Source organism: Ahaetulla prasina, chromosome 8, assembly GCF_028640845.1.
Source record: "Ahaetulla prasina isolate Xishuangbanna chromosome 8, ASM2864084v1, whole genome shotgun sequence".
In the NCBI taxonomy this organism is placed as follows: domain Eukaryota; kingdom Metazoa; phylum Chordata; class Lepidosauria; order Squamata; family Colubridae; genus Ahaetulla; species Ahaetulla prasina.
The window spans coordinates 88,512,375-88,654,265 of NC_080546.1; the positions used below are offsets into that span (position 1 = coordinate 88,512,375).

At 43.3% G+C, this 141,891-nt stretch overlaps 5 protein-coding genes across 12 annotated transcripts in view; 2 read left to right on the top strand and 3 right to left on the bottom strand.

Moving 5' to 3' along the window:
• Nucleotides 1–714: 714 nt before the first annotated feature.
• On the top strand, nt 715–21,828 carry KLB (klotho beta). Its single transcript, XM_058193816.1, has 5 exons — nt 715–1,449; nt 15,055–15,565; nt 17,352–17,620; nt 18,781–19,924; nt 21,164–21,828. The coding sequence occupies exons 1-5, from the start codon at nt 715–717 to the stop codon at nt 21,559–21,561; spliced, it is 3,057 nt and encodes a 1,018-aa protein (XP_058049799.1). The 3' UTR covers nt 21,562–21,828.
• Nucleotides 21,829–22,533: 705 nt separating this feature from the next.
• Nucleotides 22,534–33,230, bottom strand: RPL9 (ribosomal protein L9). The gene is made up of 8 exons (XM_058193934.1): nt 33,174–33,230; nt 30,514–30,566; nt 30,264–30,379; nt 26,867–26,962; nt 26,591–26,723; nt 25,534–25,614; nt 24,828–24,943; nt 22,534–22,640 (listed from the first exon to the last, which is right to left on the bottom strand). Exons 2-7 carry the CDS (start codon nt 30,557–30,559, stop codon nt 24,837–24,839), a joined length of 579 nt encoding a protein of 192 aa, XP_058049917.1. The 5' UTR covers nt 30,560–30,566; nt 33,174–33,230; the 3' UTR covers nt 22,534–22,640; nt 24,828–24,836.
• Nucleotides 33,231–33,315: 85 nt separating this feature from the next.
• LIAS (lipoic acid synthetase) lies at nt 33,316–55,353 on the top strand. Its single transcript, XM_058193933.1, has 11 exons — nt 33,316–33,512; nt 36,744–36,910; nt 41,348–41,441; nt 45,364–45,444; nt 46,469–46,625; nt 46,872–46,929; nt 47,047–47,175; nt 48,066–48,211; nt 52,236–52,306; nt 53,630–53,741; nt 54,818–55,353. Exons 1-11 carry the CDS (start codon nt 33,432–33,434, stop codon nt 54,868–54,870), a joined length of 1,149 nt encoding a protein of 382 aa, XP_058049916.1. The 5' UTR covers nt 33,316–33,431; the 3' UTR covers nt 54,871–55,353.
• Nucleotides 48,066–78,984, bottom strand: UGDH (UDP-glucose 6-dehydrogenase). 4 transcript variants are annotated; one of them, XM_058193930.1, is made up of 14 exons: nt 78,735–78,984; nt 76,835–76,870; nt 72,516–72,684; nt 71,293–71,394; nt 70,724–70,924; nt 70,445–70,642; nt 68,213–68,360; nt 66,214–66,308; nt 63,973–64,103; nt 62,502–62,635; nt 60,911–61,002; nt 60,714–60,824; nt 56,756–56,875; nt 48,066–48,204 (listed from the first exon to the last, which is right to left on the bottom strand). In XM_058193930.1, exons 3-13 carry the CDS (start codon nt 72,675–72,677, stop codon nt 56,765–56,767), a joined length of 1,485 nt encoding a protein of 494 aa, XP_058049913.1. In that variant the 5' UTR covers nt 72,678–72,684; nt 76,835–76,870; nt 78,735–78,984; the 3' UTR covers nt 48,066–48,204; nt 56,756–56,764. The 4 variants fall into 4 exon arrangements, with proteins under 4 accessions (XP_058049913.1, XP_058049912.1, XP_058049911.1 ...); XM_058193929.1 differs by lacking the exon at nt 48,066–48,204 and adding an exon at nt 54,972–55,692; XM_058193928.1 differs by lacking the exon at nt 48,066–48,204 and having other exon boundaries at nt 54,972–56,875.
• Nucleotides 78,985–98,241: 19,257 nt separating this feature from the next.
• The window catches only part of SMIM14 (small integral membrane protein 14), a 44,155-nt gene continuing 505 nt past the window's right edge, over nt 98,242–141,891 (bottom strand). For 2 of the 5 annotated variants that reach the window (XM_058193936.1, XM_058193937.1), the window contains exons 2-6: nt 134,448–134,552; nt 116,444–116,549; nt 108,741–108,789; nt 101,950–102,098; nt 98,242–98,596 (exon numbers count right to left, since the gene is read on the bottom strand). In XM_058193936.1, coding sequence (XP_058049919.1) covers nt 98,564–98,596; nt 101,950–102,098; nt 108,741–108,789; nt 116,444–116,518 — 306 coding nt within the window. In that variant the 5' untranslated portion in view covers nt 116,519–116,549; nt 134,448–134,552 and the 3' untranslated portion in view covers nt 98,242–98,563. Of the gene's footprint in view, nt 98,597–101,949; nt 102,099–108,740; nt 108,790–116,443; nt 116,550–126,559; nt 126,583–127,802; nt 127,961–134,447; nt 134,553–141,891 lie in introns of those variants that run through there. The other 3 variants (XM_058193935.1, XM_058193938.1, XM_058193939.1) reach the window with 3 other exon arrangements.

Here is a 141,891-nt window from a genome sequence, read left to right on the forward strand (position 1 = left end):
TGCTTCGTCTCACGACCAGGGGGGGAAAAAATGAGCAGCGACTTGTTTTGGGGTGCATTCATACATTCAAGCCAATTTACAGCATCCTGACGATGCCAAAACCCATCTGCTTTTATGTAGATGTTGCCAAGGTCACAAACATTTCCAACATCCAGAGATACGAACAGCTTTCTGACAAAAACTTGTACATTATGAATCTCAAGAGCTGAAGAGGAGTTTTTTTTTATTGTTATCTGTTGCAGCTGTGCCCTTTTCTTCTGGCTGAGCGTAGGTTAAAAAGCGGCGTCTGATTCCTTACTTGAGGCCATTGTGTCTCAAATACAATTACTTTCTATTCCATTTAAGTATAATCAAATCAACAGTTAGCATCCACTGACAAGCCAAAGCTCTGATTCACAGCTTCAAAAGCAGCTATAAATTGGGAAGGCGTTCAGGATCAGATACCCCACCAGCGTTCCCCAGCGGCCATAAGAAGCAGAGCAAACAGAAGTTGCCTTGCCTCTCATGACTGATCCTAAGTCCTGTAGTTTCAAGCTAATTATTAACAGGACTTCTGGAATCACAAGCTTTTTTTTTTTTTAACCTAAGCTTTGATAAGACACTCCAGGGACCCAGGAGCGAAGGAGACAAGGTATGCAGCAGGAATCCAGGAATCAATTTTTGGCAGCTTCTAAAAAGAAATGTGACTTTTAGCATCTGCTTCGCAGGTACAGAATGGCTGGCAGGCATCTGAAGGGTCCCGTGGGTTTATGGGCTTTAGTTTTCATACAGTCCGTTTCCGGATCTCATAGGGAGGGAATTTCTGTGTGGGAAAAGGATCCCCACTTAAGTCCTGTGAACGAAACTCGGCTGTTTCTGCATGACACGTTCCCTCTCAATTTCCTCTGGGGAGTGGGAACCAGTGCATTCCAGGTGGAGGGGAGCCAGCAGAAGGATGGGAGAGGTCCTTCAATATGGGACCACTTCCTCCATTCCAACTTCAGGCACGCTGACAGGACGGAGGACTGGGGTGACAGCTACACGTTTCTGGAAAAAGATTTAGCTGCTCTGAGTTTTTTGAGGGTTTCTTCGTACCACTTTTCCATTTCGTGGCCAAGGCTCTTTCCTAACGGGATGGTGACAGCCGTCAATGAGAAAGGACTCCGCTACTACAACCGTCTCCTAGATGCTCTCGTCCACAGAGGCATCGAGCCCATCATCACTCTCTACCACTGGGACTTGCCGTGGGAATTGCACGAAAGATACGGAGGCTGGGAAAACGACTCCCTGGTGGATCTTTTCAACGATTACGCCACTTTTTGCTTCCAAGCCTTCGGAGATCGTGTGAAGTACTGGATTACAATGCACAACCCTTATCTCATTGCTTGGTATGGATACGGAATAGGTCTTCATGCACCTGGAGAGAGGCGTGAAGGTGCCGCCTACGTGGTAGGACATAACCTAATCAAGGTATGGCAGGGAGAGGTTTTGTCGTAAGAAAGAAAGAAAGTTGCAGGAAATCATAGCAGAAAAGGAAGGTATAAGAATGAAAGAGGACAATGGGAAGAGGACAAATAATGCTTCTATGCAGGCTTTGCACATGAAATGTCTTTCTTGCTTTCTTGCAATAATTTCTCTACATTTCTTGGAGGAAACAAATCTGCTCTCTTGCCTGGTCTAATTGCGCCATCAGTTGTACCATAAAGCCATGAATTAATCATGAATTAATTTTAGCAGTACTAGATTTTAGTTGGAATCCATCCCTTGACAAATCTTGTTTGTCTACTCTACTAAAAAGCTTCCTTTTTATTTTGTCCTTCCTTAACCCGAGTTCTAGAAATGTTGAGCCCCCCCCAAAATTTAGTTGATGGCTCTAGAATTCAAGCTAAAGGAAGGAATTATAGCTACGGTACATAATTCTGGGGTGGTAAAATCTCATTCCAGATTACGCCCGCTCTGCTGATCTCGCACATCCTTTTTGTTTCAAGATAAACACGTCAGTATTTAAAGAACGTCAATATGACATCAAGCTTGTTTTTCCTTCAGGCATTTTTTTTCGTCTGAGAAAGAAGGAAAGATTCATTCACTCACTTAAACCCTGTTCCAGAAAGTCTGTGCCTGAATTAATGTTTATAAAATCAGCAAGCTAATTCAAAGATTGCATCAAACTCTGCATTTTTTTCAGATCCCTCTGCTGCCTATTAGACAAGACGTTTGGCGTCATCACACTGACTGGACATTTACATGTGAACAGAGGTTCAGTAATCAGGGTAATTTTAGTTATTTTCACGGTAGTTTTTACTGCAGGTACTATTGCTTCCAGTCCGATCTAAACTCTTTTTGACACTTATAAAATTCCCTAGGTAGCTTAGTGCCTTAGAAGGGAAAGAACAGCCACGGAGATACTCCATAGTTGGGCAATGCAGTTAGACCTCTTACATGAAGCCCATTCAAAACTAGTAGGTTTTAGATCTGAAGGAAGGTCTTCGGCAGGGGTGAAATGCTCCCGGTTAAGACCGGATCGCCTGATCCAGTAGCAATCGTGGCGGGTGGTTCGGAGAACCGGTAGCAGTCACGGTGCGAGGTTCCGTCCACCTGCCCGGCTGTCGTTACTTCCTGGTTTTAACCAGGAAGTAATGTGTTTTGTACCTTCTGTGCATGCTCAGAAAGGTTTTGCGCGTGCGCAGAGGGTCTGCGCGCGCATGTGATGCAAGCGAGCGAGTGCGAGAGGCGCATGCACTTCCCGAACCGGTAAGGAAGGTAAGTAGATTTCACCCCTAATATTTGGATGTGAAGGTCAAAACGACTCGTCTTTTATCTTGTACTTCTTCTTCTTGTGCCCTATCCGTCATTGGACGTTGGCGATCATGTTGGCGATCCTATTTTTATCAACAGCCGCACGAAAAAGTGCTGTTGAGTTTTGTCCAGTCCCTTAGATTTTGAAGCCACGATGTTCTTCTTCTGCCTGGGACTCATTTGCCTTCAATCTTTCCTTGGAGGATTAAGTGAAGAATGCCGTATTTTTCCGGGTGTCACATCCCATGTCCAAAATACTCCAAACTTTCACTTTTTAATGGTTTTGATGATTTTCCCTTGGCTTTCATCCCCTCCTCATTTTTGATTTTGTCAAAGCAACTTATACGTAACAGCCGCCTGTCAATCCCCATTTCAAATGCTTCTAGTCCCTTCTTGTGGCTTTCTGTCAAGAGACCAACTCTTCGCTCTGTAGAGCAGGATAGAAAAGATGTAGCATCGGACAAGCATGTGATTTTCCATCTTAGGCTTACGTCGTGACTGCGGAACCTTGCACACTTCACCAAAATTAGACCTCGGGTGGACGAATACAAATGTCTACATTTCTGGAAGGGCCCTCAATATCACAACTGAAACTGTCATAAAGGCAGTTCTCGGCTTACCACAGTTTGCTTAGTGACCATTCAAAGGTACAACGGCACTGAGCAAAGTAACTTCTGACCGTTTCTCACGCTTAGGACTGCTGCAGCGCCCCCATGGTCACGTGATCAAAATTCAGACGCTTCGGCAACTTGACTCATGTTTATGACGTTTGCAGCGTCCCCCGGGGACACGCCATCCCCCCTTTTACGACCTTTTGAAAGGCGAAGTCCGTGGGGAAGCGCAATTGGCCTAAAACAACCGGGTTGCTAACTTTTTATCAACCGCAATGATTTGCTTAACAACGGTGGCAAGAAAGATCATGGAACGGGGCAGAATTCGCTTCACGACAGAAATGTTGGGCTCGGTTGTAGTCGTAAGTCGAGGACTACCTGTCTTTTTTTTTTTTTTTTCCCCCACCCAAGTTTGGTAGTTTGGACTGTGGAACAAAAGTGCTGATGATGCTGGAGACAAATCACACTGATAAAACGTTGACTGGAGGGGAACCTTGAAAGAAGTATAAAACACGGACATTTCATTCTCTTTGAAAACAACAACATGCTCTTGAAGATTAAAAAAAGCCAGCCTGTCTATTTTAGAGCCCCATTTTTCTCTCATACGGCTGTGAAGGATTAAAAAAAGAAATTACCTGTTGTCCAGGTGATGGAAAATTCCAGGAACCGTCCCTAGAAATATATTCAACGCGGAGAAAGAATGGAACAGCTGCCACAGGAAACGCAGATGTGTTGATTCTAAAAATGACTCAGTGGCCAAGCGGAAATTAAAACACTTCAGTTTAAATTGTTTAATTTAAAATAATTGAATTAAGACATGCGTTGTGGCACTCTTTATCTCCCACTCCTCCCTCCCTCTCCCCCTCCCCATGGGGCAGCGCCTGCCCATTTTAGATGGTTCTTGAAAAAGCTAAGCATGCTCTAACATGGTTAGTACTTGGATGGGAGACCCGCATAGATTCTCAGGGCTGTAGAGTACATTTGGAAGTTAAGTCCTCGAAGAAGGCGGCAGCAAACCACTTCTGTATTTTTGAGAAATGTTTTAACTTATTTATACGCTCTGAAAAGAAAACGGAGAATTCGTGTTTGGTTCATGACTTCTCCTAGATTGCAGTCAACAAAGACTTTACCCTTTGCCTTTTTGAATTCCATGCGAAGTTGGTTGCTGAGATTCTCCCGATCTGCCAACAGGTGATCAAAATCAGATAAAAATTGTTTTGCCAACATCACTTGGACTTTTCCTGAGCGTCTGACTTGCTAGCACCTCGCCGACGTTTCAAAACAAGCAGGTTCCATGCTTCTTATCCTACTTAGCACTTGAATGGGAGGCCTCTAGAAAATACTTTCTTCTTAAACAAGATTTGGGGGGCACGGGGGTGGGGTTTCAAGTGCAGGGGAAACCCCCCAGAAAGCAGAAATGGGGTAATCACTTCCAGATTGTCGGGTTGTTAATTATGTGGACAAGTCTAATAAGAATTCCTTCCCATGTAGAGACGGTACCCTTTGTTAGTCTAACCCCCATACTGGTATTTGTTAAAAAGATACTAGATAATGTGTACCCTATTGGGTCATTTTCTCAGATTTTACCTAAACAATGATTTATAGTTGGAGAAGAAGGCAATGGGAATAACTTCCATTTTCTTGACAGCTTCCCCATTGAGGTTCCTTGTAGCAGGAAGCATCAGAAATCTTCCTTTCTCTTCCCTTCCCCTCCCCTCCCCTCCCTTCCCTTTGTCTTTTCTCTTAGACTTAGACAACAAGTTGACTTCTTGTCCAGGTAGATCATTGGCATGCAACGCTTCCAAGCCTTGTTCTTAACTGAGGTGCTCTAGACCTAACCCAAGCTGAAATAAATGATTAAACAATATTTGTGCAGAAGTGTTTCTCAGTGATGCTTTGTCCTATCTTAGTGCGTTCTAAGAGTCCTGGGACAACATTGGTCTGATAAGTCAGCATTTCTAGGAGTTCTCCCAGCTAGCAAAACAGTGATGCGACCATCTAAATGCAAGATGTGGGAAAACTCACTAACTTAGCTCCAAGTGGTAATTAAATAAATGCATGGTTTGGAATCACTGAATGCCAGTTTATTTATTTATTTTATTTTGTCACAACAATATATGTAGGTATCATACAAAAAGATTATATAGTATATAAACACATATATGAGTAAATATAAGGAGGTATAAGCGTATATATATATATATATATATATATAGGAAGAAGAAAAGAAAAACAATAGGACAGGAACGGTAGGCATGTTTGTGCGCTTATGCACGCCCCTTATGGTCCTCTTAGGAATGGGGTGAGGTCAATAGTAGAAAGTTTTTGGTTAAAGCTTTTAGGATTATGGGAAGAGACCACAGAGTCAGGTAAAGTATTCCAAGCACTGATGATTCTGTTACAGAAGTCATATTTTCTGCAATCTAGATTAAAGCGGTTGACATTAAGTTTAAATCTATTGGTTGCTCTAGTATTATTGCAATTAAAGCTGAAGTAGTCTTTAACAGGAAGGACATTACAATAGATGATTCTGTGAGTTAAGCTTAGGTCTTGTCGAAGGCGGAGTTCCAAGTTTTCTAAGCCTAGGATTTCAAGTCTGGTGGGATAAGGTATTTTGTTGTTTTCAGAGGAATGGAGAACTCTTCTTGTAAAATATTTCTGGACACGTTCAATTGTATTGATGTCAGAGATGTGGTGAGGGTTCCAAACAGGTGAGCTGTATTCTAGAATTGGTCTAGCAAATGTTTTATATGCTCTGGTTAGTAGTGTGGTGTTTTTGGAAAAGAAGCTACGCAGGATTAGGTTTACAACTCTTAGAGCTTTTTTTGCTATGTAGTTGCAGTGGGCTTTGGCACTTAGATCATTTGACATGAAAACTCCAAGGTCTTAACGGGATGGGGGTCGTCTGTAAGGTAATGTCCATCTAGTATGTACTTAGTGTTTGGGTTCTTTTTTCCTATATGTAAGACTGAGCATTTGCTGGTTGAAATTTGGAGTTGCCAAGTTTTAGACCAAGCGGTTAGATGATCAAGATCTTTTTGAATGATAGTTGCTGGAGTTGCTGGAGAACAGAAACCTGGAAACTGGAGACAGTTGCTGGAGAACAGAAGCCAAAGGAGACTGTTGTTTGCACGGATGACATGCGGTTCTAGCAGGGGTATCCAGCTGGATATTTTGAGTCACAGTTTACTGAATTAGATGGACCTTCGGTACTGGTCCATTTGAGCCATTGTTATCAGATGATTAAATATCAATCTTTCCTCAGGACAAATTCCCACAACAGAAATGACCTAAATGTACCTAAAAGCATTTAGGGAGAGAAAACGTCTGAATGGAGCGTTGTGGGTATAACCATGGTTGGTAGCTTAGCATGTTGTGTGAACTTGATCCATAAAAGGTTTGTTCAGTACATTATAATTAAGGCAAACCGTAGCTTGATATGATGTCAGCTGTTGAGAGAAGTGTCTTAAGCAAATAGAATGGAGTCCATTGGTTAGCATCCCGTTTTCTCAACTACTAGATTTTGCCGGTAACTGAATTAGGAAAACAATCGCCATGTCTGCAGTAACATTGAGGCATCACTTTATCTGGCTAGAGGTCTTCGAACCAATGAATGATTTACCTCTATCTTATCCCAAGATATGGAAGAAGCTCTACGCAGAAATCTCAAGGATTATGAAGACATTGTAGGGCAAATACCCACTTCTTAGATTCTTGCTCACTAAACATTTCCCACGAAGCAATAAAGTTTGGAGTTGATGGATGGATAAGCAAAACCCATCTCTTAAGTCTGCTAGACTTTATCTTTCATGGGTGGAGCCAGAGCCAGCTAAACAATCTAGACGGGTCTTATGAATAGAATCTGCTTTGCGTCTTTGCACATCCTTTGATTCTACATCAGGCCCAAGCAGGTAGAAGGGTCATTGTTCTTCTGCTATTGAATTTCCGTTGCCAGAAGTGATCAGATTAACCCAGGGCAAAGCAACTGGGTGCCGAGTAAAACTCAGAAGGCCTTTGAAGTGGTCGAGGCAAACACAACATGTGAAAAGCTCTTGTGTTTGGGTGTTCCTCAGCCAACTTCAGGACGCTCCACTCCGTCTTCCCACCTATTATTTCTCTCCCTCCATGGAAGGAAGGATAAAGGAAGGAGCTTAAAATACCCTGAGGGTGGGGGACCTATTATCACATGTGGTGGAAATGCCCAAAAGCCACAAAATTTTGGCACCAGATAAGACAATGGATAGACGAGTTACTAATGCAAAATATAGAAGCAAAACAGGAATTCTTTCTACTGGGTATTATAGAAGACAAATACAACCAGAGTACAATTTACCGAATGTTACACATTCTAACAGCAGCAAGATTAGCTTTTGCACAAAAATGGAAAAACAAAGAGACCCCCTCAGAAGAAGAAATGTTAGCTAAAATATTAATTTGCGTGGAAATGGACAGACTGACCTTGGAACTTAAAGATAAGAATGAATCAGAGTATTATGAAATCTGGAATAAATTTTATTATTGGCTGGAAAGGAGGTGAAATGCTGGGATATAGGACCATTGACAAGTAAAATGCTTAGACGTTTTTAATTTAATTTGTTATGATTGATACGATTGAATTAGATATCGAAATAGCCTATAAGGATGAAAGAATATATGTATTCGAAATGTGATAATTAGTGTAAATATGTATAGAGATCAGGAAGTGTTATCGATTATATGGCAAAATTTGATGAAAATGTTTAAACTGGAGATGTCACGCTATGTCTACTGTTTTTAATTTGTATTATAAATTAAAAACTTTAACTAAAAAAAAAATACCCTGAGGGTGGGATAAGAAGCAATGGGTGGAAACTAATCAAGAAGAGAAGCAACTTAGAACTAAGGAGAAATTTCCTGACAGAACGATTGATCAGTGGAACAACTTGCCTGCAGAAGTTGTGAATGCTCCATCACTAGAAGTTTTTAAGAAGAGGTTGGATAACCATTTGTCTGAAGTGGTGTAGGGTTTCTTGCCTTAGCAGGGGGTTGAACTAGAAGACCTCCAAGGTCCCTTCCAACTCTGTTATTCTATTCTGTTCCATTCCATTATCCATTCTGTTCTGTTCTGCTCTATTCTATTTTCCATTATTCTATTCTTTTCTATTCTATTCTATTCTATTCTATTCTATTCTATTCTATTCTATTCTATTCAATAAGTTTTCTCAGGGAAGAGTGCTTCTTTTGAATGGCTTACAATATCGTGCAGATAAACATTACCTTATAACCATTGAAGTTTGCATGTGCTCCATGGTTTCTACTTGGAGTAAAGTATTCCCTTGAGTAGATTCTTGGTGTAGTTGGTTTCAAATATAGGACCTGGTTAGCTAGCCCAGGTTCTGTTGCACAACAGCCAAGGTGGGGCAAGATAAAACTTTTGCCTTTCCTCGGGCTGTTAATCAACCCTCAACAGCTATTAACTGTTACATGGCATCTTCCACTTCCACAGTATTTGAAAAGGGTTTTATGGCTATAGTTGTATGCATGCATATCTCAAAATAAATATTAGTATCTGCGGGAGAAGGACTTTCTGTATAAATACCTGAAACGCAGAGGATAAATGTGGGCCAGATGTTCCTTTACTCACTTCATCTTTACAGCCTGGGGCTATTTGCCAATATCCTTCTTTAGCTATTTGCCCCTCTTTCCACTTTTTATACTTGTCCTTTTTGCCTTTTAATTTGTCAGATCGTTTTTTATGCAACCATGCTGGTTTCTTTTGAGATTTATTATTTTTCTTCTTCATTGGTATTGTGCCAGACTGGGGTTTTATAATCTCACTTTTCAAAATTTCCCAAGCTTCTTGAGTTGTTTTCCCCTTGAGGATTCTCATCCATGGAATCCTTCTCAAGCTCTCTCTAAATTTATTGAAATTAGCTCTCTTAAAAGCCAAGACTTAGTTTGACTTTGTTCTACTACTTGTGTTTGCATAATGTTGAATTCCAATATTGCGTGTTCACTTGCCCCCAAGGTTCCTGTAGCTTCAACACCTTCTATCATTTCATCTCTGTTAGTGAGAATTAAGTCCAATATGGCTCTTCCCCTTGTTCCCTTCTTTACTTCTGGACAAGGGAATATTGCCATCCATTCTACCATGTTTTTTGAGAAAATAGTAAACTGAACTTGAGCATAACAGATTATGCAAAAATTAATGCCGTCGGTAGTAGGCTACATTGCTAATTATTGATTATATATATTTCTATTGTTTACTTAACAGTCTCCCTTGTCATCAAGATATCAAACTAATTACGTATTAAAAAGCAATTTCAGATGGGAGGGGCTGTGAGATGAATTTATTTTGGGGTCACATCTCCCAGAATTCTTCACGTTGCCCCCCACCCCCCGAGATTGGGAATTGTAGCAATATTTTTGAAAGGCACCAACACGGAGTGGCTCTTATAAAATCTGAATGGAAGCACAACCCAAGACTAGGTTGACTTCAACTCCCAGAATTCCCCCAGCCAGATTGCATTCTGGGAGCTGAAGTCCAACTTCTTAAAGTGCCCAGGTTGTTAGAGTGCCTACCACCTTCTCTCTCTTGATTTCTGACAACCCTTGTGTCGTGTGTGTGTGTGTTTTGTGTTATAGCACTTAGACTTATATAACGCTTTACAGTGCTTTACAGCCCTCTCTAAGCAGTTTACATTTCGATAGTGCCCTGGAAAGACCACACTTTGTATATTGCATCCACTTTTGGTCACCACAACATAAAAATGATGTTGGGACTCTAGAAAGAATGCAAAGAACAGCAAAGACAATTAGGAGGCTGGAGGCTAAAACAGAGACCGGTTGCTGGAATTGGGTCTGTCTAAATTAATAATAAGAAAGACTAGAGGTGACATGATAGCATTGAGGGGCTATTACAGAGAAGAGGATGTGAAGCTATTCTCCAAAGTACCTGAGGGCAGGATAAGAAGCAATGGGTGGGAACTAATCAAGGAGAGAAGCAAACTTAGAACTAAGGAGAAATTTCCCGACGGTTAGAACAATTAATCAGTGGAACCACTTGCCTCCAGAAGTTGTGGGTGCCTCATTACTGGAAGTTTTAAGAAAATATTGGATAACTATTTGTCTGAAATGGTATAGGGTCTCCTGCCTAAGCATAGGGTTGGACTAGAAGATCTCCAAGATCCCTTCCACTTATTCTGTTATTCTTGCCACTCCCCCCCACCCTCATCCCCTCGAAGCACTTGTACTCCATGCTATTTTCAGAAAGCCTAGATGCAGAGCTCTTATTGCATTTAATGAGCCGTGTGATTCACTTGTCGGTGGCAGAAGCAGGGTTATTTTCCATCTCAGAGGTTAATGTGGACATCCAGGCCCTTAGCTAAATGATAAAAGATGGATCAGACTAGAAACTACAAGGGTTGATTAGTAGTATTTTCCACCTTTATCATTTTTAAATGTTTTCTCAAGGCTGTCCTGCTGCCAGTTCCTGTTCTGCGGCTCTGAGCAGCATCCTGCTTTGGGAAGAAGGAGATATATTACGCCGATAAAACTTTGAAAATAAATGTTTACATAGGCTTGCCTTGCTGAGTCACGAATGTTGGAGTTGAGGGCACCTATCATATTGCTTTTCTGTGTGTGGAGTCATCTTCTTTATCCAAAGCAAAAAATGACAAAACACACAAATAATCACATAGATGTGTTTGTCTAGGGCAGGGGTCTCCAAACTTGGCAACTTTTAATGGCTGGCTGAGGGATTCTGGGAGTTGAAGTCCACAAGACTTAAATTTGCCAGGTTTGGAGATTCTGACCGAGGGGGAAAATACATCATATTTGCTTCCCATAAATCAAATGAATTTACCGGAACCTTTATAACCAGCTTTCAGCCTGTTCCAAAGTACTTCTTATTTTTTTTATGTGTCACTGTTCCCAAGTAATCTCCCACTTTCGTAATCACGGACTCCTGAGGTGCTGAAAATGAAGTGACCCATGTTCCTCCTTACATTTGATTTTTAATTTATTTTTATTTTTTAATTTCCTTTTAATTAAACATGAACAGATGAGGAAACCTGGCGTGCTGCAAAACCGAGAACAACTTTCAAGCAAAGGGGGGGAAAAATTGTAACCCAGGACTTCGTTTGAAAAATATTCCTTTCTCCTTTAAAAAGTGAAGTTGAAGAGAAAGGAAGAGTCCTGGGAAGTATAAAAGCCAACTGTGAGGGAGTTTGCATTTATCCTTTAGTAGTTGCCAGGGCTTTTTCAAACTTGGCAAATTTGTGTGGACTTCAACTCCCAGAATTCCCCAGCTAGCATGCTTTCTGGGAGTTGAAGTCCAACATCTTAACAGTTGAAAAACTACCGATCTAGTGCACTCCAACTGTATCAAATGCCACTTTGTGAGAACACTGAAATTCTTAAAAGTCAATTACATCCACTCGCCCCAAGAGGTCAGGGAAGCCTGATAAGGAAATGAAGGATTGACATTTTCCTTGTGACCAATTCAGGATTGAATCATATATCATGTACTAAAATGATGGAGGGCACAGCAACCCTTCCCATTTGATTAGATAAGTTGGCCACTTCGAATTTTGCTAACCTTCTTCACAGCAAGCAAATGTGTATTACATGTAATTATGGGTTGATTGCTCAGAAGCATTCCTAGTCTTTCTGGGATGGACATTTTATTTATTTATTTTATTTTATTTATTTATTTTGTCACAACATTATAAGCATCACATAAGCATAAGCATCACATAAAAAGATTATATAGTATATAAACATATATGAGGTAATATAAGGAAGTATAAGCATATATATATAAGAAGAAAAGAAGAAACAAGCAAACAATAGGACAGGAATGGTAGGCACATTTGTGCTCTTATGCACGCCCCTTATAATCCTTTTAGGAACAGGGTGAGGTCAATAGTAGAAAGTTTTTGGTTAAAGCTTTTGGGATTATGGGAAGAGACCACAGAGTCAAGTAATGTGTTCCAAGCACTGATAACTCTGTTACGGAAGTCATATTTTCTGCAATCTATATTAAAGCGGTTAACATTAAGTTTGAATCTATTGGTTGCTCTTGTATTATTGCAATTGAAGCTGAAGTAGTCTTTAACAGGAAGGACATTGTAATAGATGATTCTATGAGTTAAACTCAGGTCATGTCGAAGTCGGCATAGTTCTAAATTTTCTAAACCCAGGATTTCAAGTCTGGTGGCATAAGGTATTTTGTTGTTTTCAGAGGAGTGGAGAACTCGTCTTATAAAATATTTCTGGACACATTCAATTGTATTGATGTCAGAAATGTGGTATGGGTTCCAGACAGGCAAGCTGTATTCAAGAATTGGCCTAGCAAATGTTTTATATGCTCTGGTTAGTAGTGTAGTGTTTTTGAAAATTCTTAGTCTTTTTGGGATTGTGAAACAAAATGGGTGGCAAATAAACTCAATGAATGAGTGGCCTGCAGTAATCACTATATACCAGCTATTTCCATAGGCCTGTCCTCATTGAAGAATTTATAGGGCGTGAAGGTCATTATGAGGCAGGGCAGCTTCTCCTGCCATGGATATGGCATGGGACTTTTCACCTCGAAGTCTTGGCACTGCCTGTTTCTCCACCAGGGTTTCGCCTCCGCGTTATTACACCTCGGCTTCGAACTGTCCTGTGTACCCAAAAGTCTGACGCAAACCATACTGCGACGAATGGGCTGCAGCGAAGGAACTGGGACAGAGGGGCCGAGGCCTGAAGTGCCGAGGCGTAATAACACGGAGGCGAAACCCTGGTGGAGAAACAGACAACGCCAAGAGTTTGAGGCGAAAAGACTCGCATGGATATGCTCCAGGGGAGAAATTCTGTCTTAGTTCCAATTTTGCAGAGCTGGCGCTGTCATTGGGCAGAATTAAGGAGATCATTCCCCAAATACTAAGTACTAAAATGTGGTGACATGGTAGTTAACTAGAATGCAGAGGAGGTGTGAGTAATTTCGAAATTGTTATTGTTTCATATTGTTAGAGTGGTTTTATGACCCAATTTTGGTGTAGCGTATAGCCAGTTGATCTCAACAAGTTAAGGTCACACTGAATTAATAGTGAGGCAGGCTAAATTGTAAAGTTGAATGAACATGCTCAAAGAATATAATGGCAAACAAGTCCTGTATTGTTACCAACAAAAGTAATCATTTATATGCCATATTTCTAAACTGCCCATCTCCTTAAAACATGGATAAATGCATGAAATCATTGAATTGAGACTTTATTTTACATTTAGACATTAGAAGTCTTTATCACTAATCCTCTGCAGATTGATCAATAGATTCCCGTGGGTGACCCCCATATATTCTTGATTTCCCAGAGTCGTTCCCAATTTCTGATTCTGTTCCTAAGACCGCAGCTTATTTCATGGATACATGTACCTCTCACACGGAAATTGCCGATCAATAAAATCTTTCTGTAGCGATAAATTCCACATGAATGAGCTAACTGATTTATTATGCTTGGAGCTTTCAGATCATTAACTTGGTAAACTGAATACCAGCTCATAAAGTCCTGTATCACAATAAACCTATTTCTCTTTAAGTTAGCTCAGGGGTCTGCAACCTTAAACACTCAAAGAGCCATTTGGACCCGTTTCCCACAGGAAAAAACAACAACAACAAACCACTGGGAGCCACAAAACCCTTCCTGTGCTGACTAGTTCTTGAGCGGCCACAAAACTAGCCTATGTAGTTGAATTAAACGTTCTGTTTTCTTCTGAAACTTTTCTTTTCTTGGATTTATCCATGGTTGGCCTACCAGGGGTTGAAAAGCTCAATAAATCGCATGCCGGCGGGTGTCGCACATTGGCGGTTGTGACGCATATTTTAAGTGACAGGGAGCTGCAGCAGAGGGGTAAAAGAGCCACATGCGGCTCCAGAGCCGCAGATTGCCAACTGTTGTGGTCCGTGAAGCAGCCTGCGGAGCTGGCAACGGAGTCAGACAGCGATGAGGCTGAGGAAGAACGTGGGCCAGTCCTGGAGGCTGGGGAAGGCCCGGATGAGGGCTCTGTGTCGGAGGCTGAGGTGGGGCCAGAACCATCGGGGAGTGAGGTGCAGACTCCGGAGCCTCCAGAGACTGACAGTAGTGAGGCAGAGGAACAGTTCCTAATGCACGCATGAGAAGAGCTGCCAGAAGGCAAGAGCAGCTCAAGCAAAGAGGACGACTCGGGAGTAGGGCCAAGAGATGATTGGCCCCTCCCATAAGGCTTAAAAGATCAGCAACTGCGTTTGGGCTCTTTGCCGGAAAACAACGTTGATAGCTTTGTCTTGTTGCATTTGTTTTGTGTCGGTGTCTTCTGAACTTTTGCCAAGAAAGGCCTTTGGCAGTTTGCCTAATTGGACCAAGGTTAGTGATAGGACTGAGGAATTGTGTTGGGAGGAATTTGCTTTAATTCAGTTGAACTATGCTGAGAATGAGTTAATTCTCAGCTGTTTTAATAAAGTTTGTTTGTTTTTACGCTGACTGAGTTTCCTACTACCTACTTGGACCTGGGTCACAACACTGACCCCTGAGTTAGCTCAACTGTATCATTAACAATAATTACTACCTGGATTTTAACATGTGCATCTAAGAAATGTATTTGTACAAATAAACTGCAACTGACACCTATAATATAATTAAAATCCAAATATATTTTTTTTCTTCCTTTTTAGGCTCATGCAAAAGTCTGGCATAATTATGATCAATATTTTCGACCCCAACAGAGAGGATTTTTGTCAATCACGTTAGGATCTCACTGGATTGAACCAAGTAGAATCAACAATGAATCGGATATTGAAAAATGTCAGCTTTCCATGCAGAAAGTCCTAGGATGGTTTGCAAAGCCAATACACGGAGATGGCGATTACCCGGAAGAACTGAAGACGGAACTTGGCTCTCTCCTCCCAAACGCCACCCCGATGGAAAAAACACATTTTCAAGGGACAGCCGATTTCTTCGCATTTTCTTTCGGGCCAGATAACTTTAAACCTCCAAGCAAGCTGCCCAAAATGGGACAAAATTTCTCCCTCGATTTGAGGGCCATTCTGAACTGGATAAAAGTGGAATATGATAATCCCAGAATCTTAATCGCTGAAAACGGGTGGTTCACCGACAAAGATGTGAAAACAGAAGATACTACGGCTATTTACGTAATGAAGACCTTTATTAATATGGTTTTGCAAGGTGCGTAAGGGGGTTGAGGGGGTGGGGATTTGAAAGTGGCTAGTCCTGTTGAAAAAAAAGTTGCTTTAAATGAGATGGTGGGAAATTAAAGTAGAGTCAACTCCAGGTAGTCCTCGACTTACAGAAGTTCATTTAGTGACCGTTCAAAGTTACAAGTGACTTAATAACCGTTTTTCACACTTAACCACCATGGCAGCAGTGGTGAAATTCAATTTTTTTAACTACCGGTTCTGTGGGCGTGGCCTGGTGGGCATGGTGTGGCTTGGTGGGTGTGGCAGGAGAAAGATACTGCAAAATCCCCATTCCCTCCCCACTCCTGGGGGAAGGATACTGCAAAATCCCCATTCCCACCCCACTCCAGGCGAAGGATAATGCAAAATCCCCATTCCCTCCCCACTCCAGGGGAAGGATACTGCAAAATCCCCATTCCCACCCCACTTCTGTGGCCAGCCAGAGGTTGGTATTTGCCGATTCTCTGAACTACTCCAAATTTCCGCTACCGGTTCGCCAGAACCTGCTGGATTTCACCCCTGCATGGCAGCATCTTTGTGGTCACATGATCAAAATTCAGATGCTTGGCAACTGACTCCTATTTATGACGGTTGCAGTATCCAAATCTGGTAACTTTCTGACAAGCCAAGTCAATGGGGGAGTCCAGATTCACCGGAAAACTGTGTTATTAACGATTCACTTAGCGACGGTGACAAGGAAAGCTGTAGAACGGGGGCAAAACTCACTTAACAAACGTGTTCATTTAGCACTGGAAATTTCGGGCTCAACTGTGGTTGTAAGTCGAGGACTACCAGCACATATGACGATAAACTTGTGACCGCAGCTAACTTCGCAGACTGTATTACAGGTAAGCGTCAGCTGAGAGGCCAACGGGTAAACCAAAGGAAGCTTGCAAATTTTCTTTTCACCCATTGCAGTCCTAAAGAGAAACCCTCCAGGCCATTGGAAGGAAATATCTAGGGCCAAGTTGTTGATGATATATTAGGCAAGAGCATCCATGGTCCTTGGCCTAAATTAAAAGCTCTTGGAAGCAATTAGGTCTAGATCTAGATCAATTAGGTCTAGATCAAAGTACGGCCCTTGGATCACTGGGGGTCCCTCAAGACCATCTCAGATGTCTGCAGAATCAAACTTATTTGCCAGACACTGAAGATACTTGCAAAAATTTAAAACAATGTCTCTTTTCCTCATTATTCATTGAAATATATAGCTATTTTTTTTCATGGCAAATACTTTTTTATTTATGTCAGTATTGAATAGTTTTTAATACTTTTTCTATCCGATTCAATAAACGTTCTACAAATGGGTCCACTTTGATTTTTAAGGTGCTAAACATTGATAAATATAACCTATGTAAACGAAAGCTGTTTTGGGATCCTCTATAATTTTTAAAAATGAGAAAGAGTCCTGACATCAAAAGAAATTTTTTAAGATACACTGGTCCAGATCTTTGGTGATAAAAGTAATCCACGCCTTTGTTACTTTTCAGAAGTAGGGGGGAAAAATGATAAGATATAAGATGGATCAGACCGGATGTGATTCCCACCTGCCCCGTTGCTGGCTCCATCCGATTAGTCTCAAAAGAAATAGTTATCCACCCAAAATAAAAATAATTCCTTAGATTGAAACTCGATAAAACAAACGAGGTAGCTGCTAAGAGAAATCCTTTCCAACCCTCCTCCTTACCGGTTTACAATTGTGATGAATGTATGGCATAGGCTGGGTTCATTAATTGGGCAATTGTTAATTGTTTTTATTTATTTGCCTTACGCAGCTATTAAATATGATCGGGTCGATGTCTTTGGTTATACGTTTTGGTCTCTCTTGGACGGATTCGAATGGCAGCAGGCCTTCGACACCCGGCGAGGTTTGTTTTACGTAGATTTCGATAGTGACGTGAAGGAGCGGGTCCCGAAATCATCCGCATTTTATTATAAGCAAATCATTCAGGAGAATGGCTTTCCTGCCGAAGAATCAACGCAGACTTTACAAGGCCAGTTCCCTTGGGATTTCTCCTGGGGAGTCACAGAATCAGTTGTCAAGGTAAGCAAACTAAAGCCAGCATCCCAACCCTTTGAATCAGAATTGAGCCGGAAGGGACCTTGGAGGTCTCCTAGACCAGCGGTCATCATCAACCTTTCGGCAAAGAGCATAAACGCCGTTGCTGGTCTTTTAAGCCTTATGGGAGGGGCCAATCATCTCTTGGCCTTACTCCCGAGTCGTCCTCTTTGCTTGAGCTGCTCTTGCCTTCTGGCAGCTCTTTTCATGCGTGCATTAGGAACAGGCTCCTCCTGTTCCTCTGCCTCACTACTGTCAGCCTCTGGAGGCTCCGGAGTCCGCACCTCATTCCCCGATGGTCCTGGCCCCACCTCAGCCTCCTACGCAGAGCCCTCATCCGGGCCTTCCCCAGCCTCCAGGACTGGCCCACGTTATTCCTCAGCCTCATCGCTGTCCGACTCTGCTGCCAGCTCCGCAGGCTGCTGGTGGACTACAACAGGATGTCATTTGCGGATTGGCATCCCAGCTCGTATTTTTTATATGGCCCTGTCTAGATGTACTGATCTCTTAACCTTCATCCATAACTTCCCACAAGGGTTGAAAGAGCAGATGGACCAGCAGCTTCAGAGGCTGCCTTAGAACTGCTCCACTTTGACCATGCTGTTAGAAGCCACCCTGTATTGGAGGAACAGACTGAGATGCTCTTCAGATCATGCTATAGCTCAGGGGTCCACAAGCTTTTTAAACAGGGGGCCAATTCACGGTCCCTCAGATTGTTGCGGGCCCGGACTGGCTGGGCGGGCGTGGCTAGGTGGTCATGTGACTGGGCGGGCGTGGCCAATTTAGCAGTCCATTAAACTACACACAAGGGATGTGGCTGCCTTGCGGGGGTGTGTGTGTGAGGGACTTTTATTTGTGTGTGTGTCGCTCACACTCTCCCTCGCTGGAGGCAGGGGAGGCCAAAACTGGGCCCGTTTTTGGCCACCAGAAGGTGGGTAAGTGGGGCGATGTGGACGGGGCAGTCTTGTGGTCCCGTTTGGCCCGGATTAATGGCTTCGTTGGGACATATCCAACCCGTGGCCTGTAGTCTGAGGACCCCTGCTATAACTGGTCCTACATCTAAAATAACGACTCCTAGATGTAGCAAGAAGGTGGAAAGCCGCCCATGTAAATATTCCTTCTTGAATCTTCATTCTCGTTCGCAGGCAGAATCCGTCGCTTCTTCTCCTCAGTTCTCTGACCGTAACCTGTATCTCTGGAATGTCACTGGAGACGGAAAATTCTACCAGGTGAAGGGAGTGAAATTGAAAAACCGGCCAGTTCAGTGTACAGACTTCATCAGCATTAAAACGCACCTTCAACTGCTATCAAAAATGAAAGTCACTCATTATAGATTCGCCTTCAATTGGTCACTGCTCCTCCCCAGTGGCGACACGTCGTCCCTTAACCGGCACGTCCTGCGGTATTACCAATGTCTGATTAGCGAAATACTCAAACTCAACGTGAAGCCCGTGGTCACCTTGCACTATCCGACCCATCAGTCCTTAAGCCTGCCAGGTCCTTTGCTTCAACACGGCGGGTGGTTGAATCAATCCACCGTCGGGGCGTTTATAACGTACGCTGAAGTGTGCTTCCGGGAATTCGGAGACCTTGTTAAATTCTGGATCACCATCAACGAGCCGAACCGGTTCGGTGACATTTACAACAGCAGCAGCAACGACACTTACCAAGCAGCTCACAATCTGTTGATCGCTCATGCCACCGCTTGGCAGGTCTACGAGAAACAATATCGGTCCTTCCAGCAGGGTCAGGTGTCTCTGTCCCTGCACTGTGATTGGGCAGAACCTGCTAACCCGTATCTCGCTAGCCATTTGGAAGCGGCCAATCGGTTCCTCCAGTTTGAAATGGCCTGGTTTTTAGATCCTCTGCTGAATACGGGGGACTATCCAGCGGCCATGAGAAAATATCTCGGTTACAAAAACCGCCAAGGCCTTTCCGGTTCATTTTTGCCTTTTTTCACAGAGGAGGAAAAGCAGCTGGTCAGAGGCGCTGCTGATTTCATCGCAGTGAATCATTTCACCACTCGATTTGTGGCCCACGAGTCGAAGAACGGGAGCCGGTATGAATTGGATCAGGACATTAAACTCGTGCAAGATTTAACCTACCCAACTTCCCCCGTTCGCTCCGCGGTGGTGCCTTGGGGGTTACGCAAAGCCCTGAACTGGATCCATCGGCATTATGGCAATATGGATATTTATCTCACCGCTAGCGGGATTGAAGATCAGTCTAGCGACAACGACGAGCTCCGTAAATACTACATCGAAAAGTACGTGCAGGAAGCTTTTAAAGGTGAGTAGAAGGCGGCGGACGCTCATCCCAACAATTCCAAAGTTTTCTGTGCATTCGTTTAGCAAACTTTTAAAAAGGGGGTTGCTGGATTGTTTTTCCTTTGCACAGAAGGGATGAAACTGCTTCGAGGAAAGAAACGCAGGAGAGGTTACGCTATTTTTATTGATTGGAATAATTGTTAGGTTTTCCTGTAGCATGTAAGACTTCTGGATGCGTAGAAAGATCACATCAAAAGAGGAATCAAAGAGGTCTGCTAGCAGAATATCAGACCAACCCGTTTTTATTTTTTAAAAAAAGCATAGCCTTTTGTAAGGAAAGCATCTGGATAATGGAGAGGATGGGTACACGCAAGATGGATTATGGGTACCACATTAGTTAATGACTTCAATTATAAAGGGTTAAAAAAATACTCAGCCTTCCGATTTTTGGCTGCTAGATTAACATGGCTTCCCTCCCTACGACAGTAGTGTGTTCGACTGCCTTTTACACTTCAGATCCCGAAGCCCCATTTTACCCTTTCTTGCCAGAGTTGTTCAGTGAATCACTGCCGTTGTTAAGTTAGTCACACTTAAGTTGTTAAGTGAATCTGGCTCCCCCATTGACTTTGCTTATCAGGTCACAGAAGGGGATCACATGACTCCCTGGGACACTGCAACTGTCATAAACAAGTCAGTTGCCAAGGCTTTGAAATTTGATGACATGAGCATGGGGATGCTTGTAATGGTCCTAAGTCACTTTTTTTCGGCGTCTTTGTAACTGACTGAACTTCGTTAAGTGCAACTTCATTGAACATTGAACGGTCATTAAACAAACCGTTGCAAATCAAGGACTACCTGTACACAACTATTATTTGAGGAGAAGAAAGAAATGATGAAATGACAAGTGAGAGACGGTAAGAATTACTTTTAGAGACAATAAATAAAGCAGTAATCACCTGAGACAAGAAATGCTTCTGCCCCAAAGTAATCTATGTAGTGTGACAAGAACTCATAACGAATAAGATGTATTTTCGTTCTTGAAAGCTTCTAGGAAAAAATGTTAATTTTATTGTTAGTAATACCAACAAAATACTTTTTAAAAAAACTGCAGAAATCCAGGGAAGGCTGTTCCTTTGGGGTGGGAGGAAAACAAGCTTAAATGAGTTTACATCCAATTTTTTAAATCCCCAAATACTTCTAGAATGGCTTTTCGGTTCATACGGAAATAAAGAATTAACCTGAGGTTGCTTGTCCTTTTCAGCGTACCACATCGACAAAGTCAACCTCAAAGGCTACTTTGGATTCAAGCTAACGGATGAAGTAGCCAAGCCCAAAATCGGCTTCTTTACCTCCGAATTCCAAGCCAAAGCCTCCGTCCAGTTCTACAATCAGCTGATCTGCAACAACGGTTTCCCCATCGATCCCACCAGTAAATGTGGACAGCGAAAGGAAACGGCCTCCTGCACGTTCTGCCGACTTGTCGTTCAGGAAAAGCCTCTAATATTCCTTGGATGCTGCCTTTTGGTTACCTTAATAATGCTCCTAAGCATTGCTGGTTTCCAGAAGCAGAAGAAAAGGAGACCAGATTGGTCAAAATACTTCCAGCACTTCAGCGTTTCTGTGGAAACTAAACCTAAGAAAGTTCTGAACCAGATATAGAAATCATTTTCTTTGTCCGTTTATCAACGGAGGATCAGAAAAATTAGCAAAAATACTCTTGTTCAGCAAGATACTTACGATCAGAATGCCAAATTCGGGATTCTGACACACTTTGGGTTGTTACAAGGGCTCACTCTACATTCTTGTTCCCAACCGTAAACATTTCTGGCTGCTTACTACAGAGAAAATGATGCCCGGTCAACTAGCCTAATTCAGTTTCTTCAGTTTCCTCTACAGATAACACAACTTGGTCCAAAGGAAACTATTTAACCTACTGTACATATTGCACATCTCCATGTGAAAGCGAACTATTAAAAAATATGCACGTTTTATTATTTTAACTGAATTCAACCAAATGTTTCTGCTGGTTATATTGGGATAATTAGGTAGTTCAATTTAAAATGACAAAAAGATTTTTTGCAGTGTGCACTTTTAAAGAAATGTCTTCGCATTTCTCAAGTATAATTCTCCTGTGTGTGTGTGGGTGTGTGTTGTGGTTTAGAGATGGAACTTTTACGATATACTTTCATTTTTTGCAATCCAATGAATATTCCAGATTGGTCAAATACCAGCACATATAATATCTATCACTAATACTCACTTCCCATTTTGTCATCCCCTCTCAAAAAAAATCATTTAGGTAATGGAGTTAAATGGTGAGATTGTAGCTTTTAATTCGGTTTCCAAAATAAGAAAAAAGTGAAGTTTTGGAAAAAGACTTGAAATATCTCATGATTTGAGTTAAGCCGACCAATTCCAGATTTCAAATGGGCTAAAGATGAATGACGTTATTCCACTGTCTTATTGTGCGAGATTCTCGCATGTAACTCCTAAAGTGTACGAAAAACTTGAAAAAGCTCACAATTCAACCTAAAGATATTTACCTTACCGTGTGTGTGTTGTAATGGGCAACTGAGCAGTCCATTCTCAAAATTAACAGTTATTCCGTGCTCAATCACAAAATACAGGATATTGAAAGATTATGGTTTTATTTTTCTCAAAACAATCTGAGACTGTTCAGTTCAAATAGAAAACTTCCAACTGCTAGGTGTCATGTCCCCAGATTGCCATTTCAGGACCTAAAACCATAAAAAAATGTATTATTATTGAAACAAACAGAATACTAAGAAAATAACTTTTATGTCCGTTCTCTGACAAACATATTCAAGCTAATGTGATAAAGAGTACTGTGGTGTAATATTCTATAGGTGTATTTACAGCTCTTACACATGTGTGTTTTACCTTTTGTTCTTTTTCCTCATTGTTAAATAAGTTAATTTTTTTCCATTTTGTTAAATAAAGGCAAACCAATGAAAAACCACCTGATAATAACAGTCTGTGAAGTGAATACATATCAGCAGACAAATCGACTAATAGGATTATTGGATATTCTAGATTTCTTAAAATACTTTAATATTTTAAAAGAAAATATTTTAAAATATTTTAAAAGAAAACATTTTAAAATATTTTAAAAGAAAACATTTTAAAAGCAAAAAAGGGGCAGGAGAGCTTATCCACTACATCACTACAAATGTTGAACAAACATCTCAGGTGCAAATCAAAATTTACTGTTTTTGTGTCATGAGGGGAGACAGTCTTTCTTTACTTCACCTGAAACAGTATGATGTACATTAATCATACTGTGGCATTAATGCACATCATTATTAATGGCATTATAACTTTGGCAAATCTCAAAAAGCTAATTAGAACTGAACATAGCCAGGGGTTGGATAGGAAAAAAAAACCATCAAGAAGCCATAGGCAAGAGTGACAACGTGAAAAAGTCTGGAAGGGCAACAATCGCAAAGAACCATTGGCAAGAAAACAATGAAGGTATGTTTCTATGGTCATCATAAATTGAATTCAATTCAATAAAGCTTCGTCTTCACCTTTGACACTGTTTCAAGAATTGGGTTTGGCTAGTCTAGTGAAAAGAAGGACTAGGGGTGATGCGATAGCAATGTTCCAATACTTGGGGGGCTGCCACAAAGAAGAGGGGGTCAACCTCTTCTCCAAAGGCAGGACAAGCAGCAATGGATGGAAACTAATCAGGGAGAGAAGCTACCTAGAACTAAGGAGAAATTTCCTGACCGTCAGAACAATTAACCAGTGGAACCACTTGCCACCAGAAGTTGTGAATGCTCCAACACTGGAAGTTTTTAAGAAGAGATTTTTCTGCAATGCTACAGATTTGTCTGCAATGAGCAGGGGGGGTTGGATTAGAAGAGGACCTGACCTGGGGTGCTCACACTGCAGCACTGGTCAAAAGGGCACAGCAGAGATTAGACTACAGGGAACAACAACTGAATGAAAAACTGCTTAATGAAGGTATCTTTTCTTTTATGTACACTGAGAGCATACGCACCAAGACAAATTCCTTGTGTGTCCAATCACACTTGGCCAATAAAAAATTCTATTCTATTCTATTCTGGTGGCCTTCTACCGCTGCACCATAGAGTATTTTAACTAACTGCACCTGCGTATGGTTTGCCAATTCCACAGTGGCAGATAGAACGGCACACCAGAGGGTTAACATTGCCTTATACACTGTAAGCCGCCCTGAGTCTTCGGAGAAGGGCGGGGTATAAATGTAAACAAAAAAAAAACATCATTGCCCAGAGGATCATTGGTTGCCCTCTCCCCTCTTTGGAAGAGCTTGATAGCTCCTGCTGCCTTAAGAAAGTTCAAAACATCCTTAAAGATCCATCTTATCCTAGATGTCACCCTTTTTTTGAACTATTACCATCTGGCAGACGGTACAGGATAATAAAAACAAGGACAAATAGGCTGAAAAACAGCTTCTATCCCAGGGCAGTAATTATTTTGAATTCTATAGTATAGTGCAGGGATGGCTAACCTTTTTGCCGTGGGGGAGGGGAGGTTGTGCACGCATGCGTGGGGCAGGGCACATAGAATTATAGGTGTGGGCATGCACGTGTGTGACAGCCCCCACCCCTCGATGGCAAAAAGGTTAGCCATCACTGGTTTATCTGCTATAATGGAAGCTACAACTCGGTGAACAGCTATCTCAACTTGCTAAAAATATCCTAAGAATTGGTCCAGTAACCTATAGCATTTCCGGGGTTCGTGACTGAGATAAGAGTTGAAATAAAAATTCACCGAATGATTGAATTATGCCACTATGCTGGTACAACTGTCCCTGCTCTGAACAGCTGAAACTTAAATCCAGGGTATTTTATTTATTTGTATTTCACGTAGCGCACATGGACTTATGCAAAAAAAAAAAAAGAATATCACTAACTTACTATCGGGTTTTATTCATCAGCTTGTTGTACTGTTCCCTTCTCGGAGACATAGATACCATCCAAGAATTTTCTGATATCTTTATTCTTGACAGTTGTGGCTTGCTGGATCAAGGCAGCTGTAAAAAAAAAAAAAGAACTATTTAGTTTGGAATGACAAAATAATTACACCCTCCAGATTTAACAACTGACTTAAAAAAAGCTAGGGCTACAATAAAATCAAATTAGATGGCAAAGCCAAATGAAGCCATGTTTAGCAAGGTAACAGTAGCAAAAAAAAAGCATGGAAATATTAGCAAAACATGTTAAGAGTAACAATACAAGAAAGAATTTCCCTGATCTTCAGTTTATTTAAACAAACTGTTTCCAAACGCTTTGCAAGACATAATACAAATTTAGCAATGGGGCAAAGCCAGAGGTGGGATTCATATACTGTAGCAACCACTTTGCTGCAGCATTGGAAGTGTGAATGTGCATGTACGCTCGCTTCGTTTGTGCGCCGTCAGCGCATGCGTGCAATGTCACAAAACACAGCAATTCGCTCGCGTGCGACATCCACGCATGTGTGCGACGTCAAGAAAACAGCGATATAGGATGGGATTGTGGCTGGGAGGCTGGGCCCACTTGTAGGTTGCAGCTACCGGTTCGCCTGAACCAGTTTGAACCAGCTGAATACCACCTCCGGCCAAAACATAATCTAAAGACGTACCCGAGTTAGATACCAATTCAATATCATTTCCTTCAAGGATCAGTTCATCCTTCTGGGCTTGCGACACTGCACAATTAACACCTGAAGTAGGAAAAAACAATACTTCAGAAAAGATTATCACTAAAAAAAAAAAGAAAGAGATGAAGAAGTATTCAAAGGAACCGATTTTTAACTTAAGAAAAATATATTATTAGTGCACTCGCTATATTTTGCCTTTCAAAAGTAAGAATTTGTTTCCCTTGAGGAAGCTTTCTAGCAAACCCAGAATAAGCATTACAAAAATATCATCTACAACAAGTATGCACAGCTTCAACCACAACAATACACGAGCAAATAATAGATACAAACTCAAGGTAAACCGCTTCAAACTTGATTGCAGAAAATATGACTTCAGCAACAGAGTGGTCAATGCCTGGAGTGCACTACCTGATTCTGTGGTTTCTTCCCCAAACCCCCAAAACTTTAAACTTAAACTGTCTACTGTTGACCTCACCCCATTCCTAAGAGGTCTGTAAGGGGCGTATATAAGGGCACCCGCGTGCCTACCGTCCCTGTCCTAATATTCCTTTTTACTTACTCTTTTCATGTATCCAAATTATGTTTCTACTTTTACCTGTTATCTTATATATGATTGACAAATAAATAAATTAAATAAATCTTTCTGTATTCAAAAATTCAAAATAAACTTAAGTTCTCTATTTTATATAGAAAATAGACAAGTACCACCTTGAAAATTCTGTGGTTCGTTCTATCTATCTATCTATCTATCTATCTATCTATCTATCTATCTATCTATCTATCTATCTATCTATGGCTGACATACAATAAAACCTGTTTGTAAAACTAATTAAATCAATATCTATTAACTTTTCAAACTATTCCAAGATTCATCTCAAGCAGTCATTTTCAAACTTGGCTACTCTTAAGATGTGTGGACTTCAACTCCCAGAATTCCCTATCCCATCCAGTTCGAAAAACACTGATCTCGGGCACAGACTACTGGAATTCCTTTCTCTTTTCCCATTTTAACTCAGGTTGAGGTTGACAAGCTCCTTACCTTGCCTCATGCGCACTCGTCGGATGTATTTCTCCCCAAGGAAGTTACGGATCTCGACCAGGGAGCCATTTTCTTGAATAACGACGTTGATGGGGAAGTGGGCGTACACAGACCTCATCTTATAACGAAAGCCCTGAAATTAGACAAGTCGATCAAACCAAAGAAGCTGTCATTCCGAAGGATTGCACTAGCTTATCCAAAACGAGCATCTGCCAAGTTCGAACTTCGCTGCACTGTCAGGTTTTGCGTTTGGAAGCTCGGTTTTATGAAACTTACCAAGGTAACCCCTTTGATCATGTTTTGCACATGACTGCAAATTGTGCGAACGGTTGCCAGCTCCTTCCTGTTACCCCACCATTTGTCAACACGCAGCTAAAAGGTTGAAAGAACGGAAAAATTAATCACAATTCCAGTACGTAAGTAGAATCAACATTTCCCCCCCCTGAAAACGTTTACAATTCTCGTTGGAAATATATAAATAATTGCAGGCACAGAAAATTGTCAATTGAATGAAATGTTTACAATTCTGGAACATTTCATTAAATTGACAATTTTCTGTGCCTGCAATTATTTATATATTTCCAATGAGCCAAGATATGATAACACGAAGCTGTAATTATAACTAGCTTGTAGCTGAGAGCACACACAAAGAATCAAATTTGAATCAATGGTACCTAACAAAACTATTCTTAGGATTGTATTATGTATCTTTATTCCAATTTCAACCAAATCGTTTCCAAAGGTTCTTTCTGCTACTTAAAAGAAAAATCCCGGGTGGACTCTACTCTCAACTTATGAAGAAAGATAAAACAGCACAAAACAAGGGAGCTGACGGAGATCTCCTAAAATGCAAACTTTGGTTGTTGACTGAACTCTGACAGCGAAGCTGCAACTGACCAAATTCTGATTGGTGGTCTAGGCCACCCGCCCGCAACCTTTTAAGCGTAAGAGACCAGTTCCATGGAAAGAGGTTTTTCCATGGGCTGGAGGTGGCTGTTGTGACCCAGGCCCAAGTAGGTAGTAGTAGACGCTATCAGTTCAAAAACAAAGGGACTTTATTAGGACAGTTGAGAATAAACTCATTTTCAGCATCGTCCAAACTAAATCAAAGCAAATTCTTCATAACACAATTCTTCAGTCTTATCACCAACGTTGGTCTAATTAGGCAAAATGCCAAAGGCTTTTCTTGGGAAAAGTTAAAAAGCAGAAGACGCCGACAAGAAATAAATGCAGCAAGGTAAGGAGCAAGGCTATCAATGTTGTTTTCCGGCAAAGAGCCCAAATGCCGTTGCTGGTCTTTTAAGCCTTATGGGAGGGGCCAATCATCTCTTGGCCTTATTCCCGAGTTGTCCTCTTTGCTTGAGCTGCTCTTGCCTTCTGGCAGCTCTTCTCATGCGTGCACTAGGAACAGGCTCCTCCTGTTTCTCTGCCTCACTACTGTCAGCCTCTGGAGGGTCTGGAGTCTGCACCTCACTTCCCGTTGGCCCTGGCCCCACCTCAGCCTCCGACGCAGAGCCCTCATCCGGGCCTTCCCCAGCCTCCAGGACTGGCCCATGTTCTTCCTCAGCCTCATCACTGTCCGACTCCGTTGCCAGCTCTGCAAGATGCTGGCGAACCACAACAGTGGCGTGCTTTCACATGCTGCCTATATCCTGCAGGTGGAGCTTCGCTTGTTTGCACGGCTTCATTGCTGGCATGTCGTGGATGGATGACAGTCCACGGACTGGGGGTGGGTGGGGAACGTTGGGGACCTCTGGTCTAGGCCAGAGTGGTTTCTTACAATCCATATTTCCAGCAAGCCACAGAGCAGTACATTCCTGCGTTGAGAAGTCGGTTTGATCCGTATCCCTGAATGCATGTTTGTTAAATGAAAAGATTTCCAGTTGTAGACCGTTTCTCATGGCCCAACGATGCAAAACGCGACCATTTCAGTAAGCTGAAGGCTTTGCTTCACAAAATACAACTTTCTCCAAACTGCACACGAGAACAAGAGTACTGCTGTACTGCTCACAAATAGATGTGCAACGTGTAGATCAGTTCAACCAGCTGTCGGATGGCAGCAATTTCCGACACTACATTGACTTATCAAGTCACTGCAACTATAGCAATTGCTTCCAATGATTTGCCAATGTTACCTTTACACACTCAGTTCAAACACCTCCAAGGTCTCTTCCAACTGTTTATCTTTATCTTATTCTAGTCTATTCTATTCTATTCTACCCTACTCTATTCTATTCTGCATTCCATTATTCTATTCTATTCTTCATTCCATTATTCTATTCTATTCTATTCTTTATTCTATTATTCTGTTCTATTCTTCTTTCTATTCTACTCTTCATTCCATTATTCTATTCTACTCTATTCTTCATTCCATTATTCTATTCTATTCCTCATTCTACTCTACTCTACTCTATTCTTCATTCTATTCTATTCTTCATTCCATTATTCTATTCTATTCTTCATTCCATTATTCTATTCTATTCTTCATTCCATTATTCTATTCTATTCTTATTTTTTATTCTATTCTATTCTATTCTTTATTCCATTATTCTGTTCTATTCTTCATTCTATTCTACTCTTCATTCCATTATTCTATTCTTATTCTTCATTCTATTCTATTCTATTCTATTCTATTCTATTCTATTCTATTCTATTCTATTCTATTCTATTCCATTCCATTCCATTCCATTCCATTCCATTCCATTCCATCAATACGCCTAGAAGAAATGTTCAGGAATCATCTATCAAATACCAAAATGGATTAATTGATATACCATTTCCATATGCACTAAAAGGCCACTGAACATGTCAGGTTTCACTAAATTGCATCTGGAGCTTTTTCTACTTCATGTTTAGGTGTTCAATCTGTAAGTCTAAACTTGATTTATATTTGAGCTATGATGGGTTAAATACACAGCACGAAAGATGGTGGCCAATGGTTTCAGAAACCTTAGTAGAGTAGGTATATAATACAGGTAGTCCTAGACTTACAACAGTTTGTTTAGTGACTATTCAAAGTTACAACAGCACTGAAAAAGAGAGACTTATGACCATTTTTCACACTTACAACTAGCATCCCTGTTTTTGTGTGATAAAAACTGGTACACATGGCAACTGGCATGTGTTTACAATTGCAGTGTTGTCACCTTTTGCGACCTTCTGACAAGCAAAGTCAGATTCACTGAACAACCGTGTTACTAACTTAACAACCGCCGTGATTCACTGAACAACTGTGGCAAGGAAAGCCGTAAAATGGGACAAAACTCACTCAACAAGCATCTCCACTTAGCCACAGAAATTTTGGGCTCCATTGTGGTTGTAAGTCGAGGACTACCTGAACAAATATTTGTGCACTCAAGACAGGATCATGGTCTATGAAAAACACAGCAGCATTCCACAAAACAAAATATCCATAAAATAAGCAGCAAGCCTGAAAATAGCTGGCATTTGAGATGCAACGAAAGCTATCTCAGGTCTTCGGAATTTTACGACAACACAATCTTCCAGATGTTTTAGCAGGTTGTGTTGAATCTGACATTTTTGCTCACTACCTTTCAGGTCAACATCTCCTAATCTCATCTTCTAGACAGACACGCAACCGCAATAAATTTGGAATTAATGTAAGAGGTGATCGGAAATCTGGAAAAATGACACGACACCGAGATACTTTCACCTTCTTGCGTTTTTTCCCCAAAAGGGAAAGTTCCACGTTGATGTGGTTGAAGTCCCTTTTCAAAGTTCCTCTAGGACCTTTGACAGTAACCGTCCGGCCCTTCAGGATAATGTCGACTGGCAAAAAAGAAAAAATTAGCTTCATTAAAATATTCAGACAACGTTAACTATCCAAAGAATAAGTCAGCTGCTTATTTATTATTATTGTTATTATTTTAAGAAAAAGAATTTTAGAAGAGTTACATCCTTACCTTTCTCAGGAATGTCAACTGTCTGGTTACTAAGAATGGTCTTCATTTTTAATCTAGTTTAAAAAAAAAAGAGGAAAGTTAAGCAAAAGAATCCCCTTTTTAAAAAACAGAAACAACATTTCAACAGCATTTATTTATTTATTGTAATTTGTCAAACAGAAATGAAAACAGAAATAAATATAAAAATACAATGACAGAGACAACGTTACGCACGCCCCCCTCTACGGACGTCTTAAGTATGAAGTAAGATCCACGGAAGTCAATTTGTGACTAAAACTGTGAAAATTTGTAGCTGAGACAACTGAGAGCAGTCTTCGACAACTCTACTACAAAAATTGTATTTTTTACAGTCAAGTTTAGAATGATTTACACTGAGTTTAAAGTGGTGGTTTGCGCGCGTTATTATTGCGATTAAAACAGAAAAAGTCATTTAGAGGTACAGCATTACTATGTACAATTTTGTATGCAATACCTAAGTCTGACCGCAAGCGATGCAGTTCCAAGTTATCCAAACCGAGAATTTTGAGCCTAGTAGCGTAGGGAATTCTATTATGTACAGAATTTTGAAAAACAAATTTTAAAGCCAAGTTGAACTGCTGCATAGTGGATGCTCAATCTCTTTTATTTCAGTATCATTTTTATAAAATTGTCCTACCCCCCCTCCCAACACTTTTCTTGACCACTGATTCCAAAGATAATCTACAATGTTAAGCTCTACCACCGTGGAGTTGTCTTAGATCTCTCTCTTAATGAAAGGAAAATAGTAATACTGAACTGCTAGGAAAAACACCTGCTTCATGATTTTAATAAAATTGGGTCTTACGTATCCCTGTAGAGCAGGGGTCACCAGCCTTTCGGATCTCAGGGACCACTAAATTCCTAATTTTAAATCCCGTGGACCACTAATATGAATTTTTTAAAAAGATAAATAGTATTTAGTGCAATATAAAAAATGCAAATAATTTTTCTCCGGACCATCAAAATTTTCTCACGGACCACTGGTTGGTGACCGCTGCTGTAGAGCACATTTCAGTCATGAATTATGTTCTAATAATGAACATACAGATTGAAGTTCTAATGCACAAACCAAATGCATACGGTGAAGTTCTTTTAATTTTTGGACAGCAACTATAATTCTTTGACCGGATGAAACAATTAACTGGGATTAAAGGCAGAGGAGAGCGGTGAAAGCTTTTGGATCTTATGGCTCAATAAAATAACATATAAACCGGTCCAACAGAGAGGAAGGGGGTCAAACTATTTTCCAAAGCACCCGAAGGCCAGGCAAGGAATAATGGATGGAAACTGAACAAGGAGAAATTCAACCTAGAAATAGGGAGAAATTTCCTGACAGTGAGAACAATCAACCCATAGAACAGAAGTTGCCTTCGGAAGTTGTGGGAGTTTCATCCCCGGAGGCTTTCAAGAAGAGACTGGACTGCCATCTGTCAGAAATGGTGTAGGGTCTCCTGCTTGGGTAGGGGGTTGGACTAGATAACCTACAAGGTCCCTTCCAACTCTGTTATTCTGTTATTATTCTGCTATTATTCAGAAGTTGTGGGAGCTCCATCCCTGGAAGCTTTCCAGAAGAGTCTGGACTGCCATCTGTCAGAAATGGTGTAGGGTGTTCTGCTTGGGTGGGGGGTTGGACTAGATGACCTCCAAGGTCCCTTCCAAACATGTTAGTCTGTTACTATTCAGAAGTTGTGGGAGCTTCATCCCTGGAAGCCTTCAAGAAGCGACTGGATGCCCTCTATCTGAAATGGTGCAGTAGGGTCTCCTTGGGCAGGGGCTTAGACTAGATGACCTCCAAGGTCCCTTCCAACCATGTTAGTCTGTTACTATTCTGTTACTATTCAGAAGTTGTGGGAGCTTCATCATTGGAAGCTTTGAAGAAGAGACTGGACTGTCAGAAATGGTGAAGGGTCTCCTGCTTGGGGGGGGAGGTTGGACTAGATGACCTACAACAGGGGTGTCCAAACTTGGTCCCTTTAAGACTTTTGGACTTCAACTCCCAGAGTTCCTCAGCCAGCTTTGCTGGCTGAGGGACTCTGGGAGTTGAAGTCCAAAAGTCTTAAAGGGACCAAGTTTGGACACCCCTGACCTACAAGGTCCCTTCCGACTCTTGTTAATCTGAATCAATGTTGCCATTCATTGCTCTGATCAGCAAGCTGGGGGATTCTGGGAATTGAAGTCCACAACTCTGAAAAGTGGCCATGATTGGACACCCCTGAGCCGCATCCAATACCTTCCCTAGCATTTAGACTACATTAAAGCAACGTCAGATACAAACAGGCCATATAAAGAGATGTAAACAACGCAACAACTTCGGACTCTCCTTTCCCTAAACCAGAGAACGTGGCCATTAAAGTCACTTAAGAATTGTCGCGCATGCGCAGGTGAACAACAGGCGCGCGCGTCTCTTTCCAGGGCACCGGTGTGAGTATGAAGCGGGGGGGGGGGGTTGGATTATTTCTGGGGGTCCCTCTCCGAAACCGCGGGGATCTCAACCCGAACAGTACCCTCACACCTAGGGGGGATCCCGTTCGGGCCTGGGCCGGAGCGTTAGATGTAACCCGGAGGGACCGACTTGGCGGATGGAGCCGGATTCTCCTGCCTAGCTCCGAGGGGAGTGAGAAAATAAAACCGGCGCGGCTCACCTTTCGCGTTGACAGGAAAGAGGAAAGGAAATGCGTCTTGCGTCATCACGCTTTTAAACGGCGCGTCGCGTCCTGATGACGACGGACAGGCGGGGTGGAGGAGAGGGGGGTGGGTCAAAGGCCTGCTGCGCGCAGGCGCGATCAGCCGATCGCCGAGCGGGAAAGGGAAACTAGCCGAGCGCCGAGGTTGCCCATCGGGGGACTTCGGCCCGGAGACGGTGTCGGTGAGGCGGCGGCTGGACGGAGAGGACAACCGAGATGTGGCTGCTCGGGAGCGGACTCCCCTGCGCTGCCCTCGCCCCGAGGAGCCTTACGAGGCTGGTAGCGGAGGGCAAATCGGTGAGAGGTCGCTTTGTTTGCCCCATTTCCCCCGTTTCGGGGCTGCTGACCTTGTATCCTTGGCCGCACAACGTCCCTGCGAGGTAGGAAAGGCCGTCCGGTCGCCCTTGGTGCAAATGCAGCACCGAGGAAGCGACCTGGGTTGATCTGGAAAGCGTAATAGCGTCTAATCTGGATTACTGGTGGATGGGGCACCACCAGGAGATCCCGTGGCAGGAAAAAAAAAAACCCCAAACGGGCATTGGCAAGCTAAATACAGGCAGTCCTCGGCTTAGGACCACAACTGAGCCCGACGTCTCTGTTGTCAAGTGAGGTTTGCCCCATTTGACTTTCCTTGCCGCGGTTGTTAAGTGAATCGCTGCACTTGATATGTTCGTGCCCGCGGTTGTTAAGTGAACCGAACTTCCCCATTGGACTTTTCTTGTGAGTCCGTGGCAAAAGGTGACCACGTGACCTTGGGACACCACAGCGGTCGTTGAGTATGAACCAGCCTCTGAATTTTGATCACGTGATCGTGAGGAGGCTGCAGTGGTCGTAAGTGTGGAAAAACGGTCGTAAGTCACATTTTTTTCAGTGCCGTTGTAACGTTGAATGGTCACTAAACAAACTGTCGCAAGTCGAGGACTACCTCGAAGAAAGAAGGAAAAGAAGAAATATTTTGGCATAACTAGCAATGCCATTAATTCTAATTATCTGAGGGAAGCTTTTAAAGCTAATTTTCTTCTTAAAGTTACTGTCCGGTGTTGAAAAAATGCTATACAGTAGTCCTCGACTTACAACTCTTCGCTTAGTGACCTTTCAAAGTTACTTCGTTGCTGAAAAAAGTGACTTTTTAAACCAGCTGCCTGCAATTACTGCAGGTTCAAGCCCCACCAGGTCCAAGGTTGACTCAGCCTTCCATCCTTTATAAAGTAGGTAAAATGAGGACCCAGATTGTTGGGGGGGCAATAAGTTGACTTTGTAAATATACAAATAGAATGAGACTATTGCCTTACACACTGTAAGCCGCCCTGAGTCTTCGGAGAAGGGCGGGATATAAATGTAAACAAACAAACAAACAAAAAACCTTCTGATCGTTTTTCCACTTATGACCACTGCAGCATCCCCATGGTCGTGTGATTTTACATTCAGATGCTGGACAATTGGTTCATATTTATGACGGTCGCGGTGTCCCGGGGTCGCGTGATCCCCTTTTGTGACCTTCTGACAAGCCAAATCAATGGGGAAGTTCATAAGGGTGTTCCTACTTTTAACAGGTATAGAGATTTCGCTTAATTAAAGTGGCAAGAAAAGTCGGTAGATGGGGCAGGGCTCACTTAACAATTGTGATGACCCAGGGTGCAGCACAGAGGCAACACAGTCAGCTGATAGTTCAAACAGCCCCTTTATTGCTCCAACTTTCCCCCAAAGGCTGGCAAAGTCCCAAAGCAAAGTGATTACACACACACACAATAATTCCTCTGTAGAACTGGATCAGCAGCTCCTTGGACAGTTTGAGCTTTCTGAGTTGGCGCAGAAAGAACATTCTCTGTTTTGTTTTGTTTTGTTTGTTTTGTTTACATTTATATCCCGCCCTTCTCCGAAGACTCAGGGCGGCTTACAGTGTGTAAGGCAATAATCTCATTCTATTTGTATATTTACAAAGTCAACTTATTGCCCCCCCAACAATCTGTTGTGCTTTTTTGATGACGTTTTTGATGTTAGCTACTTTAGATCTTGCGATATGGTAGAACCTAGAAATTTAAAGGTTTCTACTATTGATACTGTGTTGTCTAGTATTGTGAGAGGTGGAAGTATGGGAGGGTTTCTCCTAAAGTCTACCACCATTTCTACGGTTTTGAGTGCGTTCAGTTCCAGATTGTTTTGGTCGCACCACGAGGCTAGTCGTTCAACCTCCCGTCTGTATGCGGATTCATCATTGTCTAAAACATAATCTGTTGATCTATTTGCTCGGTATGCAAATTGCATGGGGTCTAACAGCGGATCCGTGATGGTTTTCAAGTGGGACAGCAATAGCCTTTCAAAGGTTTTCATGACTACAGATGTTAGAGCAACTGGTCTAGAATAGAATAGAATAGAATTTTTTATTGGCCAAGTGTGATTGGACACACAAGGAATTTGTCTTGGTGCATACGCTCTCAGTGTACATAAAAGAAAAGATACCTTCATCAAGGTACAACATTTACAACACAAATGATGGTCAATATATCAATATAAATCATAAGGATTACCAGCAACAAAGTTAAAGTCATACAGTCATAAGTAAGAGGAGATGGATGATGGGAACAATGAGAAGATTAACAGTAGTGCAGACTTAGTGAATAGTTTGACAGTGTTGAGGGAATTATTTGTTTAGCGGAGTGATGGCCTTCGGGAAAAAACTGTTCTTGTGTCTAGTTGTTCTGGTGTGCAGGGCTCTATAGCGTCGTTTTCAGGGTAGGAGTTGAAACAGTTTATGTCCAGGATGTGAGGGATCTGTAAATATTTTCACGGCCGCCTTCTTGATTCGTGCAGTATACAGGTCCTCAATGGAAGGCAGGTTGGTAGCAATTATTTTTTCTGCAGTTCTAATTATCCTCTGAAGTCTGTGTCTTTCTTGTTGGTTTGCAGAACCAAACCAGACAGTTATAGAGGTGCAAATGACAGACTCAACAATTCCTCTGTAGAACTGAATCAGCAGCTCCTTGGGCAGTTTGAGCTTCCTGAGTTGGCGCAGAAAGAACATTCTTTGTTGTCCTTTTTTGATGATGTTTTTGATGTTAGCTGTCCATTTTAGATCTTGCGATATGATAGAACCTAGACATTTAAAGGTTTCTACTGTTGATACTGTGTTGTCTAATATTGTGAGAGGTGGAAGTATGGAAGGGTTTCTCCTAAAGTCTACCACCATTTCTACGGTTTTGAGTGCGTTCAGTTCCAGATTGTTTTGGTCGCACCACAAGGCTAGTCGTTCGACCTCTCGTCTATATGCAGATTCGTCATTGTCTTGAATGAGACCAATCACTGTTGTGTCATCTGCGAACTTCAATAGCTTAACAAATGGATCATTGGAGATGCAGTCATTGGTATACAGAGAGAAGAGAAGTGGGGAGAGCACACAGCCCTGGGGGGGGGCCTGTGCTAATTGTACAGGTTAAGGTTAGGGTTAGGGTTAGGTCTAACATCTGTATATCTGTGATTACCTGTATATTATGTTTGTAAAGCAATGGCATTTTTCCCCCTCCCCGCCAGGTGTTTGGAAACCAGTTGAAAATGTCAAGTTCAAATTCACTGCCGGAAGCCCAGATGGGACATTTTCAAGAGGGACCAGATTTGAAAGATTTTATATCTGGGGAACTTTCGGACAAAACCAAGTGGGCAGAATATAAAGGCAATTTAAAGCGTCAAAAAGGAGAAAGGTACGGAGAACTATTCAGTCTCGTTTGTTGTAACCGATTCAAACCCATGCTAGCCTGTCGGTGTCTTCATTGTTCTGGCCCAGGGGTGGAGAACGATGGTCTTTTTAGGTCTTGTGGGCTTCTGGGAGTTGAAGCCCACAAGTCATAGAGGGGCCTTCGTTCCCTGCCTCTGTTTTAGCAGAATGAAATAAAACTTTCCTTACCTGAATGACATACAAGGGTGCTCCTTGGCACCTTATCTAATTAACATAAAATAAAATCTCTGTAAAAGAGCAAAATACTGGTTGTTCTCCACTGACAACAGTTCAGTGACTGTTCAATGTTAGAACAGCACTGAAAAATGTGACTTATAACCGTCTTTCGCACTTAACGACCCTTGCAGCATCCCAGGGGTCATGTGATCACCCTTTACGAGCTTCTGACAAGCAGTGTCAATGGGGGAAAGTCTTACCCGTCTTACTAACTTAAGTAAATGCCCGTCTTACTAACTTAAGAACTGCCGCGATTGTGTTAAACAGCTGTGGCTAGGAAGGTCGTAAAATGGTATAAAAGTCACTTTACAAACGTCTTACTTAGCAGCTGAAATTTGGGGCTCAATTGATATTTGGAAAAGTAAGAGAACATCTATACTGTTCTTTAAAAACTGTAAAATAAAGCGTTAAATTTATGTTTTACCGACAAATAAATGAAGGGAGATTACTGGTAGTATAGATCTATTTCCCGCTATTTAGCTCTCATCAGCTAGGCATACCCTCCTGGGATTCGAACCCGGGCTCTTTGCATATTAGGTAGATGTATTAACCTCTAAGCCAAGGGCTCTCCACACTTATTTATTTTATTTTATTTTTTATTTTATTTATTCAATTTTTATACCGCCCTTCTCCCGAAGGACTCAGGGCGGTGTACAGCCAAGATAAAAACAAACAATACAAAATATACAATTTAAAATACTAATTAAAAAACTTATTATAAAAATGGCCATATATAACTAAAAACCCCATTAAAATTAATAATAAATTTAAAACCAATAAAAATAAAATTTAGATAAAATTTAGGCCAGCCCCGCGCGAATAAATAGATGAGTTTTCAATTCGCGGCGGAAGGTCCGAAGGTCAGGTATTTGGCGTAAACCCGGGGGAAGTTCGTTCCAGAGGGTGGGAGCCCCCACAGAGAAAGATCTTCCCCTGGGGGCCGCCAGCCGACATTGCTTGGCGGACGGCACCCTGAGAAGTCCCTCTCTGTGAGAGCGTACGGGTCGGTGGGAGGCATGCGGTAACAGCAGGTGGTCCCGTAAGTACCCAGGCCCTAAGCCATGTCGGTTATATCAGGGGAAAGATTGTTTTTTATCAGGGCAACCTGGTCTACCCAATTATGAGATGGAGCATACTAGAATAAATGTAGAAATAAATAATACTAGGATTAATGTACAGTAGTGGCCAAAATTGTGGAAACCTTTTAGGGAAAGTGTATTTTGGAGGTTTGATGGCTAATAACACCACTTTTTTGGGGGGAGTTTCAAGATAATCCTATTCCACTGCTGGAATGGCCTGGGAAGAGCCCAGACCTTCACCCAATGGAAAATCTATGGATTTTCCGACTCAAGAAACTTGTGAGTCAGAACTTGTGACCCAGCAATAAAACCCAGTTAATAGAAGCAACCATTCAATCTTGGTTTCACATTATAACAGCTGCAGAACTAAAAGACTTGGTTCACTCCATGGGAAGACATAGTAGGGCCGACATTCATGCTAAATAGAATAGAATAGAATTTTATTGGCCAAGTGTGATTGGACACACAAGGAATTTGTCTTGGTGCATATGCTCTCAGTGTACATAAAAGAAAAGATACGTTCATCAAGGTACAACATTTACAACACAATTGATGATCAATATATCAATATAAATCATAAGGATTGCCAGCAACAAGTTATAGTCATACAGTCATAAGTGGAAAGAGATTGGTGATGGGAACTATGAGAAGATTAATAGTAGTGCAGATTCAGTAAATAGTCTGACAGTGTTGAGGGAATTATTTGTTTAGCAGAGTGATGGCCTTCGGGAAAAAACTGTTCTTGTGTCTAGTTGTTCTGGTGTGCAGTGCTCTATAGCGTCGTTTTGAGGGTAGGAGTTGAAACAGTTTATGTCCAGGATGCGAGGGATCTGCAAATATTTTCACGGCCCTCTTCTTGATTCGTGCAGTATACAGGTCCTCAATGGAAGGCAAGTTGGTAGCAATTATTTTTTCTGCAGTTCTAATTATCCTCTGAAGTCTGTGTTTTTCTTGTTGGGTTGCAGAACCGAACCAGACAGTTATAGAGGTGCAAATGACAGACTCAATAATTCCTCTGTAGAATTGGATCAGCAGCTCCTTGGGCAGTTTGAGCTTACTGAGTTGGCGCAGAAAGAACATTCTTTGTTGTCCTTTTTAATGATGTTTTGATGTTAGCTGTCCATTTGAGATCTTGCGATATGATAGAACCCAGAAATTTGAAGGTTTCTACTGTTGATACTGTGTTGTCAAGTATTGTGAGAGGTGGAAGTATGGAAGGGTTTTCCTAAAGTCTACCACCATTTCTACGGTTTTGAGTGTGTTCAGTTCCAGATTGTTTTGGTTGCACCACAAGGCTAGTCGTTTGACCTCTCGTCTATATGCGGATTCGTCATTGTCTCGAATGAGACCAATCACTGTTGTGTCATCTGCGAACTTCAGTAGCTTAACAAATGGATCATTGGAGATGCAGTCATTGGTATACAGAGAGAAGTGGGGAGAGCACACAGCCTTGGGGGGCCCCTGTGCTAATTGTACAGGTATTTGATGTGATCTTGCTTAGCTTCACCTGCTGCTTCCTGTTTGTTAGGAAGCTTGTGATCCACTTACAAGTCTGTTCCGGTACCTGTAGCTGGTTTAGCTTAGTTAGAAGAATGTCTGGAATGATGGTATTGAATGCTGAACTAAAGTCTACAAAAAGGACCCTTGCATAGGTCCTTGGAGACTCAAGATGTTGTAGGATGTAGTGCAGAGCCATATTAACAGCATCATCTGTTGATCTATTTGCTCGGTATGCAAATTGCAAGGGGTCTAACAGCGGATCCGTGATGGTTTTCAGGTAGGAAAGCACTAGCCTTTCAAAGGTTTTCATGACTACAGATGTTAAAGCAACTGGTCTGTAGTCATTCAGTTCCTTGATGGTCGGCTTCTTCGGCACTGGGATGATGTATCATTTTATGGTACTACTTCAAAAAAAAAAAAGTGGTGTTATTAGCTAGTATATATTGAGTTTTTATCTTTGGCTGTACACCGCCCTGAGTCCTCCGGGAAAAAATCTAATAAATAAATAAATAAATAAATAGTTTTAGAAAATACACTTTTTCCCAAAAGGTTTCCACAATTTTGGCCACTAACGTAGAATAAAATGCTGCCATTGGATTGGTGGCATGAACCTGTAGAAGTCTTAAGAAATCGATCACATATTTTGTATTCTTCTCTGCTGTTTTGTAGTTCTCGGCCTACAACAGATTATTTAGTGAACGTTTGAAGTTACAGTGGAATTGCAAAAAAGTGACACGACCGTTTTTCACCCTTATGACGACCGCAGCAGCCCGATGGTCATGTGATCAAAATTCAGATACTTGGCAAACTGATTCATGACAGTTATAGCATCCCAGGGTCATGTGATGAGGTTTTGCGACCTCCTAACAAGCAAGGGACACAGTGGCTCAGGGGCTAGGACGTTGAGCTTGTCGATCGAAAGGTCGGCAGCTCAGCGGTTCGAATCCCTAGTGCTGCCGCGTAATGGGGTGAGCTCCCGTGACTTGTCCCAGCTTCTGCCAACCTAGCAGTCTCGAAAGCACGTAAAAATGCAAATAGAAAAAATAGGGACCACTTTGGTGGGAAGGTAACAACGTTCCGTGCGCCTTTGGCATTGAGTCATGCCGGCCACATGACCACGCAGACGTCTTCGGACAGCGCTGGCTCTTCGGCTTTGAAACGGAGATGAGCACCGCCCCCTAGAATCGGGAACGACTAGCACCTATGTGCGAGGGGAACCTTTACCTTTATCTTAACAAGCAAAGTCAATGGGGCAGGCAGATTTACTTAACAGCCACGTTACTTATTTAACAACTGCAGTGATTCACTTAACAACCGTGGCAAGAAAGGTCGTAAAATGGGACAAAACCCACTTACCAACTGTCTCACTTAACAACAGAAATTTTGCCTCCATTGAGGACTACCAATGTAAAAAAATCAGCCAAAAAAAAAAAAAGCTTAAAATTCCACATCGGTTGCTAGATGGATTAGTTTGAAATATCTTGCTGAGTAAAGAAGGTGAGAATGTGAACAGTGGACTTACAAAACAGGATCGATACAAAAAGACAAAACCCAAAAATTTCCTGTCTGAGATAATTTGGTGAACTAAAATAAGCTTTTATTTTTAGGTTACGGCTTCCTCCTTGGTTGAAAACTCAGATCCCCGTTGGCAAAAATTATAATAAACTGAAGAACACGTTGCGCAATTTAAATCTACATACGGTATAGTACCCACACTTTTCCGGTTTAGAAATTTTTATTTTTCTCCTCTTTTTCTTCAATATATAATAAAGGTGATGCGATTGGGCAGAGGGTGAAGAAGATACAGAACCGCAGTTGCTTGTTCAGACATTTAAACGAAAAATCCATTTTTAAGTTATTCGTGAAAAGCTAGCAACTGGTTCCCTTCAATTTCCTAAACTGGTTAACTTCTTTAGCTTATTTCTTAAGTGAAATGTGGCCATTTCAAGTAGTTTCTGTTCTTGCAAAAGTATCTGCGGGACTGCTTGTCGTGTCCCACTCCTCCGCTGACGGCCGGGTCAGGGAAATCCGAATCAGGCGTGCCTCCGCAGCTCTGCCAAAGTCCTAGCAAAGTCCTCAGGGCAGGCAGGAGACCAGAAAGTGACTTCAGCAAGATATGTTTAGACTTTGCCTGACTCAGAGAATGCCAGAAAGCAGGTCCTTTATATAGGCCATGGGGTGTGGCTCCATGACTCAGCACTTATCCAGGCCTGCCCCTCCCTTCCTTCTGTTGCCTCCGCCTATCAAGTCTTCTGACGCGAGGGTCACTCCAGTCTGCAGCTGTTGGCAACTGACCTCCCTCAGGCTCACATGCTGTGGAGGAGGGGGAGGGGTCTAGTTGTTCCGTTTGCCTGGGCATGGAGCCAGAGCTGGGGGCTGGAGATATTTCCTCCTCTTCAGCCTGTCTGGGCATGGAGCCAGGGCTGGGGCCGGGAGGCATACTAGGACATTCCTCCGTGTTCGGAAGCAGATAAGAAGGCCCTGGCTGTGGTGAGATCGGACAAGACACAACACCGCTAAAGATACCACTCTTGACAGTTGGAGGTTTCAATAGAAGAGGATATTTGTAGCTCGGGACTGAACTGTGAAGTCCTCGGTGCTCTCTGAGCTTGGTGGTTTTCTTGCAGACGTTTCCTTACCGAGCTAGGTAACATCATCAGTGCTAGAAGGGAGTGGGGTTTGCCAAGTGGAGAAGGAGCAGGGGAAGAGGAGGAGGAGGAGGAGGACTGTTTGGTCCTTGGTGCTCTCTGAGCTTGGTGGTTTTCTTGCAGATGTTTCACGACCCAACTAGGGAACCCAGCAATTGGGGGGAGAAAGCTCATATATCTGCATGGGAGAAACACAGAGAGATAGAATATTAACTTTTCCGAAGAAATAAAACTGAGCTCCTCTTCTACTGCTAATCAAAGTGTCCTTGACCATAGGTGTGCGAGGAGGCCAGGTGTCCGAACATCGGCGAATGCTGGGGAGGAGGAGAATATGCTACTGCTACAGCCACAATCATGGTAAGTTTGTCACTGACCTCCGAGGGTCCATTCAGAATGGTTTCCGACCATATTGAGCCCAACATTTCTATATCCGTATAACAAGAGTTGTGTTGTGACTCCAGCCCCTGAACCTGGCCCCATACCCGAAAGTGACTCCAAGAGTGAGGGGGAAGGGCCGGTAAGGCTTACCTAGGGAGCACCAATGCCTTTGGCTCGGCTCCAGGAGCCAGAACCAGACCAGTCGGAGGACGTAATGAGGCTGTCATCCCCTGATTCCTCCCTTCCCCAGGCTACGCCTTCTGTTGTGCCTTGTCCTCCCTCCTCTCCTCAGCCGGGCCCCTCCCATCTCCTGCTATCTGAGTCAGAGTCTGATAATGAAGAGGAAGGGCCTGGCATGCCTCCAGCCCCCAGCCCTGGCACCATGCCCAGACAGAATGTCAGGAATGAGCAAACAAACCTCACTCCTATGAGCTAGAATTGCTGGCAGCAGATCAGGAGGACGAAAGTCACAGTGGGCGGATCCCGCTTCGGAGAATTGAGGCGACGTCAGCAAAAGGAAGGGAGGGGCAGGCCTGGATAAGTGCTGAGTCATGGAGCCACACCCCATGGCCTATATAAAGGATCTGCTTTTTGGCATTCCTTGAGTCAAGCAAAGTCTCATCTGGTTTGCTGAAGTCATACTTTGAATGCTATATGAGTTGACACTCCATTCCCTTCTAGCACTGATGATGTTACCTAGTTGGGTAATGAAACGTCTAGAAGAAAAGAACCAAGTTCAGGGAGCACCAAGCTCCATCTGCCAGCTTGCCAGTTTTGACGGTTCCCATTGCCAAATTTGTCTGTGCCCCTTTCCCGCTCATAAAGTCAGAGGTCTAATATCTCTGGTCTCGATGCCATCTGGCATGGAGGTATTTCGTTCTTCGCAGTTGGACACGCAGGCTGTTCAAATAATTTGAAAAATGTTTTTAGATGGGGAAAAAAACAACCTCATCTCTTTTCTATTTTAGCTAATGGGGACATGTACGAGAGGCTGTCGCTTCTGCTCGGTGAAGGCGTCAAAGTCCTCCTCCGTTGGATCCCGAGGAACCGTATAACACTGCAAAAGCAATTGCAGAATGGGGACTGGATTATGTTGTATTGACCTCCGTAGACAGGGATGGTAAGTTGTGTTACTTGGCCGGAGAGAAAACACAACAGTTTTATGCCGGTACTTCTGTATATGATAATTGAGCCCAAGGTTTCTCTGACTATGGGAGAGATTTGTCAATTGAATTTTCCCGTTTACAAAGATGTCAACGTAACCATCTTCCCTGCCACCGTTGTTAAGTGCGAAAAATGGTCATAAGTCTCTCTTTTTTCCCCCCCACTGTCGTAACTCCGAACAGTCACACTAAATGCACTTAACAGTTGTTAAGTCAAGGATTACCTATAGCTTAGGACAGCGATGGCTAAGCTTTTTCGTGCCGAGTGCCCAAAGCATGCGCAGGCAGGTGTGAATGCACATGCGTGCCCGACAACCCCCCCAAAAAAATTCAATACGAGTGTCTCCCGCCATGCATGCCCCCCAGCCCCCCATTTTGGCTTCCAAGTTGGTGCAGGACGGGGGTGAAATGCTCCCAGAAGAGACTGTTTGTTGAACTGTGGGGTCCTTAGTGGTCTCCGAGGTTGGCTGTTTCCTTGCAGACATTTCTTGACCCAAACAAGATAACATTGTCTGCACTGAAGATGTTACCTAGTTGGGTAATGAAACATCTGCAAGAGAAGCATCAAGCTCAGAGAGAACCAAGGTGTTGTGTCTGCGCCCCCCGAACCGGGCCCCCTGCCAGAAAGTGACTCAGAAAGTGAGGGGGAAGGGCTGTCAGGACTTACCTCGGGAGCACCGGCTTCCCTGGCTCAGCTCCAGGAGCCAGAACCAGACCAGTCGGAGGACATAATGAGGCCGTCATCCCTGATTCCTCCTTCCCAGGCTACGCCTTCAGACCCAGCTGATGGCAATCAGGCCTGGCTGGACCCTAGGCTCACATGCTGTGGAGGAGGGGGAGGGGTCTAGTTGTTCCGTTTGCCTGGGCATGGAGCCAGAGCTGGGGGCTGGAGATATTTCCTCCTCTTCAGCCTGTCTGGGCATGGAGCCAGGGCTGGGGCCGGGAGGCATACTAGGACATTCCTCCGTGTTCGGAAGCAGATAAGAAGGCCCCGGCTGTGGTGAGATCGGACGAGACACAACACCGCTAAAGATACCACTCTTGACAGTTGGAGGTTTCAATAGAAGAGGATATTTGTAGCTCGGGACTGAACTGTGAAGTCCTCGGTGCTCTCTGAGCTTGGTGGTTTTCTTGCAGACGTTTCCTTACCCAGCTAGGTAACATCATCAGTGCTAGAAGGGAGTGGGGTTTGCCAAGTGGAGAAGGAGCAGGGGAAGAGGAGGAGGAGGAGGAGGACTGTTTGGTCCTTGGTGCTCTCTGAGCTTGGTGGTTTTCTTGCAGATGTTTCACGACCCAACTAGGGAACCCAGCAATAGGGGGGAGAAAACTCATATATCTGCATGGGAGAAACACAGAGAGATAGAATGTTAAGTTTTCCGAAGAAATAAAACTGAGCTCCTCTTCTACTGCTAATCAAGGTGTCCTTGACCATAGGTGTGCGAGGAGGCCAGGTGTCCGAACATCGGCGAATGCTGGGGAGGAGGAGAATATGCTACTGCTACAGCCACAATCATGGTAAGTTTGTCACTGACCTCCGAGGGTCTATTCAGAATGGTTTCCGACCATATTGAGCCCAACATTTCTATATCCGTATAACAAGAGTTGTGTTGTGACTCCAGCCCCCGAACCTGGCCCCATGCCCGAAAGTCACTCCGAAAGTGAGGGGGAAGGGCCGGTAAGGCTTACCTCGGGAGCACCAATTCCTTTGGCTCGGCTCCAGGAGCCAGAACCAGACCAGTCGGAGGACATAATGAGGCCGTCATCCCCTGATTCCTCCCTTCCCCAGGCTACGCCTTCTGTTGTGCCTTGTCCTCCCTCCTCTCCTCAGCCGGGCCCCTCCCATCTCCTGCTATCTGAGTCAGAGTCTGATAATGAAGAGGAAGGGCCTGGCATGCCTCCAGCCCCCAGCCCTGGCACCATGCCCAGACAGAATGTCAGGAATGAGCAAACAAACCTCACTCCTACAGCGTGTGAGCACGAAGCCAGCCACGTGCTAGAATTGCTGGCAGCAGATCAGGAGGACGAAAAGTCACAGTGGACGGATCCCCGCTTCCGGAGAATTGAGAGGCGACGTCAGCAAAAGGAAGGGAGGGGCAGGCCTGGATAAGTGCTGAGTCATGGAGCCACACCCCATGGCCTATATAAAGGATCTGCTTTTTGGCATTCCTTGAGTCAAGCAAAGTCTCATCTGGTTTGCTGAAGTCATACTTTGAATGCTTTATGAGTTGACACTCCATTCCCTTCTAGCACTGATGATGTTACCTAGTTGGGTAATGAAACGTCTAGAAGAAAAGAACCAAGTTCAGGGAGCACCAAGCCCCATCTGCCAGCTTGCCAGTTTTGACGGTTCCCATTGCCAAATTTGTCTGTGCCCCTTTCCCGCTCATAAAGTCAGAGGTCTAATATCTCTGGTCTCGATACCATCTGGCATGGAGGTATTTCGTTCTTCGCAGTTGGACACGCAGGCTGTTCAAATAATTTGAAAAATGTTTTTTTAGATGGGGGAAAAAAAACAACCCTCATCTCTTTTCTATTTTAGCTAATGGGGGACACATGTACGAGAGGCTGTCGCTTCTGCTCGGTGAAGACGTCAAGAAGTCCTCCTCCGTTGGATCCCGAGGAGCCGTATAACACTGCAAAAGCAATTGCAGAATGGGGACTGGATTATGTTGTATTGACCTCCGTAGACAGGGATGGTAAGTTGTGTTACTTGGCCGGAGAGAAAACACAACAGTTTTATGCCGGTACTTCTGTATTTACGATGATAATTGAGCCCAAGGTTTCTCTGACTATGGGAGAGATTTGTCAATTGAATTTTCCCCGTTTTACGAAAGATGTCAACGTAACCATCTTCCCTGCCACCGTTGTTAAGTGACTCACTGCAGCGGTTAACTCAGCAACACGGTGTTCCAAATGAAATAACTCGAGCATCATTGTTGCAGATCTTTCCGATGGAGGCGCCGAACACTTTGCGAAGACCGTCTCGCACTTAAAGGAAAGGTACGGGAAAATACGAATACGCCGAAGGCAAAAACCTCTCCCTGCTTTTGAAAAGAGATTCCTCGAAGCGGTCTTCTCGACTCTTGGGCATGTTTACACACCTTCCTTGCTTTGCAGGAATCCCAACATTCTGGTGGAATGCTTAACGCCGGACTTCCGAGGGGACCTGGAGGCGGTGGAGAAAGTGGCTTTGTCTGGATTAGATGTCTATGCTCACAACGTGGAGACCGTTCCCGAATTGCAGAGGTGATGGGAGGTGATCTTTCAGCCAGAGAATGTCCTCGTTCAAAGGAACATTGTTTGTTTTTAAAATATATTTTTAATTTATATATACCGTATTTTTCTCTCTCCCTTACACCCCCCCCCCAAAAAGGGTGAAAATTTGGGTGCGTCTTACATACCGAATGTAGCCAAAAACGCAAAGCACAGAGACCGCGATGATCAGTGGCAATCCCTGCAGCCTGGAACAGCTGATTGGGGGTATTCCACCAATTCAACAGCTGATTGGGGGTATTCCAGCTGCTCCTGCTGAATCAGGCTGCAATACTGTGCTGAAGCTGACCTGGTTGTTTGCTATTTGCTGCAACGACGTGTCAGAATTTGCAGCAGCAATCACATCCAGAGAGCACACACAAGTAACTGATTCAGCAGGATTCAGTAAGTTCTCTTTATATATAACATAACACACGAAGTAAAATATACAATTCCAAAAGCAGGTTTTCCAAAGCAAAACACAAGCAGAGGAGAGGAGTTTCAGTTTTGAGCGGCAGACTGGTTTTAGACTAGTTCAGCACAGACTCAGAGCTGCAGGCCTAAGCCACGCCCAGGCTCCTTGCTGTCTCCTTCCTTGTTGCTCACACAGCAAATACTGTTTCAGTTTCCAAACAGCCCTCAACTCTCTCAGACACTGACAGGACGCTAGCCAGATGAATACTGATGGACGCTGGTAGTATATATTGTCCAGGCATTTCATTTTACCGAAAAAACAACAGATATAGAAATAATAATAATAATAATAATAATAATAATAATAATAATAATAATAATAATAATGGCCAGAGCTGTAACAAACCTAAGATCCATCCAGAACTTTACCTGCATTAGGCTAAAATCTTTCACATTCCTTTTTCTTGCAGCAAAGTTCGTGATCCACGAGCAAATTTTGAGCAATCCGTTCGCGTTTTGAAACGTGCTAAGGAAGTTCAGCCAGATGTGATTTCTAAAACGTCGATCATGCTTGGCCTGGGGGAGACCGACGAACAGTTGTACGCCACCCTGAAAAGTAAGTGGAGAGAAGAGGGGGTGGGATGGGATGGGTAGGGCAGAGGGTCTAAAAAAAAAAAAAAATGAAGTTGGCCACTCCAAATGGGCAATCCATGCCCCACCCCTATTTTAGTGCATCTGAACGACCCACAATTGAGCCCAAAAATTCTGTTGCTAAATGAAACATTTGTTAAGTGAGTTTTGCTTCATTTTACAACTTTTCTTGCCACGGTTGTTAAGTGAATCACTGCCCTTGTTAAGTTGGTAACATGCACGGGTGATATCCTACGGTTCAATCCGGTTTGGGAGAACTGGTAGTGATAAAAACTACCAGTTTGGTTGAATCGGTAGTTAGAAAAGCTTCAACCGGTTCGGTTGAATCTGCAGTTTAAAAAGCTACCGGTTTGGGCGAATCTGTAGTTAAAAAAAAAAACTACCAGTTCCTCCGAACTGGTATTTCTGACGATCAGTTGTGCAGCGAGGTTTAGCTTTGCGAGAAAGCAGGAAATCCTGCTTTCTAGCAAAGCCAAAGAGCGCGCCACAACTGATCCCCCGTGCGCTGTACTATTTACCTTCCCAAGCCTTCTTTTGGCGCATACTGCGCATGAACGTGCATTTTCTGCGCATGCAATGCGCATTTGGCAGGCATGCGCGGCCAGCAAACCGGTAGCAAACCGGTTCGGATTTCACCACTGGTAACACGGGTGGTTCAGTTGACTCTGTTTGTCAGAAGGTCGCAAAAGGGGATCACGTGACACACACACACACCCCCGGAGACGCTGCAACCGTCATTAATACGAGTCAGTTGCCAAGCATCTGAATTTTTTGATCACGTGACCACATGGAGGCTGCAATAATCGTCAGCGTGAAAAAAGGACATAAGTCGTTTTTTTTCCAGTGCTGTTGTAACTTTCAATGGTCACTAAATGAAATGTTGTAAGTCGAGGACTGTCTGTAAGGGATTCGTATTACCAAAAAAAAAAGGCAGTTGTGACCCAGGCCCAGGTAGTTATTATTAGAAGCAATCGGTTCGAAAACAGACTTTATTAGAACAGCTGAGAATTAAACTCATTCTCAGCGTAGCCCAAACCAATTTAAAACAAATTCTTCATAACACAATTCTACAGTCTTATCACCAACTTTGGTCTAATTAGGCAAACAGTCATTTCTAGGCAAAAGTTCAGAAGCAGAAGACGCCGAAAAGAAATAAATGCAGCAAGACAAGGAGCAAGGCTATCAACGTTGTTTTCCGGCAAAGATCCCAAGAGCGTTGCTGGTCTTTTAAGCCTTATGGGAGGGGCCAATCATCTCTTGGCCTTACTCCCGAGTCGTCCTCTTTGCTTGAGCTGCTCTTGCCTTCTGGCAGCTTTTCTCATGCGTGCATTAGGAACAGGCTCCTCCTGTTCCTCTGCCTCACTTCTGTCAGTCTCTGGAGGCTCCGGAGTCCGCACCTCATTCCCCGATGGACCTGGTCCCATCTTTGCCTCCGACACAGAGCCTCCATCTGGCCTTCCCTAGCCTCCAGGACTGGCCCACATTCTTCCTCAGCCTCATCGCTGTCCGACTCAGCTGCCAGCTCCGCAGGCTGCTGTCGAACCACAACAACGGCTTAGATTTTGTTCTGTTTTTTTACATCCTGCCTCCTTTTCAGTTTTTCCTCTCTCTTTGTATTTTTCTTTTGCTTTACTTCTTATATTTTTCTTAGTTAGTATCAAGTCTACTTCTATCTTGGTATAGGCGGTCCTCGAATTGCAATGGGCCTCTGGTGGCTCAGACTGCTAAGACAGTCTGTTATTAACAGCAGCTGCCTGCAATTACTGCAGGTTCAAGTCCCACCAGGCCCAAAGTTGACTCAGCCTTCCATCCTTTATAAGGTAGGTAAAATGAGGACCCAGATTGTTGGGGGCAATAAAAGTTGACTTTGTATATAATATACAAATGGATGAAGACTATTGCTTAAAGCAATGTAAGCCGCCCTGAGTCTTCGGAGAAGGACGGGATATAAATGCAAAAAAAATTTAAAAAAAATTTAGTGACCGCTCAAAGTTACAACGGCACTGAAAAAAGTGACTTATGACCGTTTTTCACACTTACGACCGTTGCCTCATCCATGTGGTCACGTGATTAAAATTCAGGCCCTTGGCAACTGGCTCATATTTATGACGGTTTTCAGCGTCCCGGGGTCATGCGAGCTTCTGACAACCGAAATCAACAAAGAAGTCGGATTTCACTTCACAATTGTGTTACTAACTTAACAACTGTGGCAAGAAATGTGGTAAAATGGGGCCGAAGTCACTTTACAAAAGCCTCACTTAGGAATTTTGGGTTTGCCAAACCTAAGCCCCAAGTGCTGGAAATGCAACCAGCAACAAGGTACCTTCGTCCATGCCTGGTGGTTATGCTCCAAAGCGAAAAAGTATTGGACCAAAATACAAGGTTGGCTACAAGATTTCATAAATTGCCAAACTGAGTTAAATCCGGAAGAATTTCTTAGAACTAAGGAGAAATTTCCTGACAGTTAGAACAATTAATAAGTGGAACAACTTGCCTTCAGAAGTTGTGAATGCTCCAACACTGGAAATTTTTAAGAAAATGTTGGATAACCATCTGACTGAGATGGTGTAGGGTTTCCTGCCTGGGCAGGGGGTTGGACTAGAAGGCCTCCAAGGTCCCTTCCAACTCTGATGTTATGTTATGTTATGAATATTAAAAACTAAATTTGATTTTTTTTAAAAAAAGGATATCTGATCCTACATCTACGAACAGCAGCAAGAATTGCGTTCGCGCAATATTGGAAGGAACGTTAACTTGCCACCAGAGGGATTGATTATCCAGAAAATATTTGAATGTGCGGAAAGGAATAAACTAACCTTAGAATTAAAAGAAAAAGATGATTCGGACTATTATGCAGTTTGGGAAAAATGGTATAGGTGGATAGACAACAGAAACGAAAATAGGTTATATTCATAAGGAAGTTGAGAATGTATATATATATTGTGTGTGTGCGTGTGTGTGTTTTCATAGGTTTTCACGGATTTGGGTCTTTTTCCATGTAAGGCTGAGAGTATCTTGGTGACGTTTCGACGAGGTCTCACTCATCATCTTCAGGTTGGTGCTTTCGGCTTTGTGCTCGTGTGAGCAAAGCGTGGTCGGAGCTGCCGTCTCTCTATAAATACTGGTGGGGAGGTGGGGAGTGTTGCTCTGAGCGGGTTGGTTGGCTGTGTGGTTGCATCTTGATTGGTAGATGGACTGGGTGTTTGCAGATTGGTCAGCTGTTTCGTAGTATCCTGTGTGGGTGTGGTCCACCAAAGCTCAGGAACAAAAGACTAGGACCACACCCACACAGGATACTACGAAACAGCCGACCAATCTGCAAACACCCACTCTATCTACCAATCAAGATGCAACCACACAGCCAACCAACCCGCTCACAGCTACACTCCCCACCAGTATTTATAGAGAGACGGCAGCTCCGACCACGCTTTGCTCACACGAGCACAAAGCCGAAAGCACCAACCTGAAGATGATGAGTGAGACCTCGTTGAAACATCGCCAAGATACTCTCAACCTTACACGGGAAAATACTTTAATATGCCAAGACATACATACATACATACATAGTGTTGTAAGTGTTGTACCTTGATGAAGGTATCTTTTCTTTGATGTACACTGAGAGCGTATGCACCAAGACAAATTCCTTGTGTATCGAATCACACTTGGCCAATAAAAAATTCCATTCTATTCTATTCTACATGCATATAATGTAGATTTTATTTGAACTGTTAATCCAAAGTATATAAAAATGACACTGTCTGTTTGACTATGTATTAGTGTTATGGAAAAGAAAAACTACAATAAAAATTATTTACAAAAAAAAGAGAAAAAGAAATTTTGGGTTTAACGATGGTTGTAAGTTGACGACTACCTTGGCTTGTAAACTAACATTATTGCAAAAAAAACTAAACAACCCAATAGGAGAAAAATACCAAATCCTCGTTCTGTCAAATTACTAAAATTACCTCATTTTTTTAACAACAAAATAGGATTACGCGAAGCCGATGTGGATTGCTTGACCCTGGGGCAGTATATGCAGCCAACAAAACGGCATCTAAAGGTATTTTATTTGAGAACCAACTGGAAGACTTAAGGCTGTTCATTGCTTCTGATACTCTTAAAACCTGTTGGATAATATCTGGACTAATATTAAATTGCATTTTACTGCTGGCTGGCAATTAACATTTTGGAATCGAGACCCAGTTGTTCGGTTCATAATATCAGGTGAATTAGACCACTTCGGAAAGTATTCCACTATTAAAATACCACCTGAAGTCATTTTTTTCACATTTGAGAGAGGACTTTCTCAAAGCTGTAACAAGACGGTTCGATTTCAGAATAGTTCAAATTTAAACATTTCGCATACTATGAGAGTTGGCAGCGAGTTTGGCAGCTCCTTACAAAAAACCCGAGGGGGCCAATATTAAAAAGTAAAGGTTCCCCTCGCACATACGTGCTAGTTGTTCCCGACTCTAGGGGGCGGTACTCATCTCCGTTTCAAAGCCGAAGAGCCAGCGCTGTCCGAAGACGTCTCCGTGGTCATGTGGCCGGCATGACTCAATGCCAAAGGCGCACGGAACGCTGTGACCTTCCCACCAAAGGTGGTCCCTATTTTTTCTACTTGCAGTTTTTACGTGCTTTCGAACGGTTAGGTTGGCAAAAGCTGGGACAAGTCATGGGAGCTCACCCCGTTACGCGGCGCTAGGGATTCGAACCGCTGAACTGCCGACCTTTCGATCGGCAAGCTCAGCGTCTTAGCCCCTGAGCCACCGCATCCCAAAAAAAGTGTTTAAACCTGGCCGTTTGCCCAGCTTGTTGAAATTGAATAGAAGTTCCGAAAGGATCCAATTTTTGTTCTTCCCTTTTGCATAAGGATTCTTGCCCTTAAAATAGCTCTAAATTAAGCCTAACTGAACCCCAAATTTCTGTTGCTAAGTGAGGCCGTTGTTCAGTGAGTTTTACTCCATTTTACGACCTTTCTTGACATAGTTTGTAAGTGATTCCTTTCAGGTTGTTACAATGGGTAACGTGTTGCTAGGTGAACCTGGCTTTCCCATTGACTTCCCTTGTTGGAAGGTCACAAAAAGAGATCACCTGATCCCAAGGCCACCGCTAACGTCATATCCGCCAGTAGCCGAGCGCCTGATTTTTGATCACGTGACCGTGAGGAATGCTGCAACGGTCCTTAAACGTGCTAAAAATTGTCACAGGGTCACTTTTTTTCCAATGTCGTAACTCCGAACGTTCGCTAAATGAACTTTTTTTTAAAGTCGAGGATTACCTGCATAAAAATGCTTTTTTTGAAAACAATTGGAAAACTATCCCGGTTTCAGATTACCCAGAACTCATCTGCCTTTATAATATCTTTTTTTTCTCCCCCCAGGTGGAAGAATATGTGACTCCGGAGAAATTTAAACATTGGGAGAAAGTTGGAAACGACCTTGGATTTCATTATACAGCTAGTGGACCTCTTGTGCGTTCTTCTTACAAAGCAGGTACTGTAAGTTGTCCAATTAGCAGGATCGTAAGCATGTCACTCAGTCCAAGGAAGAGTATCTAGAGTGCCACAGATTGCTCAAAGATTATTACATTATTGCTAGTATATTATATTTGGATTTTGAGTGGGCAGTTTGCCATTGCCGCCTTCTCAGGGTTTAAGAGAGACCGGCTGGCTGAAACCCAATTGGCTTTCATGCCCGGGTCAGGACTAGAACTCAGGTCTTCTAACCTAATACATTAACTACTACAGCAATGTAGCCCCAATGTGCAGGTTGCATATTTTATTCCCACTGACTGGTTGAACGGGTCCGATGCTTCAATTATTAATCCATGTTAACTAGATCCTCGTGAAGACTCCAGAAGTCCAGTATGCAGCAGACTATAGCCTGGATTAATTTAGATGTAAACCGCTTTGTAAATTGCAACCTTTGTTCTAACGTAGAAGCCCTGTTACAAGTGCTCTTTAAAATCAGAATATTTTTTGCTTTTTTGACTACCTTTTGAAAAGAAGGACTAGGGGAGACATGATAGCAGTCTTCCAATATCTCAGGGGTTGCCACAAAGAAGAGGGAGTCAAACTATTCTCCAAAACACCTGAGGGTAGAAAAAGAAGCAATGGGTGGAAACTAATCAAGGAGAGAAGCAACCTAGAACTAAGGAGAAATTTCTTGACAGTTAGAACAATTAATCAGTGGAACAACTTGCCTGCAGAAGTTGTAAATGCTCCAACACTGGAAATTTTTAAGAAAATGTTGGATAGCCAACATTGGTGTAGGGTTTCCTGCCTGGGCAGGGGGTTGGACTAGAAGACCTCCAAGGTCCCTTCCAGCTCTGATATTATTATTATTATTACCCTGAAACTTGTAGCAGCAGCAAATAGCACAGAAGCTATAAATTCCCAGATACTCTTGAAATTTTAGTTTCCCTCCCCAAAAAAGTTCCATTTCATCTTTAGCTTCCCTCCCGTCATTGATGGCTCTCTTGTATTTTCCTGCAATAATGACAAAAATGGACAATGGAAGATTTTTGCCGCTTGGTTAAAACGTCTGCTTTTGTTTTGGGGGCTGTGCAGGTGAATTTTTCTTGAAGAACTTAATCCATAAGAGAAAGAAGAAGGACGTTTGATGCATCCAAGACCAAGAAGAGTCCCTTCCCTTGTGTTCTATACGGCAACATCATGGATAAACCCAATTAAAACAACTTGGAAGCCTTTTGTTGCTTTGTAAAAAAGAAAAAAGAATACAAAATATTTTATTTGTTCCTTGGACCCTGATATTGTACAAAAAATATCACTCGTTAGCCAATAAGCGGCGTTCAAACCCATCAAGAAAAACAGAGGTAGAATGAGACACATACATTAAGGAATCGAAGATGGATATGCATTTTTTTCACTCGCTCATCAGTAATCACTGTTTGCTCTGCGTTAGCCCACATCACGTTGCTAACCGTGACAATTTTCGGTGACAATCCTACTCATGAGGAATTGTCGGTCATGATCCCCGTTTGCATAAAACACAGTAAAATGACGTTTCTCGTTGGCTTTAAATAGGGTTAAAAGCATCTGTACCGTAAATGATATTCTTGATTAAACTGTTGGATTGAAGCTCAGCTATACAATATTCTCTCTCTCTCTCTCTCTTTCTCTTTCTCTCTCTCTCTCACACACACAACTAACAAGACCGCTTTATAAAAGGTACGAATGAAGCTCTCGGAATCAAAAAAATGAATTGACATGATGATTTTGAGGCCGTTTTGACAAATCCGGTCCCTGGAAGAGTTGTTTGCAGCTGATCCATCTGTTTTACATTCAGTACAAATGTGTTGAGAATTAAACAACAATCCCATTGCAGTAATGGATATTCCAGTTTTATATTTATTCCCGTGGGTACCGAAAAATGGAAACATCCTTTGGTTATTATTTTCTGCGTCATAATTTACTGGAACAAACTGCCAAAAAAATAATAATCAAAAATCAGATCTCTGTTTTGTAATAAGGATGTGAAAAGATATTAGTCGTGCCCAAGACTCTGCAAAACAAAGACATTTTCCCAGATATTTTAAGGCAGTTCTGCGTCTTACACAGCGTGCTTAAAACCATACTTTGTTTGCTTGGTCTTGGCTTATGGTATTATACAACCCGACCAACTTTTGATTTATTCAGTAAACCACGGTTACAATAAGTCAGCTTAACATAGCGTCCCTAAAATCAGATAAATTCCATATCAAAAAAGAACTTTAAAGTCCCAAGTCTGCTTTTAACCACAAGAAGAAACAACGTGCTTTGCTTAGTTTGTAATTTGGGCTGCCGTAGAACACCTCTGAAAGTGATGGTCAACAAATCAGCGACTGGAGAAAAAGCAGAATTAATCATCCCTTATTTTGGGTCTTCTCTGGAATAAAGCATTTTTATGCAAATTGCCTCAACAGTCATTTCATTAATGCCTTGATTTCACTCATTATAAAAGTATCCCTTTGTTGGGGATTTCCAGACAAGTCTTAATTTAAACTTCCAACCGTGAATAATGTTAACATGGTATTAGTAGGTTACTACCTATTAAATAGGATAGGAAACTTCTTGCTTTCTCCTGCTTTCGATCCAAGACGTCAAAGCTAAAGTCTGTGAAATCTTGCAAAAAAACCAAACAAACCCTAAAATCTTGACGTTTGAAGCCGATGGATTGTTCCGTTAAAAAAATATTAAAAACACGATGGTTGTACAGTTAACACGTCATTGGTAGAAGTTACAATACTAGAAAAATAGACCTTATAAAAGAGAATTCTGGTTGAAAATGCCCCGCATAACGATGGCGCTATACCCCAACAGTTCGTATAAAATCCTGTGCAAAAAATGCTAAACTTCATTTAGCCAGAATGGAGAGTTACGTGGGGTTTCAGTGGGAGATATTGAAATCTATTGAAATCAAATCGTTTGTAATTGCTTTACTGAGTCTCAAGGGGTTCCTATTATTTTCTTCTGTTTTTTTTTCTTCTTATCCCAACTTTTCTGTACCTGCGAAGCCTACACCCTTGGCTTCTTCAGAGGAGGGTCCTGCAGACTGAATTTCGGAATGTCGCCGGATGACGCGAAAGGAATTCTCTTGGCTGAGATTTTCTTCCCGATTGTCTCGATCTGAAGCAACAGGGGGAAAAAAATTACAAAAGAATCAGCTGACGAAAGCATACCGTCAGCTGATTTTTTTCCATTTCTGAAGAATGAAATCAGTATTTGAGGGGGCTGCCACAAAGAAGGGGGGGGAGGGGTGTCAAATTAATTCTCCAAAGCACCGGAGGGCAGGATAAGAAACAATGGTTGGAAACTAATCCCGGAGAGAATTAAGGAGAAAGTTCCTAAAAGTGAGGACGATTAACCATTGGAACAGCTTGCCACCAGAAGTCGTGGGTGCTTCATCACCGGAGGTGTTTAAAAAGAGACTGGAAAGTCATTTGTCTGAAATGGTATACGTCAGTGATGGCGAACCCGCATGGAAACATCGCACGCGTGTGCGCGTTTGTTGGGGCCATGCGCCGGAAAAGCCAAACTTCCAGGTTCTGTCACGCATGCACACTTGCCAATCAGCTGGCCGGCGCATAGGCGCACACCGGTTTGCGGCACTGCCCTGCGCGAGAAAGACAGCTGATCATCGCCCAGGCCTGTGCGCCAGAAACCCAGAAGACAAACGGGCAAGGCCTGGCTTAGGACCCGGGTACTTACGGGACCGCCTGCTGTTACCTTATGCCTCCCACCGACCCGTACGCTCACACAGAGAGGGTCTTCTCAGGGTGCCGTCCGCCAAACAATGTCGGCTGGCGGCCCCCAGGGGAAGGGCCTTCTCTATTGGAGCTCCTACGCTCTGGAACGAACTTCCCCCTGGCCTACGTCAAGTGCCCGACCTTCGGACCTTTCGCCGTGAGCTAAAAACACACTTATTTATTCAAGCGGGACTGGCTTAACAGATTTATTAATTTTAATTGGGGTTTTATTATTTTAGGGTTTTTAATTTTAAATTTTATTGTCGGCCACTTTATAATTATGCTTTGTTTTAAATTTTTTGTTTTAATTGGGTTTTTTATCGTTTGGCTGTACATCGCGCTGAGTCCTTCGGGAGAAGGGCGGTATAAAAATCTAATAATAATTTTTAAAAAAAGGCCACGCGTGCGGGGCGACATGGCTTCGCATGTCACTTTGGGCACCCATGCCATAGGTTTCCTGCCCGAGCAGGGGGGGGCTGGACTAGAAGACCTCCAAGTTCCCTTCCAGCTGTATTCTATTCTAAACTCACTCCCTTTTTTCCTAATGCCACACTGTTAACAGCTTTGCGCACGTGAATTTGCAGGGGCTGGTTCAGAAATGACACACACACACACACAAATACATTGGCCTGTCTGCGCATGCCGTATTCCTGTGCCAGAATGAAGCAGGCAGGGGTCCCCCTTTGTTGTGACTCCGGCCCCTGAGCCTGTTCTCATGGAGGAGGATGATTCGGAGAGTGAGGGAGAGGAGCCGACAAGGCCTCCCTCTCCAGGTCCCTCCTTCCTGGCAACGCCTCAAGTGCCGGCGGAAGGCCAAGAAGAAGGCATGTCAGAGCCTCCACAGATAGAGGACGAGGAGGATCAATCCTGGATGGACCCTAGGCAGCATCAGAAAGAGAGGCGTGCGCAGCAGAGGAAGAGGTGTGGCAGGCCCAGAGAGTGCTGAGTCACTGAGCCACACCCCACAGGGGATAAAAGCGGGTGGGGTTGCCATCGGGCCCTTGTGACGGACAAAAGCTACCAAGTGCGAACTGCAGATCGGTCGTTTGGGAGTTAAAGGCCTGGACTGTGCAGAGGCTTTTTTTCTGTGAGCTCTTGGCAACGGATCTTGGACACGTGGGCTTCTATCTCCGTAAGAGATAAAGAACTCGGAACTTGGCAGGCCGTTGCACTGTAGTTGCCAAGTCTTTCATTCACGACAGAAAATCAGGTCTGTTGCAAATATAAAGGACTGTGGGATGCGTTTCTCTGCGTCTTCTCTTTGAAGTGGGGAGGGGGACACAACACCCTTCCTCCTGAAGCCTGGCACCCCGAAGCATGAACCCTGAAAGGCAGCTTCCCTGCCGCTTTCTCGAAAAGCGAGGGGCGGATGAAGCTTTCGAGGCGAGAAAGCTGAAGGAGCTGCTCGCCTGTCATATACCGTAATGAGGCTGAGCCTTGCCCATCAGGCCTTCACCTGCTGCGACAGGTGTACAGGTGAGTGTCAGGCTGGGTCTCTCAAGTCAAGATTACTCTGAAGTGGACACTCTGACGAAGGTCAGTCTTATCTATGGGGGTCTTTGATGCTCTCAGAACTTGGTGGGGTTCTTTGCAAACGTTTCATTACCCAACTAGGGAACATCATCAGTGCTGAGAAGGGAATGAGGTTTTTGTTTTGTTTTTTTGTTTTTTAGCACTGACGTTACTAACTGGGGAATGAAAGTTCTGCAAGAAAAGCATCCAAGCTTAGAGAGCACCAAGGACCCCACAGTTCAACCCTGAGCTGCAAAGATTGTTGTGACCCAGGCCCAAGTAGGTAGTAGGAAACTCGGTCCGTGTAAAAACAAACTTTCTTCGAACAGCTGAGAATTACTTCATTCTCCGCGTAGTTCAACTAAATTAAAGCAAATTCCTCCCAACACAAATTCCTCAGTCCTATCGCAAACCTTGGTCCAATTAGGCAAACTGCCAGAGGCCTTTCTTGGCAAAATGTCAGAAGACACACAAAACAAATGCAACAAGACAGAGCTATCAACGTTGTTTTCCGGCAAAGAGCCCAAATGCCGTTGCTGGTCTTTTAAGCCTTATGGGAGGGGCCAATCATCTCTTGGCCTCATTCCTGAGTCGTCCTCTCTGCTTGAGCTGCTCTTGCCTTCTGGCAGCTCTTCTCATGCGTGCATTAGGAACAGGCTCCTCCTGTTCCTCTGCCTCACTACTATCAGTCTCTGGAGGCTCTGGAGTCCGCACCTCACTTCCCGATGGTCCTGGCCCCACCTCTGCCTCTGACGCAGAGCTCTCATATGGGCCTTCCCCAGCCTCCAGGACTTGCCCATGTTCTTCCTCAGCCTCATCGCTATCTGACTCCGTTGCCAGCTGGTGGACCACAACAAAGATTCTCTTTTTATTCCTATCTGTCTTCTCCATTATCTGCTCCTTCAAGCTTGCAGGGTAGAAGAGAATGCAGAGCCAATGTCTCTTCTTGCCTAGCCTTTCCTAACGTTTGCAGAAGACCCTCGCGGCCAAAGATTGGCGGTTTTCGCACGGCACGCTGAATTACAAACTCACCACGCCTTTTATTCTCAATGGGTTGTGCGAATCCAGCCTTGTGAGGCTACTGTAGGGTTTCGTGTCTGAAACCTGTGCGACTCCAAGAAACCATGGGTCACTTGAAGCTAGATCCTTGGTGGTGTAGTTTGTTGGTTGGCTGGCCCCTCCAGCAGCCAAATGAGATGAGGAGGTGGCGTGGCAGTTGGGGCCAGCATCAAAGCAACCTGAGAGCTCCGAGGGCGAAGAGGGAATGGAGCTAGAGTGAGAGAGAGAGGCGAAGCCTGGGCTGTCCATTAGTCCACAGATGGAGAGTCAACAGCCCCAAGGGCTGGAGGTGGCTGATAAGGAAGAGAAGGAACAGCTGGGTCAAGTGCCTGACGTGTGGATGCGCAGAAGGCAGAGGAGAAGAGAACAGTGGAAATCTATGGGCCGGTCCTTAAGATAGAAGAGCCACCGCTGCTACCAAAGCCCCACCCTAGCTCTGGGGATAAAAGGCAGGGGGCACAGATGAATAGATATGGCAGACAATTATTTATCTCCCTGCTGGACGGACTTCTTAGCCCACGTTGAGAGAGAAACTTATTAGGGCTCCTAATGAAGGAATAATTGATTTAACTACAGAGGGTTTGTCGTAATTGGGAGCCGGGTGAGAATACTTGGTTAGTGAGCAGAAGAACGGAAGGAGATCGTACCTGGAACCCGATCGCTTGCAGTTGATGATGGAGATCATCCAGAACTCTCCGGCCGTCAAAGATAAAAGCCGGCTTCAGCATCTTCTTGTGAATGCGCTTGTAATCCAGCTCCTGCAAAGGAGGCCCAAGATAAGTTTCAAACGACGGGAACGAGTTCGCACTGGATACTCTCACGTAGAGCTTTCCACTGGGTTTACCTTAAACATGTCCCACTCCGTGCAAATCACGAGAGCGTGGGCCTCCTCGCAGGCTTCGTACGGGTCCTTGCTAATGGTGACCAGTCGCGAGACTTAAAACGGGAAGGAAAAGAGAGACGTTGGTGTCAAACCCTGAGCATCCATTGGCCCAAGAGAAGCCCATTTAAAGTCTAGGGAGATTCTCAACCATCCAGGTCATGGTTGTCCCAAAGGTGCTTTTTCAAGAGGAAACTGGACTTGCTTGGTTTTTCTTTGAAGACGTTTCGCTTCTCATCCAGGAAGCTTCTTCAGCTCTGACTGGATGGTGGGAAATGGAAGGATTTATGCTCCTTGCAGACCGCTGGTCATTTGCCTCTTTTTTAGAGTTGTTGAGGTCACTTGAGAAGTTTATCCAAGCCTCCATGGTTCTCTAAAAGGATGCAAATGACCAGCGGTCTGCAAGGAGCATCAATCCATCCATTATTCCCCACCATCCAGTCAGAGCTGAAGAAGCTGCTTGGAGGAGAAGCGAAACATCTTCAAAGAAAAACAGAAAGTCCAGTTGCCTCTTGAAAAAAAAAGCACCATTTAAAATCAATTTCAGTAGGAGAGGCTGAAGCATTTATAACAAAAACAGAATAATTTCCCATCAATAATTTCCATTAGCACAAACACCTTCCAATTCAATTTTAATTTTTTTGCTTAGGGATCCATACCGAAATCCATAAAATAAGAAAGAAATGGCTGAATCAGAATCGAGCTGGTAGAGACCTTGGAGGTCTTTTAGTCCAGCCCCCTGCTCAGGCAGGACAGCCTCAATTGTGGTCGTTAGGTCGAGGACTACCTGTATTTTTTTTTTTTAAAAAAAATTGAATTACAGCATGCAAGTAGCGACCAGTTTATTCTTTGGTCTGAGTGAACTCCAGTTCTTTTTTCTTTCCCAATTTTGATGTGCATTATGAAAAAAGCTTTTCAATACAGTAAGAGCAATAGCCCTTATATACCGCTTCACAGGGCTTTTACAGCCCTCTCTAAGCGGTTTACAGAGTCAGCCTCTTGCCCCCAACAATCTGGGTCCTCATTTTATCCAACTCGGGAGGATGGAAGGCTGAGTCAACCTTGAGCCGGTCAGGATCAAACTGGTGGCAGTTGGCAGAGTTAGCTTGCAATACTGCATTCTAACTACTATGCGATCACAGAAGGAAGGAAGGAAGGAAGGAAGGAAGGAAGGAAGGAAGGAAGGAAGGAAGGAAGGAAGGAAGGAAGGAAGGAAGGAAGGAAGGAAGGAAGGAAGGACAGACTAGCAATAGCCCTTAGACTTATATACCACTTCACAGTGCTTCACAGCCCTCTAAGCGGTTTACAGAGTCGGCATCTTTCCCCACAACAATTTTGGGTTCTCATTTTACCGACCTCGGAAGGATGGACGGCTGAGTCAACCTTGAGCTGGTCAGTTGAACTGCCTGCAGTACTACACACTAACCACTGCACCACCGTGGCTCAAAATCCTAATTTAGTTTAGTTTTTTTGTTCATCTTGTTTATTTATTTTCTGTACATACAATACATCCTTTCTGAGACTCGGAAACTTTTTAGAGACTCATCCCACTCACCTTGATCATCCTCGGAGACACCTGGGTGAGAAAGATCCAGAATGATTTGCTCTTTCAGTACTTTGGGATCATAGATATGCAGTCTGGCACCTTCGTCCATTAAATATTTGCTGATGTAGATACTGGACGATTCCCTAAAAATAAAAATGAGCAACGTCCTGAAATCCCTACCTCCGTTAACCATCATCGACAGTTTGGCCTAGGCCAGGGGTCTGCAAACTTGGCTCTTTTAAGATTTGTGGACTTCAGACCCCTGGCCAAGGACAGCCGGGTTGAAAAGGCAGGCAATGGTTTTACCAACTTATCAAAACAGACTAAGGTGCATTAGACTAAGACCAACTGAAGGTGATGTGATTTGCTTCTGGGCAAAGCACTGAGTGCTTTTGTACCCGATGTGAATTCCTTGTGAGAGAAAAAAAGAAAGAAAAGAGAAAAGATAAAAGAAAAGATAAAAGAAAAGAATAGGAGGAAGGAACAGGGGTGAAATCCAGCAGGTTCTGACAGGTTCTGGAGAACCAGTGGCGGAAATTTTGAGTAGTTCGGAGAACCATAAATACCACCTCTGGCTGGCCCCAGAGTGGGGTGCAAATGGAGATTTTGCAGTATCCTCTCCCCTGGAGTGGGGTGGGAATGGGGATTTTGCAGTATCCTTCCCCCAGGAGTGGGGAGGGAATGGGGATTTTGCAGTATTCTTCCCCTGGAGTGGGGTGGGAATGGGGATTTTGCAGTATCCTTCCCCCAGGAGTGGGATGGGAATGGGGATTTTGCAGTAATCTTCCCCTGGAGTGGGGTGGGAATGAGGACTTTACAGTATCCTTCCCCTGGAGTGGGGAGGGAATGGGGATTTTGCAGTATCCTTCCCCCAGGAGTGGGGAGGGAATGGAGATTTTGCAGCATCCTTCTCCTGGAGTGGGGTGGGAATGGGGACTTTGCAGTATCCTTCCCCTGTAGTGGGGAGGGAATGGGGATTTTGCAGTATCCTTCCCCTGGAGTGAGGAGGGAATGGGGACTTTGCAGTATCCTTCCCCTGGAGTGGGGAGGGAATGGGGATTTTGTAGTCTCCTTCCCCTGGAGTGGGGGGGGAATGGAGATTTTGCAGCATCCTTCCCCTGGAGTGGGGTGGGAATGGGGATTTTGCAGCATCCTTCCCCTGGAGTGGGAATGGGGATTTTGCAGTATCCTTCTCCTGGAGTGGGGAGGGAATGGAGATTTTGCAGCATCATTCCCCTGGAATGGGGTGGGAATGGGGACTTTGCAGTATCCTTCCCCTGGAGTGGGGATTTTGCAGCATCCTTCCCCTGGAATGGGGACTTTGCAGTATCCTTCCCCTGGAGTAGGGGGGGAATGGAGATTTTGCAGTATCCTTCCCCTGTAGTGGGAGGGGCGGATGGGGACTTATCCACTACTGGTCAGATGGGGGGTGGGGAATCTGTTGGCCAGGCCTGCGGCTCAAGCTTCCCCTCCCGCTTACCTGGTATCTCCTGTGTCCTTTTTAAATGCAAATCCCAAAATCGCAATCTTCTTATCGGTGACCGTGTTGAAGAGGCTATCGATGATCCGGGAAGCAAATCTCCTTCGTTGATAGTCATTCATGTCGATCACCTGCCATTATGGGTTGAAAAAAAAGAAAGGGGGGGGGAGAGAGAGAGAGAGGGAAAGGGCTCCTCCTTGGTAAACATCAAATGAAATTCCGTATTTTTTTTTTCTTGCATCCGAATTTATAAACACCCAAAGGATGGGGAAAATTTATGCTGCTCAGAGATATAAATATAAACATATAAATCACCCGAAGGCCAGACAAGGAATAGTGGATGGAAACTGACCAAGGAGAGATTCAACCTGGAAATAAGAATAAATTTTCTGACGCCGAGAACAATCAACCCCATGGAACAGAAGTTGCCTTTGGACATTGCGGGAGCTTTATCCCTGGAGACTTTCAAGGGGAGACTGGACTGCCCTCTGTCAGAAATGGTGTAGGGTCTCCTGCTTGAATGGGGGGGGAGGGTTGGACTAGATGACCTACAGGGTCCCTTCCAACTCTATTGATCGGTATGTTAATCTGCATCTAAATGTACAGATTCTCGCCAAGTATAGGCAAAGATTGCACTCGGCTGCTAAATTTTATGAGATGTGTCGTACACAACTCTTCTTGAATGGACATGTACAGGCACGTATAACACACACACACACACACACACACACAAACACACACACACACACACACACACACACATATACACACTCCCTTTTTCTCACTGTCAGGTCCTTGCTGCTCTCTGAGCTTGGTTGTTATCTCGCAGACGTTTCGTGACCCAACTAGGTAACATCATCAGTGCTAGAAGGGAGAAGGGTGTGTTGGAGAGGAGGAGGAGGAAGAGGAGAACGACTGTGGGATCCTTAGTGCTCTCTGAGCTTGGTCGTTATCTCGCAGGCGTTTCGTGACCCAACTAGGTAACATCATCAGTGCTACAAGGGAGTGGGGGTTTGCTCTATGTTTATGTATACCTATATACCTATATATACCTGTATATCTGTAAACAGACACACCACTTCCATACAGCACTGATGATGTTACCTACTTGGGTCATGAAACGTCCACAAGAAAACAGCCAAGCTCTGAGAGCACCAAAGCCCCCCCATCCCTGCCCGATACGTAATTTCAGGTTGTTTTCCTTTTAAGTTTAGGAATGAAGGCAGACCTACAGCGTATATATTAGAGGAGAAGCTACAAATAGCTTAAAAACAATAAATTTCCACGGAGAGCCTTTTTCAAGGGTGGGGAATTTAAGAGGTCGATGCTTGAAATCTCTATGCAAAATAGACCCAGTCTCTGCCCATATTGTCAAGACACATAATGAATGGCACACAATTTAAGATGCTGGGACCCTATGCTTCTGTTATCTATACCAGGGGTCTCCAACCTTGGCAACTTTAAGCCCGGGGGACTTCAACTCCCAGAATCCCCCAGCCAGCTTTGCTGGCTGGGGAATTGTGGGAGTTGAAGTCCCCCGGGCTTAAAGTTGCCAAGGTTGGAGACCCCTGATCTATATACCACAATACAATCCAGAGGTGGGTTTCACATACTGTTACCCACCAGCGGAAATGTGAGTGTGGGCACACACCACCCGCACATGTGTGCGGCATCGCAAAACATGCCAATTCGCCCGCATGTACTGTCTGCACATACATGCAACGTCAAACAACACGGCAATTCGCTCGCGCGTGCTATCCGCACAACGGCGCAGCATCAAAAAACACAGCGATATAGGATGGGATTGCACCCGGTTCTCCCGAACCAGCTGAATGCCACCTCCGATACAACCAGGGCCTCTGGTGGCTCAACAGACTAAAGCAAGTCTGTTATTAACAGCAGCTGCTTGCAATTACTGCAAGTTCAAGTCCCACCAGGCCCAAGGTTGACTCAGCCTTCCATCCTTTATAAGGGAGGTAAAACGAGGACCCAGATTGTTGGGGGCAATAAAAGTTGACTTTGTATATAAATATACAAATGGATGAAGACTATTGCTTAACACAGTGTAAGCCGCCCTGAGTCTTCGGAGAAGGGCGGGATATAAATGCAAATAAATAAATAAAAAAACGTTCATTGTGCTTCCCATCCTGGCAAGACATCCAGGGATAAGACGGGAACCAAAGTAGATGAATCACATTTCCTTAGGATTGAGTTCCCTCCCAAGGCCCACCTCTGCCTTACCTGTTGCCAATAGCGAGCCACTTCAGATAAGTTCAGAGCCTCGCAAAGGTAAACCAAATTCAGAACATCTTTTTGGAAACAGCTTCCGCCAAATCCTGTGGGGGAGGGGGCAAAAACAGGAATTGAATCCCGATTCAAGGACGATGGCTTTTTTTGTATTAGAATAGAATAGAATAGAATAGAATAGAATAGAATAGAATAGAATAGAATAGAATAGAATAGAATAGAATAGAATAGAATAGAATTCTTTATTGGCCAAGTGTGATTGGACAGACAAGGAATTATAGATAGATGAGAGTAGATAGATAGAGACAATAGACAGACGGACGGATGATAGAATAGAATAGAATAGAATAGAATAGAATAGAATAGAATAGAATAGAATAGAATAGAATAGAATAGAATTCTTTATTCGCCAAGTGTGATTGGAAACACAAGGAATTAGATAGATGAGAGAGTAGATAGAGAGAGAGACAATAGATCAATAGATAGATAGATAGATAGATAGATAGATAGATAGATAGATAGATAGATAGATAGATAGATAATAGACTGGAATGGAATGGAATGGAATGGAATAGATTTTTTTTATTGGCCAAGTGTGATTGGACACACAAGGAATTATAGATAGATAGATGAGAGAGTAGATAGAGACGATAGATAGATAGATAGATAGATAGATAGATAGATAGATAGATAGATAGATAGATAGATAAGAACAGAACAGAACAGAACAGAACAGAATAGAATAGAATAGAATTCTTTATTGGCCAATTGTGATTGGATACACAAGGAATTTGTCTTGGTGCATAGGCTCTCAGTGTACATAAAAGAAAAGATACATTCATCAAGATTCATAAGGTACAACACTTAATGATAGTCATGGGATACAACTAAGCAATCAAATCATATTAGGAAACAGTCAATATAAATCGTAAGGATACCAGCAACCAGGTTACAATCATACAGTCATAAGCGGGAGGAGATGGGTGATGGGAACGATGAGAAGATTAATAGCAGTGCAGACTTAGTAATAGTTTGACGGCGTTGAGGGAATTATTATTATTATTATTATTAATATTATTATTTTTAAGTACCTCCCTCTTCCTATGATGGCCTTCTGCCCGTCTCCCTGAAGTTAACAGATTTAAGGAACATGAGACGTCTTTCTTGTAGTCGCTCCACAGTCGTGGGACTGCCTGAAACCGCCCTTTCCTTAAACGCACTTGCCCCATTTAATATGATATCCCTTTTCTGTAAAGGTAGTCCTCAACTTAAAACAGTTCATTTAGTGACCGCTCGCAGTTAACAGTGGCCATTACGACCGTTTTTCACACTTAGGACTGTGGCTGCATCCCCATGGCCACACGATTTACATTCGGACGCTCGGCAACTGGTTCATAGCCTGCTGCACCGAGTATTTACTTCCTATTTATAGTATCTCCCTAGCGTACTATTTATTTACTATTGGCATTCCTCCGGTAAGATTTACAAATCGCTCTCATTAAAGCGAAGTCTGTTTAGCGACTGTTCGGAGTTAGAACGGCAATGTAAAAAGTGATTTAGGATTGGATTTTCCCCCCCCACTTACCGACCCTTGCAGCAGCTCCCAAATTTGGACGCTTGGCACAACTGACTCATATTTACGACGGTCGCAGCTTCACGTGTTTTCCCCTTTTTAACCACCTTCCGACAAACAAAGTCGATGGGGAAGCCGGTTTCACGTGTGACTAACTTAACAACGGCAATGATTCACTTAACGAACGTGGCAAGACCAGTCGTAAAAAGGGGCAAAACTCACTTAACAACTGTCTTGCTTAGCTAAGGGAAAATTGGGCTCAACTGTGGTCGTAAGCCGAGGAATACCTTACTACAGAAGCCAGGCTTATAGAAGTTTTTTTTTTTTTTAACTTTCAGGACAGCCTAGAAATAGTTTTAACGAAACTCCTTCGTCCTCGGATCTCTCCCAAGTAGACCGTCACCGCTCTTCAGAACTTACCAACGCTGGCCTTCAAGAACTTGTTTCCAATTCTTTGGTCCATTCCGATGGCTCTGGCCACCTCTTCCACATCGGCGCCCGTGGCTTCACACAGGGCGCTGATGGAATTGATACTGGAAATTCTCTGAGCCAGGAAAGCATTGGCTGCCTGGGGTTGAAGCCAAGAGAAAGCAAAGCACAAAGTTATTTCGGCTGAGACCCAGGAACCAGGCAAGGAAGCTGCACTGAAGCAAGAAAATGACAAAACTGTCCAGGCTTCAAGTAATACATCCATGGCAAACAAGGCTCCGAGGCCACTGACTTCCTCAAAGAATACTATTATTGGAGATATCATATCGGGACGTACTGTTGTGACCCAGGCCCAAGTAGGTAGTAGGAAACTCAGTCAGTGACAAACAAACTTTATTCGAACAGCTGAGAATTAACTCATTCTCAGTGTAGTCCAACTAAATTAAAGCAAATGCCTCCCAACACAAATTCCTCAGTCCTATCGCCAACCTTGGTCCAATTAGGCAAACTGCCAAAGGTCCTTTCTTGGCAAACGTTCAGAAGACACCAATACAAAAATAAATGCAAGAAGACGAAGCTACCAATGTTGTTTTCCAGCAAAGCCCAAACGCCATTGCTGGTCTTTTTTAAGCCTTATGGGAGGGGCCAATCATCTCTTGGCCTTACTTCTGAGTCGTCCTCTTTGCTTGAGCTGCTCTTGCCTTCTGGCAGCTCTTCTCATGCGTGCATTAGGAACAGGCTCCTCCTGTTCCTTTGCCTCATTACTGTCAGCCTCTGGAGGCTTCGGAGTCCACACCTCACTCCCCGATGGCCCTGGCCCCACCTCAGCCTCATCGCTGTCCGACTCTGTTGCCAGCTCCACAGGCCGCTGGCGGACCACAACACATACCTGGTGAAAACCAACTCTCGAAAACTCCTGCAGTTTTCTCCTTATTAAAATTAAAAGGTTTTCTACTTTCTCACAACAATCAGCCATGTGGTCCAATCACGGGGCAGTCTGACGGGTAGCATCACTCCGCCTTCTTCCAACCAGGTGTGAGAATGCCCAACTATTATTGATGTTGGGACTATAAAGGTAAAGGTTCCCCTCGCACATATGTGCTAGTCGTTCCCGACTCTAGGGGGCGGTGCTCATCTCCGTTTCAAAGCCGAAGAGCCAGCGCTGTCCGAAGACGTCTCCGTGGTCATGTGGCCGGCATGACTCAATGCCAAAGGCGCACGGAACGCTGTTCCCTTCCCACCAAAGGTGGTCCCTATTTTTCTACTTGAATTTTTTTACGTGCTTTCGAACTGCTAGGTTGGCAGAAGCTGGGACAAGTAACGGGAGCTCACCCCGTGATGCGGCACTCGGGATTCAAACTGCTGAACTTGCCGACTTTTCGATCGACAAGCTCAGCATCTTAGCCACTGAGCCACTGTGTCCCTTTGTTGGGACTATGCCTGCCTTCAAAACGATTCAGAGGTTTTGTGTGCACAGAGCTCCGAATTCCAGCATCAAACAGCGTAATAAAAATACACAATTCGGTGTATGTGGCCCAACTAAACCCAAAAGATATAGACTAGATATCTTTCGATTTTGAACAATTCTGTCTAACCACCGATCAGTGAAACTCTGAATCTTCTATTTTACGATGAACACTTGGTTACACGCTGTTACAGGTGGTCCTCAACTTACGACCCCAACGGAGCCCAAAATCTCCGCGGAAGAGTGGTTCAGTGAGTTTTGCCACATTTTTACAAACATTCATTCCATAAATGGGAAGCAATGTCGGCTGGCGACCCCCAGGGGAAGGGCCTTCTCTGTGGGGGCTCCCACCCTCTGGAATGAACTTTCCCCCCAGGACTCCGCCAACTTCCTGACCTTCGAACCTTTCACCGCGAGCTGAAGACATAGCTATTTATTCGCGCAGGACTGGCGTAGGATTTTAGTTTTAAATTGGGTTTTTACTGTTTTAATTATATTTTAATTTGGGCCAATTTAATAAGTTTTTTTAAATATTATTTTTATCTTGTATTTATTCTTGTTCTGTTTTATCTGGCTGTAAACCCCCCCCCCCCGAGTCCTTTGGGAGAAGGGCGGTATAAAAATCTAATTAAATAAATAAAATAAATAAATAAATAAATAACTCTGTTATTCAGTAATAACTTTGAATGGACATTAAATGAAAGACTGTAAACTGAGGATTACCTGTGTGCCATTCTACCTTTTCTTTTGATACCTACCAGTTTGGAGAGCTCCGAAGACCACGTATTCGTGGTCAGGATCTTCTCTCTCGGGACCCACTGCTCATAGACAGCACACAACGCTCGGACGGCTTTCTGTCCCTCGGGCGTCTCGTCTCCCCCTATCAACACTCGGTCTGGATTCTTGAGGTCATTGACGGCCGTGCCCTCCGCTAAGAATTCCGGGTTGGACAAGACCTGCAGCCAAGAACAAAGACCGTTTTCCTGGTGCGCCGACGAGAACCCCATCGCTTCGGTTCGCAATTCTCGATATTTTACCTGCAGATTTAAATTCGGTTTCGTGTTGGCATCAAATATCCGGCGGATGCTCTCCGCGGCCCGCACGGGAACGGTGCTTTTCTCGGTCACAATTTTATAACCGTTGGAGTTTTGCACGATCCTTCTTGCGCAAGCCTCGATATATTTCAGGTCCGCAGCCCGGCCTTTCCCCATCCCGTAGGTCTTCGTTGGCGTATTAACCTAGGTTAAAAGATTGTTTGAAAGAGGAGACATTTCTTGGAAAAACCTGTCAACTTGAGATTGTTAAGAAAATCACGATCTTATTTTTGTTAAGAGCTCAGTCCTTCATGTTTAAGTATTGTCCGTTGTCAGAATCCAGTTTCTACTGCTAAGGCTTGCCTGACCATCTGGGTTAATTTTGTTGTGGTCCGCCAGCAGCCTGCAGAGAAGACAGTGACAAGGCTGGGGAGGATAATGGGTCAATTGTGGAGTCATGGGAAGGCCCGGACAAGGGCTCTGCGTCGGAGGCAGAGATGGGGCCAGGGCCATCTGGGAGCGATGCACGGACTCCATAGCCTCCAGAATTATATTACAAATTAACCACTTACAGAAATAAATACGAGATCAGCTTCTCTGATAGCGTCATCGATGTTGGTGGAGAAAAACAGATTCTTCCCTCTGCAAGATTCGACTACCTCTTTAAGTCCTGGCTGGAAAAAAATAATAATCAACAAATAAAGCATTTTTGATGGGTTTCATTCAAGAGGAACACGGCTCAAAGGGACGAAAGCCTGATCAAATTATAGTAGAATTGTGAGCCACCCGGAGTCATTTGTGAAGATGGGCGGCTGTAGAAATTGAATAAATTAATACATAACTAAAAATAAAAAAAGCCAACTTCGTTCCTTCACCGTAGATCAACGGAGGCTTGTGGGCTCCTTGGCGCTCTCTGAACTTGGTTGCTTTCTTGCAGATGTTTCATTACCCAAATAGGTAACAACATCAATGCTGGTAAGGAGTGGGAGACATGACACGCCACCTGAAATCAAACCAAGGAAACCACCCAGCTCAGAGAGCACCACCGAGCCTCAGTTCTCCTCCTTCATTCTGCAAGCCACGATCCTTTCTAGCACTGATGATGTTACCTAGTTGGGTAATTAAATGTCTGCCAGAAAACCACCAAGCTCAGAGAGCGCCGAGGACCCCTCGTTTCAATCCCGAGCTACAAATCTTCTTCTTTATCGGCACAACAGATCTGGCTTTTAAAGGAAACACCCCCAAACCTCCTGATGGAAGGAATTTCACTTCCTCACTTCCTGCTTTCTAGCAAAGCTAAACTGTGCGGCACAGCTGATTGTCAGATCATAGCTTTTTTTAACCACCGGTTCGACCGAACCGGTAGTTAACTACCCATTCAACTGAACTGGTAGCTTTTTTTTTTTACTGCCGGTTCACCCGAACAAGTAGTTTTTATCACTACTGATTCACTCGAACTGGAGCAAACAGGTAGCATTTCAACCCTGCTCCACACCTCCCTGATGTCCATGCAAAAGGACAGCCATTCAAAGAACCCAGTTCTTATTCTGAAATCAACATTTATTGAATGAGCAAGTCCTTGTCCTTATTCTATTCTGCCCCGTGGGCAGTTATGAAGGTGTAACAGGAGGTTCTTCCATTAGCCACCGCAGAACAGTACGTAAAAATGATTAACAATAAGAACAGATTTCATAAAGATAGCAGCGGCATTGCAAAAATCCAAGCGCATAAAACGCAGCATAAAAACAGCCAGAACAAAAAAGTAAGGATGTAAAATGTTACTGAGCCACTATACCTCATAAATCGGAAGGATGTCAGAATTCCAGGCCCCAATTCGAGCTTCGTTAACATCAACCACAGTGACTTTAATTTTGGGGCACATCTGAGCAATAACACTACATGTTGGCCCACCAACATAACCAGCACCGATACAGCAGATTTTCTTAATTTCAAACATGACTGATCTGGTGAGAATTAGGAAATAAATTGGGAGGGGGTCAATTAGAACTGAATTTTAGAATAGAAAACTGTATTGTCACTTTAAAGGTACACAAATCGGCGTACCTTAAAATGAAATCTCGTTGCATTCAGTTCTCAACAGATAACCATTGTGCATATACCCACACACACACACACACATATATATATATAAAACACAAAGAAACATCACAGTCTAGTTCAAATGTATGCATAAACATAGCAGTGCCTCAGATAGAAAGTCCATACAGAAAGTGGTGAGGACAGTGGAGAAGTTAATAGGAAGCTCACTTCCAGTTACTCAGGATACTGCTTATAAGCGCTATGTGCTTAGAGCTCAAAGCATTGTCAGAGACCACACATACCCACTTTACGGTCTGTTTCTGTTGCTCCCCTCTGGGAGGAGGTTTCAAAGTATTTCTAGCAGGACCACTAGATTCTGTAACAGCTTTGTTCCCTATGCTATCCGTCTTGATAAACTCACAAGATTAGTTTTTCTTGCCATGTATATGGTGGCGGAAGGGGGGGGGAATCCTGCGAGTTTACAAGACAGATGGCATAAGAAACAAAGCTGTTACAGAATCCGGTAGTCCTGCTAGAAATACTTTGAAACCTCCTCCCAGAAGGGAGCAACAGAAACAGACCACAGAGAGGGTTTGCGGGGTCTCTAACAACGCTTCGAGCTCTAAGCACATAGTGTTATAAGCAATATTCTGAATAATGGGAAGTGAACTTCCTATAATCTTCTCCGCTGTCCTCACCACTTTCTGTATGGACTTTCTATCTGAGGCACTGCTGTTACCATAGTTTCAGCATAGTTTCAACACTGCACAAAGTGAAAACCACTTTTGAAAGGCATGCTCATATTGGTCCCTAAATTTGCATTCATGATTTCTGTTTGGAAGCACCTACAAGTCCTGCCTAAGCCAATTTGGGAAGGAAGGAGCTGTTTGGGAGACATTTTATGATAACCCCAGAGCTGTTTCCTAGCATGTTCTCTTTGCAAGAGTCACTCATCCCATCTTCCTTTGTGCTCATGAATGCTCATCCCCCCCCCTGAGAAAAACTAAACCCTGCAATATAGTTAGTCCTCACGACCACAATTGAGCCTAAAATCTAGGTCGTTAAGTGAGTTTCCTACATTTTACGATTTTTTTTCTTGCCACATTTGTTAAGTGAATCACTGCAGTTCTTAAATTGGTAACCCGGTTGTTAAGTGAATCTGGTTTCCCCCACTGACTCTGCTGGTCAGAAGGTCACAAAAATGGATCACAGTAACCCGGCACACCGCGACCATCATAAATGTGCATCAGTTGTCAAGCATCTGAATGTAAATCATGTGACCATCGGAGATGCTGCAATTGTGAAAAATGGTCGTGATTGGTTTTTTTCCAGCGCCGTTGTAATTTTAAAGCAGGGGTCTCCAAACTTGGCAACTTTTAAGACTTGCTGACTTCAACTCCCAGAATTCCTCAGCCAGCTTTCGGTTGCCAGCTGAGGAATTCTGGGAGTTGAAGTCCGCAACCCTTAAAGTTGCCACGCTTGGAGACCCCCTGCTTTAAACGGTCACTAAAGGAACGGTTGTAAGTCGAGGACTACCTGTACTGAATTATAAACCATGAAAAAAGAAAGAAAGAAAGAAAGAAGGAAGGAAGGAAGGAAGGAAGGAAGGAAGGAAGGAAGGAAGGAAGGAAGGAAGGAAGGAAAGAAAGAAAGAAAGAAAGAAAGAAAGAAAGGAAGGAAGGAAGGAAGGAAGGAAGGAAGGAAGGAAGGAAGGAAGGAAGGAAGGAAGGAAGGAAGGAAGTTGAGTTTATAAGAAGCAGCATTTTGAGGAAGCAGTGCTCGCAAAGTGACCCCAGATTAAAACGCCTCCTATTTTTGGGAAGGAGTCACCTCCCTTCCCCCTAGCCAGCTTTTTTTTCCTCCTTTTTCTTGCAAAATACAAGGAAGAAACCGTCTGAGAAGGGAGGAGTGGGGGATTTCGCAACTGAAGCACACACTCAACGGAATCTGGGTGGATTTCAACACTGGTTGGTCGGGTGGATTAGACATTCTTGAAGCTGATTAATCGCTTCAAATGGCAAACATCCCTCGATTTTCTTCCAAGAGGGTGAAACGGAGAGCTGACTGGGTTAGATTTAAACACATACTCCCAGGCAAAAGATCGAGCTGGATTCGTTTACTATGGCAGAACCGAGCAGAGTTGGAAGGGACCCTGAAGGTCCTCTAGTCCAGTCCCTGCTCAAACAGGACCCTATACCAAAGGGCTGTCCAATCTTTTCTCAAAAGCCTCTAACGATGGAGCACCCACAACTTCTGGAGGCAAGTAGTTCCACTGATTAATTGTCCTCGCTGTTAGGAAATGTCTCCTTAGTTCAGGGGTCTCCAAACTTGGTCCCTTTAAGACTTGTGGACTTCAACTCCCAGCTTTGCTGGCTGAGGGATTGTGGGAGTTGAAGTCCACAAGTCTTAAAGGGACCAAGTTTGGAGACCCCTGCCTTAGTTCTAGGTTGTTTCTCTCTTTGATTAGTTTCCATCCGTTGCTGCTGCGTCTCCTGCTTTCAGGTGCTTTGAAGAAGAGGTTGACTTTGTGGCAGCCCCTGAAATATTGGGAAACTGCTATCATGTCACCCCCCCCCCATCCTTCTTTTAACTAGACTAGAAATATCCAATTCCTGCAACTGTTCTTTGTGTGTTTTGGCCTCTGCCTCTTAGTAATCTTTGCTGCTCTTCACTCCACTCTTTCTAGAGTCTCTACTCAGTACTGTGGGTTCCCCGAAAATAAGACCCTGTCTTATAGTTTTTTTGAACCCTGAAATAAGCGCTCGGCCTTACTGCCATGTGCTCAAAAGCCCGACTGGGCTTATTATCAGGGGATGTCTTATTTGGAGGGGAAACAGAGGAAAGGGTTCACTCTGTGGATCACACTGGATTTCAAATAGTTACACCCCAGTAATCGCATCAACATAACTGATCTGACGACGACTTCCTTTCGACCAAATGAAGTCACAGTGCTGTTACTATCTGCTGCTTCTTAAGATACCAGAATTGCCAAGGCTGGCCTAATCCAGCATTTTATATTCTATATATACCGGTACGTCCTTCCCAATCAAATAGTTCTGGATTTGTGATTGAAATCAGCATTTCAATCAGCATTTGTCAATCAGAAACCAGAAGCTCCGAACTATTTATTTCTTTGCAGCAATTAACAAGACAATCTAAGAATACTGATCCGCATGAGTTCAAAAATGTTCAAGCATCCCATTGCTGCCTCATAAGGCAGAGGCGAGAGATGTTCTCCAGATGTTGTTGGATTGCAACTTCTGCCCCACCCTTACCATAGCAAAGGCCGAGAGAGATTTTAACATCTGGGAAGACAGCATTTTCAGGATGATTCCTTATTTTTTTTTATTATTTTTTTTGAGGAGAGTTGGTAGGAAGGAAGGCTACGAGAACATGGCTTGCCTTACAGGCTATCTTATTGGCTGACCACAAATACGATGCAGAAACTTTTCAAACACGGCAAGAAATGAAGCAAACTCTCCTATTAAAGCAGGAATATAAATGTCTTCCTTGGTAACTTTTTGAAATAAAAGCATGGTGGGTCGACGATTGAATGCTAAATCTTGAATTTAACGACGAGATCTCAATAGACATGGATATTCATTGCCCCTGGAACTAGACATGCTGGCTGTAGAAAAAAAATTATTCTTTGGCACTTAATTATGTCTTTTGATTGCGGTCCAGCCACAAGTCTCAATTCATAAAAGAAAGCTTTATTTCAACATAAGTGACGTAGCGTATAAAGGCGAGCAATCTTAACTTTCTATCTATTTCAACTGCATGGGGAAAAAAATAGGTCTAATATTATAGGGATCACAAAAACAAGATTAAGGTGATTTCTTATCATTCCTTCTTAGAATATAATTATATTTATAACCCCAAGAAAGTTTTTTTTTTCCACGCAACCTATAGAATGTTAGTAACAACCTACAAACCAGCGTAGATCCCAATTGTGCAATGGATCCGGACCTCCACAATTTGCTTAAGGGACCTTGAAATTACCAATCTAAATACATACAATACAGAACTGGGAGAAAAGAAAAGAAAATCTTCATTTTTTTTCGTACCCCTTACCTTAAGATCCACTCCTCCAATCTCTCAGGACTTGTTCTAAGAATAAAAAAAAAAACGAAAAGAAAAAATCAGGATAGATACAAGCGGTAGCCACGCTGTAGTACTGATGCCACGATCCGAAAGACAGTACGGTAAAAAGTAAACAAATGAATGAAGGCGATACTTAGAAGATTTTAAAAGGGTCTTTTGGAAATTATAATCCATTAGTTTCAAACAGCCCTCTGGAAAGGAAGAGCTGTGTGCTAAATATTCTTTCTGAACTTTACAATCACAGAATCCCGGGAGGATTAATTATTCTTCCAGATTAAACGGATTGGGGGTTTGATGGAGTGACTCAATGAAGGATGCAGAATAAATTGGCTCATCTGTCAGGTCCTATTGAGGGGACCCCGTTTTTTTTATAAACCCCCAAAGCAAGAATGATTTCACCTCCACGTTTCCGTCACTGGCTGGGAGACCAAAGCAGCTCCAAAATAAACTGCTTTGGGAAAACCAGTCCAGACAGTTTTGAGTCTCAGACAATCCTCTCACTTATGCTGGGAAATTCCCAGGATGAATGAAGTTGGGTGGGGGGGAGAGAATGGGAAGCGTGATGGGAGATACAGCATCCTCCTCCGCCCCTTGGTTTCTTGCAGCTTCTTGCCCTACATCATAGGAAAAGAAGCCCAGGAGGGAGGGAGGGAGGCCCACCTCAGTCGGAGAAATGGAAGAAGTAGGATGTTTTAAAGTGGACGGAAAGGGGAAGAAAGAAAGAAAGAAAGAAAGAAAGAAAGAAAGAAAGAAAGGAAGGAAGGAAGGAAGGAAGGAAGGAAGGAAGGAAGGAAGCCAACCTCATTTAGAAAAACGGAGGAGATAGGACGTTTTAAAGTGGAAGAAAGGGGGAAGAAAGAAGGAAAGGAAAGGAAAGGAAGGAAGGAAGGAAGGAAAGAAAGAAAGAAAGAAAGAGGAGGGGAGGGGAGGGAGGGAGAGAGAGAGAGAGAGAGAGAGAGAGAGAAAGAAAGAAAGAAAGAAAGAAAGAAAGAAAGAAAAGGGAAGGAGGGAGGGAGGGAGGGAGAAAGAAAGAAAGAAAGAAATACCCATCTCAGCCAGAGAAACTGAGAAAATAGGATGTTTTAAAGAGGAAGGAAGGGGAGGAAAGAAAGAGAGAGAGAGAAAGAAAGAAAGAGGAGGGAAGAAAGGGGAAGAGAGAGAGAAGGAAGGAAGGAAGGAAGGAAGGAAGGAAGGAAGGAAGGAAGGAAGAGAGAGAGAGAGAGAAAAAGAAAGAAAGAGAGAGAAAGAGGGAAAGACCCACCTCAGCCAGAGAGACTGAGAAAATAGGATGTTTTAAAGAGGAGGGAAGAAAGGGGGGAAGAGAGAGAGAGAGAAAGAAAGAAAAGAAAGAAAGAAAGAATGAATGAATGAATAGGGAGGGAGGGAGGGAGAGTGAGAGAGAGAAAGAAAGACCCACCTCAGCCAGAGAAACTGAGGAAACAGGACGTTTTTTAAAGAGGAGGGAAGAAAGGGGAAGAGAGAGAGAGAGAAAGAAAGAAAAGAAAGAAAGAATGAATGAATGAATAGGGAGGGAGGGAGAGTGAGAGAGAGAAAGAAAGACCCACCTCAGCCAGAGAAACTGAGGAAACAGGACGTTTTTTAAAGAGGAGGGAAGGAAGGAAGGGAGGAAAAGAAAGAAAGAAAGAGGTGGGAGGGAGGGAGGGAGAGCGAGAGAAAGAAAGAAAGACCCACCTCAGCCAGAGAAACTGAGGAAATATAAAGAGGAGGGAAGGGGGGAAAGAAAGAAAGAAAGAAAGAAAGAAAGAAAGAAAGAAAGAAAGAAAGAGAGAGAGAGAGAGAGAGAGAGAGAGAGAGAGAGAGAGAAGGAAGCCCCCCCCCAAACACATTCGGACCCCGGAGGCCGACTAACCTGCGGGCGGGACGAGGCGAGGCGGGCAGCCGGGCGGGCGGGCGGGAGGGCTCCAGGGCCGGCAGAGGCCAAGTGGGGCCGCCCCGCAGCGCCTCCAGGCTTTAAAGAGGCGCCTTCTTCGGGCGGGAGGAGCCGGCGCTGACTTGGGCCGCCGCCCCCCCCCCCCTCCGCAGGCCCGCAGCCGAGCCCGCCCAGGGCGAATGGCGCCGCAGCAGCAGCAGCAGCCGGGCTGGGCCTCGGAGCGAGCGGCCGGGCGGGGAAGGCCTCGGAGGGAGGGAAGGAGCCCAGCCCCGCGTTGCCCGGCGCCGCCTCCTCCTCCTCTTCCGCCAGAGGATGCGCCTTTTCCCGCTTAGCCCAAAGAAAGGAGGAAAGGAGGGAGGGAGGAAAGGAAGGATACAGAAGAAGGGAGAAAAAGAGAATGGGGAAAAAGGAGAAAGGAAGGACCAAGGTGGGAGGGAAGAAGGAAGGAAGGAGGGGGAAACGGAGATAGGAAGAAGAAAGGAAGGAAGAAAGAAGAGGGAAGGAAGGATACAGAAGAAGGGAGAAAAAGAGAATGGGGAAAAAGGAGAAAGGAAGGACTAGGGTGGGAGGGAAGAAGGAAGGAAGGAAGGAAGGAAGGAAGGAAAAGAGAATGAAAAAAAGGAGAAAGGAAGGACCAAGGTGGGAGGGAAGAAGGAAGGAAGGAAAGAGAATGGAAAAGGAGAAAGGAAGGACCAAGGTGGGAGGGAAGAGAGAGAGAGAGGAAGAAGAAAGGAAGGAAGAAAGAAGAGGGAAGGAAGGATACAGAAGAAGGGAGAAAAGAGAATGGAAAAAGGAGAAAAGAAGGACCAAGGTGGGAGGAAGGAAGAAGGAAGGAGGGGAAACAGAGAGGAAGAAGGAAGGAAGGAAGGAAGGAAGGAGGGAAGGAGGGAAGGAAGGAAGGATACAGAAGAAGGAGAAAAGAGAATGAAAAAAGGAGAAAGGAAGGACCAAGGTGGGAAGGAAGGAAAGAAAGAAGGAAGAAAGGAAGGAGAAAGGAAGGACCAAGGTGGGAGGGAAGAAGGAAGGAAGGAGGGGAACACGGAGAGGAAGAAGAAAGGAAGGAAGGAAGAAGAGGGAAGGAAGGATACAGAAGAAGGAAGAAAACGAGAATGGAAAAAAAGGAGAAAGGAAGGACCAAGGTGGGAGGGAAGGAAGAAGGAAGGAGGGGAACACGGAGAGAGGAAGAAGAAAGGAAGGAAGGAAGGAAGGAGAGGAAGGAGGAAGGAAGGAAGGATACAGAAGAAGGGAGAAAAAGAGAATGGAAAAAAGGAGAAAGGAAGGACCAAGGTGGGAAGGAAGGAAGGAAGGAAGGAAAAGAGAATGAAAAAAAGGAGAAAGGAAGGACCAAGGTGGGAGGGAAGAAGGAAGGAAGGAAAAGAGAATGGGAAAAAAGGAGAAAGGAAGGACCAAGGTGGAGGGAAGAAGGAAGGAAGGAGGTGAAAACGAGAGAGGAAGAAGAAAGGAAGGAAGAAGAGGGAAGGAAGGATACAGAAGAAGGAGAAAAGAGAATGGAAAAAGGAGAAAAGAAGGACCAAGGTGGGAGGGAAGGAAGAAGGAAGGAGGGGAAACAGAGAGGAAGAAGGAAGGAAGGAAGGAAGGAAGGAGAGGAAGGAGGGAAGGAAGGAAGGATACAGAAGAAGGGAGAAAAGAGAATGAAAAAGGAGAAAGGAAGGACCAAGGTGGAGGGAAGAAGGAAGGAAGGAAGGAGAGAGGAAGAAGAAAGGAAGGAAGAAAGAAGAGGAAGGAAGGATACAGAAGAAGGAGAAAAGAGAATGGAAAAAGGAGAAAGGAAGGACCAAGGTGGGAAGGAAGGAAGGAAGGAAAAGAGAATGAAAAAAAGGAGAAAGGAAGGACCAAGGTGGGAGGGAAGAAGGAAGGAAGGAAAAGAGAATGGGGAAAAAGGAGAAAGGAAGGACCAAGGTGGGAGGGAAGAAGGAAGGAAGGAGGTGAAAACGGAGAGAGGAAGAAGAAAGGAAGGAAGAAAGAAGAGGGAAGGAAGGATACAGAAGAAGGGAGAAAAAGAGAATGGAAAAAAAGGAGAAAAGAAGGACCAAGGTGGGAGGGAAGGAAGAAGGAAGGAGGGGAAAACAGAGAGGAAGAAGGAAGGAAGGAAGGAAGGAAGGAGAGGGAAGGAGGGAAGGAAGGAAGGATACAGAAGAAGGGAGAAAAAGAGAATGAAAAAAGGAGAAAGGAAGGACCAAGGTGGAAGGAAGGAAGGAAGGAAGGAAAAGAGAATGAAAAAGGAGAAAGGAAGGACCAAGGTGGAGGGAAGAAGGAAGGAAGGAGGTGAAACGGAGAGAGGAAGAAGAAAGGAAGGAAGAAAGAAGAGGGAAGGAAGGATACAGAAGAAGGGAGAAAAGAGAATGGAAAAAGGAGAAAAGAAGGACCAAGGTGGAGGGAAGGAAGAAGGAAGGAGGGGAAAACAGAGAGGAAGAAGGAAGGAAGGAAGGAAGGAAGGAGAGGGAAGGAGGGAAGGAAGGAAGGATACAGAAGAAGGGAGAAAAAGAGAATGAAAAAAAGGAGAAAGGAAGGACCAAGGTGGGAAGGAAGGAAGGAAGGAAGGAAAAGAGAATGAAAAAGGAGAAAGGAAGGACCAAGGTGGGAGGAAGAAGGAAGGAAGGAGGGGAAACGGAGAGAGGAAGAAGAAAGGAAGGAAGGAAGAGGAAGGAAGGATACAGAAGAAGGAGAAAAGAGAATGGAAAAAGGAGAAAGAAAGAAGGAAGGACCAAGGTGGGAGGGAAGGAAGAAGGAAGGAGGGGAAAACAGAGAGGAAGAAGGAAGGAAGGAAGGAAGGAAGGAGAGGGAAGGAGGGAAGGAAGGAAGGATACAGAAGAAGGGAGAAAAAGAGAATGGAAAAAAGGAGAAAGGAAGGACGAAGGGGGGAAGGAAGGAAGGAAGGAAGGAAAAGAGAAAGAAAAAAAGGAGAAAGGAAGGACCAAGGTGGGAAGGAAGGAAGGAAGGAAAGAAAAGAGAATGGGGAAAAAGGAGAAAGGAAGGACCAAGGTGGGAGGGAAGAAGGAAGGAAGGAGGTGAAACGGAGAGAGGAAGAAGAAAGGAAGGAAGAAAGAAGAGGAAGGAAGGAAGGACAGAAGAAGGAGAAAAGAGAATGGAAAAAGGAGAAAAGAAGGACCAAGGTGGAGGGAAGGAAGAAGGAAGGAGGGAAGAAAGGGGAAGAGAGAGAGAGAAAGAAAGAAAGAAAGAAAGAAAGAAAGAAAGAAAGAAGAGGAAGGAGGAGGGAGAGTGAGAGAAAGAAAGACCCACCAGCCAGAGAAACTGAGGAAACAGGACGTTTTTAAAGAGGAGGGAAGGAAGGAAAAGAAAGAAAGAAGAGGTGGAGGGGAGGAGGGAGAGAGAGAGAAAGAAAGAAAGACCCACCAGCCAGAGAAACTGAGGAAATATAAAGGAAAGAAAGAAAGAAAGAAAGAAAGAAAGAAAGAGAGAGAGAGAGAGAGAGAGAGAGAGAGAGAGAGAGAGAAGGAAGCCCCCCCCCAAACACATTCGGACCCCGGGGGCCGACTAACCTGCGGGCGGGACGAGGCGAGGCGGGGAGCGGGGCGGGGGGGCGGGAGGGCTCCAGGGCGGGCAGAGGCCAAGTGGGGCCGCCCCGCAGCGCCTCCAGGCTTTAAAGCGGCGCCTTCTTCGGGCGGGAGGAGCCGGCGCTGACTTGGGCCTTCCCGCCCCCCGCAGCCGAGCCCGCCCAGGGCGAATGGCGCCGCCGCAGCAGCCGGGCTGGGCCTCGGAGCGAGCGGCCGGGCGGGGAAGGCCGAGGAGGGAGGGAGGGAAGGAGGGCCCGGCCCGGCCCCGCGTTGCCCGGCGCCGCCGCCGCCTCCTCCTCCTCCTCTTCCGCCGGAGGATGCCCAGCGCCTTTTCCCGCTTGGCCCAAGGAAGGGAGGAAAGGAGGGAGGGAGGAAAGGAAGGATACAGAAGAAGGGAGAAAAAGAGAATGGGGAAAAAGGAGAAAGGAAGGACCAAGGTGGGAGGGAAGAAGGAAGGAAGGAAAGAGAATGAAAAAGGAGAAAGGAAGGACCAAGGTGGGAAGGAAGGAAGGAAGGAAGGAAAAGAGAATGGGGAAAAAGGAGAAAGGAAGGACCAAGGTGGAGGGAAGAAGGAAGGAGGTGAAACGGAGAGAGGAAGAAGAAAGGAAGGAAGAAAGAAGGAAGGACAGAAGAAGGAGAAAAGAGAATGGAAAAAGGAGAAAAGAAGGACCAAGGTGGAGGGAAGGAAGAAGGAAGGAGGGAAAACAGAGAGGAAGAAGGAAGAAGGAAGGAGAGGAAGGAGGGAAGGAAGGAAGGATACAGAAGAAGGAGAAAAGAGAATGAAAAAGGAGAAAGGAAGGACCAAGGTGGAGGGAAGGAAGGAAGGAAGGAAAGAGAATGAAAAAGGAGAAAGGAAGGACCAAGGTGGAGGGAAGGAAGAAGGAAGGAGGTGAAACGGAGAGAGGAAGAAGAAAGGAAGGAAGAAAGAAGAGGGAAGGAAGGATACAGAAGAAGGAGAAAAGAGAATGGAAAAAGGAGAAAGGAAGGACCAAGGTGGAGGGAAGGAAGAAGGAAGGAGGTGAAACGGAGAGAGGAAGAAGAAAGGAAGGAAGAAAGAAGAGGGAAGGAAGGATACAGAAGAAGGAAGGAAAAGAGAATGAAAAAAAGGAGAAAGGAAGGACCAAGGTGGGAGGGAAGAAGGAAGGAAGGAAAAGAGAATGGGGAAAAAGGAGAAAGGAAGGACCAAGGTGGAGGGAAGAAGAAGGAAGGAGGAAACGGAGAGGAAGAAGAAAGGAAGGAAGAAAGAAGGAAGGAAGGACAGAAGAAGGAGAAAAGAGAATGGAAAAAGGAGAAAAGAAGGACCAAGGTGGAGGGAAGGAAGAAGGAAGGAGGGAAAACAGAGAGGAAGAAGGAAGGAAGGAAGGAAGGAAGGAGAGGAAGGAGGAAGGAAGGAAGGATACAGAAGAAGGAGAAAAGAGAATGAAAAAGGAGAAAGGAAGGACCAGGGTGGGAGGAAGGAAGGAAGGAAGGAAGAGAATGAAAAAGGAGAAAGGAAGGACCAAGGTGGAGGAAGGAAGGAAGGAGGAAAACGGAGAGGAAGAAGAAAGGAAGGAAGAAAGAAGAGGGAAGGAAGGATAGAGAAGAAGGGAGAAAAGAGAATGGAAAAAGGAGAAAGGAAGGACCAACGTGGAGGGAAGGAAGAAGGAAGGAGGTGAAACGAGAGAGGAAGAAGAAAGGAAGGAAGAAGGAAGGAAGGAAGGATACAGAAGGAAGGAAAAGAGAATGAAAAAGGAGAAAGGAAGGACCAAGGTGGAGGGAAGAAGGAAGGAAGGAAAGAGAATGGAAAAAAGGAGAAAGGAAGGACCAAGGTGGAGGAAGAAGGAAGGAAGGAGGAAAACGGAGAGGAAGAAGAAAGGAAGGAAGAAAGAAGAGGGAAGGAAGGATACAGAAGAAGGGAGAAAAGAGAATGGAAAAAGGAGAAAAGAAGGACCAAGGTGGGAGGGAAGGAAGAAGGAAGGAGGAAAACAGAGAGGAAGAAGGAAGGAAGGAAGGAAGGAAGGAGGGAAGGAGGGAAGGAAGGAAGGATACAGAAGAAGGGAGAAAAAGAGAATGAAAAAAAGGAGAAAGGAAGGACCAGGGTGGGAGGAAGGAAGGAAGGAAGGGAAAGAGAATGAAAAAAAGGAGAAAGGAAGGACCAACGTGGGAGGGAAGGAAGAAGGAAGGAGGGGAACACGGAGAGAGGAAGAAGAGGGAAGGAGGGAGGGAAGGAAGGATAGAGAAGAAGGGAGAAAAAGAGAATGGAAAAAAGGAGAAAGGAAGGACCAAGGTGGGAAGGAAGGAAGAAGGAAGGAGGGGAAAACAGAGAGGAAGAAGGAAGGAAGGAAGGAAGGAAGGAGAGGGAAGGAGGGAAGGAAGGAAGGATACAGAAGAAGGGAGAAAAAGGAGAAAGGAAGGACCAAGGTGGGAAGGAAGGAAGGAAGGAAGGAAAAGAGAATGAAAAAAAGGAGAAAGGAAGGACCAAGGTGGGAGGGAAGAAGGAAGGAAGGAAAAGAGAATGGGGAAAAAGGAGAAAGGAAGGACCAAGGTGGGAGGGAAGAAGGAAGGAAGGAGGTGAAAACGGAGAGAGGAAGAAGAAAGGAAGAAAGAAGAGGAAGGAAGGATACAGAAGAAGGGAGAAAAGAGAATGGAAAAAGGAGAAAAGAAGGACCAAGGTGGAGGAAGGAAGAAGGAAGGAGGAAACAGAGAGGAAGAAGGAAGGAAGGAAGGAAGGAAGGAGGGAAGGAGGAAGGAAGGAAGGATACAGAAGAAGGGAGAAAAGAGAATGAAAAAGGAGAAAGGAAGGACCAAGGTGGAGGGAAGAAGGAAGGAAGGAGGTGAAACGGAGAGAGGAAGAAGAAAGGAAGGAAGAAAGAAGAGGGAAGGAAGGATACAGAAGAAGGGAGAAAAGAGAATGGAAAAAGGAGAAAGGAAGGACCAAGGTGGAAGGAAGGAAGGAAGAAGGAGAAAAGAGAATGAAAAAGGAGAAAGGAAGGACCAAGGTGGGAGGGAAGAAGGAAGGAAGGAAAAGAGAATGGGGAAAAAGGAGAAAGGAAGGACCAAGGTGGAGGGAAGAAGGAAGGAAGGAGGTGAAACGGAGAGGAAGAAGAAAGGAAGGAAGAAAGAAGAGGAAGGAAGGATACAGAAGAAGGGAGAAAAGAGAATGGAAAAAAGGAGAAAAGAAGGACCAAGGTGGAGGGAAGGAAGAAGGAAGGAGGGAAAACAGAGAGGAAGAAGGAAGGAAGGAAGGAAGGAAGGAGAGGGAAGGAGGGAAGGAAGGAAGGATACAGAAGAAGGGAGAAAAAGAGAATGAAAAAAAGGAGAAAGGAAGGACCAAGGTGGGAAGGAAGGAAGGAAGGAAGGAAAAGAGAATGAAAAAAAGGAGAAAGGAAGGACCAAGGTGGGAGGGAAGAAGGAAGGAAAGAGAATGAAAAAGGAGAAAAGAGAATGGAAAAAGGAGAAAGGAAGGACCAAGGTGGGAAGGAAGGAAGGAAGGAAGGAAAAGAGAATGGAAAAAGGAGAAAGGAAGGACCAAGGTGGAGGGAAGAAGGAAGGAAGGAGGTGAAACGGAGAGAGGAAGAAGAAAGGAAGGAAGAAGGAGGGAAGGAAGGATACAGAAGAAGGGAGAAAAGAGAATGGAAAAAGGAGAAAAGAAGGACCAAGGTGGAGGGAAGGAAGGAAGGAAGGAGAGGAAGAAGGAAGGAAGGAAGGAAGGAAGGAGAGGAAGGAGGAAGGAAGGAAGGATACAGAAGAAGGGAGAAAAGAGAATGAAAAAGGAGAAAGGAAGGACCAAGGTGGAGGGAAGAAGGAAGGAAGGAGGTGAAACGGAGAGAGGAAGAAGAAAGGAAGGAAGAAGAGGAAGGAAGGATACAGAAGAAGGAGAAAAGAGAATGGAAAAAGGAGAAAGGAAGGACCAAGGTGGGAAGGAAGGAAGGAAGAAGGAAAAGAGAAGGAAGGAAGAAGGAAGGAAGGAAGAAGAAGGAAGGAAAAGAGAATGGAAAAAGGAGAAAGGAAGGACCAAGGTGGAGGGAAGAAGGAAGGAAGGAGGGAAACGGAGAGAGGAAGAAGGAAGGAAGGAAGAAAGAAGAGGGAAGGAAGGATACAGAAGAAGGAAAAGAGAATGAAAAAAGGAGAAAAGAAGGACCAAGGTGGAGGAAGGAAGGAAGGAAGGAGGGAAAAGAGAGGAAGAAGGAAGGAAGGAAGAAGGACCAAGGTGGGAGGGAAGGAGGAAGGAAGGAAGGATACAGAAGAAGGAGAAAAGAGAATGAAAAAGGAGAAAGGAAGGACCAAGGTGGGAAGGAAGGAAGGAAGGAAGAGAATGAAAAAAGGAGAAAGGAAGGACCAAGGTGGGAGGGAAGAAGGAAGGAAGGAGGTGAAAACGAGAGAGGAAGAAGAAGGAAGGAGGGAAGGAAGGAAGGATACAGAAGAAGGAGAAAAGAGAATGGAAAAAGGAGAAAGGAAGGACCAAGGTGGGAGGAAGGAAGGAAGGAAGGAGAGGGAAGGAGGGAAGGAAGGAAGGAAGGAGGAAGGAAGGAAGGAAGAGAATGAAAAAGGAGAAGAAGGACCAAGGTGGGAAGGAAGGAAGGAAGAAGGAAAAGAGAATGGAAAAAGGAGAAAGGAAGGACCAAGGTGGAGGGAAGAAGGAAGGAAGGAGGGAAAACAGAGAGGAAGAAGGAAGGAAGGAAGGAAGGAAGGAGAGGGAAGGAGGAAGGAAGGAAGGATACAGAAGAAGGAGAAAAGAGAATGGAAAAAGGAGAAAGGAAGGAGGAAGGAGGGAAGGAAGGAAGGAAGAAGAAGAGAATGAAAAAGGAGAAAGGAAGGAAGGAAGGAAGGAAGGAAGGAAAAGAGAATGAAAAAAAGGAGAAAGGAAGGACCAAGGTGGGAGGGAAGAAGGAAGGAAGGAGGGGAACACGGAGAGGAAGAAGAAAGGAAGGAAGGAAGAAGAGGGAAGGAAGGATACAGAAGAAGGAAGAAAAAGAGAATGGAAAAAAAGGAGAAAAGAAGGAGCAGGGGGGGAGGGAAGGAAGAAGGAAGGAGGGGAAAACAGAGAGGAAGAAGGAAGGAAGGAAGGAAGGAAGGAGAGGGAAGGAGGGAAGGAAGGAAGGATACAGAAGAAGGGAGAAAAAGAGAATGAAAAAAAGGAGAAAGGAAGGACCAAGGTGGGAAGGAAGGAAGGAAGGAAAAGAGAATGAAAAAGGAGAAAGGAAGGACCAAGGTGGGAAGGAAGGAAGGAAGGAAGAGAATGAAAAAGAAAAAAGGAAGGACCAAGGTGGGAGGGAAGAAGGAAGGAAGGAGGTGAAAACGGAGAGAGGAAGAAGAAAGGAAGGAAGAAAGAAGAGGGAAGGAAGGATACAGAAGAAGGGAGAAAAAGAGAATGGAAAAAAAGGAGAAAAGAAGGACCAAGGTGGGAGGGAAGGAAGAAGGAAGGAGGGGAAAACAGAGAGGAAGAAGGAAGGAAGGAAGGAAGGAAGGAGAGGGAAGGAGGGAAGGAAGGAAGGATACAGAAGAAGGGAGAAAAAGAGAATGAAAAAAAGGAGAAAGGAAGGACCAAGGTGGGAAGGAAGGAAGGAAGGAAGGAAAAGAGAATGAAAAAAAGGAGAAAGGAAGGACCAAGGTGGGAGGGAAGAAGGAAGGAAGGAGGTGAAAACGGAGAGAGGAAGAAGAAAGGAAGGAAGAAAGAAGAGGGAAGGAAGGATACAGAAGAAGGGAGAAAAAGAGAATGGAAAAAAAGGAGAAAAGAAGGACCAAGGTGGGAGGGAAGGAAGAAGGAAGGAGGGGAAAACAGAGAGGAAGAAGGAAGGAAGGAAGGAAGGAAGGAGAGGGAAGGAGGGAAGGAAGGAAGGATACAGAAGAAGGGAGAAAAAGAGAATGGAAAAAAGGAGAAAGGAAGGACCAAGGTGGGAAGGAAAGAAGGAAGGGAAAGAGAATGAAAAAAAAGGAGAAAGGAAGGACCAAGGTGGGAGGGAAGGAAGAAGGAAGGAGGGGGAAACGGAGATAGGAAGAAGAAAGGAAGGAGAGGGAAGGAGGGATACAGAAGAAGGGAGAAAAAGAGAATGGAAAAAAAGGAGAAAAGAAGGACCAAGGTGGAGGGAAGGAAGGAAGGAGGGAAAACAGAGGAAGAAGAAAGGAAGGAAGGAAGAAGAGGGAAGGAGGGAGGGAAGGAAGGATACAGAAGAAGGGAGAAAAAGAGAATGGAAAAAAGGAGAAAGGAAGGACCAAGGTGGGAAGGAAGGAAGGAAGGAAGGAAAAGAGAATGAAAAAAAGGAGAAAGGAAGGACCAAGGTGGGAAGGAAGGAAGGAAGGAAAAGAGAATGGAAAAAGGAGAAAGGAAGGACCAAGGTGGGAGGGAAGAAGGAAGGAAGGAGGTGAAAACGGAGAGAGGAAGAAGGAAGGAAGAAAGAAGAGGAAGGAAGGATACAGAAGAAGGGAGAAAAGAGAATGGAAAAAGGAGAAAAGAAGGACCAAGGTGGGAGGGAAGGAAGAAGGAAGGAGGGAAAACAGAGAGGAAGAAGGAAGGAAGGAAGGAAGGAAGGAGGGAAGGAGGAAGGAAGGAAGGATACAGAAGAAGGGAGAAAAGAGAATGAAAAAGGAGAAAGGAAGGACCAAGGTGGGAAGGAAGGAAGGAAGGAAGGAAAAGAGAATGAAAAAGGAGAAAGGAAGGACCAAGGTGGAGGGAAGAAGGAAGGAAGGAGGGAAGAAGGAAGGAGAGGAAGAAGAAAGGAAGGAAGAAAGAAGAGGGAAGGAAGGATACAGAAGAAGGGAGAAAAGAGAATGGAAAAAGGAGAAAAGAAGGACCAAGGTGGGAGGGAAGGAAGAAGGAAGGAGGGAAAACAGAGAGGAAGAAGGAAGGAAGGAAGGAAGGAAGGAGAGGGAAGGAGGAAGGAAGGAGGAAAAGAGAATGAAAAAAAGGAGAAAGGAAGGACCAGGGTGGGAGGAAGGAAGGAAGGAAGGGAAAGAGAATGAAAAAAAGGAGAAAGGAAGGACCAACGTGGGAGGGAAGGAAGAAGGAAGGAGGTGAAAACGGAGAGAGGAAGAAGAAAGGAAGGAAGAAAGAAGAGGGAAGGAAGGATACAGAAGAAGGGAGAAAAAGAGAATGGAAAAAAGGAGAAAGGAAGGACCAAGGTGGGAGGGAAGGAAGAAGGAAGGAGGAAACAGAGAGGAAGAAGGAAGGAAGGAAGGAAGGAAGGAGAGGGAAGGAGGAAGGAAGGAAGGATACAGAAGAAGGAGAAAAGAGAATGGAAAAAGGAGAAAGGAAGGACCAAGGTGGGAAGGAAGGAAGGAAGGAAAAGAGAATGAAAAAAAGGAGAAAGGAAGGACCAAGGTGGGAAGGAAGGAAGGAAGGAAGGAAAAGAGAATGGGGAAAAAGGAGAAAGGAAGGACCAAGGTGGGAGGGAAGAAGGAAGGAAGGAGGTGAAAACGGAGAGAGGAAGAAGAAAGGAAGGAAGAAAGAAGAGGGAAGGAAGGATACAGAAGAAGGGAGAAAAAGAGAATGGAAAAAAAGGAGAAAAGAAGGACCAAGGTGGGAGGGAAGGAAGAAGGAAGGAGGGGAACAGAGAGGAAGAAGGAAGGAAGGAAGGAAGGAAGGAGGGAAGGAGGGAAGGAAGGAAGGAAACAGAAGAAGGGAGAAAAAGAGAATGGAAAAAAGGAGAAAGGAAGGACCAAGGTGGGAGGAAGGAAGGAAGGGAAAGAGAATGAAAAAAAAGGAGAAAGGAAGGACCAAGGTGGGAGGGAAGGAAGAAGGAAGGAGGGGAACACGGAGAGAGGAAGAAGAGGGAAGGAGGGAAGGAAGGAAGGATAGAGAAGAAGGGAGAAAAAGAGAATGGAAAAAAGGAGAAAGGAAGGACCAGGGTGGGAGGGAAGAAAGAAGGAAGGAGGGGAACACAGAGAGAGGAAGAAGAAAGGAAGGAAGGAAGAAGAGGGAAGGAGGGAAGGAAGGAAGGATACAGAGGAAGGGAGAAAAAGAGAATGGAAAAAGGAGAAAGGAAGGACCAGGTGGGAGGAAGGAAGGAAGGAAGGAAAAGAGAAAAAAAAAAGAAAGGAATGACCGGGGTGGGAGGGAAGAAGGAAGGAAGGAGGGGGAAACAGAGAGAGGAAGAAGAAAGGAAGGAAGAAAGAAGAGGAAGGAAGGAAACAGAGGAAGGGAGAAAAAGAATGGAAAAAAGGAGAAAGGAAGGACCAGGGGGGGAGGAAGGAAGGAAAGAAGGAAAAGAGAATGAAAAAAGAAAGAAAGGAAGGACCAAGGTGGGAGGGAAGAAGGTAGGAAGGAGGGGGAAACAGAGAGAAGAAGAAAGGAAGAAAGGAAGAAGAGAAGGAGGAGGGAAGGAAGGATACAGAAGAAGGGAGAAAAAGAAAGGAAGAAGGAGGAAGGAGGAAGGAAGGAAGGAAGGAAGGAAGAAGAAAAGAAAGAAGGAAAGAAGGAATGACCAAGGTGGAGGGAAGGAAGAAGGAAGGAGGGAACACGGAGAGGAAGAAAGAAGAGGGAAGGAGGAGGGAAGGAAGGATAGAGAAGAAGGGAGAAAAGAGAATGGAAAAAGGAGAAAGGAAGGACCAGGGTGGAGGGAAGAAAGAAGGAAGGAGGGGAAAACGGAGATAGGAAGAAGAAAGGAAGGAAGGAAGAAGAGGGAAGGAGGGAGCGAAGGAAGGATACAGAGGAAGGGAGAAAAAAGAGAATGGAAAAAAGGAGAAAGGAAGGATCAGGGTGGAGGAAGGAAGGAAGGAAGGAAAGAGAATGAAAAAGAAAGGAATGACCAAGGTGGAGGGAAGAAGGAAGGAAGGAGGGGAAACAGAGAGAGGAAGAAGAAAGGAAGGAAGAAAGAAGAGGAAGGAAGGATACAGAGGAAGGGAGAAAAAGAGAATGGAAAAAAGGAGAAAGGAAGGACCAGGGTGGGAGGAAGGAAGGAAGGAAGGAAAAGAGAATGAAAAAAAAAGAAAGGAATGACCAAGGTGGGAGGGAAGAAGGAAGGAAGGAGGGGGAAACAGAGAGAGGAAGAAGAAAGGAAGGAAGAAAGAAGAGGGAAGGAAGGATACAGAAGAAGGGAGAAAAAGAGAATGGAAAAAAAGGAGAAAGGAAGGACCAGGTGGGAGGAAGGAAGGAAAGAAGGAAAAGAGAATGAAAAAAAAAGAAAGGAATGACCAAGGTGGGAGGGAAGGAAGAAGGAAGGAGGGGAAAACGGAGAGAGGAAGAAGGAAGGAAGAAGAGGAAAGGAGGGAGAGAAGGAAGTATACAGAAGAAGGGAGAAAAAGAGAATGGAAAAAAGGAGAAAGGAAGGACCAAGGTGGGAGGAAGGAAGGAAGGGAAAGAGAATGAAAAAAAAGGAGAAAGGAAGGACCAAGGTGGGAGGGAAGGAAGAAGGAGGAGAGAAGGAAGAAGGAAGGAAGGAAGAAGAGGGAAGGAGGAAGGAAGGAAGGATACAGAGGAAGGAGAAAAGAGAATGGAAAAAGGAGAAAAGAAGGACCAAGGTGGGAGGAAGAAAGAAGGAAGGAGGGGAACACAGAGAGGAAGAAGAAAGGAAGGAAGGAAGGAAGAAGAGGGAAGGAGGAGAAGGAAGAAGAAGAGGGAGGAAGGGAGAAAAGGAGAAAGGAAGGACCAGGGTGGGAGGAAGGAGAAAGGAAGGACCAAGGTGGGAGGAAGAAGAAGGAAGGAGGGGAAACGGAGAGGAAGAAGAAGGAAGGAAGGAAGGAGAGGGAAGGAAGGATACAGAAGAAGGAGAAAAGAGAATGGAAAAAGGAGAAAGGAAGGAGGAGGGGGGGAGGGAAGAAAGAAGGAAGGAGGGGAAAACGGAGAGGGGAAGAAGAAAGGAAGGAAGGAAGAAGAGGGAAGGAGGGAAGGAAGGAAGGATACAGAAGAAGGGAGAAAAAGAATGGAAAAAGGAGAAAGGAAGGACCAAGGTGGGAGGAAGGGAGGGGATGGAGGGGGGAAAGGGGGATGAAAATTTTTGTAAAAACTTTTTCAATAAAAAAAAGAGATGATCCTTCAGTTTATCTGTATACTTAGATAAGAGTTCAGAATTTGGTTTTTAAGATTAGGATTAACTCCCAGAGTTCCCAGAGCAAAGCTGACTGAGGAACTCTGGGAGTTGAAGTCCACAAGTCTTAAAAGAGCCAAGTTTGCAGACCCGTTCTAGGACATTCAACGATATGTTGGAAGGAAAATCCGTCTGGTTCAGTTCCAAGCTGGGAGAAAGCCACCGGAGACAAAATGGAGGCAGGAGGCTGATTGGAAAGAGGGTCCATTTCAGAGGTGGGTTTCAGCAAGTTCTGACCAGTTCTGGAGAACCGGTAGTAAAAATTCTGACTGGCCCCGCCCCCATCTATTTTCTGCCTCCCGATCCCAGCTGATCAGGAGGAAATGGGGATTTTACAGTAACCTTCCCCGGGAGAGGGGTGGGAATGGAGATTTTACAGTATCCTTCCCCTGGAGTAGGGTGGGAATGGAGATTTTGCAATATCCTTCCCCTGGAGTGGGGTGGGAATGGAGATTTTGCAGTATCCTTCCCCTGCCACGCCCACCAAGCAACACCCACAGAACCGGTAGTAAAAAAATTTGAAACCCACCACTGGTCCATTTATTGATGAAGCAGAACCACCAAGCGCATGTGATTCTGGTGCAGCTGACCACATGGAGTTGGGAGTGGAGGGTTTATATACCTTCTCTTGGGCTTTGCACTTGAGCTTCCTATTCCTGTGACAAGAACATGTTGTTCTATTGGCTGTTGTCAGACTCCCACGGGGCCATGTAGGGGTCATAGCTGGCTCTATAGGCAAAGTGCGAATCCTAGGTGTTTGTCTGAGCTACGTTTGGTTGAAGTTTGGGAGGGAGATGCAATAATTCCTATTATGGCTTAATGGCTTTGTCCTTGTTGACTCTCGGGTGAGGGCTAATCAGACTTAGCCGCAGGGAGTAATGGTGTTGTGGTCTATCAGCAGCCTGCAGAGCTGGCAACAGAGTTGGACAGCGATGAGGTTGAGGAAAAACATGGGCCAGTTCTGGAGGCTGGGGAAAGTCCGGATGAGGGCTCTACATGGAGCCAGGGCCATCGGGGAGTGAGGTGCGGACTCCAGAAGCTGACAGTAATGAGGCAGAAGAACAGGAGGAGCTAGTTCCTAATGCACGCATGAGAAGAGCTGCCAGAAGGCAAGAGCAGCTCAAGCAAAGAGGACGACTCGGGAGTAGGGCCAAGAGATGATTGGCCCTTCCCATAAGGCTTCAAAGACCAGCAACGCCATTTGGACTTCGCCGGAAAACAACGTTGATAGCTTCATCTTGTTGCATTTGTTTCGTATCGGTGTCTTCTGACCTTTTGCCAAGAAAGGCCTTTGGCAGTTTGCCTAATTGGACCAAAGTTGGTGATAGGACTGAGGAATTTGTGTTGGGAGGAATTTGCTTTAATTTAGTTGGGCTACGCTGAGAATGAATTAATTCTCAGCTGTTCTAAAAGGTTTGTTTATTTTATTTTCTAAAAGTTTGTTTATTTTTACACTGACTAAGTGTACACTGACTGCCTACTTGGGCCTGGGTCACAACAAATGGATTACCAAATCTGCATTTCTAAAAGCTGTCCCACCTCAGTATCTGCTTGGGGACAGGGAGCTGGGGGCTCTGAATTTCTGTCTCCCTTAAGGTGTTTTTTTTTTTTTATTTCTCTTTAAAGGGAAATATTTTATCTTGCCTCCCCCCCACAAGACACGCAAATAAGGCTGACATTTCTCCCTGCAGGAAAGTGCAGGACACTTTTAATTAGAATTAATTAAATTAATTAGAATTAATTAGAATTTCAGAATCGGAGAGAAAGGTACTAATTTAAAATGCACAGTCTTGTGTGTGCATCCACTGAACACAATGCACCTGTGCAACTGTTGACTCTGAATTAATTAAAAAAAAAAAAGATAAACTTTGAAATCAAATCCAGAAGGGCTCAGGAAGTGCTACATGTCAAGAGAGAACATGCTGTTTTGGAGTGAAGCATTAGCAAAGGAGACCAGTCTTCCCCCCACGCCAAGGCAAAGCAAAATGACAGAGAAAAACAAAATCCAGACTTTTGAGAAGTTTATTAGTGGTTCTATTCGTTGAGATAATTATTATTATTTTTTTTAAAAAAAGTGCATAGAACAAAAGCCCTTTATTTCACAGCAAATCTTGTAGTAAAGGATTATAACATGGCACAGATCTTTTGTGTTTGGCATAATTCAGACAATTTAAATCACTAAAATCCATCACAGTATTATCAATTCTTTTTGTCCGCGAGAATTATTCTAAACTAAGGCAGAAAGAGCTGCTGCGGTTTATACGTGAATGTTGAAATGTCGATACTGACACCTAAACTTTAAACATTAAATGCTCTAGAAATTCATTAAGAGGAAAAACTTAAGTTTAGGCTCTCCCAGTTTTTTTTCTCAGTTTAATTGGTGTCAGAGGCTGAAGTTATAGAAAAGCTGTAATGTCAGAAAAATCATATTTTCACAATTAAAATATCTCCAACTTCCCTCCCCGCCCCCCACCCCGAAGATTTTGCTGGCAAGAGGGGTTTCTAAATTCTGCTAATCCTACCATCCTCCCATAAACCAGCTTTTTAAAGTCTTGAAAACAAGTCATCGTAATCTTCCACATTTATGTCTAGCTTATTTACTTAAAAGTAGAAAAAAATGATGTCAAGAAAACCAATGTACGGGCTGTAAATTTGGCTTGTCCTGTAGTAAACCTGCAACACACAGGTTATTGTATCTGTAACAGATTATTTTGTGGCTCTGTTTTCTGGTCTGGTTTCATAAAATGGCACTGAAATTCCCTACTGAGGGTTTTGTTTCAATTTCTCCCAGCTGTGGAAGGAAACTGGGGTGGGGGCATCTAACTGGCCAATAGTTGCTAATGAACAATCTGTACATCAATTCACATTTTGCTCCTTCAGTTTCTCTCTCTCCAAATGTTTACATCAACAAATTATTCTTGAGAACAAAATAAAACCAAACCGTTAACCATTCGGCCCCAAGACTCATAACTGCTTCACATTTTTAGAGCCAACCTGAGAAAGGCGCCTTTCACAAGGTTGGTAAAGATGAAGGAACTGGCTTGAAAAGCAAGACAGACGCCGGTTGTTAAAAATGAAATATAGAAAGGTTCTCAAACACTATTTTAGGAGGAATCGTGAAATGCCCCAAGCGCAGTGCTATCGTTCTTAAAACAATTCCCAAGAATTCTTGAATGCTGTTCCCTGGAAAAAGAATGGATCTGTGAAATCTAAAACCCAGCATTTTGTGAACAACTGTTGGGACAGATAGACTTAAGTTGTTCCCACATTGGTATTAACAAGAAACGGCAGATTCCTTCCTTGAAATAGATTGACCAAATGCAGTTATCGATGGATGGAGCTGTTACCCAAGTTTGCCAAGATGTGTGAAACTTTTAAAGCATATGTCCTTAATCCTTGTACAAATATGTAACGGATCAATGAATTGGGTTTAGTTACAGGATTGGTTGAAATACATGTCCCGTCCTTCGAATCCAGTAAGAATTGGATTTCAGGACTCGGGGAGGATCAAAAGTAACTCGGATAGCAAATTCTACCTGCCTGTAACTTACATCTTCCAGTTCGCAAGCAACAGGTCTTTCAACAATTCATTGCCTTCACCAAGTTTCCTTACAATATTTTTGCCGGGGTGGGTGTGGAATGAAAAAGTGATGTACAACGACCTTATTATATTTGTTAAGACTGGTCTTGTGGCTCTCCTCTAAGGATTAAAGGTAAGGTGCAGAGAGGCCTGTCTCTTCCAGTTTGTTTCACAGCTACACCTTGCTGGAATAGGTTGAGTCCAAAGACCAGTGAATTTTGGGGGCTAAGGATGAATGAGACGCTATGATGCTCGGGTTTCTAGTCCACCCTCCTAAACTATTTTGATCCAACAAAAGAGATCGAAACGTTAAGGCTTCTCTAATGAGCACGTGGATGGCTCTTCTTCTTTTTTGTTTTAAAACCTAAGGCCCAAATACATTTTTTAAAAAGCACTGTTAAAATGAAGCTGGCAGGTTGGAGGAAACTGTTGGCTGTGTTTTTGAAAACGGTCAAGAAAAACCAGCAGGATTCCTCGTGGCATTAAAGATGTCACCTGCTTACTTAGCAGTTGCTCTCACTGAGAAAGATCAACAGACTAAACTCAGCACTTGGCTGCATGACGGTTCTGAAACATGATGGCTGGAAAATTCTGGGAGTTGAAGTCCACAAGTCTTAAAAGCTGCCAACTTGGAAGATCTCTGGTCAAGGATTTTACAAAAAAACATAGCAGGAAGGCTACCTTAATGTACAAGAATGTAAATTTCAACAAGGCTTTGTGTCCCTTGGCTGTTGGGCACATTATCTCACCAAAGGGCCAGTCTGAAGAAGCTAAACAATGGTGTCAGCCTTCAAGTCACTTCTCAGCTCGCACGTTCTGTAGTGAACAGAATTACAGTTTGCACCAAGTTAAGGCTACAGATAGAACTGTGATTTTTTGAACTCGGGGGAGGAAAAGGGGATTTTGTAACAGGTTGGCGTCACGGTTAGCTTGAATAACCAAATGTGAAGCATTTTAAATGGCTCAGCACCCAGAAACACCGAATCTGTAGGTGATTCGGTGTTATGTCCTTCTGTTGCTTCATGATGCAGGTGATAACTTTACTTGTGGGAAATAACTTTTGATTTGTAGAAGGTATTTGCAAAAAACAAACAAACACGAAAACCCTACAACATTCTCTTCCCAAAATCATAAGTGGGGGTTAAATGTTTGCTCCCAGTATTTTGGGGGCTCCTATGTGACTGAAATGATTGGTAACATATGTAGAACATTTAATTTAAAAAAAATGGCAATTGCGCAAGCAAACCTTTTTTTTTTTATGGGCGAACTGTCGGCAAGTGGCAAATACTCTTGTTGATTTCCATTCATAAAAAAAACAGTGTTTCCAGTATGAAATTTCTCTGCAAACCTCGGTTAACACTAATTCCTATATTGGAAAATATTAGAAAAGCACCAAAACGTTGCTTGCACAAGTAAACCTTAGCCTACGCACACATTCCAAGAATGTCATAATTTAATTTCAAGTGAACTTTCCCGGAATGGAATAATTCAATGTTTGTTTTTAAAAACTGATCTTAAGGTTTCAGCAGTAGCTATTTAACGCCGTAATTTACCATATTGAAAGAGTAGGTTGACTTTTTTATAACTAGAAGACATGAAGTTATCTCGGTGGACTTCAACTACCTGCCCGACTTCAACTCCCAGAATTCTGAGAATTGGAGTTCCCAAGTTTTAAAATTGCCAAAGTTGGACTTCTCTGGTTTTGATCATTTTTAGGAACGGGGTAACATCAACAGGTCGAGCTTCATAGAAGCTTAACATGTCAATTTTGCTTCTTAGTTCTGACAGGCAGACCACTCAAAATTTGCAGTTTTGGCAAATTCTGTGCTGTGGCCTCGGGATGCAATGTGTTTGGTTGTGTCAATGTTCCATCGACATTTGAAGAACATGTAAAAAACTTGTTAATCTAATGCAATTCAGAAGTTACTTTGGACTGCAGAAGCTTTTAAACAATTGCAATGAAGGAGGCCTGGCATTATGCTGTGGTTCTTTCTTTTGACTTGAGTTTTGTTCTAAACAGAAATCACAAACCCAAGTCTGCAAGAAAATCGTTGTATAAGAGTGGGACTAGTTTTCAATGTAAATTTTAATTATTCAGGCTTTGTTAACTTATCTTCCTTCCTTCCTTCCTTCCTTCCTTCCCCTCTTCTCCCTCCCCCCAAATAAAACGTTTCATTGATAAAACTATAACTAATTTACAACAGCTTTCATAATCTGATGTCATCTAGGTATACGACATAATATTCAGCATATGCGAAAGGCACTAAATCGGAGAAGGCTGTAGTATATAAACTTTTTTTGAAAACGGACACACTGGAAACTTTTGTGGTTTTCTCCCACAAAACGGGTGTACAAAGATCACAGAGGAATTCACTGTAATTTTTTTTTTAATCTCTAAATAGATAGGAAGAGAAAACCCACTAGTCTGAACAAGATCAACTGATTATCAATAGAGAGAGATTTAACTTTTTTTCTTTAAATATTGCAGCGGACATATGTTCAACACTCATCAATGAAATGCTGTCACTTCCCACCACGTTAAGATAATCCATTTAAATGTCGTTTAAGAAATAGAAAAAGAAAACGGATATTCTATGTACAGAACAGGACCCTACTGTTCAATGATAAGGAATGCTGGGATCTTTCTTTTGGTCACTGAAGATTAAACTTGTTGAGTTTTTCCAGGAAACTTCAGTCCACAGCTGGAGCTGGTGGTCCGTGCCCCTGTGTGTTGAGAATATATTGAATTAGAAGATTCTGAATGCTGCAAAAGAGAAGGGAGCTGTCCACTTAAAAGACCCTCATACCTCTTTACAAATTTTTATTTCAGGGAATAAAAGAAATTACAGGTAGTCTTCAACTTACAACCGCAACTGAGTCGCCCAGCAGGCTTTCGTGGCTACTAAGGCGGCATTAGAACTCAGGGTCTTGAATGCATGGTTTAAGAATAGGTCTCTTCGTACATATGGGTGGCAAAGGGAAGAATATAAATCTAAAAGCAGAGAACCACTGACAGACAAGGGGATAGGCAACGATGAGAAATTGTGAACGTAAAACAAGCAATGGAATAAATGCACAAGAAAGAGCAGGATGGAAGGAACTACTGAAAATAGAGGAAAAGAAAAAAAAATGACTGTATGAAAAAAAATAGAATTATTTCCCAGTGAGTGACTAGAACAGGGGTGTCCATCCATGCTGCCTGGGGAATTCTGGGAGTTGAAGTCCACATGTCTTAAAGTTGGCAAGGTTGGATACAGGGGTGAAATGCTCCTGGTTCAGACCGGATAGCTCGATCCGGTAGCGATGGCGGCGGGTGGTTCGGAGAACCGGTGGCAAAACTGCCCTGCCTCCCCACCCATGCCCAGCTGAGCCACGTGATCATCAGAGGGTTTTTTTTTTTTTTAACTTTTAAAAGCATTTTTTCTACAACCTCTTTGGCCGAAGTAGATGTAGAAAAAATGCTTTTAAAAGGCGGCTCTGGGGATCCCAGCTGAGTTGCCTGATCGTCAAGAGGCTTTTTTTTTTCTTTTAAAGGCCAAAAAAATTGCTTTTCAAAGAAAAGAAAAGCCTCTGACGATCAGGCAACTCAGCTGGGGTCGTCAGAGGGGCCTTTTAAAAGCATTTTTTTTACAACCTCTTTGGCGGAAGAGGTGGTAGAAAAAATGCTTTTAAAAGTTTTTTTTAAAAAGTTGGCCACGCTAACCCACTCACATTACACCCCCCACCCCAAGCCACCCCCACAGAACCGGTAGTAACAAATTTTACATTTCACCACTGGTTGGATACCTCTGGACTAGAAAGTCAACCAAAGAAAACAAGACAGCCTCCCATCGTCTCACAGGGAGGGCCTCCTTTGGGTGCCGTCGGCCAAACAATGTCGGCTGGCGGCCCCCAGGGGAAGAGCGTTCTCTGTGGGGGCTCCGGTCCTGTGGAATGAACTACCCGTAGGGCTACGTCTTCTCCCTGATCTTCGGACCTTTAAACGCGAGCTCAAAACTTTCTTTTTTCACCAAGCAGGGCTGGCCTAACGATTTTATTGAGGGTTTTTTAATGGGGCTTTTAGAATTTTTAGAATTTTACATTTCTATTTGAATTACTTAAGCGTATTGAATCAGATTTTTAACTCATATTGTATTTTAACTTTTTTGGTATTTATGTTTTATTTGTGCTGTACACCGCCCTGAGTCCTCGGAGAAGGGTGGTATAAAAATTTGAAAAATAAATAAATAAATAAATAGATAGATAGATAGATAGATAGATAGATAGATAGATAGATAGATAGATAGATGGATGGAGGCTACTTGGAACAAAAGGGAAAGAATCTTATAGTGACGCCAAAGAAGGATGTGGACTTACACTGATGGGAAGTACGAAAGAAAGGGCTTGCTACAACGATGAAGCAAGAACGGTTTGTGCAATGTGTGTAGAACGATTGCTGCCAAAAGGAGAGGAGACAGATTGTGTGGTGTGTGCAGACAGAGCGAAGAATAACAGTCCAAGAGAACAAGGAAGCTTTAAAAGGAAAAAGAAGAAAGGAAAATGAAGAGCTGTTTAGAGTAGTGGGGGGGGAAAAATCCCCTGGGAAATCCAAGTAGCTAGCAAGGAGCTTTCAAGAGAATGAATGGAATGCAATTATTTAGAATCCTAGCTTAATCCGTTAGGATAACATCGTTATCACCGACGGGTTGAAAGGATTATTCACACCCCTTTCTTAAAAATTCCTGCCTTCTTCGCAAGCCCCGGTGACAAAATTCTCTTAAGATACGATACGATTTTAACTTGAAATGACTTTACTAAACGGCAGTGCAATTTTGTGCCACATCCTGGAAAAGAAGTCTCAACGGTAGTCCTCGACTTGCCACAACTGAGGCCCGAATTCCCGTTGCTAAGTGAGACATTGGTTCACGTTGAGTTTTGCCCCGTTTTACAACATTTCTTGCCATCGTCGGTAAGGGAATCACTGCCGCTGATAAGTTGTTCAGTCAATCTGGCTTCCCCACGCTTGTCGGAAGGTCACAAAAGGGGATCACGTGACCCCGGGACAATGCAATTGTCGTTAAGTAGGAACCCGTTGCCGAGCCTCCGAATTTTGATCACGTGTTCGTGGGGATGCTGCAAAGGTCATTAAGTGTGAAAAACGGGCAAAGTCCCGTTTTTCAGCGCCCTTGTAACTCTGAACGGTCACTAAAGGTAGGTAAAATGAGGACCCAGATTGTTGGGGGCAATAAGATGACTTTGTATATAATATACAAATGGATGAAGACTATTGCTTGACATAGTGTAAGCCGCCCTGAGTCTTCGGAGAAGGACGGGATATAAATGCAAATAATAATAATAATAATAATAATAATAATAATAATAATAATAATAATAATAATAATAATAATAATAATAATAATAATAATAATAATAATAATAATAATAATAATAATAAATAAACTGTTGTAAGTCGAAGACTACCAGTATTGAACCAGTGTAGTACAAGCTAACTCAGGATGAGCGGATTATATAATTCCCCTCCCCCTTGTATTGTACATTTCCTTCCCGTTCAGTTATTACCCAACCAAAGAAAATAAATGCACTGAAAAGTAAGTATATAATATTAGAAAACTGGAGTTGCTCGGTTACCTAACAAGGGAAATATTATACAACAAAGAAGAAAGGAAGAAGAGAGGAATAGAGGGAAAGGAAGAGGAGGTGAGGGAGAGACAGGGATGGAAGGAAGGGGAAGGAGAGGAAGATAGAATAGGGGATGAGAGTAGGGGAGAAGGTGAGGAGGGGAAGAGGAGAGGAAGGGGAAGGAGGAATGAGGAGGAAGAGGAAGAAGGTAGGAAAGGTGAGGAGGGAAGGAGGGAAAAGAGGAGAAGAAGGTTTGTTGTGAAAGGAAGGGAAAGAAAGGGTAGAAGAGCAACCCCAAATGTCATTAAAGTTTTTTTTATCTTTGTGCTTTTTTCAGTAAAAATTTGTATGATTATTTATGGACAAGAGAACGTACATTTACAATAGGTATGTAAGAAAAGAAAAAATAAAATAATAATAATAATAATAATAATAAATGCACCAGGAAACAGACTCACGTTATGTGGGCTCGACGGCTTTTCAGAAGTAATCGATCTCCTTAAGCTGATGGGTCTCATCAAGAACAAGACCAGCGCTACAACCAGCCAGCCCACCATAATCATGGTGACACTGATGTCGTTCTCGGCGGATGGATTTGGTCCTGGCACTAGAAGGACAACACAAAGGAAAGAGAGGGCAGAATTAACTTCAGACATGTCAACAAATTACCGGTATCAGCCGGGAAACTTTAGTTTGGGGTAGAGCAGAATTGTGAATCCGACAGAGTACTGATAACGGTGCCAGGTTCTTGTCTAGACTTCTTGCGGTGCTAACAGGTGGATGGGAGTTGAACCATCAATAACTGGATAATTTAACTCCTTGTCCTAAAAGAATTCATGCTCCTACTGCTGAAGATCGTGGCATCCGGCCCTCTCAATTCCTGGCGAATAGATGGCGAAGAAATGGAGGTAGTGACCGATTTTATTTTCCTAGGATCCAAGATCACCACAGATGGGGACTGCAACCAAGAAATTAAAAGAGATCAAACCTGACTGCTCTTTAGAAGGCCAGATCCTGTATTGAAACTCAAATACTTGGGCCACCTAATGAGAAGGAAGGACTCCCTGGAGAAGAGCTGAATGCTGGGAAAGATTGAGGGCAAAAGAAGAAGGGGACAACAGAAAATGAGAAGGCTGGATGGAGTCACTGAAGCAGTCGGCGTGAGCTTAAATGGACTCCAGAGGATAGTAGAGGACAGGAAGGCCTGGAGGAACATTGTCCATGGGGTTGCGATCGGTTGGACACAACTTCACAACTAACAGCAACAACTGCCTAATCATCAGGATTCTGTGCTTGCCAAGTATGACCATGGAATAGTCCCAACTGTTGTTGGCCACAAGTCAACAGAAGAGGACCTTCTGGATTATATATTTTCTCTGTCTGATCTGAAGGCAAAGGAGGCATGCTGGCTGAGGGATTCTGGGAGCTGAAGTCCACAAGTCTTAAAGTGGCCAAGGCTTGGAGACCCCTGCCCTAGGAAGAGAAGACTGAGGATCCAACCAGCATAACTGACAACAAATAAATCCTGAGAGAAAGGAAACATTTCCTCGAATGCTGTTTGATATGTGCACTTAATCGGCTCCAACACAAAAAAGGAACTTACTTCAGAGTAAGCGTGCTAAAGATTTCACCAGAAGTTAAAAAAAAAATTGCTGAGATAGATTTAATTTTTCATGCAAAGAAACAACCAAGTTGCAAAAGGCAGTGTTTGGTTTCTCCGACAGCCAAACAACACAGAATGACACACAGGCACACCAATTTGGAGCGTAACCTTAGCAATGCGTTTAATGTCAGGATAGACATTACAGTCCAACATTCCAGCTGGCCTTAATAAGCGTCTGGCTCCTGGCTGGGAAATTTTGGGCGTTGAAGTCCACCCATTTCAGACTTGCCAAAGTTGAGAAACACTGCTCTAAAGAATTGAAAGGGAACTGACATAACCATTTTTGAGACATAACCATTCCATCTGTCATGAATTGATGACTTCTCCTAATCAGTCTTTCTCGATTATTTCTTCTCCTTTTAAAAGAATAACTGAAAGAAGATCGTCGCAATGAGTTTTTGTCTTTAATCCCCCATAATCCTGAGAGTAGAAGTGAATCTTGCCAGCTTCCCATAAGAATTAGAATTAGAATTTATTTGATTTCTATACCGCCCTTCTCCCAAAGGACTCAGGGCGGTTTACAGCCAACATAAAAAACAATTTTATAAATAGAATTAAAAACATTTTAAAAATCTAATTCAATTTGGCTAACCCCATTTAAAACTATTAATAGAAAAATGATAAAAAAAACCAATTAAAAACCATAATGCATTAGACCAGCCCTGCGCGGTAAAACAGAAAGGTCTTGAGTTCACGTTGGAAGGTTCGGAGGTCAGGGAGTATGTCGTGTCCCACTCCTCCGCTGACGGCCGGGTCAGGGAAATCCGAATCAGGCTTGCCTCTGCAGCTCTGCCCAAAGTCCTAGCAAAGTCCTCAGAGCAGCGCAGGAGACCAGAAAGTGACTTCAGCAAGATAAGTTTGACTTTGCCTGACTCAGAGACTGCCAGAAAGCAGATCCTTTATATAGGCCATGGGGTGTGGCTCCATGACTCAGCACTCATTAAGGCCTGCCCCTCCCTTCCTTCTGTTGCCTCCGCCTATCCAGTCTTCTGATGCGAGGGTCACTCCAATCAGCGGCTGTTGGAAATAAACTTTCCTCAGGCTCACATGCTGTGGAGGAGGGGGAGGGGTCTAGCTGCTCCGTTTGCCTGGGCATGGAGCCAGGGCTGGGGCCGGGGGGTGCTCCCTCCTCTGCAGCCTGCTTGGGCATGGAGCCAGGGCTGGGACCAGGAGGTGCCTCCTCCTCTTCAGCTTGTCTGGGCATGGAGCCAGGACTGGGGCCAGGAGGCATACATTCCTCCGTGTTCGGGAGCAGATAAGAAGGCCCCGGCTGCTGTGAGAGCGGGCAAGACACAACAGAGTAATCGTAACTCATTCCATAGGGCAGGTGCTCCCACAGAGAAGGCTCTCCTCCTGGGGGTCGCCAGCGGACATTGTTTGGCTGATGGCACCCTGAGGAGACCCTCCCTGTGTGAGCGCACAGGTCGGTGGGAGGCTATCGGTGGCAGCAGGCGGTCCCATAAATAGCCCGGTCCTATGCCATGGAGCGCTTTAAAGGTGGTAACCAACACCTTGATTTGCACCCGGAAGACCACGGGCAACCAGTGCAGCTTGCGCAGGAGAGGTGTTATATGGGAACTCAACTATCAAAAATTCTATAGGTCCTTTGCACATCAAAAAGTCTTCCTAATATACTTTAACTCTGGAGGGATATGACCGGAGTGTAACATAAATACATAAGTATAACATCCGACATGATAAATACAATATCAGACATGAAATCCTATGGATTTGGTTTTTTTTTCAACCCTTGATTTTATTTTATTTTTTTTGCTTGATCCTTTCCTTGAAGTAACTCTGACTTCATTCTTCATGCGGAAAGGAGCAGATTAAGAACCCCAAACGGTCTCTTGATAATTCTTATAGGTTTACTGCCAGGATTAAGATCTCATGAATCTTAGTCACAATCCACACTCGGACTGAGATTAATCACTATCTGGGTGTGAACCACAAGCAGAAGGCTACGACTGAGTATCTGTCAATCTTGAAAAACCTACAATCCCATCTGGCAAATTTTACAGGGCCCTCTTTTCTCTTCCTTCCATGCCTTCCTTCTGGCTAGCTAGCTCCATCTTTGCCAACTACAGTTGTAAATTACAGTTGCCATCCCTCAGTAAGCTCAAACTGCCCAAGGAGCTGCTGATTCAGTTCTACAAAGGAATTATTGAGTATGTCATTTGCACCTCTATAACTGTCTGGTTCGGTTCTGCAACCCAACAAGAAAGACACAGACTTCAGAGGATAATTAGAACTGCAGAAAAAATAATTGCTACCAACCTGCCTTCCATTGAGGACCTGTGTACTGCACGAATCAAGAAGAGGGCCGTGAAAATATTTACAGACCCCTCGCATCCTGGACATAAACCGTTTCAACTCCTACCCTCAAAACGACGCTATAGAGCACTGCACACCAGAACAACTAGACACAAGAACAGTTTTTTCCCGAAGGCCATCACTCTGCTAAACAAATAATTCCTTCAACACTGTCAAACTATTTACTAAATCTGCACTATTATCAATCTTCTCATCATTCCCATCACCAATCTCTTTCCACTTATGACTGTATGACTGTAACTTTGTTGCTGGCAATCCTTATGATATATTGATATATTGACCATCATTTGTGTTGTAAATGTCATACCTTGATGAACGTATCTTTTCTTTTATGTACACTGAGAGCAGATGCACCAAGACAAATTCCGTGTGTGTCCAATCACACTTGGCCAATAAAAAGTCTAGTCAATGCATCTGGAAATGATCAGGTGGGCTTGGAGAAAGCTGAGCTAGCTAGTCAACAGAACTTCTTATATTGATGGGCAAACAAGACGGCTTTTTCCTAATTCCAGCATCATGGCCAACCATTCATGGCATTTCAAACCAGTAGCCTCAAATTGTATTTTGGTCCTGTGGATGAGATGCCTAAATAGGATGTGATGCCCAAATAAAAGAACTCATTTAAAGTTATGTTTTTAAATTATTTATCTTTACCATAAGTATCATAAACAGTTTAACAACAAGGCAACTTATACTTAAATCTTCATAATAGCTGATCAACTAACTTAATCTATTAAATTGATTAAAACTGCAACTATGCTACCTCCCTAAGGAAAAACCCTTTAATTCAATTAGATTGATGGTATTAAAAATTACTGTTGGAAGAGATTGCCATATATAGCATTAAAACAAATACTAAGTGAGGATTTATCAATGTGCTTTGAAAAGAGACTGGACAAAGCAATGTTTTCTTCCACACTCCACAAATGTCAGCCCGACTTTAATGTGCCGATACTGCTACATTATTAAACACAATATTAGGTAGTAACACAAAAGCATATGATAAGACTGCTTTGTCGGTTATTAGCCACAGAAATGGGCTGCTGAAAACTGCCTTCTTAGTAATCAACAAGACCTTTGGATCAGCAATGCAGGAAAAACAAACAAAAATGAATACCAGAAATGACATATATACGTATTTTAAAAGTGGGGCGCCAAAGTTTTAAGCATTCAAGGCTTCCTTCTAACGGCAAGTCAACCACAGACCTCATAGCTACTTGCAAATTCCAAAGCAGGCATATCCTGCATGGGAGTTTTCTTAATGAAAAGACTATTTGTCAAAAGTATGAATGAGGCTTTTCAGCTTTATTGAGCCAAGGTATTAGTAGCATGCTTCATGGGGGAAAAAGAAAAGGAAAGAAAGTTATAGCAGGAAATAACAGTATTTGAATAGCAGGGTCTTTTTCTCCCAGCTCTTAAATATGCTAAACATCTTATGCAGAAATAGGAATGCATGTAAAGATAAAGGTAAAGTTTCCCCTCGCACATATGTGCTAGTCGTTCCTGACTCTAGGGGGCGGTGCTCATCTCTGTTTCAAAGCCGAAGAGCCAGCGCTTTCCGAAGACGTCTCCGTGGTCATATGGCCAGCATTACTCAATGCCAAAGGCGCACGGAACGCTGTGACCCTTCCCACCAAAGGTGGTCCCTATTTTTCTACTTGCCTTTTTTACCTACTTTCGAACTGCTAGGTTGGCAGAAGCTGGGACAAAAAACGGGAACTCACCCCGTTACGCGGCACAAGGGATTTGAACCGCTGAACTGCCGATCTTTTATTTATTTATTTATTTATTTGAATTTATATCCCGCCCTTCTCCAAAGACTCAGGGCGGCTTACACTGTGTTAAGCAATAGTCTTCATCCATTTGTATATTTATATACAAAGTCAACTTTTATTGCCCCCAACAATCTGGATCCTCATTTTACCTACCTTATAAAGCAGGGGTGTCCAAACTTGGTCCCTTTAAGACTTTTGGACTTCAACTCCCAGAGTCCCTCAGCCAGCAAAGCTGGCTGAGGAACTCTGGGAGTTGAAGTCCAAAAGTCTTAAAGGGACCAAGTTTGGACACCCCTGTTATAAAGGATGGAAGGCTGAGTCAACCTTGGGCCTGGTGGGACTTGAACTTGCAGTAATTGCAAGCAGCTGTGTTAATAACAGACTGCTTAGTCTGTTGAGCCACCAGAGGCCCTTTCGACTGACAAACTCAGCGTCTTGGCCACTGAGCCACCGCGTCCCTTTTAGGAATGCATGTACATGTCAACAAAATAAGGAATAATTACCATTACCGTTCATACGTCTGTAGTACATTGTTCATATCTGTGATGTCTGAACTTATAGGAGAAGAGTGTATTAGATTATGGAACTAAAAAAACAACAACAGGTATCTGGGAGTAACTTTCCCGACTATCAAATTTTATTTAAAGGCCTAAATGCTGTATCGCATGCATCTTAATATATCTGTTTCTGTGGTGGGTTGCCCCTGGTTGCGAACCGGTAGTAAAACCGGTGGGAGGCTCCCCCCACTGACCCGGACGTCATCATAGGGGATCTGCGCATGCGCAGAACAGTGTGCGGGGCGCGATGCGAACCGGTAGTACAAGTAAGTAGATCTGTTTCCTGTACTAGTCCTACTCTGGAATGTCTTCTCGTATTCTTTATACTTCTTGGTATGATAAGTTTCCAATTTTATTTTGGGGAGTTGGGGGGAAAGGTTGGAACATGAACAATTCAGGAGCTGCTAACATATGGTATGCTTTTCTCACAACTGCTACTCGGGACTGTCGGAAAGCAAAAATTGATTACACACACACACACACACACCCCTGCCTGTGTTAACTTCTGTGGCAGACTAGAATGATTTTCAGGGAGCGAAGGAAATACAGAAGGATGAGCCAGAGGCAAACAGCAAGCAGACAATTTGGGCCATAATTTATTAACACAATAACCATAGTTGAGTATTCTGGTTTACAGTAGCAACTGGTAAAAGTTGTGTTATCTTGGAACCAAGCAAGAAACAAATCCAGTTTCAAATCTTGGCTTAATATAGCATATTAAGCAGTGTATTTTTTTTCCCTCCAGTTCAGATTAAACATAACTAACAAGCGGGATGCCTGTCTTAATCGGAACAGAGGCAGCATGCGCAGACAAAAGATTTAACTCATTTTGGCTTATCTACGCTGGCTTGTGTAATGTATTCGTTCCTCAATTACCGCCTTTCGCATCGTAGCCACCAGTAACTATTCCAATTACTTACATTCCTGAAGGCACTCTGTATCCGTGCAGTAGGACTGGGATTGCCGTAACTGAAATTAAGACAATAATACAAGTTTAATTACATTTCACTAGCTTGTTGGACAATTCCCAAAGGTTAAAAATACACCGGAGAATGAAATGCCATTGATGGGAAATCCATTTCTGCCGCCTATCATGATAGCCTGTAAAATACTGCTGGGGCACCCGATTCCGGAAGCGCCTAACGAACTGTTGGCCACTCACAGAAATGTAGATATTTATCAGAATTTCTCGCGATTCATAGCGAGAAATTCAGTGACAACTTTCGGAGAAATCTGACGTCGGCCAATAAAGCTGAAAGCCGACATAAATTGCAACTTTATTTAACGATGTAAAAACCGACATAAATTGCAACTCTGTAACTATACGTGTAATTGGAAACTTTGGGAAGACCGATAATAAAATCATTAAATGTAAATGTAAACCCTTCACACGGATTCCATCCTAGTGTCGTGTCCCACTCCTCCGCTGACGGCCGGGTCAGGGAAATCCGAATCAGGCGTGCCTCTGCAGCTCTGCCAAAGTCCTAGCAAAGTCCTCAGGGCAGGCAGGAGACCAGAAAGTGACTTCAGCAAGATATGTTTAGACTTTGCCTGACTCAGAGAATGCCAGAAAGCAGGTCCTTTATATAGGCCATGGGGTGTGGCTCCATGACTCAGCACTTATCCAGGCCTGCCCCTCCCTTCCTTCTGTTGCCTCCGCCTATCAAGTCTTCTGACACGAGGGTCACTCCAGGCTCCAGCTGTTGGTAATTGACCTCCCTCAGGCTCACATGCTGTGGAGGAGGGGGAGGGGTCTAGTTGCTCCGTTTGCCTGGGCATGGAGCCAGAGCTGGGGGCTGGAGATACTTCCTCCTCTTCAGCCTGTCTGGGCATGGAGCCAGGGCTGGGGCCGGGAGGCATACTAGGACATTCCTCCGTGTTCGGAAGCAGATAAGAAGACCCCGGCTGTGGTGAGATCGGACGAGACACAACACCAAGGGCAAAAGAGGAGCTACACATAGAATCACCATTTCTCGTGTCTTGGCTTCCGAACCCAGCACTGATTTATTCAGTTTTCAGCCATACAGCTGGTCCTCAACTTACAACCATTTGTTTAGTGACCGAAGTAAAATTATGACCGTTTTTCACACTTACGACCGTCGCAACATCACGTCACGTGATCTAAACTGGGCTGCTCGGCAACTGACTTGTGTTTATGATGGTTGTAGGGTCCCGTGATTGCCTTCTGCGACCTTCTGACAAGCAAAGTCAACGGGAAAGCCAGATTCATTTTACAACCATTTTACTGGCTTAACAACCGCAGTAGTTCGCTTAATGACCACGGCAAGAAAGGTCGTAAAATGGGTCAAAACTTACTTTAACAATTGTCTCGCTTATCGATAAAAATATTGTAATTGCTAACAGTCAATTACAGTAAATTAACAGTCAATTACAGTAAATTACTGTAAATTACAGTAAATTACTGTAAATCTAAGACTGCTAACACAACGAAGACTCACCTTTAACACACCTGGTTTGCCTTTATAAAAATTGTAACTTCCAGGAAAAAAAAATTGCTACGAATGTTGTGTCCCTATAACCCTTGGTAGCCCTCAGAAGTTAAACATTTTAAAACAAACAAACCACACAATAATTATATCTCTGTGGTCCAAACCCTCTCTAAATAAACTGAATGCAGCTGTAATAGGTATCCATGTTACAGAATCTGGTTCCTGAATCATTTTTTTAAATTTTTTATTTTATTTTATAGACAAACAAACACACAGTACATAATCAGTCGTTCAGTGTATCATCTGAGTACATCTTTTGTGTCTTTTTCTTGTTCCTCCAATGTTAATCATTTCATAATATCTAATATCATCATTTCATTTATTATAACATTTCTCCCACATTTCTTGCTTTACTATTAATACATTTATCTATCTTCTCATTTGTCATCTTCAGGCTTCAGCTTCGTGCTTCTGGGAGCAATGTGTGATCGCAGCTGTTTCTTCCTTTTAACTGCTAGTGGGGATTTGAACTGATTGGGTGGGAGCTTGGCTGTGCTCTGATTGGATGGAGGTTTTTTTGTGCTCTGATTGGATGGAGGTTTTTGTGCTCTGATTGGATGGAGGTTTTTGTGCTCTGATTGGCTGGGGTGTGTCCTGTTTGGGTGGGGCGTGGTTGTGCTCAATTTAGTCTGTGTTGCAGGGGCATTTGAGCTGGTGAGCTGCATAGCTGTTGTTTGGCTTTGTGGTGGTGCTACATCTTCATAGTGGGTGTCAGTCTGCTGCATGTATGGATTGGAGGGGTTTGAAATGGCTAATGTTGCAGCTGCGGTCTGGCTTCTGGTCCTTGGATATATATCTTTTCTAACCAATGGTAAAATTGTCCCCATATCTTAAAGTATTCAGATTCCTCTCTTTCTTCTTCCCTTATTTCATTGCAACGTTACCCTATACATAACCCTATACCCTATACATATATATATATATATATATATATATATATATATATATATATATATATATATATATATATATGTGTGTGTGTGTGTGTGTGTGTGTGTGTGTGTGTGTGTAGGTCTTTGGTTGTTCGGGTTTTCTCCCGTGTAAAATTGGAAATGTCTTGGCAACATTTCGACGAAGTCTCATTCGTCATCTTCAGGCTTCAGCTTCGTGCTTCTGGGAGCAATGTGTGATCGCAGCTGTTTCTTCCTTTTAACTGCTAGTGGGGGTTTGAACTGATTGGGTGGGAGCTTGGCTGTGCTCTGATTGGATGGAGGTTTTTTTGTGCTCTGATTGGCTGGGGGTGTGTCCTGTTTGGGTGGGGGCTTGGTTGTGCTCAATTTAGTCTGTGTTGCAGGGGGATTTGAGCTGGTGAGCTGCATAGCTGTTGTTTGGCTTTGTGGTGGTGCTACATCTTCATAGTGGGTGTCAGTCTGCTGCATGTATGGATTGGAGGGGTTTGAAATGGCTAATGTTGCAGCTGCGGTCTGGCTTCTGGTCCTTGGATATATATCTTTTCTAACCAATGGTAAAATTGTCCCCATATCTTAAAGTATTCAGATTCCTCTCTTTCTTTAATTGTCAAAGTCAATCTATTCATTTCTGCACAATCCAATATTTTCTGAATTACTTCTCCCTCTATAGGGATTTTCTCTGCTTTCCGTCTTTGCGCTAATACTAGCCTCGCTGCCATTATTACGTGTATCATCAAATATATATTTTCTTTACTAAATTTCTCTGGTAGGATACCCAATAGGAACAGTTCAAGGTTCCTGAATCATGATGAGATATGCAAAGCCGGAGTTTTAAATTGAATCAGATATTGCACTGATTTTGCAAAAGCAATGGAAAGCACCAGTCCTCCGTTCTTCTGTCTTGCACTAACAGCTTATCACATTTTTATTTTTATTTTTAAAAGGGTAATAAATAAACCCCAACCCTTTGCGGGGGTGGGGAAGGAGGTGATTCTGCGTAAGTTGCAGATACACAAACACACAAATCAGTTGGTGCTTGTTTTAATTTTTTAATCGCCCAGTCCATTCCTAAATACTGCACGAATCAAGAAGAGGGCCGTGAAAATATTTACAGATCCCTCACATCCAGGACATAAACTGTTTCAACTCCTACCCTCAAAACGACGCTATAGAGCACTGCCCACCAGAACAACTAGACACAAGAACAGTTTTTTCCCGAAGGCCATCACTCTGCTAAACAAATAATTCCATCAACACTGTCAAACTATTTACTAAGTCTGCACTACTATTAATCTTCTCATCGTTCCCATCACCAATCTCTTTCCACTTATGACTGTATGACTATAACTTTGTTGCTGGCAATCCTTATGATTTATATTGATATATTGGCCATCATTTGTGTTGTAAATGTTGTACCTTGATGAAGGCATCTTTTCTTTTATACACATTGAGAGCGTATGCACCAAGACAAATTCCTTGTGTGTCCAATCACGCTTGGCCAATAAAGAATTAAATTCTATTCTATTCTATTCTATTCTATTCTATTCTATTCTATTCTATTCTATTCTATTCTATTCTATTCTATTCTATTCTATTCTATTCTAAAGCCTCAAAGGGCTTTGCACAAGTACAGTGTGTGCGAGACAGACGGGAGAGCGAGGGGAGCTATCCTGCGGTTAAAAAGAAAAATATTTTGCTAAGCAAAGAGAGCCTTTTAAAAAGTAATAATAATACAGAGCACACAAATGCATTGGCTATTGTTAAAAGAAAAAAGAAAACAAGAAACTCTGTTTATTATGTCCCTAGGACCAGGGAATGACTTTTTATTGCTTCTAATGAGTCCATAAACAGACTTGTACCTTGCCGGTATGTGTGTGTGTATGCTTTGTTTTTAAACAAAAGAGGGCAATGTTAACATAAATTTAAGCTGGTGGAAAGCCATATGGCTGCATTAGCAAACTTCATCTAGAGAGTGCCTTTCATTTATTATATTTTGATACTTGATACCGACATCACAACCATCAAGCAGAATCCCAGTTGTGCTCTTGGGATTTAGCAAGCTGAATTTAAATCACAGCCAGACATGCACTTGTGTTGTGTAGCGACCAGAGGTGGGTTTCAGCAGGTTCTAACGAGTTTCTGGAGAACCGGTAGCAGAAATTTTGAGTAGTTCGGAGAACCGGTAGTAAAAATTCTGACTGGCCCCGCCCCCACCTATTCTCTGCCTCCCGAGTCTCAGCTGATTGGGAGGAAATGGGGATTTTGCAGTATCCTTCCCTCAGAGTGAGGTAGGAATGGAGATTTTACATTATCCTTCCTCTGGAATGGGAAGGGAATGGAGATTTTACAGTATCCTCGCCCCTGGAGTGGGGTGGGAATGGAGATTTTACAGTATCCTTCCCCTTGGAATGGGGAGGGAATGGAGATTTTACAGTATCCTTCCCCCCGGAGTAGGGTGGAATGGAGATTTTACAGTATCCTTCCCCCTGGAATGGGGAGGGAATGGAGATTTTACAGTATCCTTCCCCCTGGAGTGGGGTGGGAATGGAGATTTTACAGCATCCTTCTCCCTGGAGTGGGGTGGGAATGGAGATTTTACAGTATCTTTGCCCCTGGAGTGGGGAGGGAATGGAGATTTTACAGTATCCTTCCCCTTGGAATGGGGTGGGAATGGAGATTTTACAGTATCCTTCCCCCTGGAGTGGGGTGGGAATGGAGATTTTACAGTATCCTTCCTCTGCCACTCCCACCAAGCTATGCCACCCCCACCAAGCCACCCCCACAGAACCGGCAGTAAAAAATTTTTTGAAACCTACCACTGGTAGCGACTATTTTAAGATCGGAGATGGTGGCAGAACCATCCATTGAAAAACCCCTTAGTAAACTTCATGAAGAGACTTTGGTATAGCTCAGAATCATTTATATGCTTGCATATAATATTCCAGGATGTCCCAAGAATTCTGAAGTTTAGGAAAGGAAAGATTGAAAACAGATTAATCATTAGGGTTTTAATTTTTTTTTTTAAGGACCAAGCAATCACTTGCTTTGGGATGGGGATTGATAGGAGATATGTTCTGTCCCCCTCTGCAGTCTGGGAGACACGAGCGATGACTTAATTAGCCGGCAACTATCAGCTCTGGCAGCAAACTAGCGAGCGCCTGCCAAGTGTCTCTGTTATCTCTCTTGATGCCGATGAGTCAGCCAGGAAACCAGGAACAAACAGGACTTCAGCTCTAATTCTCCCTCTAAGCAGTTGATTTGCTTGCCACAAAGTGGTATAGCAGCCCTTGCTGCTTTTATATCCTGTGGGGTGTGGCTCCATGGCTCAGCACTTCCTAGGCCTGCCCCACTCCTGCTTCTGTTGTTCCCGCCTCTCCTGCCTACGAAACCTAGGGTCCAGCCAGGCCTGATTGCCATCAGCTGGGTCTGGAGGCGTGGCCTGGGAGGGGGAAAGAGTCAGGGGACGGAGGCCTCATTATCTCCTCCACCTGGCCTGCCTCTGGCTCTTGGAGCTGAGCCAGGGAAGCCGGTGCTCCCGAGGTAAGTCCTGATGGCCCTTCCCCCTCACTTTCCGAGTCACTTTCTGGCAGGGGGCCCGGCTCGGGGGCGCAGACACAACAAGCTGAGTATTTACTGGTGGCATTCACAGCAGACAATCAAGTTTTTTGAATCCAGAGAGAGAAATATCTGCTGCCACCTAGGATCGAACTTATGGCCTTCTTATTGTGAGGCGAGAGCTCCACCTTTAGACCACCATGTCACTCCATTATTAAGGTAAGGAGCATCACATTAAAAATCCAAAGTTGCAAAGTTTGAAATTTCACATGGAGAAGCAAGATTTGAGCTCATGGGCTCCCCCTGCTGGACTCAATCACCCTCAAAACAAATAAAAGGTAATCCTCAATTTACAACAGATTATTTAGTGACTGTTCAATGTTACAAAAGCATGTAAAAAAAGGACTTAACAACCGTTTTCTCCACTTACGATCTTTGCAGCATCCACATGGTCACGTGATCAAAATTTGGACGCTTGGCGACGGGTTCATATTTATGACACCTTGCAGTTGCCACGGGATCAAAAAAAATTCACATTTTTTTAACTACCGGTTCTTTGGGCATGGCTTGGTGGGCATGGGCAGGGGAAGGATACTGCAAAATCTCCATTCCCACCCCACTCCAGGGGAAGGATACTGCAAAATCCCCATTCCCAGCCCATTCTGGGGCCAGCCAGAGGTGGCATTTGCCGCTTCTCCGAACTACTCAAACTTTCCGCTACCGGTTCTCCAGAACCTGTCAAAACCTGCTGGATTTCACCCCTGCCCAAAACCTGTTATGATACTAGACCTCCTGGAAATGGTTGAAGACGTTTACGGGCAATTGTTCCAGGTGTAGGAATGAGACAGTTAAAAACGAGAAATGGAGAAGTCCCCTTAATCCCCGAAGCGTAACTACTACAATTTACGCGGAAAATCTCATGGCTTCATTTCTCTTTTCAAAAGCCTTATATAAAATTACCGGAACTAGTAAGACCGTTGTAGCAGAACAGCTCAGCTGCAAAAAGCTGGAGGACTTGTGTCTGCCCCACCACCTAAAAAAATCTCTTCGCACCCTTCGCACCCGTTTCCTACTTTAGGAGGTAGGAGTAGTGGCTTGGTAGTTCCCAGTGCGCCCCTCTACCTTCCAGAGGTGAATCAACTGAAATTTACCCTCCTAATCTCAGTGGGTAAGAGGGTGTCATACCTTGTGCTGCCCTTCTGGAGATTAAAATGGAATTGTTTCAGGGGTGAAATGCTCCCGGTTCGGACCGGATCGCCCAATCCGGTAGCGATGGCAGCGGGTGGTTTGGAGAACCAGTAGCAAAAATCCCTGCCTCCCCCCATGCCCAGCTGAGGCACGTGATCATCAGAGGGTTGTGTTTTGTTTTTTTTTACTTTTAAAAGCATTTTTTCTTCGGCCGAAAAAATGCTTTTAAAAGTTTTTTTAAAAAAGCCTCTGATGATCGTGTGGCTCAGCTGGGATCGTCAGAACCCTTTGAAAGCGGTTTTTTTTTTTACAACCTCTTTGACCATCCAAGCATATTGCTATTTGCATTTGACTGCATTGGAAGGAAAATCCAAGACGGGTTGGCTGCCCTTATCCCTGCAGATGGGCTCTGAAGCCAACTCCACAGAACGAGACTCTAGTCCTCCAGATTATCCTTACCAGGTTGATCAACCTTCTCATGGCGTGCTCTTGCGCGCAAATACACTCGCAGGGGTCAAAGCCGCCTTCGGCCATGTTGTGGATGGGCCTGGAGTGTTAATGGACCCTAGGAAGAAAACAAAGGGGCTGTGTTTAGTTATTTATTCCATTGGTTTTATGGTTATCTTTATTGGTTCATTCATTGATATCCCGCCTTTGTTGTTTTCACAAATAACTCACGGCGGCAAACATATCCAACACACTTTCCTCCTCTTCTTTTCCCCATAAAAACATCCTTGTGAGGTGGGTTGGGGTGCTGAGAGAGAATGACTAGCCCAAGATCACCCAGCTGGCTTTCATGGCTACGGCAGGACTAGAACTCACCGTCTCCGAATAATTAGGCCAAAGTTACCCAGCTGGTTTTTCATGTCTAAGGCAGGACTAGAACTCACCATTCCCTGGCGATTGGCCCAAAGTCACCCAGCCATCTTTCATGCCTAAGGGGGACTAGAATTCCCACCTTCTGGTGATTGGCCCCAAGTTACCCAGCCGGCTTTCATAGCTAAGGCAGACTATTATTTTTTATTTTATTTTATTATTTATTGAATTTTTATACCGCCCTTTTCCCGAAGGACTCAGGGCGGTGTACAGCCGTAGATAAAATACAAAATATATACAATTAAAAACAAATTAAGACATAGCAAAATTACAAAACGGCTAATGATTAAAATTAAATTTAAAATATTTAAAAATATTAATAAAACCCCAATTTAAAATCAAAATTATTATGCCAGACTAGAACTCACCATCTCCTGGTGATTAGCCCAAAGTCACCCAGCCAACTTTCATGCCTAGGGTGGAACTAGAACTCACGGTCTCTTGCTTTCTAGCCTGGTGCCTTAACCACTAGTCCAAACTGGCTCTCCGGTTGTCCAACTCATACGTGGTGTGTCGGAGTGGCGTAAAGCATTAAAAATCAACAAGAAACTCACACCCCCGTGACAGCGACAAATACAATAATCCGAGCCCTTTGATCATCCCTGAACCAACCTGGGCTCCCCAAACCCACTAACAGAATCGTGTCTTCAAGGCCTTTCAGAAAAGGAAGGAGGAGGGTCAACCTGATTTCTGAAGGGAGTGACGTTCCAAAGGAAGGAAGCCGGGATACAAATAAATAAATACAAATTAAAAAAAAAAATACAGGGTAATCCTGCGATCAGCAGTTTTTTTTGTGGGTGTTTTTTAAAGAATAGCCAATGTCTGATTTTACGCCTGTATCAGAGGCTCCAAAAAGATATCAGAAAAAGTACAAGTGTAGACAACCTTTATAAAAATTATAAAAGAAGAAGAACGTCACTTTCAGGCTGTACCTATTTAAGGAGTAGAAATCCTACTTTAGAGTCTGACAAACAACAAAATTCTCTTTCTTTACCGGCTGTTTCCTGCCACACCTGTTTAACGAGTATAAAACAAAGGCTTACATTAAGGTAAATACAAAAGCAGAAGGGAACGTGGCAAATTTTTATTGTGCAATAATTAATCGCACAGATTATGCCTTCAGGCTGTCAGAGTTATCTCAACCAATTCTTTGTTGCAAAAGTGGTTTTGTGCTGAACAGTATTACAGTGGGCCTCGACTTACAACTGTCCATTTAACGACCAATGTTACAACAGCACTGGAAAAAAGCGAGTTTGGACCATTTTTCACTCTTACAACCATTGCATTATCCCCATGGACACACACAACGATCAAAAGTCAGGTGCAATTGGAAGACTGACACCCACTACGAAGATGTAGCACGACCACGACCACGAAGCCAAACAGCAGCAGTGCAGCTCACCAGCTCAAATCCCCCTGCAACTCAGACTAATCTGAGCACAACCAAGCCCCCACCCAAACAGGACACACCCCCAGCCAATCAGAGCACACAAAAAAACCCCATCCAATCAGAGCACAGCCAAGCTCCCACTCAATCAGTTCAAACCCCCACTAGCAGTTAAAAAGGAAGAAACAGCTGCAATCACACATTGCTCCCAGAAGCACGAAGCTGAAGCCTGAAGATGACGAATGAGACTTCGTCGAAACGTCGCCAAGATACTTCCAATTTTACGCGGGAGAAAACCTGAATGACCAAGGACCTACATATATATATATATATATATATATATATATATATATATATATATATATATATATCAGTAAGCTCAAACTGTAATATATATCAGTAAGCTCAAACTGCCCAAGGAGCTGCTGATTCAGTTCTACAGAGGAATTATTGAGTCTGTCATTTGCACCTCTATAACTGTCTGGTTCGGTTCTGCAACCCAACAAGAGAAACACAGACTTCAGAGGATCATTAGAACTGCAGAAAAAACAATGGCTACCAACCTGCCTTCCATGGAGGACCTGTATACTGCACGAATCAAGAAGAGGGCCGTGAAAATATTTATAGATCCCTCACATCCAGGACATAAACTGTTTCAACTCCTACCCTCAAAACGACGCTATAGAACACTGCACAACAGAACAACTAGACACAAGGACAGTTTTTTCCCGAAGGCCATCACTCTGCTAAACAAATAATTCCCTCAACACTGTCAAACTATTTACTAAATCTGCACTACTATCAATCTTCTCATAGTTCCCATCACCAATCTCTTTACACTTATGACTGTATGACTATAACTTTGCTGCTGGCAATCCTTATGATTTATATTGATATATTGACCATCATTTGTGTTGTAAATGTTGTACCTTGATGAACGCATCTTTTCTTTTATGTACACTGAGAGCATATGCACCAAGACAAATTCCTTGTGTGTCCAATCACACTTGGCCAATAAAAAATTCTATTCTATTCTACTCTATTCTATAAGACACAAAAATACAAAAGAGAATAGTAGGAAAGATAGGGGAAGGAAAAGGGAAGAGAAAACTGCAGGAGAAAAAAAAATAGTAAAATAAAGAAAAGGGGTTGACTTCCCAATTCCCTTTGATGCAGTAGAATAAGAATAGCATCAGTCCTCAGCTTTTTACTTTTACATAATGGTATAAACTAGCCATTTCTATAACAACAATCTATCTCATCAGTAAAACCCAAAATCAGAGTTTCATTTTTTTTCCCCACCTCGAGCACAAAGTCCAGAAGCGGTTTCCAAGTAGAAACAAAAGTAGTTTACCGTATATACTCGAGTATAAGCCGAGTTTTTCAGCACGTTTTTTGTGCTGAAAAACATCCCCTCGGCTTATACTCGAGTATATACGGCTTATACTCGAGTTTTTTTTTTTCTTCTTTTTTTCACATTATACCGGATGGCGCAAACTTGGCGGGCTTTTGCATTAGCGCGGGGAAGCCCTGCCGGTGCAGTGAGAGGGCGGGGCGGGGGAGCCGCCAGCCTTCTCGGCTGAGGGAGGGAGGGTTTCCCCGACCGGTAGCTGCCTCATTTCCCACCCTCGGCTTATACTCGAGTCCCCAGTTTACCCCAGTTTTTTGGGGTAAAATTGGGGACCTCGGCTTATACTCGGATCGGCTTATATTCGAGTATATACGGTATTTTTACTTTAAAGTTTGTCTTTAATCAAAGCAGTCAGTTTAGCCATCTCTGCTAAGTCCATCCACTTCTGCAGCCATTTGCCCATTGTGGGAATCAAAGTGTCCTTCCATTTTTATGCATAATTTGCCGCAGTCAACAAATATAACAGCCAAGTTCCATTTTTTTCCCCCCCCGTGTCTTTTTCCCGTTAAACCCCAAAGAAAAGTTTCTGGTATTATTTTTACATTCGCTTTAAGAATCTTCTGTATTAAGGTGCGTATCCTACTCCGATATTTCTTTGCTTTGTTAGATGTCCACCATAAATCCCTTCTGCGACTTTCTGACGAGCCAAGTCAACGGGAAAGCCAGATTCACTTAACAGCCATCTTACTTAACAACCGCCGTGATTCACTTCACAATTGTCGCAAGAAAGCTTGCAAAACGGGGCAAAACTCACTTAACAATTGTCTTCAGTGACAGACGTTGGCGGCTCAATTGCGGTCGTATGTCAAGGACTACCTAATATTTGCAACGGACAAAATATTGCGGGTTTGCTTTCTACTGTTTTAAAAAAGGAAGACTCTGGGGCAGGTGTTACACAATTTGGTCAACTTCTGGGTGATTAAAAGCTGCTTTTTAAAAATATTTCCGCAGGGAATTAAGTTCTAAGGTCTATATAGGTTGCCCTCCATTTAGAACAGTTCGTTTAGTGACCATTACAACGGTCAAAGTTGTAATGTACAAATGTACAAAGTTACAACAGCCCTGAAAAAAGTGACTTTTTTCACACCAACAACCGTTGTAGCATCCCCCATGGTCATGTGATCAAAATTCAGCCGCTTGGCAACTGACTCATACTTACGACCGTTGCGGTGTCCCAGGCTCATGTGATTCCTTTTTGCGACCTTGACAAGCAAACCAACGGAGGAAGCCAAATTCACTTAACCAGCATGTGACTAACTTAAGAACTGCAGTCACTCACTTAACGGCGGCAAGGAAGGTCATTAAACGGGGGCAACATTCACTTAACAACTGTCCGGCTTAGCGACCGAAATTTTGTCAGCGCAATTGTGGTCGTAAATCGAGGACTACCTGCAGCCGTTCCCTGTCCTAAAACAGCAAAACATTATCAGCGGCTTTGTCTTGAAATAGATGTTTGTTTTGCAAATATTATATACCACCTCTGCTAAATATATTGATGAAAGTAGGAAACGAGTAATTTCTCATGGGACAGGAGAAACTTTCATTAAAAACAGTATCTTATGGTTAGACAATGCAAATGACTTGGTTACAGACAACTGCATCTCATGGTGTTACTGACTTTTTAATCGCTTGCACAGGGAAGTGTACAAAAAGGTATTTGTTGTGGTTGCAACGATGGACCGAGACAGTTTTCATCCCACCGATACGACTGCAGCACTGAAATCATTACATGTTTGTCCCCACCCCGCCCAACCTCCTCGCGAATCAAAGCTTGAGATAGCATTCGGATTCTCATAGGTCACTGTCTTTCTGTCCTGGATCTCATCAAAGCCAATCAGCTGCGCAAATAGGACATTTGGAAAGATAAAAATGCAATGATTTCCCGTGGGGCTATGGCAACTTTCTTGAAATTCTAAGAGATGTTAAAGCCAATACATTGGTCTAAAACCAAGCCTGAAAAAAAAATCCTAACAACGTACAGAGAACCAGTTTGGCCTAGCGATTAAAGGTGCTGGCCTAGAAACCAGGAAACCATGAATTCTAGTCCCAGCTTAGGCATGAAAGGTAGCTGGGTGACTTTGGGCTAGTAGCACTCTCCCTCTCTCACCAATTAACCTCAAAGGGTTGTTGAAATAGGTGGGAGAAGGAAGGAGGAGTAGACATGCTAGCCTGAGTTATTTAAATAAAAACAGTTCAAGCGAGATATCAATCAATCAATAAATAAAAGATATCAATCAATAAATAAACAGTATCAACAGTAGAAACCTTTAAATTTCTAGGTTCTATCATATCGCAAGATCTAAAATGGACAGCTAACATCAAAAATGTCATCAAAAAAGGACAACAAAGAATGTTCTTTCTGCGCCAACTTAGAAAGCTCAAACTGCCCAAGGAGCTGCTGATTCAGTTCGACAGAGGAATTATTGAGTCTGTCATTTGCACCTCTATAACTGTCTGGTTCGGTTCTGCAACCCAACAAGAAAGACACAGACTTCAGAGGATAATTAGAACTGCAGAAAAAACAATGGCTACCAACCTGCCTTCCATTGAGGACCTGTATACTGCACGAATCAAGAAGAGGGCCGTGAAAATATTTACAGATCCCTCGCATCTTGGACATAAACTGTTTCAACTCCTACCCTCAAAACGACGCTATAGAGCACTGCCCACCAGAACAACTAGACACAAAAACAGTTTTTTCCTGAAGGCCATCACTCTGCTAAACAAATAATTCCATCAACACTGTCAAACTATTTACTGAATCTGCACTACTATTAATCTTCTCATAGTTCCCATCACCAATCTCTTTCCACTTATGACTGTATGACTGTAACTTTGTTGCTGGCAATCCTTATGATTTATATTGATATATTGACCATCATTTGTGTTGTAAATGTTGTACCTTGATGAACGTATCTTTTCTTTTATGTACACTGAGAGCATATGCACCAAGACAAATTCCTTGTGTGTCCAATCACACTTGGCCAATAAAGAATTCTATTCTATTCTATTCAAGAGTGTGCCTCTGTATTGAGGTTGTCGGAGAAAAAAATTATATTTTAAAAACGGCCCTTAAATATTCAATTATACAATCGCATTCACAATGTAAAGATATCAAATAGAGGGCTTTTCGTGCCAGAACTCTTAATATCTGTTGAGCCATTTCTCCATAGCTCAACCTTGAATTTACAAGTATTCTCTTCTATCGGTACCCTTCTGCATTGCTAGCAGTTGTAGCCTGTGGCATATGGCTGTCAAGTCATTAAGGTGAATAGATCTGAAGGGTTTTCTGCCCCGTGTCTTTGCCCTATAGATAAAGATATAAAAAATATGCCCCACCAATTCAAGATGTACAAAAGAGTAGAATAGAATAGAATTTTTTATAGAATAGAATTTTTTTTAATTGGCCAAGTATGATTGGACACACATGGAATTTGTCTTGGTGCATATGCTCTCAGTGTACATAAAAGAAAAGATACGTTCATCAAGGTATAACATTTACAACACAATTGATGGTCAGTATATCAATATAAATCATAAAGATTGCCAGCAACAAAGTTACAGTCATACAGTCATAAGTGAAAAGAGATTGGTGATGGGAACGATGAGAAGATTAATAGTAGTGCAGATTCAGTAAATAGTTTACTAAAGGCCCCTTCATAAACGATTGCGTGTGTTCTTTTGCCAATTGATCCCCAGTCATAATTACTAACTGGATCTTTAAAAAAAAATGCTAGATGCAATTTGCATTTGAGGACATGCAGCAATTGGATGCATCGTAAGAGCTGAAAATACTGCTCTTTATAATAATTTCTTCCTCTTCTACCTGACCACCCACCCCCAAAATCAGTGTCATCAAGAGCAAGGCCAAAATATTGGTCAACCTTTAAGGTATCTCTTTGTCTATTTCTCTGCCACATGTGCGCGCGCATACACATCCAGATGTGTCCTCCATAAGACCATTTGTCATTGTCATGTAGGAATTTAGCACCCACCCCCCTCCTAGAAGAATGAAATATTTTAGAAAATATTTAAAAAGGCAAAATATATTTCCCTGGATGAGAAATGGAGAAACATGTTTTAAAGACAAAGCAGCTTCCTGACTTCCCCCACCTTTGTCAATGGGCCATTAAAGCCTCAACCAAGCTCACTCATTTCCCCCCACCTTTGTCAATGGGTCAGAGGTAGAAACTCATTCTCCCCACCTTTGTCAATGGGCCATCATCATCTGCAACATAATAGGACCCATCTAGCAACAGAAACTCACCACATGGCAAGGCTCAGGCAAGCTTGAGGGACAACCTACAATGTTAACTAAGACCCCTAGACCACCAGGGAGTTTGACAACCAATCAGGATACTCTTCCTGTGCCCCAGAAAGTTCAAAGCTCAAAAAAGCATAAAGCCAGGGAGCGCACAGGATCTCAGCCCTTTTCTGTTCAGGAACTCAAGCCATGTGATTCTGACCACCATTAAACCATCTTTCCAAGCAGTCTCCATGTTTCCGGTGTCTTTGTCCACACTTGGAACTGAACCCAGATGGATATTTCTTCCAACAGTCAACATAGAAAGAAATTATTGTGTAGTTCAAAAAATCTGGAAAGAAATGACTTTTTAATATCACAGGTATTTACAGATGGACAATTACACCAAAACTGTTTTTTTTAGTCTTTCTTCCTCAAGTGCATATTATGCGCTAATCATTCTTCCTCATCCCTTCCAACTGGTTATACTGGTTTTTTATATACATATATATATATATAAAGCTATAACTGCTAGCATTTCCTTAAACCATTCTCGAAGGGACCTTTTATCATATGCTAATTCCAGTCTTCTAGAGGGAAGGAACCATAATTGCTACGATGAGGTAAAAATGGGAGTAGGGGAGATAAATACATTCCCTCCCTCCCCCAGGGATAACATGCAATGGGAATTAAGAGCAAAAAGAGCCAAAACAGAATGAGAAAGGTAGAGAGGAGAGGATAAAATTCAAGGGAAGAGAATAAAGAAACACAACAAAACAAACAGGTCCATTAATGACCACGGGGATTTTAATTTACTGGATCAGCTTCTATCCATTCTTGAAAACCTTTCAGCATTTCAAAGCAAAATATTAAAGGAATGCAGGCAGAAAAAATCCGTCATCTTTGAGAGTCAAGAAGAGTTGCCATTGGCTACAGCCCAAAAACTTCACAACTGGCTCTGTTTAATCCGCTGCAATTTTAGACTTGAGTTTTGGGCGCGTTGTGTTTTTAAGCAACAATAAACAGGAGGACATGTCAGAAGCAGTAAAGGATTGGGAAGGAAAAGGAAACAAGAAAAAAAAAAGAAGCAACTAAAAACATACTGAGATTTTTTTTTTAAAAAAGTTATCTTCCTCTATAACTATATTTATTTTTATAAATAACTGAAGGTGACAAACATATCTATACGCCCTTTTCTTGGCAAGAATATAAAAGTGATTTGCTACTGCTTTGATGATTTTTTCCCCACTTTCCTTCCTAATATGGGCATCCCACATTCAGGTAAGAGGTTGGGCCCTTTTAACTTTTTGAGATTCATAGAATCCTACGGCTGGAAGGTCTTCTAAGAGGTCTTCTAGCCCAACCCATTGCCCAAGGTAAGAACCTTATAACATCCCAGCCAAATGGTTGTTCAATATATTTTTTTTTAAAGCCTCCAGGAGCAGCCACAATTCTGGGAGGAAAGATCTGTTCAATAGTTCTCACTGTCAGGAAAGTCCTCCTTATTTCCAGGGTGGATCTCCTTCCGTGGCGTTTCCACCTGTGACTTCTTGTCCTGTCCTCAGGTGAGTTGGAGAATAAATCAACCTGTGACAGCCTTCCCAGTATTGGAAGATGCTATCGGATCTCCCCAAGCCTCCTTTTCATTAGACCAAGGGGTCACCAACCTTTCAAACCTCAGGGACCACTAAATTCATAATTTTAAATCCCGTGGACCACTAATATGATCTGCCTAATGGCTGGCTGGGTGGGTGTGGTTAGGTGGGTCATGTGACTGGGTGGGCATGGCCAACTCGATGTCACTCATCTTGAGGGGTGTCTCATCAGCCTCTATTTGCCCCTTCCCTCCCAGCCCCTTCTCACCTGCCCGCTCAGGCTCCTTAGGGCCCAACAGGAAGCAGTTATTGGAGCTAAGCAGCCACCACGAGAAAGAGTTGGCAAAACAGCTGGCTCAGTTCAAATTGGATCTGACAGAGAAGGAGGCTCAGCAGAAGCACCTCACTGAGGACTAGGAGCATAGGCTTTCCAAGCAGAGGGAAGATCTGCAGGAGTGTAAGGCCAGATACTGACCCCTGGAGGCTCAGCAGGCTGAGATGGCCAGCCAGTTCCAGGCCATGATACAGTCCCACTGGAACAAGGCCCTCCGGCTCTTCGCCACCAGCGGCATTTCCCTCCAGCCTTCGCCCAAAGCCCCACACCAGGAGGCTGAAGCAGACCCCAAATCAGAATTTCTGCCCCCTTCCGACCCACACAAAAAGACCCCGAAGGGGAAGACTCTCTGCAGCAACACAAGCACTCATTACATGTATCCAGCCCAGGGATTGTAGTTTGAGGACCCCTGATTTAGTGCAATATTAAAAAAATGGAAATAATTTTTCTGTGGACCACCAAAATTTTCTCGCAGACCATCAGTGGTTCACGGACCACCAGTTGGTGACCGCTGGAGTTCATTATACAATAATTATTCCTTAGCAGGTTCCTTAGCAGTTCATTATACAATAATTATTGTTTATGCCATTTAGCTTGCAGGCACTTATCTTGATAGCTCTTTTCTGCATTTTCTTTGTATCGTGGGGACCAGAATTGATTAGCCCAAGTCAATTAACAAGCAGGGAATATATACTTTCATTTTTTTTTAACTGAACAGTGTGTACCTACAAAGTCTTTTTTGATGAGGTGTGCGTGTCCCAGGAGGGCCCAAAACCAAAAACCAATTTCAAAGTTGTTCAGGCACAAACACTTCACGGTCGTATTACTTTTAAGAGGCTACGCCTGAACATTTGGAATAACTAGTAAAACTATACGGTCAGTTTTAAGGGCTCGAACCGCAGAATGGATGGGAAGTTATGACCCAGGATAAGTTCCTTCTGAAAAACAGGAAGGTTTTATCAGTATTGCAATTCAACATGGGCGCTACGGAGGGCTCAACCAGGTTGCTCAGTGTATTAAATGGTGTAATACTAAGGGTATTAAATATTAGTAATAACTTAACTCTTTTTTTCCCCCTTCAGCCAGGTCTGTCTCATCATTTTCAACCATTCTATAGGGCAGGGGTCTCCAACCTGGGTAACTTTAAGACTTGTGGACTTCAATTCCCAGAATTCCTGAGAGTTGAAGTCCACAAGTCTTAAAGTTGCCAAGGTTGGAGACCCCCTGCTATAGGGAGCAAGGACAACTGATGACCTCACTGAGCCCACATAAATACATCCAGTAGTGGGATTCAAATAATTTAACAACCGGTTCTCTGCCCTAATGATTTCTTCCAACAACCAGTTCACCAAACTGCTCAGAAAGTTAACAACCGGTTCTCCCGAAGTGGTGCGAACCGGCTGAATCCCACCACTGGATACATCCCTTTCAAAGAATTCCAGAAATACTTTTTAAAAAAAAAAAAAAAATCCCTCATCACTCGATTAAGTTGCAGAATAAATCGGAATGCACAAAACAAACACATCGTAGCCAGCACAAGGCCGGGCTTCCTCTTTATAGATCGAGCCACTCACTGGAAAAAAACGAAGCCGGCGGGGGCAAAAACGCGATCACAGGGATCGCAGCACCAGATGGCGATTTCACGCGCAACTTTCTCCCGGGTGCAAGGAGATTGCCCTGAAGGGCTCCTTCCTTCTCTCTCTCTCTACCTGGGGAGCAGGCCGGGCTCCAGGGTGCAAAAGAAGAAGGGAAAAAAAAGAAAGAAAGAAAGAAACAACCGAGCAAAGCGATCGCCACCGGAACCGCGAAGCTGGAGGATCTGGGTTTGTTCCAAGCGGCCGAAACTTTTAAAGAGTCCCAAAACACACACACACACACACTTTGCCTTTGTTTTCCCTCGCAGCCACCCCGGCAACGGATTCTATGCATCCCTTTGAACCGCAGCCCCCCCAAAACCCGGTGCCCAACTCACCAAATTGGCGGCGACAGCGGCTGGGGCGATTTGGCGAGGAGGACTGCCGAGAAGGAAATCCACCCCTCTGGGTCTTGTGTTTTGATTTGCAACTGACCACGTCAGAATCCGGCCCTCGCAGGAGACCCGGATCTGCCGGCTCCCATCCTTCGCCGGGGCGGTGCACGGCCGTAAGGTCCGCCTTTCTTTCCCCCTCCTCCCACCCACCTACCCCGTTGCAACGGATCCACTTTCGCGGGGACGCCCCTTGCAAGAGTCGAGGCGCTGAGTTGGCATTCGCATGCAAATTGGCCGCTTAAGGAAAGGCGCTGATTGGCCCGTTTTGTTTTCGACTCTCGGGGATGTTTGCTACACTTCAAAGCGATGGAAGCTCGGCTTTTTTTTTTTTTTTTTGCTCCGCCTCCGCTGGGAGGTTTCGCTCTTAAAGTTCTCTCTCCGGGGTTCGCGCTCGCTCCCACCGCCGCAGATGGGGGGGTGGGAGAGGCTCCTCTGGGGCCCCCGAAAACGACCCGGCCTTGCTTCCCTCGAATGCACCCGCCTAGAAAAGCAGTCGAGGAAGCCTCGTGTGAGATGGGCGGCTCTTAGAAACCGAATAAGCGACCTTGGTAAAGAATAGAATAGAATAGAATAGAATAGAATAGAATAAGGAATGAATTGGACTGGTCTGGACTGGACTAGACTAGAAATAGACTAGATTAGAATTAGACTAGAAATAGATTAGACTAGACTAGAACAGAACAGAACAGAACAGAACATAATAATAGAATAGAATAAGGAATGGAATGGAATAGAATAGAATTGAATTGAATTATTTTATTGGCCAAGTGTGATTGGACATACAAGGAATTTGTCTTGGTGCATAATTCTTTAATTGCAATAATACAAGAGCAACCAACAGATTTAAACTTAATGTCAACCGCTTTAATCTAGATTGCAGAAAATATGACTTCTGTAACAGAATCATCAGTGCTTGGAATACTTTACCTGACTCTGTGGTCTCTTCCCATAATCCCCAAAGCTTTAACCAAAGACTATCTACTATTAACCTCACCCCATTCCTAAGAGGACCATAAGGGGCGTGCATAAGCGCACAAACGTGCCTACCGGTCCTGTCCTATTGTTTTTCTTTTTTCTTCTTCCTATAAAGCCTGAAGCCTGAAGATGACGAATGAGACTTCGTCGAAACGTCGGCAAGACACTTCCAATTTTACGTGGGAGAAAACCCGACTAACCAAAGATCTACATATATATATATATATATATATATATATACATATATATAGATATATATATATATATATATATATATATATATGCTTATACCTCCTAATATTTACTCATATATATGTTTATATACTATATAATCTTTTTATATGATGATGTGACAAAATAAATAAATAAATAAATAAATAAATATGCTCTCAGTGTACATAAAAGAAAAGTTACCTTCTTCAAGGTACAACATTTACAACACAATTGGTGGTCAATAAGCCCACAAGCGCCTAACGGATTTAGTGGGAGGTACGATATACTTCCCAAATTACAGGCGGACATTGTTGCGATACACGCACAACTTCCGAATAGCCCTGCATTCATTCTTTCTTTTTCTTTCTCTCTCTCTCTCTCTCTCTCTCTCTCTCTCTTTCTTTCCCAATGTTTCACCAGCATTCTCAAGTAGTTCAATAGCCAATTTCATACGCTTCAATGTTCCTTTTGTTTTGGTGCCAGCACAGGAAATCCTCGACTTATAGCAATAGCATTTAGACTTACTTCATGGCGGACATGCATTTTATATTCAAGCAGTTTATATTCAGCTTCTTCCCCCCAACAATCTGGGTCCTCGTTTTACCCACCTCGGAAGGATGGAAGGCTGAGTCAACCTTGAGCCTGGTGAGAATTGAACTGCTAAAATTGCAGGCAGCAGGAGCAGCCTGCGGTCCTGCACTCAAACCACTGCGTCATCTCGGCTCTGTGACCGCAATATGAGTCCAAAACCTGTTGCAAAGCGAGATCGTTGTTAAGCGTGCTTTGCCCCATTGTACAGCCGTTAAATGAATCACGGCAGTTCGTAAGCTAGGAACGGGGCTGTTAAGTGAATCTGATCACACGACCGTGGGGAGGCTTCACAATGGGTGACAAGTGCGAAATGCGGCCATAAGTCACTTGTTCAGGGCCATTGTAACTTTGAAGTCACTAAATCAATGGTTGTAAGTCAAGGACTATCACCAACATCCACTATGGGGAGGGGAACAATATATTTTGGGTATAAATCCCGTGTTAATATATGGATTCTACTCCCTTTCGTTATAGGGACACCCACCCTTGATGAACCCCTCCCCATAATCTAATTTTAAAACCAGATGTTAGTAAGTATAGTAATCTACTGATATGTCACTCTATGTGAGTCGGGCTGCCGCATATAATATTATAATAATAATAATAATAATAATAATAATAATAATAATAATAATAATAATAATAATAATAATTTTATTTATAGACCGCCCTTCTCCCAAAGGACTCAGGGCGGTGTACAGCCACAAATAAAATACAGAAAGAAAACAACAATACAAAACTAAAAACAACCCTTAAAAAACCTATTTAATTTGGCTACTTATAGATAAAAATATTCCCTCTAAAATTTACTAAAAAATTTAAAACCCATAAATCAAATTTAATAATATAAAATTTCAGCGAGTCCAGCAAGACGAAATAAGTAAGTTTTAAGTTCGCGGCGGAAGGTCCTAAGATCAGGTATTTGTCGGAGTCCAGGGGGAAGCTTGTTCCATAGGGTAGGAGCCCCCACAGAGAAGGCCCTCCCCCTGGGGGCCGCCAGCCGACATTGCTTGGCTGACGGCACCCTGACGAGCCCCTCTCTGTGAGAGCGCACCGGTCGTTGGGAGATAGACGTTGGCAGTAGACGGTCCCGTAGGTATCCCGGTCCTATATATGCATTCTTACCCTGAAAATAAGACCTCCCTGGATAAGAAGCCCAATCGGGCTTTTGAGTGCATGTGCTAAAATAATCCTCCCCTGAAAATATTTAAAACAGCAAGAGAAGCCCCGTCTTGCTCCATGCGCCCCAAAATAATAAGACCTCCCCGAAAATAAGGCCAAGCGCTTATTTCGGGGTTCAAAAAAAATATAAGACAGGGTCTTATTTTTGGGGAAACACGGTAGATCTCCTTCGTGACATGAAAACATAAATGCACTTCTAGATCTAACAACAAAATGATTCGCCAGTGAGATGCCTAGACACAACACCAAGCGCAACAAAGCTTGAATAGGAAAAAAATAATGCAGTGATTGTGACCATTAAAAGCCTTAATAATCTCCATACATCTGTCCAAGCCCCTTTTAAAACTGTCCAATTACTACTCTTTGTAGGGGGGGAAAAAATATGTAGGTCAACTGTTACATGTTTTTTAAAAAATTGCTTTTATTTGTCATAAATCTCCTCCCGTGTAATTTTATCCTACCATGTCCCATTTCTGTACTTGGAAAGAAAAAAGCATGTGAGTATTGTCATTGCCATATTGCAGATAAAAAGCTCGGGGGGTGGGGGGAATTATTCTGGATAAATCCATATTTAAAATGCTACTTGAAATGAGGACTTTATAAAGTAGGACTTTTTAGTCCTCTGGAGTTCTCTTATCGGTTTCATTAACCCAGTTTTTAATTCATAGTTTGGGAAACCTAATTAGTTCTTTTCTTTGATGATATATCAAACAAAGTAGTGATGAAACTTTCATGTCGCTTGGATCAGTTATTAAATATATATGTGGGGAAGTGTAATCACTTGTCACCTGGATCCATCTTATTGACAATCGCTAAATGATCACGAGTTTCTATTTCTTCCAATACAGCTAACATTTTTACTATTTGTAAAATAAGCTTTTGACTGCTCCGATATTATAACTATTCGGTTCTACGATGGTCTTTATTTGCAAAGCATCATTGTACCGGGGGGGGGGGGGAGAGGGGTGTCCTAGCAGGCCAGTGTCTGTGATCCTATTGCTCTGTAGGTATTCCCATTACAAATAGTATTTTGTGGTGCAATTTTTAAGAAGTTAAACTCGTACTCGGATATTTACTTATAAATACATAGTGTCTATAAGACATGCTTATCCAGGGGTTAACAGCCATAATTTACTCAATCCAATTGTCTAGTCAATACATTGACTTAAATTAATTATATGGGCTGCTTTTTCACATGGTACTTAGGCTAAAATGTAGTTTACTACTTTGTGGTTCCATGTAGTATACAAACCTCGGCAGGGGGGAAAAGTGAAATATGTAAAGAAAGGAAAGAATTCAAGTTTTTTTCCTGCTCTATCATAAGCCTGCAATTCTAAAGGTAAAGGTAAAAGTTCCCTTCGCACATATGTGCTAGTCATTGCCGACTCTAGGGGGCGGTGCTCATCTCCGTTTGAAAGCCGAAGAGCCAGCGCTGTCCGAAGACATCTCCGTGGTCATGTGGCCGGCATGACTCAACGCCAAAGGCGCACGGAACGCTGTTACCTTCCCACCAAAGGTGGTCCCTATTTTTCTACTTGCATTTTTTACGTGCTTTCGAACTGCTAGGTTGGCAGAAGCTGGGACAAGTCACGGGAGCTCACCCTGTTACGCGGCACTAGGGATTCAAACCGCTGAACTGCCGAACTTTCGATCGACAAGCTCAGTGTCTTACCTACTAAGCCACCACGTCCCTCTGCAATTCTACAAATGCGCGTGTGTGCACACACACACACACAAAGAACTCACTGGTATATTTACTGATGTAGATCTCTTGGTTCTCTGATGGTATTTGACTTATAAAGATTAAAAACACAAACTTGTTAAATGTTCTTGTTGTAAATCCCAATGAATGTAGCAGTACTTCTAAAAAGACACATCCACATTGAATTGTTGCAGGGTGCTGTTTTAGGAATAATTTCTTTTGAGGCTTGCATCTGGATCGACATTCATAGAGTTAATTTGTACATAATAAAATAAACTTTACATTATATAATGATAGAGCTTAAAGACCTTACTGTGCAATGTTATTTACATTGGTCATTAAGCATAACATAAACAATAAAGAGCAGAACAGTCTAACCATCTCATAATGCAAGCCAATTCAAACAGGACATTACATAACCCGGTAAAAAAAAAATAGAACAAGTCTCGCTTAAAGATTTTTATTACCATAAGACTGGTTTAGTATACAGAATGTACAGTATAATACACCAATTATTAACACAATGTATATTTGTAAATATATAATTACAATTTAAAAGAGAGAAATACATTATTCCAGTATTCTGTTTCAGCAGTCTTCTGTAATTCTCATAAAAACCCTAACTCTTATGATGATATAACACAGCACCTGTTGCTATCCAGATATTGCTTCACTTTTTCAAAAAACCTAAAAATGCATTCTAATTCCTAAAACCCTTTATCAGGCGGGAAAAATGCTTCCAATTTTTCTAAATTTCGGTATTTAAAATAAGCCTGCTCGCTTCAAAACTCCAAGCTGAAAACGGCTTTCTTATAGTTCGGCTATGTTCGCACAACTTGTTAAACCGAATGAGTTTCTCTACCAAAATACCCCAATGTTTTAGCTTGCACAACAGTCAGGGGTATAAATTAGTCGCCAAGCCAATCCATGCCAGCTTTCCATAATGCTATGCTACTCTTTAGCTTATCCTAAGGATGGGAGAGGAACACAACAATAACACAGTGTCAAATCCATAACACTCTACTAAGGGAGCCTTGGAGATAGGAAATTGAAGTCATTAACATCATATTTCACTGCTCGGTAATGGATGCAATACGGCCATGATGGCGAATGTATGACACGTTTGCCAAAGGTGGTACACGTAGCCATATCAGTGAGAACGCGAGCTCAGCTCTGGCGCGCCAGCCAGTTGATTTTTGGGCCTTCTGGGCCACTAGAAGTAGGGAAACAGGCTGTTTCCTGCCTCCGGAGAGCCTGGAAAGGTGAGGTGGGGAAGGCCAGTTTTTCTCTCTCACCTGGCTCCAGAGCCTCTCTATGAGTCTGGGGAGGGTGAAAACAGCGTTCCCCACCCTCCCGGAGGCCCTCAGGAGGCCCGAAACTGCCCGTTTACCAACTTCCAATTGGACAGGAAGTGACTTTTTTTTGGCTGTACCCAGCCTCCAGAGACTCCTAGTGAGGCTCTGGAGGCTAGGGACAGCAAAAAACGTCACTTCCTGTCCAACCGGAAGTTGGCAAATGGGCAGTTTCGGGCCTCCGGAGGGGTAGGGAACACAGTTTTCGCCCTCTCCAGACTCATAGAGAGGCTCTGGAGCCAGGTAAAAATGGGCCTACCGGGCCATCAAGTGCCAGGAGCAGGGGGGGAGGGGGGTTGCGCCCACATGCACGGGTTGCACCCACGTGCATAGAATTACGGGTGTGGGCACATGCGCGCACAATTCCCCCCCCCCGGCACGCAATGGAAAAACGGTTAGCCATCACTGCAATAAGAGGTCAAGATGAGCATCCACTACAACTGAGTGAAAGCTGCTTTACACAGTCCATCAAGACAAGGGTTTTCAAATTTCAATTCGCCCCCCCCCCCGATACGGAACCCGTTATCTAAAATAAATAAATAAATAAAAAATTCCCAGATGAACAAAACTCACTGTATCCAAGTGAACACTGGATCTTTTTTGCCCTTCAGGTCTCAAGTAATTCCATCAAATTCTTACATCACCCAAAGGTCCCCAAGAACAGCATTTGAGAAAGTCCTGCAATAAAAGGCATAAAATGATTTGTTTTGGACTGCTAAATGTGTTAGCGGACCCATCCCATCCAACCTTGCACTTGTGGGAAGATCCACAAACAAGTGAGCAAGTTGGGTAAGTGTGTTATCTGAATCCTGGGCCCCTTACTTACCTTTAAGGTCTTTGGTCCCCTCTGAGCTTAGCTGCTTTGTTGCAGATGTTTTATTACCCAAGTAGGTAGCATCATCAGTGCTAGAAGGAAATGGGATTTGCTCTCTTTCCTTTGCAGGAAAAACAATTTAGCTCAGAGAGCACCGATGACCTCTCAAATAGAGCCAACATTTTTGAGCTTTGAGACGAGTTATAGACCTGTAAATTCACAACCTGAATCTGCTGATGGCTAGAAATTTACATTACTGTGACCCTAGAGCAGTGACGGCTAACCTTTGTGCCGTTGTGTGCCAAAAGTGTGGGGGGCGTGCCCACACCCATAATGCAATGTCCCCCATGTGCCCTGCACATGCAACCCCCCAACGTTTCCCCCGCCCCCGTCCGTGTGACCCGTGCATGCATGTGCATCTTCCACAGGCACCTCACCCCCACACCAGAGACCTGAAAATCAGTTGGCGGGTGGCGTGTACACATGCGTGGTAGAGCTGAGCTAGGCAACAGCTCGCGTGCCCGCAGAGAGGTTCGCCAACATGGCCCTAGAGGTTTCCCGAATTGCAGGGTTGCATGAATAAAGTTTTAATTAAAAAAAAAATCTGACTGAAGACTTCATTGGTTTTGCCAAAGAAATATCAAAAATACAGCTTTATTTGACTGAAACATTTTAAGCTCATTTACAAAAGTTGTGTCTTCAATGATCAATTGAACTAATATGTGGTTATCTTGCAAAGTGCCATGGCAGCTACATTCTACCCCATGTAATATAGCATTTTACTTTTTAACGACAGTATCTCCTATCAGTATAACAATATAACAACAACAGACTTGGAAGGGACCTTGGAGGCCTTCTAGTCCAACCCCCTGCCCAGGCAGGAAACCCTACACCATCTCAGTCAGATGGTTATCCAACATTTTCTTAAAAATTTCCAGTGTTGGAGCATTCACAACTTCTGCAGGCAAGTCGTTCCACTTATTAATTGTTCTAACTGTCAGGAAATTTCTCCTTAGTTCTAAGTTGCTTCTTTCCTTGATCAGTTTCCACCCATTGCTTCTTGTTCTAACCTCAGGTGCTTTGGAGAACAGCCCGACTCCCTATTCTTTGTGGCAACCCCTGAGATATCAAGAAACCCAACATACTGTTGCGACCCAGGCCCAAGTAGGTAGTAAGAAACTCAGTCTGTGAAAACACAAACTTTATTCGAACAGCTGGGAATTACTTCATTCCCAGCTTCGTTCAACTCAAAGTAAAACAAATGCCTCCCAACACAAATCCCTGTTATCTCGCAAATCTTGGTCCAATTAGGCAAACCGCCAAACAAAACACCCCAGAAACTGTTCCTTGCTTTCACTGAGCCAACATTCTCTGCCTGTGTTAGAAAAAAAAATACTTTTTAAGTTTTAGATTTACTGTTGGCATTTCTATTTCTGGCAATGATTTCAAGGAAACATTTGAGGTATCTATCTGTTGATTAATGTTGCATATTACCTTGGCGGCATTTTGGTCTACTCCTCTTAAACAGCTTCAGAGCTTGCATGAAGTGCCCATTTAAGGTAATGCCACAAAATTTCAGTTTGGTTATTATAGTCGGGGCTTCCGAATCGTGAAATTTCTGCTGCTTCAGCTATTCTGGTGGATTTGTGTCTTTAGGTCATTGTTATACTATATGACTCACACTCAGGCTTACAGTTCATGGGTAGAAATCAACATTCTTCTGTAGAATTTCCTGGTACAATCTAGAATGCATTGTTCCTGCCACGATTGTAAGCCATTTGTGCCCTGGCATTTTTATTCACATGGTTTGCAGGTGAGGGACGTTCTTTTATTGAAATTTTGTTCATTCAAGCCCTTTTCTCCCTAGTGCCAGAAAGTTCCACTTTTCTATCTCCCGTTTTAGTACTCTGCTGGATTCATTTACATGGTCTTTAACTTGAGATAAATGGCCATATATATTTTGGGGAAGCAGTTTCTGTTTTTGTATCCTCATATTTTTCTTGTGGTGAGCCCATGGAACAACCACATCAGGCAATACAAGAATAGCCTGCAGATTCTTTATGATTATACCTTATTTTGGGAGGTAATTTTTACTGGATGACCGCTCCTATAAAGGATAACAGTTGTTCTCATTTCTTCTGTTTACACTTGTTTATAGAATAGAATAGAATAGAATTTTTATTGGCCAAGTTTGATTGGACACACAAGGAATTTGTCTTGGTGCATATGCGCTCAGTGTACATAAAAGAAAAGATACATTCATCAAGGTACAACATTTACAACACAATTGATGGTCAATATATCAATATAAATCATAAGGATTGCCAGCAACAAAGTTACAATCATACAATCATAAGTGGAAAGAGATTGGTGATGGGAACTATGAGAAGATTAATAGTAGTGCAGATTTAGTAAATAGTTTGACAGTGTTGAGGGAATTACTTGTTTAGCAGTGATGGCCTTCAGGAAAAAACTGTTCTTGTGTCTAGTTGTTCTGGTGTGCAGTGCTCTATAGCGTCGTTTTGAGGGTAGGAGTTGAAACAGTTTATGTCCTGGATGTGAGGGATCTGTAAATATTTTCACGGCCCTCTTCTTGATTTGTGCAGTATACAGGTCCTCAATGGAAGGCAGGTTGGTAGCAATTATTTTTTCTGATTGCAAAGGCTTTAGAAATGGTTTATAGGCCTTTCCAGTCTCATTATATCTGAGATTTACAAAAATCTGTTTTGATCCGGGCATGGTACATTTCCATAAACCCAAGGCACGAAGAGCAGACAATCATCGTGCCAATCTATAAGGATGTTGTTCTTTTACATCTGAGGCCCCTGAAATCAACATTATTTTGTCATCTAGTTGAATGAAACCTCTGACCCAATTTACCTCCTAAGCGCATTCATTACTGTTACAGATATGACATGCTACACTGTGTGGGCTTGTTTAATCAGGAGCATGAGTAAAACTCAGCTCTTTCCCCAAGTTTTTAGGTTAGGATACTTGATGTTCCTCTTTAAGGTTGTGGGTGATGTGGGGAAATGCTTTTCTAACCTGTTTTTTTTATTTATTTGAATTTATATCCCATCCTTCTACGAAGACTCGCAATAGTCTTCATCCATTTGTATACTATATACAAAGTCAACTTATTGCCCCCCAACAATCTGGGTCCTCATTTTACCTACCCTATAAAGGATGGAAGGCTGAGTCAACCTTGGACCTGGTGGGACTTGAACCTGCAATATTGCAAGAGTTGCTGTTAATAACAGGCTGCATTAGCCTGTTAAGCCACCAGAGGCCCTGTTCTCCTGAGACAGTATTCTTTTCATAGGTAATATTTTCTTTTTTAGTTTTGTGAAACTGCCAAAGTCATTTTACAGAGCTGAGTTAGATGGACTAGAAATATGAATTAAAAACAGGTGTATTTTCAATGACCTATAGGTCCTGGGATTCCATCTACTTTTTAAAGTGTGGCTTTACGCTGATGCATACTGCATAATCGAGAAAGCTAAAGATTACAAAAAAAGAAGCCAGTGTGTGCTTCACTGATTATAGAAAGACCTTAAATTATGTCAATCATGTCAAGTTGTGATATTTGTTTAGAAAAATGAGAATTCCCAAATCTCATTTCCTTCATGTGAAACCTATAAGTATGGGTAGGGAACATGGAGAAACGGATAGGCACCACATTGGCAAAAGAGACAAACTGTATGCTCTCCCCTTATTCTTTTTCAACCTATATTTATATGAATATATCTGAAGGAAACCTGATTGGGAAAAAAGAGCATGTTTTTTCAAATTGGGAGAAGAAACATCAATGACCAACACTTTCCTGATGACACTAATGTGATGGCCAAAAATGCAGGAACTGCAGCCTCTACTAATAAAAGTCAAGAGGGCCTCTGTGGCTCAGACTGGTAAGACAGTCTGTTATTAACACAGCTGCCTGCAATTACTGCAGGTTCTAGTCCCACTAGGCCCAAGGTTGACTCAGCCTTCCATCCTTTATAAGGTAGGTAAAATGAGGACCCAGATTGTTGGGGGCAATAAGTTGACTTTGTATTTAAATATACAAATAGGATGAAGACTATTGCTAACATAATCTAACATATAATCTAACGCCCTGAGTCTTCGGAGAAGGGCGGGATATAAATGCAAATTAAAAAAAAAGAGACACAGTGAAAAAAAAATGGGATTAAGATGAACTTAGTCAACTAACGAAACAGGTACAACTGTCTTAAAACTGGTAATGAAGATATCAAAGTGGTATACATTTTAACATCACCCATCACCCATCAAGGATTAAGCAATCAAGAAGGTCTTGGAATATTTGAATGTCACAATTTGAAAAAACAATCATTTTTTTTTAAAAGATGGGACAAGACAGGAATCTATTTTGGGTGGCAGAGAAGCTCCTGTAGATTAAAGAGATGCCTAAACTGTAAAGATTATCACTTTGCCTTTGAACAACCACAAACTTGGGGGGGAAAGGCAAAATCTTTGCCTTCTGAAAAGCGCCTAGAAAACCTGGCTTTGCCAATTGGCTTGTTGTCCCAATGAGGGCATCCAGTTTTGGTAGCGGCTAGTTGACTAGTACAGGTAGAGCTCAAATTACAACCACAATTGAGTCTAAAACCTCTGTTGCTAAATGAGACAGTTCAGTGAATTTTGCCCGATTTTACCTTTTCTTACCACAGATGTTCAGGGAATCTGGCTTCCCCATTAACTCTGCTTGTCAGAAGGCCGCAAAAGGGAATCACGTGATCCTGGGACACTGCAACCGTCATAAATATGAACCAGTTGCCAAGAGTCTGAATTTTGATCATGTGACCATGGGGATGACAGAATGTTTGTGTGGAAAAACAGTCATAAGTCACTTGGTTCAGTGCTGTTGTAACTTTGAATAGTCACTAAATGAACTGTTGTAAGCTAAGGACTTCCTGTACAAAATCTCACCTCCATCCCACCTACCCATTGGCCTTCTAAACCCTTTTTAATAGCAACTTTAACGTTTTAGCTTTATTCTATTCTATTCTATTCCTATTCCAATTCTTAGTCTAAGTCTAATTCCTATTCAATCCAATTCTAATTCCCATTCTAGTTCCATTCTATGACTGAACGTTTTGCATATATATAGATTGATTGGATAGATAGATAGATAGATAGATAGATAGATAGATAGATAGATAGATGTAGATATACATATATACACACACACACACACACACACACACACACACATATATATATATATATATATATATATATATATATATATATACACACACATATACATATACATATACACAGACATACGTATACATATATATTCTAAAAATACGAGTTCCAGGTATACTTGTGTTGGAAGAAATGTCCATCTGGGTTCAGTTCCAAGTGGGGATAAAGACACTGGAAACATGGAGACTGCTTGGAAAGATGGTTTAATGGAGGACAGGTTCACATGGTTTGAGTTCCTGAACAGAAAAAGGGACGAGATACTGAGCGTGCCTTGGTTTTATGCTTTCTCTGAGCTTTGAACTTCCTGGGGCACAGGAAGAGTATCCTGACTCCCAGGGGGTGGGGGGGTCTTAGCTAGCCTTGCTGGCTGATGTAATCTTCCCAGGTGCCATGTGATGAGTTTCTGTTGCTAGATGGGTCCTATTGTGTTGCAGATGTTGGTCCATTGACAAAGGTGGGGAGAATGAGTTTCTGCCTCTAGCCCATTGACAAAGGTGGGGGGAGGCAGGAAGCTGCAGGAAGCTGCTTTGTCCTTAAAACATGTTTCTCCATTTCTCATCCAGGGAAATATAATATTCTGCCCTTTGTAATATTTTGTAAAATATTTCATTCTTCTAGGAGAGGGGTGGGTGCTAACTTCCTACACTTGTAAAGAAAGAAACAGACATTCTGCAAACTCTGGAACTAAAATAATTTAAAAAATTATTCTACTATGCTTTCATCAGCCATCTGCTGACATCATCAGAGTATTAAACTACCATTAGAGATTTTTATATGTCATTAGTCAATTTGGCCATTGCGTGCACGATAGGCCCTTCCAACCGCCTCCCGCTTGTAATTAGCTGTGGTTTTTTTTATTTGCATTTATATCCCGCCCTTCTCCAAAGACTCAGGGCGGTTTACACTATGTCAAGCAATAGTCTTCATCCATTTGTATATTATATACAAAGTCAACTTATAATTGTACTTAGCTGTGTTGTTTTTGCTGTTGTAATGGTAGTTTAATATTCTGCCGATGTCAGGGGATGGCTGACGAAAGCTTAGTAGAATAAAAAGTTAATTATTTTCGTTCCCGAGTTCGCAGAATGTCTTTCTTTCTTTCTTTCTTTCTTTCTTTCTTTCTTTCTTATCTATCTATCTATCTATCTATCTATCATCTATCTATCTATCTATCATCTATCCATATCTATCTATCTACATCTATCTATATGTCTACCTAATCTATCTATCCATCCATAGCTATAGCTATCATCTACATCTACATCTATCTATCTATCTATCTATCTATCTATCTATCTATCTATCTATCTAATCTATCTATCCATATCTATCTATCTATCTAGAATTCTTTATTGCCCAAGTGTGATTGGACAGACAAGGAATTTGTCTTTGGTGCATATGCTCTCAGCATAAAAAGAAAAGAACAAAAAAAAATGCATTCACGAAGAATCATACGATACAACACTTAGTGATAATCAAGGTTACTAATAATATTTAATCCTATAATTGCTGTTCTGCCATTTATGGTATGGTAAGTAGCCCCGAGGGGCATGGTAGAAAGATGAGCAGCATATAAATTTAACAAATAAATAAAAAATCACATCCAGGACATAAACTGTTTCAACTCCTACCCTCAAAACGACGCTATAGAGCACTGCACACCAGAACAACTAAACACAAGAACAGTTTTTTCCCGAAGGCCTCTGCTAAACAAATAATTCCATCAACACTGTCAAACTATTTACTGAATCTGCACTACTATTAATCTTCTCATTGTCTTCATCACCAATCTCTTTCCACTTATGACTGTATGACTGTAACTTGTTGCTGGCAATCCTTATGATTTATATTGATATACTGACCATCAATTGTGTTGTAAATGTTGTACCTTGATGAACGTATCTTTTCTTTTATGCACACTGAGAGCAGATGCACCAAGACAAATTCCTTGTGTGTCCAATCACACTTGGCCAA

Coding starts and splice junctions, on each gene's coding strand:
- KLB (XM_058193816.1), top strand. CDS start 715: ATGGCTGGCAGGCATCTGAAGGGTCCCGTGGGTTTATGGGCTTTAGTT. Junction 17,621..18,780: donor TCACAGAATCAGTTGTCAAG/GTAAGCAAACTA, acceptor TCTCGTTCGCAG/GCAGAATCCGTCGCTTCTTC. Junction 19,925..21,163: donor CGTGCAGGAAGCTTTTAAAG/GTGAGTAGAAGG, acceptor TGTCCTTTTCAG/CGTACCACATCGACAAAGTC.
- RPL9 (XM_058193934.1), bottom strand. CDS start 30,559: ATGAAGACCATTCTTAGTAACCAGACAGTTGACATTCCTGAGAAAG. Junction 25,615..26,590: donor ACGAGTGCGCATGAGGCAAG/GTAAGGAGCTTG, acceptor TTCCTACTTCAG/GTGTTAATTGTGCAGTGTCG. Junction 24,944..25,533: donor TGAATTGGTATCTAACTCGG/GTACGTCTTTAG, acceptor TTTTTTTTACAG/CTGCCTTGATCCAGCAAGCC.
- LIAS (XM_058193933.1), top strand. CDS start 33,432: ATGTGGCTGCTCGGGAGCGGACTCCCCTGCGCTGCCCTCGCCCCGAGG. Junction 36,911..41,347: donor AAGCGTCAAAAAGGAGAAAG/GTACGGAGAACT, acceptor TTTTATTTTTAG/GTTACGGCTTCCTCCTTGGT. Junction 46,930..47,046: donor GTCTCGCACTTAAAGGAAAG/GTACGGGAAAAT, acceptor CTTGCTTTGCAG/GAATCCCAACATTCTGGTGG.
- UGDH (XM_058193930.1), bottom strand. CDS start 72,677: ATGTTTGAAATTAAGAAAATCTGCTGTATCGGTGCTGGTTATGTTGGT. Junction 61,003..62,501: donor TGTCTCCGAGGATGATCAAG/GTGAGTGGGATG, acceptor TCCCGTTTTAAG/TCTCGCGACTGGTCACCATT. Junction 60,825..60,910: donor CGGAGTGGGACATGTTTAAG/GTAAACCCAGTG, acceptor CCTCCTTTGCAG/GAGCTGGATTACAAGCGCAT.